Consider the following 126764-nt stretch of genomic DNA (forward strand, 5'->3'; position numbering starts at 1 on the left):
TCCCAGAGAGGGCCCTTCTTATGATGGGCCTGGTCCTGCAGAAGGGGAGAGAAGCGAGATCTGATCCCAGATCTCCTGGAGCTCACTGTCCAGGGGCGGAGATGCCAGTAACGGCTTGAATCACTCTTTTGGTCTGTGTCACAGAGAAGATATATGGCAGCACCAGTGGGACCTGGGCCACTCTGATTTACACCCGGGGCCAAAGGAAACAGTCGCCAGAGTGACAGGGTACAGTTTCACTTTTAGAAAAGGAAGATTCTAGTAAAAGTGAAGAGGCCTCAGAAGAAGGATGAAAAAGGTTGAAAAAGTTGGGATTTGATATTACTTGACTCCAGAAAGGGAGAAAAAGCAAGGAGGTTTCAAGTTGTTCCCTGAGCACTCGCTCTGCATAAACACTAACCAGAATTGCAGCAGATACATGAATTCTATAGCCAAGCTCTTGAAAAGGGCACTGAGATATAATCATGGCTCCGTGGGAGGCTTGAGTGATGCCAACCAGGCCCCAACTGTCATGTCCTTTAATGCTATGGCAAGCGGGTCCCCTCCATGGAGATTTCTGCCCGTCATGGGCACCCCCTCCCTGGCGCTCCACCCACACACCAGATCCTTGCAGATGAGGGCCAGATCTTCTTATCAGGCATTTTAGTTTTTTGGCATCAAACTATTCTCTGTTGCCCAAACACCATTAGAAAGACCTAATGGAAATTCAGAGGGGTGGAGAAAAGAAACACCAGCCATCCTATCACACTCCCCCACATCCACGCGTTAAAATTTCCATTTCCAGCCCTGTGTGCAGAAGAAAGAGAACAGGCCCGTGGGGACGTTGTTTGGTTGTCATAGCAGACATCTCGGGGCCTGCCCTGGCCAACACCCCATTCTTACATTTCCTGGCACCAACAGACGGATCGACGTCCCGCCTGCTGGACAGGAAACAGACCACCAGAAATGTGTGACCTGACCTGGGCGGCCAAGATTGCCATCTCCATCGCGGCCTGGCTCGGAGGGGACGTGAGAAAGCAGACTCAGGGAGCCGAGTTTGGGTGAGGTGAGCGGTAGCCAGTAGATGTTTTGGAAAGGACTGAGTCAGGGTCAAGGAGGACAGAGAAGCGAGGACAGGTATCAAGGATTTGACAAGAGCGTTTCAGGGGAGCAGTGGGGGCAGAAGCCTCTCCAGGAGCAGGTTAAAGAGAATGATACAAGAGGAGGAGAACTTTTTGGAGAAGTTGTGCCGGAAAGGATGGTGGAGCATGGGACCGCATGAGGGAGTCTTGGGCCGGAAAGAAGGGAGGTTTCAGAAGAAAGCTACGAGGGCATGTTTGTGTGTTGGCGGGAATGATCCAGTAGAGAGGGAGAAACTGATTATGCAGGAGAAGGGGGGGGTGACTAGAGCAGCAGACTCTTAGGAAGCCAGCGAGGTAGGCCTTCAAGGGGACCGAGGACAGGAAACAGGGTATGCGTGAAGATGCCACAGGTAGACTGTTGAGGAGAAGATGGGGGGGGGCTTTCTGCCCCCCTGGGCCCGAATGTCCAGGGACGGAGGAGGTGAGGCAGCCGCTAAGAGGGGGAAGGCAGTGTGGGGCATCTGCAGGGAGAGCAGTCAGCGCTGTCCCAGAGAGCGGGAGCGTGAACCCACTGGGGAAAGGCAGCCTTGCTGGCCGGGCAGGCATGCCCATGGGGGGGGGGTCTGTGAGGTTGGATTTAAGCTGGAAGCACTGATGAGGGTGAAAGCAGAGAGCCCCCATGAACGCCGCTGGTGGCTGTGGGGAAGGAGAGAAGCAGACACACTGGAGAGTTTGGATGTGTCCGAACCAGGACTTGGTCATGGACTGGATGTGGCCAGGAGAGGGTGACATCAAGAATAACTCTTTGTTCTCGGCTCGAGCAAGTGAGTGGCTGGGCCGTGGACTAAGATGGAAGAGGCAGGGACCAGGAGCTGCATTTGAGGAATTTTCACAGGGGATAACTTGGAGGCATCATGGAGACAAGCAGGCAGGTGGGGAAGGCTGGAGCGTAAGGGGGAGGTTTCCTCTGCTCTGCTCCTCAGTGTGTGAGAACGGTGCATGAGCCGGGCCTGGGTGTGTGGCATTACCGTCCTGACTTGCATGAAGAGGAGGGAAGTCTCCAGCACTAGACTGCAAGCCCCTTGCAAGCAGGGCCTGCGCTTTGCTCACCGATCTGTCTCTAGTGCCCTGCAGAGCGCCCGGAAGGCAGTAGGTTTCAATCAGTGTTTTCTGAGTAGATAGCTAAATAGTATTGAGGTCCCCCCTGGCCTCCAGAAACTGGGTGACTTTGTAAAGTCTGGGACAGATACCTTCACAGCTTCAGGGGAGAGGCTTGCTAATTACAATGATGACAAGGATTTGGGGATGACTCCTAGTCAGGGGGGACAATTGCTCTTCTGAATCATCAGAATGGGTCACACCGTGATTGCTCAGAGTGACACAGGTGGCAAGGTGGATGTAGGGGGTGGGGCGGGTAATCAGAAAATGGGAGGAAAGCAAGTTCAATTCCACCAGGGAGCTGGGTTTGCTTTGTGACCTCGAGCTAACTACTTGGCTTCTCCCACCCTTTTAATTTGTTTTTGGGGGGTTGGTTTTTTTTAGTGGAAGTAATAGAGATCTACCACCCCAAATGGCCATAGGCACCACTAATAAAATTATGGCATCTCTGTGGCAAACAAGGGAGCCTGAGAAACCAGAAGCTGACAGGAGTTCTCAGAAGCAGAGACTTGGTCTCTGCTCTAGGAAACTTAGCCAGGTGCCTGGAATGTGTGTGCACCACAGGAAGAAAGAAGAAGGAACCGTGTGGGGTGAGGAACAGAGATGCCACAGACATCGGAGTCCTCCTACAATAGTAAAGTGACCACGTGGCAGCCAGCCAGCCAAACAGCCATAAAACAATAGACAGATGAAAACACACAGAATGTAGGGCATGGAATGGCCTAACCTCTGTGACTTTATAGGAGACTGAAGCCCAACAAAGGTCATGCATTCATTCACCAGACATTTCTCAAGAGCCAATTATATGCCAGGTGATGCGCCAGTGTTTTGGTTAAATATTGCTGCACAACACAACACCCCAAAACTCAGAGGCTTAAAACAACAGCCATTTTATTATTTCTCACATATCTGTGGGTCAACTGATCTCAGCTTTGTGGCTCTTTTGCTCCATAGGGTGATGGCTGAGGCTCCAAGGTATTTGGGGTGAGACTCAGCTAGAACCTTCAAGATGGCTCACTCACGGAGACGGCAGTTGGTGCCGACCTTTGGCTAGGAGATGCCCTGGGTCTTTCACCTGGCATGCCTCGGTTCTCTTCTGTATGGCTTCTCTGCCTGGCTTGGGCTTCTCAAAGCATAATGGCTGATTTCCAAGAGTGAGGGAAGTGGAAGCTGTCAGTCCCCTTAATGCCTAGACTCAGAGGTCCCAGAATGCCACTTCTGCTGCATTCCATTGGGTTAAAGCCAGTTGTAGTGTGTGTGTCTTAGTTACCTACTGCTGCATAACAAATAATTCTAAAACTTCATGGTTTCAAGTGATGATAAATATTTATCTCTCACAGCTTCTGTGGGCTAGTTAGGAAATATGGAGCGAGTTTGCTGGGCAGTTCTGACTTGGGATAGCTCATGAGATTGCAGTCAAAACGTCAGCCAGAGCTGTGCTCATCTGAAGGCTTGACTGGGACTGGAGGATTCATTTCCAAGATGGCTGACTCAAGGAGTTGGCAAATTTGGGCTTGCTCTTGGCATGAGGACTCTGTTTTTCTGGATGGGCTTCTCCACAACCTGCGTGAATATCCTTGTGACATGGTGGCTGGCTTCCCCAGAGTGAGTGATACAAAAGACCGAGGCAGCCCTTTACCAGCTACCTTTGAAGGCAGACTTCGTCACCTCTGCCATAACTTTTTGTCACATAGAGCAGCCCTAATTTGTGGTGGGCGGAGACCATGAAAGGACACAAATGATCAGGGAGTGAGGATCACTGGGATCATCTTGGAGACTGGCTATCACACAAGGCCAGCCCAAGATTCCAACAGAGAAATAAATTCTACCTCTGGATGGGGGGAACGACCAAGACTTTGTGACCATCTTTACTCTGCCAGAGCCAGGCCCTGGGGATTTCGCAGAGGACCAGATAGAAGAGCTTTTTTTTTTTTTTTTAAGATTTTATTTATTTGACAGAGATAGAGACAGCAGGCAAGAGAGGGAACACAAGCAGGGGGAGTGGGAGAGGAAGAAGCAGGCTCATAGCAGAGGAGCCTGATGTGGGGCTCGATCCCATAACGCCGGGATCACGCCCTGAGCTGAAGGCAGACGCTTAACCACTGTGCCACCCAGGCGCCCCCAGATAGAAGAGCTTTGTGCTTACGCAACTTACAGTCTAGACCGCAGTCCCGCGCCTATAGTCCAGGACCACACAGAAAACTATTGCCAGAGAATGCATGTGTCTATCATTTTCCTTACACAGATGGCAAGCCTGAGACTGAAAAAAAAGAGCCAATAACATGCCCAAAGTCGTATAATAAGTGGCAGAGCTGAGATTCACACTCAGACCCTTCTGAGCCCAAGCCAAGCCCTCCTTTCCTTTATCCTGTACTGCTGCTCATTTTATTATCACGTTCTATTTTATTTATTTTATTTTATTTATTTATTTTTTAAAGATTTTATTTATTTATTTATTTGACAGAGAGAGAGAGACAGCCAGCGAGAGAGGGAACACAAGCAGGGGGAGTGGGAGAGGAAGAAGCAGGCTCCCAGCAGAGCAGGGAGCCCGATGCAGGACTCCATCCCAGAACTCTGGGATCACACCCTGAGCCGAAGACAGACGCTTAACGACTGAGCCACCCAGGCGCCCCTATAATGTTAAATTTTAAATAGGGAATACATTGTATATAGTATAAAATAACATCTATATAAATCAAACTATGCTTTTAAAAAGAACAGAAGGAAATACAAACAAAATCTTGACAGTTTTTAATAAGTGGTAAGAAAATAAGGGTTTTTTTTCTTCCTTCTTTTAGGTTTCTGTTTTTTTAATACTCTAAACTGAGTTTCTATCACTTTCACAATAAAAAACCCCAAACCATTTCCTGCTGTGGCGGATCACACAGGCCCAGGAGGAGAGAGGGGTGCTGGGGGATTGGAGGGCGAGCTGGAGGGCGGTGAGGGAGGAGCCCTCCACCTGTGGATTTTGGTCCTTCCTCTGCTGTATGGCTATTGATTGCTCACCCTTGCAAACGAAGCTGACCCCTCCACTGAGGTGTGGGAGGAAGAAACTCGTCCGAAAGGAGAGCTGTGCTTCTCACTCTCCAGGAGCGGGCAGGGCAGAAGAAAGTCGAGGGCTGAGGTTTCTCCTTCTTGGTGGGATTTATCTATAATGCTGTTTTCTGGTCCAAGATCAAGGTGACTTCCTTTCAAATATGAGCTTGCATACTGACAGAATATTTGATATTGATGCTTTCCTGGAAACTCCAAGATAGGTAGTCACTGTAGTTAAAACTGGTTGTTTAAAGTATTAAGAGTCCTTTTTTTTTTTTGTTTCCTGCAACCATGTGATCTCTTCTTTCACTTTTATAAGCATGTCACTCCATTGTCTTCTTGCATGGCCAGAGTGTGTTTTCCCTCAAGTGAAAAACAACAGCTTCTATTAATTGAGCACCTGTCATGGAAAGATGCTATATTAAGCACTTATGCATACATTTAATCTTTACAATAGCATATGATGTGGGTATCTCCATTTACAGACGAGAAAACTCAAGGAAGCCTCGAGGAAATTCAATATCTTCTCCAAGGCCACATGGCTCAGAAATGGCAAAGAGGAAACCTGAACCCAGGTCCAGACGGCCCCCAAAGCCACTCACCTAATGCTGGTTCCTAAAAAGAACATTATCACATTAAAAGACACTCGAAAGCTTATATCCTGATACCCCAAGATGGCAGTTTGGGGGGGGGACTGTACAAGGTTCTCTTTTCGAAAATGGACTTTGAATCCGAAACATCTTAAGCACTGCTTGACAACTTCCAGCCACAGCTGCCGTGGCCAGTTCCGTGGCTATACTCCAGCTTCCCAAACATTTCCTTTGCCTAAGCGCTCCCTCAAATACAGACCATCTTTGTCTTCTGAATCGCAGAGGTGTTGAGTAGAATAGATATGTGGAAATGGCCAAGACTAGCAATTTTACTTTCATTTCAATTCTATTTCGCAACCTGGTCAGGAGCTAGTATTTCCCACTGACTCGTGGGAAATATACCAGGGTATGTACATATATAAATATATAATCTATAAATCTCCTTTTCAAGATCTAAAAACCAAAACCAAAAAGCCCAGCCTTCCCCTATGTTTAGGTGGATGTATGTGTCATTACATGGCCAGCGGAGCCCTCCCATTTCTGCTACTTACGGAGTGATGTATTCTGGTACGGATGAGAAACGCTGGGCTCGGGCTACCACTGTTGGCTGCACTGCTGACCGTCTCATCCCTGGAGTTGGAACTGTGCTCCAGCATGATTCTGGGCAAGGTGGAGATTGAGTTTCCCGTGCTGCAGTGGAGCAGTGGGCCTGGTGGTTGGAAGGCAGCAAGGATGGTGGGTGACATCAAGGTTATCGGGAAAGCAGGGGTGTAACTGTTGAACTGTGTATTCACTCTTTATGAGCATGGGGGGTGGGGGGTGGCTGAGAGGAAGGCTTAGAGTGGGCAGGGAAAGGGAAAGAAATAACAGTCTTTCTCCCTAGAAATTCCATTCTGGCTGTTCCACATCAATTGGAAGCCACCATTCCCCCCGTGACCCCGAGAATGACAGAGCCTTGAAACATTTATATTTAATAAACCCAGGTCTCATGTGCTAACTAGCAGAATAAACAGTTGACATCACCTTGCTGTTTGCTGCTCCATGATGCCTGGGAATTATTCACAGAGCATCAGCCCACTGATGGGGGCCTCTCTAAAGCCCCCAAAGACTTCCCTGTGAGTCCTGATTATTAGCAGGTTTTTATTTTAGAAGGAAAATCAGATGACAATATGTTCTCCCCACTCCTCCCACCCCCATCATTTTGGAGCGTCACCCCAGCGCTGGTGCAGAGCAAACAGAACGTGCTGGAGGCCTCACCGTGGCTGATCATTCTTCATAGGGAACCGAGGGAGGGGAAACCAGGAGCTGAAGCATCTTCAGAAGTTCCAATTCTGTGGCCACATTCTTCTGTGAAAACCTTGCCTCTACCATCCCACTCCGGATGAAAGCAAAGCTGGTTCTTCTCATCTCTCCTGCTGCCATGTCTTTCCCCCTGCCTATCCCCTTCTCTTTGGGTTTCCTTCTATCTCCAACCGACACAGGACCCGGGACCCATCACTTCAAACCCCCTGTTATCAATATCCGAGCTGTTTTGTTTTGTTTTCTTTTTCTTTTTTTTCTTTTTTTTGAAGATTTTATTTATTTATTTATTTGTCAGAGAGAGAGAGTACAAGCAGGGGGAGTGGCAGGCAGAGGGAGAAGCAGGCTCCCTGCTGAGCAAGGAGCCGGATGTGGGACTCGATTCCAGGACTGTGGGATCAAGATCTGAGGCGAGGGCAGATACAACCAACTGAGCCACTCAGGCGTCCCCAAGCTGTTTTGTTTTCCTCTTGTTCCTGATCCTGTAGATTCTTGACTCTCGATTCTCCACACCTGGGCCCAGCTGCCTAGCCCTCCACAGTCCTGGGGCCGCCTCAAGTGCATGGGCCCATGGGGCTGCCCGGAATTCTCCCTCTCAGTCTGGCAGCTCCCTCTTTCATTCCTCTCAGACGCTTTTCCAGTTCTTCACTGTTTCCTTCAAACCCCTGTTATCACCTCCCACCTACTCTCAAGAGATGACTTTGCTTTAGAGCTAAAAAAAATAGAAGCCAGCAGGCAGGAATTTCCTCAACTTCCTGCCTTCCACCTATGAATGAAGCTGCACCCACACCCCTTCTTAGCTGCATCGAGCTCTACCGCAGTGGAAGAGCCGACCCTCTTCCTGCCCCAGGACTGCTGCCTTTCCCTGCGGGCCTCCTGGGACCCTGTCCCATGGGTCCTCTCTTGCCCAACCTCTTTATTCTCTTTTCTGAGCTCTTCTCCTCAGCCCAGCTCTGGGCGTCCTCTGCATATCCAGGCCCACCTACACCGCTTTGGTCGGTAACCCAATAACAATCTAATTTCCAAATCCCAAGATTCACTGTTCAGACCTCTTCCAACTTGAACCTTCTGAGGCTATGTTGCTATTGACCACTTCCTCCTTCTCCAATATCTTCTCCCTTGGCTTTGGTGACCACACTCTTCCTTGGTTTTTTATCGCCCTTCTGGTTTCTCTTCTTAATAGTCCTCATCTGGCCACCCCTAAAACCTCATATGTTCCCCAGGGGTTATTAGTGTCTAGTCTGTGCCCCATACCTCCTGGGCTTACATTTGCAGAAGCCTCTGATGGTCTATCAACTTGCTGATCTTTCTCTACTAGACCGAGTACCCAAATTCCACCTTTTTTTTTTTTTACACTTTTTTATAGTTACCTTTTATCCCCAGTGCTTAGTACACCACCTGGGACTTACTGAGCTCTCCGTGATTGCTCACTAATAGTACATACAAGTAGGCATACAGTAGGCATACGAGCGGATCAACTTTTTTGTGTTTGTATATGTCTGTCACAACCATTTCTCCCTTCGAAAGTGCAATGCAGTGTCAAAACATTGAATTAAAAATCTTAGAACATTTTTATTTGTTTAGAGTTTGGGGGGAAAATAGGGATTATCTTGAAATGTCCTAATGGGGAATAATTCAAATATACCAGAACCTAGGTAGGCTTAAGCTGCAGTCCGGGTTGTGCGAGAGACTGGGTTGAGGGTTGGGGACAAAGATGGGGGGCAGATAGCAGAATAATACTAACTTGGGCTTGAATTTCTATGACTTCTACCTGTGCTGTCGGTACAAAAACTTATTTTACTTTGTACATGATGAACATAAAGAGCAACTATTTAGGGGATAGAGTAAGGAATCTTGCTTGATATCTGAATTTAGCCTCACAATACCTGACCTTTGTCACAGGTCACCGTAGTGAGTCACAGATGCCACGCTCAAAAATTACTCTTTTCATTTAAAAGTTCAAAGTCCATGTATGTTCATATCTATATCTATATCTATATCTATATCTATATCATCTATCTATCTATATCTATCTATATCTCTCTCTATATGTATATTCTTTATTTGACTGGATTTTCATACCAGCCCAAGGAGGCAGAATTTATGATCCCACTTTATAGATGAGCAATCCAAGGCTCAAAGAGAGTTAATTATGTAACTTGTCCAAAGTCAAACAGATGTAAGTTAGAACAATGGAACTTCAACTCCAAGGCAGTGCTTCTATATCACACTGTCTTTTGGTGAAGATTAGTGATATTTGCTTCTTTTTGCCTTTTGAAGTTGTCCACCCTGTTTCTGGCAGCAGCAAAGGGCATTTTTGGCAGGCACTGGAGCAGAGCAGTTAGGAGGATCCTGGTCATTAGGGTCATGAATGCTGGCTCTTTCTTTAGCTAGTCTTGTGATCTTGGACGCATCAGCAATCCTCTCTGGGCTTCAGTTTCTGCATCCATGAAATGGAGAAAAGAGCAATCCTATCTACCACACAGGGTTATTGTAAGGTTTCAATGAATTAATATGTGCAAAGGCCTTGACATAGTAAGGTGCATAGTAGCCTCTTAATAGGTAGGAAGTGTTAGATTATTCTGTTGTTATGTATTCATTTATTTTTCAAAGCATCCAAATTCCTCACTTTTCAAAAAGAAGGGATCCTTCTAAGTGTTCCTGCTGGATCTTATTGGCCTCTAGTTTGAGGTCAGATTGATAAAGTATTAATGAATCTAATATTTACGTAGAGCTTGGAATGGGCACAGAGGTGGGTGGGCACTCTGAGATGCACCTTGCCAGCTTCCAAGGACCCTTGAGGGTTACAGCTTCAGGGACTACCCCTCCCCAACCCCCACTGAGGTGGGGGTTTTAGGATGTAGCCCGAAAGAGTCTGGGGCTGTTTTTCCACTGATAATCGCCCTTGTTGCACATTTCCAGATATCCATGAATGGAGCCCTCTCCTATTGAGACAAGAGTTCCTTTTCCTTTGGGAATGCCAAGAGGAGACATGGTAATACCAGGCAGTGATATCAGCAACCCAGAGACTTAACCCTGACAAGGCTGATTGATGTGTGTGTGTGGAGCTGTCCTTGGTAAATACGGCACCTAGCAGATATTACAGCAAAATATGGGGTGTTCTGTGGAGGCCGTTTTCTCCTTATAGGAGGGGTCTAGGTGAAGGTGGCTGACCTTGAAATTGAAGGCAGTAACTTCTGGGTCAGATGTGTATCTGGGACACTGGGGATGAGAAGAGGAATGTGGCTGGGAGGGTAGGCAGGGCTCAACTCATTGGAAGGAAGCTCCAGAGGGGTAAGGCACCCTCCTGGGCTTATGACTGGGTCTGGGTGTGTTTGCCATTAAGATATTTCAGCACTGTCTCACCAGTCAGAGAACTAGACTGGTTTGTTGCTTCATCCCAGTCCAGTTCCCTTCAAATTCAGTTCTTAGCATGACCCACGCAGGTAACTGCTCTGAGTTTCTTAGTAGGCGACCTCCAGCCCTGCTAGAAAGTCTCCCAGCCATATTACTGATTTTGAGGATAAAAAAGAGTTTAGCTTTATTTTGGACAGTTAAATTTGAATTTCATTACTATGATGGACTCGAAACATGTACCTGAGGAGCATGTGTGGATCTTGTTTGTACCACCTACATTAGATTCACCTGGGGGCAAGTGGTAGCTGGGGGGGGGGGGGGGGGGGGGGGGATGTTGAAAAATGCATATTTTCCCCAGTCCCATTCCAGAAGTGGGGAATTAGAGACTCAGGGACCTAGGGATCTTATTGTTAAAATCTTCCAGGGTGAGACTGCGAATGTGCCTTTTTAAGTGAATTTCTGGGATTGGACGGGATAGATGACTGCCTTCTAAAACCCAAATCTGAGTGAATATGCCCCGCGTGGGACCCCTGGTTCTCGTAGCCTCAGTTTCTCCCTCCGACCGGGGCAGATTCTGTCTCCACTTGTTTGCTAGGCTGCAGGAAGAGAAAATCAATAAGTGCAAAGAACTGAAGAAAGCACTGCAGCCCGGCTGGGAGAGAAAAGAAGCTTTTACCCCTCCCATCCAGACTCTTGCAGGTAACCCTGCCACGGCCTCTCTAGCCCCGTGGGCGGCGGTCCCTTTAACAGACCTGACCAATCGCGCGCCCATTTCCGCGGCCGCTCCCCGGCGTGCGGGTAGGGGCTGGATTGGCCGGGCCTGGCGCGCGGCCTGCTCCGCCCCTGCCGCACTCTGGTTGGCGGCGGCGGCCGCGGGCGCGGGGCGGGTCCGCCGGCGGGGCGGGGCGGCCGGTGCCCGGGGGCGGGCGGGCGGCAGGACAGCGGCCGGAGCCCGAGCCGGAGCCCTAACCGGAGCCGCGGCGGCCGCGGAGCACGGGCGCCGGCGCAGTACAATGAAGGAGCCAGCGGAGCCGGGGTAAGCGCGACCGGGGCCGGGCGGGGGGCGGTGGAAGGAGCGCCCGCGGAGAAGGCCCGGGCTGGGGGCGGTCCGACCCCGCTGGGTCCGGGCTGCGCCGGGGGCCGGCGGCCGTTGGTGAGGCGGGGCGCGGGGATCGGGCTCCCCCAGAGCCCCGCCCCGCTGTCACGGCCGGGTGTTGATGGGGACGCCCACCCGCGACGCCCCCGGGCGAACCCCTCTTTCCTTTGGGGTCGGGTGTGGCGGTTTGGGCTTGACCCCGACAGACGCGCTGGCTCGGCCCGGGCCAGGGAGGGCAGTCCACAAGCAAACTAAGGCAAAACAGCTTGTAATTTTATGAATGGGGCCCCGGGTTCCTGCCGCCCCCCTAGCCCACGTCACGAAATGCTTGCAAGTCGAGAACCGCGGTTACTTTTACGCGAATCTGTCAGGGGCTGACTGCGCTCGGGTTGTTTTTCTCCAACTCCTGGAAATCGCGGGTGGCCGTGAGGTGGTTTGCGTGCCTTAGACAGGAGGCGGCGGCGTGCCGACAGTCAGGGGATCGGAAGGTTAACAAGTGACATTGGGCTGAGGCCTAACGCCAGGTGCCCTGCCCGGGAGCGCGGGTGTGACGGTGGAGGCTGTGGCTGCTGGCCGCTGGCGACCACACCAGCGAAACCGAGGGACCTGGAGAAGGAATGCACAGCCACTTCAGTTGCGCCATGCACGCTGCCCAAATTACACGGCCGACGCGGGAGTTGGTGCAGGGGAGTTTTCCCCTTTTGAAAATGGTTTTTGGAAAACTTAGCCCCTCAGTGGATTGATGGTTACTTAAACCATCGGTTGTTATGGTTACGGGGCATCAAATGTAAGGGCAAAGTCTGTTTCCACCCTCGCTCTTTCTCCAAAGCTATGAAGTACTTTGTCACTACGTTTTACAGACACTGTACAGGGAGGGCATACTTTTTTAGAGTTGAAGGGAAAGCGTGGGCTCCTTGAAGGCAAGGGAGGTACCATATTCCTGTTTGAAGTCCACCATGGCTACTCTGCACAAGAATTGAAAGGAACCAGCCTTCTGCATGTTTTGATGATTCTCATCAAAGGATTTAAAGGAGTCCTTTCAGGAGCCAGATGTAAGCTGGAAGGAAAACAATGAGTGACTTTTATATGGAAACCAATAAGGAAAAATGGAGGGGCAAATGATCCTTGAACTCCAGGGTAAGAGGGTATTTGAGGAGTCTAGGTTTGAGGGTTTAGAACTAGGTGACACTGTGAAGCTTATCTCATGGGAGGTATTCAAAGAGTGAAACAGACATTCCTGTTAGCTTTTCTCAACCCTTAAGCTATTTTGGTATTTCAGAGTCTCCCAAGAATGGGTAGTTGGTCTAAACTTGGGGAAAACAAGTAAGCTTCCTAAGGGTGATGGGTAGAGAGTGGGTTTTTTGCCAGACAGTTTCTTTCCCATGGGCCTCTCCCGGAGTGTCAACGAAGGCCTCCAGGCAGCGTGTGGAGGGCTCTGGGTGAACTCAGCCTGTACATTTGTCTCCAGGAAGAGGTGCTGTGCCTGAAAGGAAGGAGATTAACGACCCGATTCAAGTCAGAGGATGGTGGTAATGGAGACAACCGACAAGTAACCCAGGGGCTGGGACAGAGGCTGGGAACTGCAGGAGTTTGCTTGGGCTGAGTTTCCGGGGCTTGGAGGTTTGAAGAGAGTAGAATGTCCTTCTGTGAGAGGGCTGGAGATATCACATATACCAAATGTATTGTTTGTTCGTTAGAGATTCTGTTTTTAGAATACTTCTGGAAAAGCAGCGGGAGAGATTAGGCTTTCAGGTAGAATAAATGTACAGGATGTTTTGGAGTTTTTGTCAAAAAGAAATTGCATGTAGTCGAAAAATATTCATTCAACTCATTTTTTATTGAGTCGGTAGTGTGCCAGAAATTGCAAGGCATTGTGGGTTATGGTGGAAAAAACCAAAAGGGATGGAGGGTTTTTTCTTCGTGCCATATGATTCGCCTTCCCTCCAAGTCAAGAGCTCTCTTCTGAGGATGTTCTGAAGTCCTTGAGAAAAGAAAGGGGAGAAATGCACAGAATATTACTTAATGTGAGAACAAACCAGAGCAATGGGAAATTCTTCCCACTGTAGTTCACTTTTGGTGTCAGACTGAAACTTCAGAAAGTGGTGTTCTGTGTCAGGTTTGGTATAAGACTATCTGCATCCTCGTATCTATTGACCAATATCTTTTCATGGTGTTAGTTCCTGTTCTTTCTTTTTTCCCTTTCTCCTATCAATTTATTTATTCAAAAATTTGGAAGTTCATTAGAAAATTCTGTCCCTGGCCTCTAGGTGCTTCCACTTCATTTTCTTTGCCCGAGGATCCCTCAGCATCTGCTGTCTTCTGTCTGATCCTTAGTCTCACCTGAGGGTCCTGGGCATTGTTGAGGTCACAGGGAATGTTTGTTCTTTGATTCTGTCCCAAAGCATAAGGCAGCTAATATAGAAAATAGAGCATTTGTTGAATTTCAACTGTGCTATGTACTACTTTCTTTCTCTCTCTCTCCAAGAGATATCTGTATCAATATACATGTAGATGTGGATTTAGATGTAGGTATGATACCTTCTCCAGTCCTCGAGCAGCCCTCTAAGGGAGATAGGTGGTGGTAGCCTCATTTTATGGAAGAGGGAACTGAGGCTCAGAACAGTATAAGTAACTTGTCTAGAGTGATAAGCTGGTTAGATGGTGGAGCAAGAATTTCAGTCTAGGACTTTCTGATTCCAAAACGTTCTTTTTCCATTGTATTGCTTCTCCCAGAAGAGGAATGGCAGTTCTAGCACAGTGCCCTTTTTGGACATATGAAAGGTCAAGTTCAGAGATGTTCAGAGAACTGCCACAGTTAATGTGCTTATGGTAGACCAAGAGTTAGAGCCCTGCAGTCCTGCCTCTCCGCCTGGTACCTTTTTGGGTCATACGTGTAGCTGCCAGGAAATTTGAGTTTACTGCTGTGAAGAGGTGACCCGACTCACCAGGGCATATCCCAGTGCTTCCATTTAGCAGCTCTGTGACTTTGGGCAGATTGTTTTTTCTCTCTCTGTACCTCAGTTTCTTTATGTGTAAAATGGGACAGTATTCACACTGCAACAATGGTAAGACAAGTACAGTTTGTCTCATCTTAACACTTCTGAAGAAAAGTATCTTATAATCTATGGGGTCTCATAGCTGTAGTTGGCAGTGATGTGCTTTTTTTTTGGTACATAAAATAATGGTACGTCTTATAGTAGTGAGGTCCTAGATTAGATGAACTATAGTAGTGCATTCTTTATTTTTTAAAAATATTTATTTGAGAGAGAGCGCATGTGAATGAGCGGGGTGGGGGAAGGGGCAGAGGGAGAGGGAGAAACAGACTCCCTACTGCTCAGGGAGCCCAACTCAGGGCTCAATCCCAGGAGCCTGAGATCATGACCTGAGCCAAAGGCAGATGCTTAACCAACTGAGCCACCCAGGTGCCCCAGTAGTGCATTCTTTATAGGTAGTCGCGGGGATTACATGAAGTCACTCCCATGCCGGGCACATAGTGAGCACCCAATATCAGTTGATGGTACTGAATGACAGGGTTAGGGTTCATCAGTGGGTGGCTCTGGGTAAAGCTGGAGAACATCTCATAAGATTTGCCACTTGGAGCCCAGGCAATAATCCATGATCTGTGGGCTGGAGGAACGTTTTCCAGTTTGCCTGGAACTCTGTCCTTTGGCTGACTCTTGTCCCCACGAGGAGCATTAACTTCAGGAGCTAACGAGCCATGGACAGACAGCTCCCTTTGTCCTGCCTATTCATTGAGGTCTTTGTCAACTTTAAGTCCCAAGTTAAAAATAAATACCATTTAAAGAAGATTGGAAACCTACACTGATATAAATAGTCTTACGTGTGAATTTTAAAACACCTCAGGGTTATATAGAAGATTCTTTGTTTCCCCTTTCAAAACTCCTTTTAATGTTTAATTGCTTTGGGTGAAGTGTCGTGAGATGCCATTAACCAGAAGGAGCCTAGGAGGTCATGAAAGTACAGAAGCCCTTGACTAGCCCTGGGTGAGATGGAGAGAGCTCTAGAGTGTGCATCAGAAGGCCTGCTCCCAGTCCTGGGGGTTTATCTTGTTATTGTGTGCGTTCTTGGGGCCTGGGCCCAAGGGTGTCTCAGGGCCTCGAGGCTCTCTTTTCCTAAAGGAGGACTTGAGTCTCCTCCCCTGACTCCTTCTAACATAGTATCAGAGATTATGTGAGTTTATGAACTAAGGATCTGAGAAATTAAATGGTGGAAAGAAGTTCTTTCATTCAGGACTCCTGAAGTCTCACTTGAGTGTTTGTGATCATGCTTTGTAAAGCAGAAAACAGTAGTCAGGTGATAATCTGAGTAACTATCATTTATGGAGAATTGCTGTGGCCGGGCACTGTCTCCTTTTCAACCTCACAGGGCCCTGTGAGTAGGAGAGACCACTGTCAATCTTATTGTGAGATGAGAACACCGAGGTTCAGAGAAGTAAGTACCTTGTCTAAGGTCACACAGCAAAGAGGAGGGCTTCTGTTGCTCTCCAGTGAGAGCTCTTGGGTTGTTTCAGGTGGACCCTGCCTCGTCTCGGAATCTTCTCAAGCCATGTGCCCTGGAAGTTTTCCAGTTTAAAAGTAGGATTCCTCCTGCTTTGAGGTCACACATCTATCGGGTGCTGACACCTGTTTAAATCTGAGTTCTTGCTCAGGACATCTGCTGTGTATTGGGAGAACTTTGTTCAACCTGAAGAATAGCCCCTGTGGGAGTTGTAGGCTACCTAAGTCCTTGAAAGGCAAGGTATTTCTTTGGTGAGCAGAAGCCACAAGCTGGGTCTCTGTGAGCATAAGTGGGACCGTTGAGAGCAGAATCCAATCCTTCTGTGTGGAAACTGGTGGGATGGGAAACGTTGATGGGCTTTGAAACAATCAGGTAACCTTTCCCTTTTGGGTTTGCCTGGAGTGTTGGTTCTAAGGGCTTTTCCCTAGGCAGGTTATTGGACCTAACAAATTGTGTGCCTCCCAGGCTTATCCTAATAGTTGAGAATGGCACAGGGTGAGGGGAGCCCTCTTCAGTCATAAGCTTATTGGGTATTTGAGATTTAAACCCACCCCTTGGATCCCTCCTGCAGTAACCTTTCAGAATCACAATATGCATTTTCTGAGTTTCTCTCTGTTGTTTCTTATAGCTGGTGTAAGCTGGCCTGTTTTCTTACTCAATTTAAATTCTTTTTTACATCTAATGCTGTCTTTTAAACAGTGTTCCTAAAGATGGTTATATTTATCATTTGGGGCTTGAAATAGAGAATTTAAAAATCTTTCCGTTGAAAGGACTGACTAAACAGTGATTATTACTCATTCAATAAATATTTGAGCATCTCCTGGAGCCAGCCATTGTGCCTGTCATTGGAAATCCAGTGGGGAGCAAAACAGATGTGGTCTCTGTGGGCACATAACACATTATCTAGTCCAGACAATAAACCAGTCAAGAGGTGTATACATTGTGTGTATATATTACAGTGTGATAAGTGTGAAGGCTCCTTCCTCTGATAAGTGTGAAGGCTCCTTCCTCTGAAAGGGAAGAACAGGGTACTGAGAAGGAAGAAAGGGAGGGAACTAGCAACTGGGAGTGTCCAGGAAAGCGTTTCTAGAGGGAGCAGCATGTAGAAAGTGTGGCATGAGGAGGAGAGGAGGGAGGAGGGGTTGAGGAGGTGGGGGGAAGGGAAGTCACAGGGAGAGCTGTGCAAGGTAGAGATGAAGAGCCCGGGCTCAGGAGCCAGGCGCTACTTTAGGGGACTTGGGGATTTTTTAGGCTCCTGGTGCCTCAATTTCCCGCCTCCAAGTGGCCGTGAGGATTGAATGAGCTGATGTCAGGGAAGTCTTGAGAGCAGTGCCAGGCACGTACAGGAAGGGCTGGGGGGGGGGGGTAAGGGTTTGCCGATTCGCACACAGTGGGGATCTTGACCTGGAGTGGATGAGCTTCTGTTCTCGGTCAGCATTTTCCATCATTCCATGTGTAAAGTAACATTGGACTGAAGATGAGACGAAGATGGCTAATATGCACGTCTGCTGGTTGCATTCTAAGGTAGCTTGGTGCTGCACGCTCTGTGATGCACTAACCGTTGAGCACCTGTGCCTGGGGAGGGCTTGCCGTGGGGCCTCAGCCGCATCTGCTGCGGGTGCCATGTTCAACCAGAACGTTGTTCCTCTGCTCCTTCTTGCAGTGGTCTGCTGTGGTGTTTGATATGGAGGGTAGATTTTTAGCTTTTTTTTCCGATAAGAGGAGGCAGAGGCCAGTGGCCTCATTACCAGGCAATCAAAGGTGACAACTCAGAGTTGCTAAGTGCAGTATCCGCCTGAACTCCATGCCCGATGAGATTTTGTGTGGTGCTTTCTTGAGGGAAACAGCCACACCCCGGGATCATATAGGAGGAAAACTTCATAAAACGAGTCATTGGCTTTGGTTCTTTGGCCTGGTTTGGGATGTTCAGTAAATTGTAGAAGCCCAGCTATATCAGAGTTTGTAATTATCCTACAGAGTATTTTGTTAGAACTGATCAAATTTGTATATAATTGCATTAGTTCCTTTTTTTTTTTAAGAGTTTATTTATTTATTTGACAGAGAGAGAGACAGCCAGAGAGAGAGAGGAAACACAAGCAGGGGGAGTGGGAGAGGAAGAAGCAGGCTCCCAGTGGAGGAGCCTGATGTGGGGCTCGATCCCATAACGCCGGGATCACGCCCTGAGCCGAAGGTAGACACTTAACGACTGAGCCACCCAGGCGCCCCCCAAGTTCCTTTAAAAAAAAAAAAAACTTTTATTCTGGAAACATTTTTTAAATTCACAAAAGTAGAGACTAATATAATGAGCCCCATGGATCTATCATTGTTTCAATAATTATCGACATTTTGCTAATCTTGTTCCAAGATAGTTTCAATTTGAAGCATTGTTGGTAGATTTTCTGTCATAGTATAAATGTATCTTTGGAATATAAAATTATATGGTAGATATGGTTGTAGAGAAAAAAAAATTACTGCATGCTGCCTAATTACAGGACTGGTGTTAGTAGTTGAAATTCAGAATCCTAAATGAACATTTCTTGCAAGCCCACATAGACTTGCTCATGAATAGTAGACATCCCTGACGGGGCTGCATATGGAAGACTGTAACCTTGGGGTCTCAGACTGGAGCCCCATGCTCCAGATGGCATACTCAGTGAGAGTGATGCCTCCTGAGGCTGGGACAGGAAGCCCAACCAGACTAGACGGCCACCCTTGCAGCTTGGCAGGAGAATGCATTTCACGTCTGGGTCGAAGGTACAGAACATGCTTCTTTTGTAAGATGGGTCTGAACCCACTGGACAGCTCCAAGGATGGATTCCCATGGACTCTTTTCCCCCTTACTTCCCTTTCTGGATTATTCTGTTCTAAAAACTGTTTGATTCCTTCAATGAACCCAAATTTTAGAGAGCATATCTCAAGTTTCCCTTGGTTTTCTACCATGCTTACATTCATTCATTCATTCATCACCCAACAAACATTTAAGGACATACACAATGGGTCAGATAGTGGTGCTAGGTACTGGGTACACAGTGGTGAGCAAATTGACAAGGTCCTTGCCCTCCTGGAGGAAGGCGAAAAGCAAAGGTCTACTAAAAAATATGTCCTAAGAAATAGTGAGAGGTGCTACAAAGGACGAGTGCAAACGGGAGTGAGGTGAGGGGGTGGAGCTGTTTCCTGAAGAGGGAGCAGGTGGTTCAGTTTCTGAAAGGCCTAGCTCCCTTTCTCCTGGGGATAGAAAGGTGCCTGGAATATAATAAACCAGGAGGAGAGAGGCATGGGCCCAGCTGAGGCAGAAGGCAGGAGCTAGACCATATAGCACTTTTCAGAACATGGATCTTATTCCTTGAGCCACAAGAAGCTCTCGTAGGGTTTTGAGCAAGGATGTGGCATGCTCAGATTAGGATTTTTTTTTTTTTAATTTTTAAATTTTGTTTTTAAGTAAGCTCTGCGCCCAGTGTAGGGCTTGAATGCAAGACCCTGAGAGAAAGAGTCACATGCGCTGCTGACTGAGCCAGCCAGGTGCCCCCATATTAGGAATTTTAAAAACCACTTCCACTGCAGTGGGGTGAATAAATGGAAGTCACTGCGGGGAGAGCCATGAGGGGGCTGCTGCTCTCTTCCAAGCAAACAGGTGGTCGTTTGGACCAGAGTGGTGGCAGCGAAATTGGGGGGAAAGAGATCATTCAAGAGAGGTTTAAAGATAAAAATCACAGCACTTGTTAAAGGACTAGGTAAGGGCCAGCTTGCATTTGCAGTGAAAAGAAATGTAAATTACTTCTGGCAGAAAACATTGGCTGTGCATACTCTGCAACTCACTGGTATTACACTTCCCTTGGCACCTATTTTTCAGAATTTCTAGATAAATTGAAAGCTGTTCTCCTTATTTGCTCTTAAATCTATTCTTGAAAACTGTCATCCACTTTTGAAACATATTCATCAAGCATCTACTATATGCTGGGGAGAAATAGGTGAGCAAGACAGCCCAAGCCCTCAGCGCATCTCTTCCACACCTCTGCATCCTCCGGGCTGGGATTGCCTTACCTCCTGAAACATCATATGGGTCAGGTTGCAAGGGCTTCCTGTCCCAGCCTCAGGAGGCATCACTCTTGCTGAGTATGTCATCGGTAGTGCAGGGCTCCAAATTGAGGCCACAGGTTAGAGTCTTCCATATGCCGCCCACAGTCAGGGACATAGTAGTCTTCCTCTCTATCTAGAAGGTAGGGATTGTGCCTTTTTCGTATTTGTATCTCCTCCCTCTCACACTCCCCCGACCCCAGCTCCCTTCAGCAAACCAGTGTGCTGTGCCCTCGAAGGTGTTCAGCAGGTGTTTGTTAATAGCCCCTGGTACTACTCAAGAATAATGTGAGATGGGCCCTAAAGAGGGCTCTAGACAGCAGTAGGAGGGGAAGACTCTTCCTGATGTTGGGAGCCTCCCTGTTGGAGAGAACGGAGGCAGCTGTGTTTAGACGTAGCCCTGCAGATGGGCAGACTTGCGCTCTCCTTGAGGCCATCTTCTAGATGAGGGGAGGAGTCTGCCTCCTCAGATCACCTGTCACTTAGAAGGGAATCATAGGAAACATCTGTATCTTCACCAGAACTTTGAAGTTCTAAATAGGAAATAAACTTGAGGCAGAGGTGGTGGTTAAATTTCCTCTACAACTTTTGTGAATGTGATTCTGAGAGAGAAAACTGATGTGGGATGTCATTGGCTGGTTTCCTAGGTAACATTCTTTTCCTTTGTTTTGTTTTAGAAGAATGGATTGGGTCCCTAGACCAGGTCCTCTGATAATCAGAGAGGAGATATTTATTGAATACAAGAGTGATGTGTTTTCTGGGAGACTTGCAAGTCTGGTTGGGATGGCTTTAAGCTGAATATTAAGGGGATAGAAGAGAAAAGTATAAAATAAGAAGTATACAGGAAATTTGCAGAACCAGGTAACATAGAGACCCGTATGACTCAGCGGCCGTGTGGACACCAAAGTGGTGCCCAGAAACTCTCAAGTGGAAATTAGCACCAAAGCTGCTTGAGAACAGCATGGAGGGAAGGGGTCAAGTATCTAAACCCGTGCCTGAGGGTGAGCAGCCGGTGCCTCCAGGCACTGGAAACCTTAACATCACAGCCAGGTAAATAAGTGGTCTGCTGGTAGGTCAGATTGGAATAGAGCAAGGTAGTGTGGGCACACGTGGCCCCAAAGAAAATCCTAGGAGAGACTCTTCCGTGTGCCTTGACCACAGAAGGCTGGCAGCCAGCCTTCCAGTCATGACAGCAAGAGCAGGCATATAATTGTAGGACGGCCCACCAGCCTGAGGGGGCGATGATTTTGTTCCACGGGCAGATCTTAGAAGAGGCCCCTGGCAGATGAAGTAGATCATGAAGACGTTTGTAGGTGAGTTTTATTAGAAGTGGACCACGTGGTAAATTTGAACACTACCTTGCTGATATTTTGCCTCTGAGAGCAGGTAGAGGGAAGTGTGTGTGTGTGTTTGTTGGGTGGAGTGTTGTTTGGACCTAATGATGACAAATAAGGAAAAGCCAGTTGACGGTGTGGGTAGGGTAAAGCCATCCAGAGGGCAGGGAGCCCAGAAATAAGCACAGAGCTGGAGTTCAGGCAGTCTGGCTCCACAGTCCCTGCTCTTGGAGCATCTCCTACCTCCTGCTGTTTCCTTGGATAAAAATGCTGGAACTGCTCCTCACGTTAGCTGTATAGGAGCCATCTTGGGGTCCCCAAATCCACATGCCTGTTGGAAATGACCTCCCGAATATCAGGCCATAGCAATGACTAATTTGATGTGGCTCCTCCTTGGTCTCCTATCTGCCTCACCCAGCCCCCGCCCCAGGAAGGGTAGAAACTGCAGTACCTGTCCTAGAAGTCTGAAGGGAGTTGTCCTCAGGGAAGGTTGAGCTGCTTGCCCTGGCTAAGTTCAGAGGCAAGATCGAAGTGGAAAATAAGTCAGAGTAGTAGAAAACCCCTGGGAAACGAGTTGCTTTTGTTTTAATTTCCCAGGGTAGGCAAATGTCTGTGGGAATATGATGAGTGGTATTCGATCCTGATGGGGTAGGTTAATAGTAAAGCAGGAACATTAATTTTTTTAAGGCTAAAACTCCCAGCAGAAATGACTGTTGATCATACTCTGAGCCAGACACTAAACCCGTTTGGTCAGCCTAGCTTTTGTCTTAAGGTTTGCCTGCAATCAAGAGGGTGTTGGCAGAGGCTTAACAGCCTGAAGCGAATTTTATTTCATGAGGTCTGATTTGTGGTACGACAGTCTTATGGAAGGAAAAAAACATATCTTGAGTTTCTGAATTAGGTGATAGAGTTGCTTTGCCAGCAAGTGTAGCAAGGGCAGGGCCCAGAATTTTCTGGGGTGGGTGGTCAAGAGGTCCTTCCAACTATATGAATGTATAATATCAGAGTGTTAATCTCAAAAAATAAAATTTTAAACATGTTTAAAATATATATATATGTGACCCACAGCTTAGAAGTCTTCCGGGAATTGCAGGTTTAGCTATTTCTAAGTCCTAGCTGGACTGTGGCCTAAGAATTTTAGCTATTTTGTGTGATCTGTCAGAGTTGACCCATTAGCTGCAGTTTCCCCTCCCAGAAACATCCTGCTGCTCCTTCTGGGCTCCCTCGCACAACGCTGCAACAGGGTCTGGTGGTCCCTCGCCCAGCACTGCACAGAGTGGGTGGGCACTGTTGGCTGGTAAATGTTCAGTGAGATGGGTACTTTATAGCAAGCTAAGGAAAAAAGTGTGATTTTTTTTTTTTGCCATGTTTTTCTATTTTATGAGTTCACACAGGTGCCCCAATTGGTGTTTAAAGGGAAATGAGAGGTTTTTTGCCACCGTAAAGCAGGGTGGTTACCTAGGTCAGCCCTGTCATTTGGTATTTCTGCCCGTTGTAGGGTGCATATCCGTATCTCCCTCTGCTGTGGTGCTATTGCTTAGGGAGGGAGTGACAAGCAGGAAGCCCTGAAACTAGCTTTGGAACCTCTCGATGATTTCAGCCAGTTTGATGATTTCAAGCCAGATCTTTGGGGGCTTGAGAAGGGACTCATCAAATGGGTTATCCACATGGAGTTTACATGGGCTGGGTATCCAGTGATCCCTTGAGCATTCAGCAGACGACGCTGCTCCCATGACGGTGGCTGTGCTCGGGGACTGTCACGGGGCAGGTCCGGGCTCTCTCTGGCGGTGGGAGTCAGTCTTCTGTGACTCTTACATGAGAGCCTCTTAAAGGTCTTCACCCACCTTCTTTTTAAGGAAGGTCTTGAAGAGTCTTAAAGCAGGTATTTGCATAGCATGAAGCATGATAAATTCTTAATTAAAAAATGGTTAATTAGATTTTTTTTCTTCCTGATTAATAGTTAGCTTAGAAGTCAGTGTGCCAGTTTTTCTTTTTTTTAACTTAGGCAAGCACTTAACTATGTTTTGGAATATTTGCTTTTCAATTTTTTGGTTGTTTGTAGAGTATCTAGAAAGGAACCACCTATTTTCCCATTGAGGTCTTGGCCCCAGGAGTAAAAAAAAAAAAACCCATGAAGCTTTGGGAGGCACCAAAACTGTTGTTTTCGTGGGGCAGGAGTTCACCTCGCTCTCTCTCTTGTCCTGCCCAGACTTCTAAAAGACCACACACACACCATCCGAAGGGTGTACATTAAAATTCTATACTTCTTCCTCGAAATAATGTAATGAGTTCTTTAAATCAGGGTTTTTAACCTTGGGGAGGGGAAGGAAGAAGTCTGTATCTGCTTGCAAATTGAACATGAAATCTTGTCGGTGTTTGTGTATTTGTATTTGGTGGTGGTAGGGTCTTGTGTTTGTCAAGCTTTCAGACAGCCCTCGAAGGAACTAAAGAAAGTCTCTGTACCTCTCACCTAGAAAGCTCTAAAGCCAGCTTTTTAGAAAGGAGGGACTGATTAACAGTAGGGGAAGAACCTAGAGCACAGATTGCAGGTTCCTGACTGGTGGGAGCCCATGCACACAAGCCTGGTTTCTCACTAGTCATATGCCTGGGTCCCTGAGATCCTCTTCTCCCTACTGGTCCCTCTCCCCTCTTCAGATCCGTAAGGTACCCTTTGTTGGGAGAGCACTGAATGAACTTGTCCTACAAGCCAGGTGACATGTGCCAGGATCTTTTGTCCTTGGTTTCTTTAGTCACTTTCTTTTGGTCAATGCCCTAACTGCCTCCTAACTTCTTGTAGGCCTCTCTTCTCATTTTTCTTGGGTTTCTTTCTTATACCACCTTCTCTTCCTCCCCTCTCCCCCTTTTTTCCCCTTAATGTGTTCTAAGTTAATCTGTTCTCTGCCATTGGCTTTTCTGTTCGGTCTGGTAATTCTTGTCTGCAGAAAGGGGGTCCTGAGCCAGACAGAGAACCGGGAGGCTGGTCCTCCCAGCCCTGTGGTTCTGGATGGTGGATCCGCCCCCTCCCTGGGATGCCTTGGGTCTCAGCTTACTACCCCCTTCCATCCCAGAAGTCCAGCCGTCTGCTCTGGTGGCCGCCACCTGGCCAGGAACACACAAGTGCATTTAATGTCGCAGGTCCCTGCCTTTCCTTGTGAACCTCATATGTATCCTATGGTGGTGAGCTCGGTTCATGAAAGTATGATTCTGTTTTATGTTCCTTATTCCAGTGTTGCCAGAGGCAGAAACGACAGAAGTTATTGCTTTCAGAAAGACTGTTCTTTGACGGGCAGGCCAATATATGAGTATTGGTGACAAATGTGCATCATTGCAACAGCAGAAATTTAAATTACAGTAAAAGATGATCATTTTCTACCTTTGGTAGTTTAAGATTTTTTCCCTCTCCGAATTTCTCCCAGTGCTTTGGGGGAGCTAGGGTTCTGGCCCCCGAGGGTTTGGGAGGAAGGTCTCCTTTTGCTGCTTTTGAGGATTCATTAGCCCCTTGGCAGCACTCGCTTCACACGGAGGTGGGCATGTGATGTAGGAGGCTCTGCTTAGGAAACCAGATCTCTTAATTGATACAGCCATCTCATGAGCTAGTAATGCAAGCTGTTGGTAATTACAAAAAACCTACCGTGAAATTTATCTAAAATTAATGAAGAGTCAGCACTGTGGATTTTAAATACAGAGGAAGTTATGGCATCGGCTCTCAGTTATCTGACTAGATTGTTTCTTGCTGGTCTTTACACCTTTAGCTGCCTTCCCTTTGCTCCCCATTGTGCCTGTGGGCTCCTTTCCCGCTCCACTCTGCTCGGTTCACATTCCTCCCACACAGACCCATTTTAATGGAAAGCTACCGAAAAATGTCGTGCATTCCCAAGTCAATTGATTAGGATTATCCATTCCACTTTTTTCGTCTGTGAACACAGAGAAGTGAAAGGTGCGATGTATTTAAAAGAAAACAAGAAAAATGTATGGAGAACAAACACGTATGAGTGAAAACCAGCTAGGTGAATAGAGCATATCTGCTTTTCCTGATATTATTTTTTTAAAGGAGCATTGTTCAATACTTCATTTTGTGTGTATGTCAGCATTTAAAGATCTCTAGGTCAGTGCTTAGACTGAGATAAATGGTTAAGGTATTTTGAGGCTAAAATTTTTCTTGCTTTGGTGATGTACTTTATAGGTATATCATCCCTTGATTTAATAGGAAGGATCTCTGGTCTATACGTGCTTTTATGTGACTTGAAAAGCAACTAACTATTCCATTTAAACAGATTTCAATGAGGACAATGGTTTTGAGACCTCTCACAATGGTACTGTTCTCAGACTCTTGAGATAGAATTGTCAAATTATAGCAAATAGTGTTAGAAATAATTTTGCAATTTTCTCAGCAGATTATAATTTTCCTTCTGTACATGTAGTTGTTCTGGAAATAATAGTGTAAAGGTACCTTTTTCCAAAACTGATTATTTTCCAAATACAGGGGTACCTTTAGTTTAGAAGAAATGATAGAGGAAGATTGTGGTCCAGGAGACAAGGAGAGAACAGGGTTTTTTTAAGCCTTTCTTTTATTATACCTTTGGCCACATTTTTGAAGAGAGACCAAGAATTGCCATATGTGTGAAAGAATATTGGTAACTGGGTAGACTCGAAATGAAAGTGAGATTTTCAGAGTAACAAGGTCACTTTCTTACTGGCTTGTAGAAACAAAGGATGTGCGATCACAGTAGGTCTAGCAGCTGGGGTTGGTGGAAGTGGAGAGTTCATGGAATCTGAAAGGTATTTAAGTTGGTATGATATTTAAATTTCCAAGTTAGAAAATGCCCATCAAGAACAATGGTTTGTTAAAACCAAAATAGAAAATAAATTTTAAAAAAATGGATGGGGGAATGTGCATGTATGCATCTTAGAGGACATTGAAAAAAATTTCAAATACCTGGGACACAGTTTGTTGAGGGAGCCAGAGCACGGTGGAAACTGTGCCTTAAGGATTACATTTATGTAGAAGCACTCAGTCAAAGGAAAAACTTGCCCAGGAGGAAAGTGTCTGTGGAGATGTGCCCTGCATTTTGAGTGATGTACCGGAGCGTTGCAGACTCAACATTAATTTTGATCTTTCTTACGAAGCTGGATAAAATAATGTTGTTTCTAAGGAAAAAGTAGTTATCATGAAGTGTCAAAGCCCTGCAGTGGAAAATGCCAACAGTCAAGAGTCCCAAACAAATTCCAGAATCAACACCCTAAGTGCAGACTCACACTGGCGTACTATCGTGATTTACCTTATTGAGGCCCAGCGGGTTCTTGTTGGGCACCCCAGAAATGCATGGGATCCATACCCACCAAGCAAGTGCTGAGGGAGTACTTTGGCTTCCTAGTATTTTTCCTGGGGAAAAAGTGTTTGATCTGAAACGGTTCCCACCTGGGTAGAAACCTTACTCACCAGAGGTGGCTCTGAGAAACTTTGGTTTCGGGTGCCTGGGTGGCTCAGATGGCTAAGTGTCTGCCTTTGGCTTGGGTCATGACCTCCAGGTCCTGGGATCGGGCTATCGGCTCAGTGGGGAGTCTGCTTATCCCTCTCCCTCTGCCTCTCCCCGCCACTCATGCTCTCTCTGTATCAAATGAATATTAAAAAAATCTTAAAAAAAAAAAAAGAAACTTTGGTTTCCTAAAATAACGGATGAAGTTCTGCTTCCCCTCGAAAGAGCGGTGTTTTAACTTTTGGAATGTACACCCCTTTGCGCCTCTGAACGCTATGCTCTGTCTCCCTAGAAAACCACACACGTACACACAGACCAAATTTTGCATGTGGGATGTTAAGAACCGTTGATGTAAAATAAAATAGTAAGATGGAAGGTCTTGAAGAGAATGTTAGGAAGGAGTTTGCTGCTGGTACAGATGCCATTTTTCCGTGGAGGGTAGAGGCACTCTCCTGAGAGTGTACTTTGTGGGTTGTTGGGCAGTAGGATTTAGCAGGGCTGGAACACGCAGCTAGGCCTATTTTGAGAGAGTTGTGCAGTCTGAGAGTAGTGCTTCCAGAAGGTGCAACTCCCTGCTGCCCTCAAGAGCTGGGCCCAGTGTTTGCTGTCAGAGGCTTTTTGGAGAAGGTCTTTGTAAGTGCGGTTATTTATTATGTGTATATGACAAAGCAGTACCAGCCCTGCATTTATTTCCCTCGTTACTCATATCCTTTTCCCCTTCAAAAGACTGATACAGACATTGACCAAATGGGTTTTAAGAACCTGAAATTAATTTGTTAGATAAATTGCTTGTTATATAAGTTATAAAGGAGGCATTGCATACTTCATTACGCACAACATGATTTCAGAATTCTCCCACTTGAGGATATATGTTTTTAAGGAGGTGCCTTATAAGAACTGCATGTATTGGATTTGCATCCTGCTTTCAGATCCTCTGCTCCATTCTCCGGAGGCCTGGCGTGTGAGACAAGCTGGGAGTGGGGTGGTTCTGGTCCAAAGGCAGGCCCAGGAGCCACAGGTGGACACCTTGGAGTTCTGGTGGTGGCAACAGCTCTGCGATTTCCACTTCTGAACCCCTGGTAGATGGTGACTTGCAGAGGAACTTTTATTTATGCCATCAAGATCTGTGGGGCACCTGGGTGAGTCCGTCGGTTAATCATCTGACTTTGGCTCAGGCCATGATCCAGGGTCCTGGGATCGAGGTAACTGTTGGGCTCCCCATTCAGCGGGGAGTCTGCTTGTCTCTCTCCCTCCCCTCTGTGCCTCCCCTGCTCTTGCATGCATGCGTGTGTGCTCTCTCTCATATAAATAAAAAAATCTTAAAAAAAAAAAAAAAAAGATCTAAGAAGTCACCACCACCCAGGGGTATTCCCTTCTTCTCCTGAAGGATCCTTTTCTTTGACAGCGGCTGGCTTGGAATTTCGGTTTCCTGGAAGAAATGCATTTTCTCAGCAGAAACAACATTGTACACAGTGGTTCTGTGGAAAAAGCAGTGCCATGCTCACAGTCTGCATTAGGAAAGGCTTGTGTTCCTGCGAAGGATACTATCCAGTAGAGATGATCTGGGTATGAAGTTAGATCTCACTTTCTCTTATCAAGTGTTATAATATGTTACCTTCTGGAGCTAAAACCTGATGCCCAGTTACTAAAAATATACTGGACTGTACATGATATATTTATTTTTTATACCATATGAAATTTTCTGAAAAGGACATAAACAGGTTACTTAGGTATTAAGTGCAGTGTTCTTTCATTCATTCAACCAATAAATATTTAAGTGCCTGCCCTGTAGAGCATATATTCTGTGGGCTGAGAGGTAACAAGTAAGTAGCCATGTAACACAATTTCAGGTAGTAATACTGTTCTTAAAAATAAAAATAAGGGGATAGGGAGGCCATGCTTTTAGGATAAGGTGGTCAGGAAGGTCTGTGGAGACCTGCCATTGTTTTTACTACAACAAATTTGGGGGAGTAACAGTTGTCTTTGGGGCCATGGAATTCAGTGAGGCTTCTTTGCAGAGATTTTGACCGATTTATTTGAAGGACCTTTTGAGGAGTTGGGACTTTGGTCATCAGTGACCTTTTGAGGGAGTGACCGGTCTTTTCTGGCTGGTACCTTCTTTTTCTTACTGTCAGTCTTCCTGTGGCAGGAACAGGAGGAGAAAAAGTTGTCCCTGGCTGTCGTCCTGGTGGTTCACAGCAGGCAGAGTGTCTCCCTGGTCTTGGGTTAACTTCGAGCTTGGCCACTGAACCTCGCTTTCTGATGTTATGCATGCCCAGCCTCGCTTTCTGATGTTATGCACGAACCGACCCTTATGTGGCTCCACAAGGTCTGACAACCTGAGTGCTTTCCCTGGAAGGGTCACCACATCCAGAGGCCAGCTGACCTGAGCTTGGCCCTGGGTCCCAGACACAGGGGCCTGGGTACAGGCTGAAGGGTTACCGCTGTTGGCTTGAGGCTATTTTTTTTTTTCTCCTCAGTGTCATTTTTAAGTATTGGATCACAAAACTATAAAACAACCTTTTAAGAAATAGTATATACTTCTGCCAGGGATGCTGCCACTGCCCAAAACCTTTTTTCACACGTGGGGCCTGTCAGTCAGCCCCACGGTTATTCCCTGTACTCCGTAGTCCCAGGATACATTCGCAACCAGTATCTGTGTAGGGCTGCGATGGACAGACCCGGGGCCATACCTCTGCCCTTACGCCTCCCAACGCCCTGTTGTTATTGCTGCCCCTTTGCAGACCAGGAAACTGACTACACCTGTCAAGGAAGGAAGGGCACTAGTCATACGAGGAGAAGCCCATATAAAGGCTTGTGTGGAACTCCTTTCATTCCCACACAAATGCCACGGGGTAGACTATTTTTCCCATTCTGTAGATAAACAACTGAAGTGCAAAAAGTTTACGTAACTAGCCTGAGGTCACACGGCTGCTGAGGGGCAGAGCTGGGGTTTGCTCCCCATCTGAGTTGGAAAGGCATGCTCTTACCACCCCACCAGGCGCCTCCCTCACCTGCCTGAGGCCACCTGTCCCTTGCTGCCTTCTTCGGTTTGTAAGTCCTGCTCTGCCCTGCTCCTCGTCAGTATCACCTCAGCCACTTTGCCTGGTACCTGAGCCCACGGCCTACCTGAGGCTGTGTCAGGCAGGGTGGGCGGTGCCAAGTTGAGCAGTGCTTCTGAGCTCCCTGGAGACTAATGGACGAAGAGCTTTATACACACACATACACACATGTATGGATATACATATACTTACAAACGTGTCTCTGTGTGTGTGGAGATACAGAGGAAAATGAAACTGTCACTCTAGCATATTAGACATTCTTACATTTCTTTTTTTTTTTTTTTTAAAGATTTTATTTACTTATTTGACAGAGACAGCCAGCGAAAGAGGAGCACAAGCAGGGGGAGTGGGAGAGGAAGAAGCAGGCTCCCAGCCGAGGAGCCTGATGTGGGGCTCGATCCCAGAACGTTGGGATCACGCCCTGAGCCGAAGGCAGACGCTTAACGACTGCGCCACCCAGGGGCCCCGACATTCTTACATTTCTAAACATTGTGTAAGTCAGTGTATGTACTAGTTTGTGTTTTTTCCTCATTTATCATGATTTCATTTGCATATTGTCCCATTTCTGTATCATGCACATACTTGCTATTTGTTGTTTTTTTTAAAGATTTTACTTATTTGAGAGAGAGAGAGAGCATGAACAGGGGGAGGGGCAGAGGGAGAAGGAGACTCCCTGCTGAGCAGGGAACCCAACGTGAGGCTCAGTCCCAGGACCCCGGGATCATGACCTGAGCCGAAGGCAGACATTTAACTAACTGAGCTACCCAGGTGCCCCCATACCTGCTATTTGTAAGGACTGTGTAATATTTCCTATTAACACACTTAGGATCCTTGGTTGACCGTTTGAGTTGCTAAGCTTTGGGGCCTGGCAAGGAATGTGCCTGATAGCGTCTCTTCTTCAAGAAAAAAAGTTAGTTTGGCTTAAGAATAAGTGGTTTTTGAAAAATTGTTCTGTAAGTTAGAGGCAGCTTATTCACCATAGTTTCAGTGGATTTCGGATGGAAACATGTAGGAGACATTTGATGAAAAACAGATATTTGTTTTTTGCAGATTGGAGTTTATTTGGATCCCAGTGTTATGAGCAATCATAACTAAAACCTGTAAAGCTTTTTTGGGTGTGATTTACATGTCTAACCAGGCAAAACCCTTTTTGGAAGCTAAAGCAGAGTGGATCGAATCGACAAAACTTTTTAAAAATTAAGATTATCTTGAGGCTAAGGATGAAATTGATAGGTGATCACAGAAAACACCTTCTGAAATAAATATCCCAATGTTTGACTTCTACAGCAGAGGATTGACATCAAGGAAATAGCTGCTGCTTTCTTTTCCCTGTGGTGCTGGGCATCGCTAAAGGGAGTTGCCCTGACCGTTTGCTTTGCATTTCTGCCCTTACTGGCAATGATGCCTGAGGCAAGTCTCTCAACTTCTGTCTCCTGTTCCTCATTTGAAATGAAAACACAGTTCCTGCCTCTTAGGGCAAGAAGATGGACTTAATCTTCGATCAGAGTTGTTCTCTGTAACTCAGAACTTCAAATGAATTCATGCATGCCAAGAGAGCTGCCAGGGTGATGCCAAGATCCCCCCACCTTGCTCCTCATTTTAGGAAACTTATTTTTCCTGCTCCAGTTTGAAGTTTCTTGTTTGCTGCCTGGTTTAAATTAGGGTCCCAAAAGTTGAAGAATTTGTGTGGTGTGTGTGTGTGTGTATAGAATAGATGGCATTAAATTTCTCTTGAAAGATGGGGGCGCCTGGGTGGCTCAGTCGTTAGGCGTCTGCCTTTGGCTCAGGGCGTGATCATGGCGTTCTGGGATCGAGCCCCGCATCAGGCTCTTCTGCTGGAAGCCTGCTTCTCCTTCTCCTACTCCCCCTGCTTGTGTTCCCTCTCTCGCTGGCTGTGTCTCTCTGTCAAATAAATAAATAAAATCTTTAAAAAAAAATTTTCTCTTGAAAGATGTTCCCAAAAAATTGAACGTAGGCAGACGTTTCTGAAATGGTTTTATTGCATATGTTACTTGCACGTATTGTTAGAGGTTCATGACTTCAAGAAAATACTTTGTCATCCAACAAATTCTCTCTCTACTCTTTGTTTTTTTTTAATTTTTTTAATTTTTTAAAGATTTTATTTTAGAGAGTGGGGAGAGAGAGGGAGAGGGAGGGGGGAGTGCATGTGCGGGAGTGGGAGGAGGGGCAGAGGGAGAGGGAGAGAAAGAGAATCCTCAAGCAGACTCCCCACTGAGCGCAGAGACCGACACAGGGCTCAACCCCAGAATGCTGAGATCATGACCTGAGCTGAAATCAAGAGTTGGATGCTTACCTGCCTGAGCCACCCAGGTGCCCCTGGTTCCATTTTTTGTAAGGAACCATTTGTCTCCCTTCCTGGTGGATGTGTAATAGTATCAGTTATTGAGTCAGAATTTCCAACACCTGGCATCCGCCCTTGGAGGCCACCAAGTGTCAGACTCTTAAGATGTCCCAAACTGAACCTACTATGTCCCCCCTAAACTGATCTTCCTCTTTTTCCCAGACTTGATAAATGGGATCGCTGACCACTGTCTTGTAAAGCTAAAGCCTAAGGCTTGTCCTTAAAAGCACCTTCTTCCTCATTCCCTATCCCACCCACCAAGTCCCATGCATTTCATCTTCTCTCTCTCAGTCCCCTTCTTTCATTTTCACAGCTACCTCCCTTGTCCAGGCTACTGTCACCACTCACCTAAAATGTAAGAGCATAACTGGGGCGCCTGGGTGGCACAGCGGTTAAGCGTCTGCCTTCGGCTCAGGGCGTGATCCGGGTGTTATGGGATCGAGCCCCACATCAGGCTCCTCTGCTATGAGCCTGCTTCTTCCTCTCCCACTCCCCCTGCTTGTCTTCCCTCTCTCGCTGGCTGTCTCTCTCTCTCTCTCTCTCTCTGTCAAATAAATAAATAAAGTCTTTAAAAAAAAAAAAGTAAGAGCATAACTGACCATTCTGAGTCCCTTCTTGGCCCTTTCCAGTGTGCTTTCACACTGTACCGAGAGTAAGTTCTTCAGAATATCCACCTGACCACCTGCATACTACCTCTAGACCACATACAATAACTCTTCAGTTGTTCCTCATTGCTCTTGGAATATAACCAGTTCCTCATTGTGGCCTTCAAAGTCCTGCATGACCTGGTCCCTGCCCACCTTTCCAGTCTCATGCTGTGTACAGTATACCCACATTCAAGGGTCCTTCTTTGGACTCCTCCATTAGGCCGTGCTCCTACCTCAGGTCCCTCGCTCATGCCATTCTCCCTTGTGGACTGCCCACACTACCATCCTAGCCAACTCTGCCTCATCCTTGAAATGTCAGCCCAATTCCCACTTGCTCCAGGGACCCTTCCGTGACCGATCTTCAAACTGATTGGGTCTCCCCACTGGCTGTACTCTCTTGGCACCCTTCATGTTCCTTCATTGCTCTTGCATTGATTATTTGATGGTCTCTGCCCCCTGTCCTTCTCTAAGCTCCCTGAGGGCTATCCCAATACTGTGCTGCTTTGTGCATTGTCAGGCAGGATGCAAATGGCAAGTACTGAATGCAGAAACATGTCTCTGCTCTCAGAGCTTAAATTCCACATGTCCAGCTAGAAAGGTTTGGCTGAGATTAAAATGTTTGTGCAGACAGACCTGTATCAGTGCATAAATTGTGAAATCAAGAGAGCCTTAGATCTACGATCAACTCCAAATGCTTCTTTTATATACATAATAAATTGAGAGGAAAATGAGCTTGTCTTTAGGTGTTGTTTTTGAAGTCGGTTTCCGTATGGTAGTACCTTGAGACATTTAGATGAACATTTCGTGGAGTAGCTTACACAGGGAAAATCTGTGGTAGCAACTGCCTGGGATGGCTACTATAAAAGGGAAGACAGAGACATCAATGAAGTCACCAGGTAATCAGTAACGTGGGTGAACATTTGCTACAAACAACAGCCTCATCTGATGCCACCTCTCACTGTCTCGGTGAAGTCCCAGCTAATTGTGACCAACTTCCCTAACATGGAAATATGTTCCCATAGCGCACAAAAAGGGGTGTGCAGTATTTTTAGGGTTTTCTTAAGATTTTCATACATGCAGTAAACGTTTACTTACTTACATTCAGCGATGAAGTAGGGGGGTGGGTAGAACAGGTGTTGCCGAGGGCTGCTACGGGCCTGCTGGATTGCTTTTTGCCGTTAACTGTGGTTTACTATAAGAAAGTCTTCCCAGCACGGAACATATTTCCTTAATAGGTTGATTATTATCCCAAGCAGGCTTTCAGAGCCCTGTAACAATAGAACGAAGAATAAAGCATTTTATAGCCCATTCTGTGAATTACTGGGACTTTTTAAAAAGTACTTTTCATTGCTTCCCCGAGTTGTCTTTAGACTCAGGGTCCACCCTGGAACTGATGCTCCCCCTAGCTGGACAGTGTGAAGGTCTGTCTTTCAGCAATGGGCTTGGCATGCAGCCAGTGCTCAGTAAATGTTGAGTGGATGGAAGTCTTTCTTGAAGCACAGAGCACCTGCAGAGAGCTTCTGTTGACCATGGATTGATTTGTCCTTGGAAATACCTGAATGAGGCAGTTAGTAGGGGTGTAGAGCGCCGCCTTGCAGCGTGAGCCCTAGCTCTGCTAGTCAGCAGTTTTGTCGCCTTGGTAAGTTGCCCAAACCACTTTCATCCTTTTTCCTCATCTGCAAAATGTGGGAATAGTAACAGTTCCTACCTCACCGAGTCATTAGGCGTCCATGAGATCTTGTTGGTAAGGCCCTGAGGCCTGGCCTGTGTAAAAGTTAGTTTTCAGCTCAGAACCCCTCTGATACACCCTCATACGTCCAGATCGTGTCTGACTTGGATCTCCATGGGCCTCGGCCCTCCTTTCCTCCGAGAAATAATTCCCTTTGCTTTAGGTGACTGGGCACGTACTGGTCAGTACATAAATGGTGTTCTTTATCATGGAAATTTAAATGGCTGTCATAAAGTTTTTGGAGGAAAAAAAAGAACCCGTTGTATTTTCTGAAGATGACCATGATATATCTTTATTTAAATAGAATAACTGCCAAACAGAGTCTTTGGAGAACAAGTAATAATATTCCCTTGGTATACTTTACTCCATCCTTTCCACAGGGAGAGAGTATCGTGGTTAATCATAACATTTCTATGCTGTCGGTGCCCATAACTTCACAGTTTATGAAGTGCTGTCCCATTTATTCTTTCTCCCAGCAATTGGAGGGGTGGGTTCTTACCATCACGACCCTCATTTGACACATCAGAAACTGCAGTCCCAGGGAGGCAGCTCCCGAGCCGGGGCTCTTCCCAGTTAGCCTCAGCTGTCCCGGGCTATGCTTTTGGGTGTTGAGCTATCTCTGTGGGATTTTATGGTGTCCGTAGTTACACATGGATAGCCAGAAAATTCTGCTCCTGTTTTGGCATTTTGCTTTGGCAGAGAGTACTCTCTGAGGACCCACATGAGCTGGAAGACAAAACCCAACAACAGACTCAGCACTTACCATCTGGAAAGGGCAGGACGCTGCTGTTAGGCAGTTGCCGGACCTATGAACAGAAGAACATCAGGATCACAACTTTATAGCGTTCGCTTCTTTGAAACGTCACATGGAGGCCCAGGACAGCCGTCCGGTTTATAGTGCCTCCAGAATTAGATTAGGCAGTGTGGTTCCAAGCTGTGTACTCGTATTTCTGGCTACGAAATGCTCCTTGTGCGTATTTTCCCCGTTCTGCCAAGAAACGGCTTTTTCTGTTGCTACTTTGTACATCCAAGTTAGTTTATTTTACTTGCCCTTCATTTCTGCCTTCCGTCCTCCTTTGGACCTTGAGACAGTGATGAACCAGACCTTCAGGAATGGGCAGCTGTGGAGGCCCTGGCTGGGGTCAACTCTATACCTAGGGTCTGAGTTTGGGGGGATAAGACCAGTCCCAGGAGATGAGGCCACAACTCAAGGGGCAAACAGTGCAGTCAAGTGTATCAAAGATCAAGAGCAGAGTTCAGTCCAGTTGTGTCCTGTGCCTGTGGAAGAAGTGGCCCACCTCCAATTCTTCATTTGAAATATCTGAAATAGTTCACTGATTAACCTTGATGGAGGTAGGCCTGCCCCCCCTTTTTAATGTAGGTACAGAGCAGTCACCTCTTACAAAGGAGTTGCCTCTCAGGTAGTGCCTTCTAATGTAGACGTAGACTGGATTAACTAGTTATTGGTGCCGAGGAATAGCTGATACTGTATCTCCAGCTGAGTTCCTGGTGATTTCATGATTTCATCACCCTTTCCCTGTGTGTGTGTGTGTGTGTGTGTGTGTGTGTGTGTGTGTAAGTTAGTAAGTAAGTATACTGCGTTCCTGATGTTCCAAGTTGATTTCGACTGGTGAGTTTCAATTCCATGGTAGGTATTGCGGCATGTGGGTGCACATTACATAGGCTGTGATTACTGGGGAATTTTTTCAAATTATTTGTCTTCTAATCTACCTTCTCAATTGTGACAGGTCCTGAGATGGGGAGGGGTGGCTGTGTTGTTTGCATGAATACATTTCCTAGGATTTTCTGGTACACCTCCCCTCCTCCCAATCCCAAAATGTCTGCCCTTTGATTACTAGGGATAAGAAGGTGCTCAGAGCGGGCTGATCAGCTGTCCCACCGCACTGTGCTGGGTGGAGCTGATCTAGGCTGGTGGTTCCAGCCAGACATCTGGAAAGGAACCCATGGGAGCCAGGAGGCCATTTTCAGTATTTCAAAAGGCTTAATAGAAACTATGCATTTACCCAAGATAAGGACACAAAAGCTACCCAAATTATCAAGTTTCTTTTCTTCTGTTTGGAATTCCAAGTCTGTATGGTTTCATGCTGATTCCAAGTTCTGATTGGCTGTGGATTACATAAGAACTTCTTAGCCAGGATTGGTCTAACTCTAGACATTGTTATTAGAGCTGGTATCAGGTCTAATTCCCCAAACTGAGTGTTCTTACTGCCTTTAGAATGAAGTTGACCTTGATTATCAAAGTTAAGCAACTGATTGTTTCTTGCTTACTTAGCAATGTTTATCATCATTACACCTGTGGCAGTGATTTGATTTCATAATGTTATTTAAAACCCTTTATAGGGCGCCTAGGTAGCTCAGTTGGTTAAGCATCTGCCTTCGGCTCAGGTCATGATCCCGGAGTCCTGGGATCGAGTTCTGCGTCTGGCTCCCTGCTCAGTGGGGAGTCTGCTTCTCCCTCTCCCTCTGCCCCTTCCCCCTGCTCGTGTGCACTTGCTCTTTCTCACACGTGCATGCACACATGTTCTCGCTCTCTCTCAAATTTAAAAAATTAAAACACTTTATAAATGTGGATTATTGGTTAAAATTTGGATCAGCAGTGAAATGCAAAAATAGTAAACAGAATTAACCAATTACTATTAAACATCGTTTGTTAGAATCTGGCAAAAACATGTGGCCAAAGTGGGGAAGGGACAGAAAAAAAGAGGTGGAACTGCGGATCTCCTTCAGTGCCTTTATTTTATTTTATTTTATTTATTTTATTTTAAAGATTTATTTATTTTTGAGAGAGAGAGAGAGCTCGCACGCACATAGTGGGGAGGGGACAAGCAGAGGGAGAGGGAGAAGCAGGCTTCCCGCTGAGCAGAGAGCCCGACATGGGGCTCTATCCCAGGACCTTGGGATCGCGACCTGAGCCAAAGGCAGACGCTTAACGACTGAGCCACCCAGGAGCCCCTAAAAGTGATCCTTTTAACCATCTCCTTAGTAAAAGCAAAAAAGACAACTCACAGTAAAGCACCAACTATTAATCTTTAGTTTCTGTAGCCTCCGAGGACCCCGTTGGCTGTACTTTCTTGTTTTCATGCACACCCTCCCAAGTTCTGCTTTTTCATGTTGTGCTACAATGTATAGACCTTTCCATATTTCTGCTTTGCCCCTCTGTTTGTAATTCTTAACGGTCACAGCTGCCTGAACTAAACCTGAAGTCAGACAGTCCGGACAGTCTAGTAAGGGTGGTTAGAGAGGCCGCGGACAAGCTGTTTGATCCTTCAGAACATGGCCGGGCGGGGTCAACTCTGGTGCTGTCGGCGTGGATGAAGAAGATGTGCTCGCGCCTGCTGCGGATGCTGATAATAATAATTTATGTGTGCCAAATGTTGTTTCTTCCGTTTCCCAGCAACCCTTCTGAGGTGGGCACTGTTGCTTCTATTTTATTTGTATAAAGAGGAGAAAGAGGCCTTGGGCGATGATTTGTCCCGAGTCACACGCTGGTCAGCAGCGCAGCTGGGATCTGAAGCTGGATTAGCTTAACACCAGCGTTTGAATTCTTAACCAGGTTTCTCTGACTTCAGAAAACTCACCACCTACCATCTTCCACCTTCCTCCTCGCAACAAACTCATCTGTTACTGCATGAAAGTCACAGAGGCTGGATATTAAAATAGGATGGAGCACATGCTGCAGGCGAGCAGGAGCCCCAGGAACCCCCTATCGGCCTCCGAGCTTTGTTCGTCTTCCTTGGGGCAGCGTGGGGTGAACAGCCAGCCCACAGTCAGGCTTTTCTTTCGTTCCATCCTGTAGTCGGCCTTGGCATTTCTCAAACTTGACTGGGCACAACAATGACTGAGTGAGGTCACCTGAAGCATTTATACAGTACTTTGTGGGGGTAATCTTGGCTATTGGTAGCTTTTTGCCCTGACCTTAGAACCTAATCCCCACTGACGATTGGCCACCAAGTTCCTAATTAGAAGTTATGTGTGTGCCCTGCTCTATCCTCTGGGCAAACTGAAAATGTTCCCATGTTCTCCCCTGATGCCTTTTGCCATGGAGATGCTTGGAAGTCATCGAAGGGGTTCTGCTGCTGCTGGGGGGGGAGTCCCAAAAGGAAGCATTTCCTCTAACTGCTGCCTGGCCCCTATGTGTCTGGGGGCAGGCAGGTCCAATTCCTCTATTTTTCCAGGGTCTTGCTTCTATTGAATGAGAAAATTTTACACTTGAGTTAAAACAGACTCATGTCCTTGGGCTCGGTTGGAACTTGGAGTTCAGACCCAGAAGTCTGGTTGGGGCAGATGGATGAGAAGTGTCTGAGTTTACACCCTGGGCATTTGGCTTCCTATTCTCTAGAATTGTCTTTTTCAGGAGTGTGGACAGGGGGTCCTAGTTCTTCTAGAGTCCTGGCATTATCTGAATTCAGAATGTGGTTTTGTTTTGAGTTATGTCTTGTGTGGTTGGAAAGGTACATTTGTAGCACAGTGACATTGTGGATTGCATAAGATTTGTGGGCCTAGGAACCTATTTCCCATGTATTTTCCTTCAGGATAAATGGATTTCGAATTTCAAATAATTGACTTACTGATGAACTTTTGAGACTCAGCCTACTCTTGGGTGAGAACTCACTTTCTATGATTACTTGTGTGGCATAAACATTGTAGGAGGTCAGCTGAGAGGCCAGAGTTGTTTAGCAGGAATGCCTGGGGTTCAGTTCAAGCATCGCTAGCTTCTTGGAGGGTATTACACTTGATGAGGCAAACGTGAGAAGGGAAGGGATTTCCAACACAGGGAGCTGCATGAACGGAGGTGGAAAGGGGGATGGTTTTCACATGTGCCAGTGGCTCATCAGACCCAACCAGAATGTTGGGAACACGTTGGAGAGTAATTGAAAATAAGGTTGAGTAGATAGAGGGGCCCAGGTTATGTTGGACCCTAAAAGCCAGAGAGATTAGATGAGACAAAAGATAGGTTTTTGAGCAAAAGAGGGATATGATGAGAGTAGTGTTTAAAGAAGGCTAGCCTGGCTGCAGAATGCTACGTAGGCTGGAGGCTGGGGATGAGGGATGAAACCAGAAAGAAATGTTGAGGTATGAGGTGATGAAAGAAGAACTCACTCAGCAGGACTTGGGGAACAAAAGAGGTTTGGAGGATAAAGAGGAAGAGAACATCAGAGATGGCCCATTGGGGTTGAAGCCTTAGTGGTTGGAAGATCAGTGGTCCCTTGATGGATGAGAGGAAGTTAGTGTGGGGTCGGGTTGGGTGGGCAGGAATGAGGGGACAGATGGGTCCATTTGGCTTAGAATTAGGCCTCTTTAGACCTAGATAGGATTTGTGTGTGGGTGTAGATTAGAGAGGAACAGCTAGAATTTCTAGCCAAAGAATGGATTCGTGTATATAGTTGGGTATTGGAGACAAGATGGCAACTCCTACCACCTTCCCGGTGAATTAGGGGCAAGGCCATCTGCTTAGAGGGAGAAAAGAGAGAGACAAAATTGGAGGCCTGAATGAGAGAAAAGGCCTGGAAACATACCAGTGGGGGATCTGACCAGGAAATCAGTGAGCTAATTCAGGAATTTCCTGGAAATAGCAATGTCCTAGGCCAGGTCTACATGCTGTAGTCATCTCCTGACTGGGATCTGGAGCAACCCCCACCCACCCCTCTCCCCCCACACCCCCCCTAGCTGGGATGGAGATCCCTGGCAGTGGGAGTGACTTGCAGGCGTGGGGTGGGGATGTCTCGCAGGCGGTAGATAACAGTGTTAATGATTTAGAGAGGGTAGTACAGATGGTGGTTTGATCTGAAAATACAGATGGTGGTTTCATGTTAAAAACTAGGCCAGCACTTCTCTTACCTTGCTCCCATTAAAAAAAAAAAAAAAAAAAAAAAAAGCCGGGCAGAGAAGGAGGGGGATCGTTTTTTGTGAGAGTGTATGGAATCGTGTCCCTGTAAGGATAGGAATAGTTGAGTCCACAAGAGAGTGAAGCTTTCTGTCGCCACAGCACACGCACGTGCCGATTATCTGCATCTCATTCTTAGTAGTTCGGCACACTGTCCGCCTATGACCAGAAGAAGTGAGGGATGTTTCCACAGCTGGGCTAAGCAAGACAAGGTCTAGAAGTATTTGTTAATGTGAGATGAACTGTTTCAATATTATTAGAAAAATATTTTGACTTAATTGCCGTAGGCACATTAATCATTTCAAGTGTACTCTGGTTCCCTTTGCTTGACTTGAGCAATTGCCAAGAATTTCTCTGGGCAAAATGAAAATGTAGGAACTCTAAGTAGGTTCTGTTCCATGAACATTGAATCACAGAACCATAGACATATAGAATTTAGAGCTTTCTGGAAAACTTCTTGAAGACGAGGAGGGTCCCCTCAGTTTACAGTGAAAGAACCCAGGGTCAGGGAGGTGAAGTGGGTGAGCTCCATCACTGTCATTTGAGGGTCTTGGTCCCCCTTGGAGCTCCTGGCCCTGCTGCCTCATGGCTTCACTCGGTATGAATTTTCAGTGGCTGACTCTACTACCAACTGAACAATTATCAAAATCTCACACTTGGGTAGAACTGTTGGGCTCGGTCCTATCACTGGGCTGCCATCAGCTCAAGTCCTTCCCTGTCGCATCCACAATGGTGGTTGAGTAGGATGGGGGAATGTTACCTGATGGGGCCTATAGGCAAGTAGTTCTCTTCAGAGGGAACCACAGTGTGGCCAATGGGCCATCCAGGACTGTGCCTCTACCAGGAACACAGTACCTCGTGACCTTGGGTCTTGAACATGACCTTGGGTTTCTTGCCTCCTTTCCTTTTCTCATGGTCTGTCCTTCACTTGGTATGTACTCTCAACCCTGAGTCTTTGTGGTCAGCCTGTCAAGTCTACAAGGGCCAGCTCACACATGCTTCTGGAACCTTTCTTGAGGTCGCCTTCTCTTACCTTCACCATCACTTCCATTCTCTCTCTCTTTCAAAGAGTTTTTTCAATTTGTGAAGAATTAATCTGAAATACTTTCCTCACATGGGAAAGCTGAGCGATCAGTTGATACTAATGGATTCAGATATGTAAACTGGGTTTTCTAGTTTACTAATATGATTTGGAGGAGAAAAAATCCAAATACTTCACTGTTTATTATAGCTAGAAAATACAGAGAAATGATCGTTCGTATCAGTTTTTTTAAAGTTAAGAGTTTGATACTTGTGAGGATACTGGAGAACAATACACACATTACATGTACCATTGTCATCGTTTTCTGCAATGATTTCAGAGACTAATGCTCTTAAGCTAATGGAATGGGGGAAGGTTTCCTTGGGAAGTGTAAAACCCAGAAACTATAAAGTAAGAGATTGAGAAATTCAGCACCTCAAAATCTAAAACTTTATATATTTAAAAATTAAAAGGCAGGTCAAAGATGGGGAGCAATATTTGCAATAGGTAGTAGAGAAAGTGGTAACTGTCCTCGACTCATAAAGTGAATAAGAAAAACCCTTGAGCAAGAACTATGAATGACCAGTTAATAGAAGAAGGAAAACGGATGGGAAAAAACTTGAAATGATTACTAAAGCATTGAGATGCCTTTTTACCATCAATCAGTTGGACAAAAAGTAAAAATAATGTTCAGTCTTGACAAAAGTTCAGGGTGGATACATCATACACTGTTGGTAGGAGTGTAAATTAGCAAATCAGGCAAATTCGCAGGACAATTCCAAAATTGTAAATACGCATCTCCTCTGACCCATCAATTCCACTCCTGGAAATGTATCCTACAGATAGACTTGTACTGTACACAAGATTTATATAGAAGGCTTTTCAAGACAGCATTGTTTCTAATAGTGAAACTCAACTCAAATTTCTGTGAAAGGAATGAGTAAGCGGATGATGGTGTATCTGTACTATGTAGAGAAAGCATGTGTGTGTATGTATACCTGTCAGTTTATCTATATAGGCATACGAAAAAATCCATGAAATAGTGAGGGGCGCCTGGGTAGCTCAGTCAGTTACACGTCTGCCTTCGGCTCAGGTAATGATCTTGGGGTCCTGGGATCGAGCCCCAGATTGGGCTCCCTGCCCTGCGGGGAGTCTGCTTCTCCCTTTCCCTCTGCTCCCCCGCCCCAACTCATGCTCTATCCATCTGAAATAAATAAATAAAATCTTAAAAAAAAAAAAAAAAAGAAGTAGTAAGTGAAAAACAACTGCAAAGCAGTGTGTATAGTATGATCTCATTTAAGACTAAAACCAGAAACAGCTCTATGTGTTAGTGTGTATTTATAAGTACAAACAAAAGGACCGGAGGAAGGATACTTTTTTTTTTTTTTTAAAGGAAAGATACATTCGAAGCAGTTGATTTGAGGGGAGCAGTTTTGGAAGGTTTTTTACAATGAGCTTGAAACTGTGTTTTATTTATTTATTTATTTTTTAAAATATTTTATTTATTCGACAGAGATAGAGACAGTCAGCGAGAGAGGGAACACAAGCAGGGGGAGTGGGAGAGGAAGAAGCAGGCTCACAGCGGAGGAGCCTGGTGTGAGGCTTGATCCCATAACGCCGGGATCACGCTCTGAGCCGAAGGCAGACGCTTAACCGCTGTGCCACCCAGGCGCCCCTGAAACTGTGTTTTAAAAAAAAAACAACACTGGAGTGCAAATGTATAAATGCATATAACCCTATAATTTCACTTCTAAAACCTCCTTTACTGAGGAAATAATCAGAGGCAGTCAAAGGTTATGTATAGAGTCATAGTGCATTATAGCATTGTTTGTAATACCAACAAACTCCAGATAGTATCCTGTGTTGAAATGGTTATGTTATGGAATATTCATTTTGTGTAGCTATTTAAAATCATGCGTAAAGGAATCTCTGTTGACTTGAGGAAATACGTAAAACACAGTTAACATCTAGGGAATGCTTGCTTTGTACAAAAGACTATGCTTAGTGCTTTATATATATATTGTTTTATTTAATCTGAAGTCTTTTGTCATTCCCATTTTACAGATGGAGAAACAGAGTCTTGGTTAGTGTAAATAACTTGCCTGAGGGTCAGATTCCTCCCAGGCTGGTGAAACTGAAGCCAAAGGCCTCACTGATACCCATATGTGAGATAACTTCACTGCGTAATCTTGTGTATAAAAACAGATCGCATGCATACATATGGTGTGACTCATTTTATAAAAATGAATATTTTTTTCTCGTGCCTTAGTTTTCTCGTGGGTAACTTGTGGAGGATGGGCTAGTGCAATTTTATATTCCAAAGATCGTGATTTTAAAGATTGACATGCATTTACATGTCATTTTTTTCCAGGTTATGAAAATATTTGGAAATACCTAAAACTAGAAAATAAAAATTACTGATAAGCAAAACTGACATTAGTGCTGCCCGCCCCACTCTGTTTTTGCCTGGTGAGTGTGTGGAATGAACATTATTTTTTTTTAAGATTTAATTTATTTATTAGAGAGAGATCGCACACAAGTGGAGGGAAGAGCAGAGGGAGAAGGACAGGCAGGCTCTGCGGTGAGCGTGGAGCCCATTGCAGGCTCAGTCTCACGACCTTGAGATCATGACTTGAGTTGAAATCAAGAGTCGGACACTTAACCAACTGAGCCACCCGGGTGCCCCTGGAATGAATTGGTTTCTGAAAAGTTCTTACCAATTATGTTCCAACCATTAGTGCAATAGTGGGTTTGTCTCAATGTGCCCTGGACAGCATCGTGCATTATATTTTAATGATGGAATGATAGCATTTGATGACTGAAATGTTTCACTGATTTGTTTCCCAGCTGATGTTTTTAGTGAGTTGAACTTCTTTTGTTTGTCTATTGGCCATTTGGACTTTTGGGTGAATTCCCTGTTTATATATCTATTAGTGATGTATTGGGAATTATCTATTGACGATGCCTTCTAAACTTGATCATTTAAGACCTTGAGAAAGACTATCAGGAAGTTTCACTCTAAGGTGGAATGCGTTTTTCTTGCAGGGATGAATTAGTGGTGTATAGTTAAAATCTGATTTCTTAACCACTTGGGATTGATTTGACTTTAAAATTTAAGGAATGAGGGGCGCTTGGGTGGTTCAGTCGGTTAAGCATCTGCTTTTGGCTTAGGTTATGATCCTGGGGTCCTGGGATCCAGTCCCTCAGTGGGCTGCCTGTTCAATGGGAAGTCTGCTTCTCCCTCTGCCTCTGCCCCCTCCCTGCTTCTGCTCTCTCTTGCTCTCACATGCTCTCTCTCAAATAAATAAAATCTTTAAAAAATAATAATAAAATAATAATAAAATTGAAGGAATGATTGGTGAAAGGGACACGGCATTTCTTTGTACTACTTTTGCAACTTACTGCAAACCTCTCATTATTTCAAAATAAAGTTTAAAAAAGTTCAAGTTATGGTAAAACTCAGGCTTCCTCCTGTTAGTACTTGTAGCTGGCCTTGATCATTCTGACTGGTAGAGCCAGAGGGAGGTGGGAGGGAGCAACGTTTGACAACAGATCCAAAGCCAAACAAGGACAAGGAACACTGCCTTTTTTGTTTTTGTTAACTTGGAAATAATTTCAAAATGTAAAATGGTTGCAAAAATAACAACTGAATGAGGAGCACTGTGTACTCTTTCCCAGATTTGCCTGTTGTTAACATTTGACCCCATGAACATCAGCTGTGGAAACGTGTTTATGTGGCGACCACAGCCACTAACAACTCTCTTCTTACCCTTCTTCCAGATTTCCAGCGCCAGTCTCCTGGGTTCCAGGCATTCACTCACCTGAGCAAAAACATCTACACCCAGTTTTCAAATTTCTCAAGAACCTACAGGGATTCTATTTCCTAAGATTTAAATATAAATCCGAACACTTAGCCTTTAAAGGCTTTGAACAATTGATTCCCTGCCCCTCAACTCAAATATTACCCTTCCTCCCCTGCCCCCCAGCACAGCCCCTTGCCGTAGCTAACCCAGCTGTTCAGCCACCCTCTTGTTCTGACTCTTTCCCATCTCGGGTGCCTTGCCGTGTGCTAATATTTCATATCTGCAATGTTCTTTTCATGTCTAGGCCATAGGCATGATTTTTCTGCTTTATTTTTTTTTTATTTTTTATTTTTTTTTTAAGATTTTATTTATTTGACAGAGAGACAGCCAGCGAGAGAGGGAACACAGCAGGGGGAGTGGGAGAGGAAGAAGCAGGCTCCCAGTGGAGGAGCCTGATGTGGGGCTTGATCCCAGAACTCTAGGATCACGCCCTGAGCCAAAGGCAGATGCTTAACGACTGCGCTACCCAGGCGCCCCGATTTTTCTGCTTTAAAAAAAAATTATTCCCAGACTTCTTTACTTGATTAGCACCATCTGATTGGGGCCTACCTGTTCTAAGTTTCTATTTTACTTGAGGGTCTTTTTGCTTTCATGTAGATGCCCTACATGGTTCCCTCTGTTCTCTCCTTGAATTCTCCACAGTGGGTGGCACCGGCGTTATGCTCTGTGGGCCTCCGTAGGCCTGTGCGGTTGTGCTGGAGGTGTGACCTGGTTTTGAAGGAGTTACTATGAACTGAACTTGGATTTCATTATTGGAGCCAGCTAGCAGTCTATAAACAAAATTCTGACTGTGTTGCTGCATTTGAACACCTTTTTCCTCCACGGATACGGCCCTCTTCCCAGGTGGGCCTTCTTTGTGGCAAGTAAAAAGCTGATGCATTGGCGGAAGAGGGTGGACCAGTATAAAGCCTGTGTTCAAGGTGCAGGGTTGGAAGAGACTTTGGGGTGTGGGTCTCGGAACCTAATAACTAATGGGAAAGGCATTCTGAGTTTCTGACAATCAGAGTGCCTTGGGAGGGTTGCGTATGCTGGAAGCACTTTCTTTCCTCTTTCTTTTCTTTTTTTAAATGAAACCGAGGCCAGAGCTAGTTCATTATCTATAATGTCAATATTGATTTTTGTTTGCGAGTTGGAGTATTAACAGATTAGAATGGCTGCTGGCAGTTCTCAGCTGCTTCATTGAATTCAAATGAATCAAGAAACAGCTATTCAGATGCACTTGAAATTTTTAGGCCAAGTCAGGCCTTCCTATTATGGTCGGTTTGACCAGTTTCAGCTGTTTCCTCTACAGCATCAAGGCGGAAAAATAGAGTCTTAAGGCATCTTCCCCCACTTTTTATAAAACCAAATCCTATTAAAAAATGCACAGATAAGAGGTATTAAGCCATCCTCCGCCACACAATGCAGCTTGCCTTTTTTTCCCCTGCCAAGAGAAGTTTTTGAATTAAAACTATTGACTGACACAACCCGTGCTAGCAGATGGTACTCGTACATCGTATGTCCAAACGCAAGCTTGTTCAGGGGCACCAAATATCCCACCAGGCTGCATTTTACAGACAAAGCATTTTAATAATGATCTTGAAGGATTAGTGACGCTCCTGAGCAATGAGGCATATTCCAGACAGGCTTGCCTCCCAAGATCTGCTGTATTACTCTGCGCTCTTTATCTGGAGACTAGTTCGTTTTCAGTCAAAATTGTTCTCTTCCCTCCTTGCTTCCCTCCTTTTCTTTTTTCCTCCTCCAGTGCTTCCTCTAATCTAGCATGTGATTTAGAAATTAATAGTAATGATAAAGATAATGGCCACATCATTGGTTTTTTTAAAGATTTGTTTAGTATTTTAGAGAGAGAGAGTGTGTGTGTGTGCACACGCGCACGTGCCTGAGCCGGGGAGCGGGGAGAGAATCCCAAGCAGACTCCCCACTAAGCATGGAGCCCAATGGGGCAAAATCTCAGGACCCTGAGATCATGACCTGAGCCAAAATCCAAAATTGGATGCTCAACTGACTGAGCCACCCAGGCTCCCCTCACTATTTGTTTTAATGTGGGAGGACCAAGTGGATGACTTGCTGATGAGTGAGTGACCTGGAAGGAACTATTTTCTCTTTTTATGGTTCTGTAGGATGCCAGGATTGAATTGTTTCAAAGACAGCTGGAGGTAGGAAGGACAATTTTGATTAGAAAATTAGCTCCCTCCACCCAAAAAAAATCACCAGAATTCGGGGAGGTTATTATATCTGAGTTAATAAATGCCAACATTGAGTCTTGAAATAGCTTTTCATTTTGCATTATATAGTCTGATTTATTGTTGATTGATTTTTCATGGCCTAATTAATGATGATAACCTCTTTGAGTGACTAGAAATAAAATAAATTTCATGGATGTTTCATATTCTAACCTTGACTGTACTAAATTTGAGAGCCTCATGGACTTCATGATAAGGAGGGTAGTTGGCTCCTGGCTTCCTGTTTAAGGCCTTTGTTTTTTATGAGTTCAGTTTAGATGGGAGCCTAGCCATTGATTTATTCCTTGTTTTTAGACTGGATAGAATAGAATTCAGCATAAATGCTAGGGAGAGAAGCCCTTCTTTGAGGCTTTCTCAGTCCTATTTATTGATTTATTTAGAGAGCAAGTACAAGCCAGTGCCTGAGGAGGGGGAGGAGCAGAGAGAGAGGGAGAGAGAATCTTAAGCAGGCTCCATGCTCAGTGTGGAGCCCTTTTTGGGGCTCTATCTCACAACCTTGAGATCATGAGCTGAGCTGAAATCAAGACTCAGATGCTTAACGGACTGAGCCACCCAGGCGCCCCTTATTTATTTATAGAGAGGGGAGGCTTTCTCAGTCTTAATGAGAGCAATGGCCATCTTTACAAGGCATAGGAACTTTCATGGAAAATTTCAGTCAGGACCTTAGGAAAGACCCATCAGCAGAACAGTTTGAAATGTCCTTTTTTCCCTGAAACATATCTGACCAAGGCTAAGGTTCAGAGAGCATTGGGCTCTAAATAGCTTTTTTGTCCCTCCAAGAAGTATGGGAGCATAAATACAATTGCATTTGTTACCTTAGAATGTAACCACATGGCAAAGGCCGAAGAACAACGTGAGCTTTTTAAGTAGAATTGCTTTCACTGGCAGGATAAGTAGTTCAAAGTATTTTATTATTTCACTGTAAAGTTTTGAAAGAATATTTTTAAAATATTTTTTAGTTTCAATTAATGGTAAAGTACACATAACATAAAATTTATCATCTTCACTGTTTTTAGGTGTACAATCCAGTAGTGTTAAGTGTATCCACATTGTTATGCCACCAATTTCCAGAACCTTTTCATCATACAAAACTGAAAATCTGGACCCACTAAACAACAACTCCCCATTTCCCCCTCCCCAGCCCCCACTCTGTGTTCTTTTTATTTGAATTTGACTACTTGAGATACCTCAGGTAAGTGGAATCATTCGGTGTTTGTCTTTTTGTGACTGGCATACTCGCTTCGTGTAATGTCCTCAAAGTTCTCAAATCTAAGAGGGCCCGTTTGTCTCTCTTTCACTCACTGCTGAGTAGATGTAGCCTTTTAGGGTTCCAGCTCATTGTAGAAGGGTCTTCAGTCAGTGCTCTACCTCGACCAGCCCTGAATTTTGATTTCTGCTCAGGAGGTCATTAAAATTAAAGTTCCAACTTGCCAGAATCATCCAGTGTTTTGAGGGCTTGAGTGGCTTCTCTAGAGCTCTTCTCTGGGTTCCTGTTTGCCTCAGCCTCAGCCTGGTTATTCCTTTCCCAGTTGTTAAAGCTTGAGTGCTTTCCAGAAGGTTTTTTTTTTTTTCTTTTTAGTATTGAATTCAGTGTTAGTTGTTTTCAGTAGCTTGGTGAGCCTGATAATAGAACTCGCCTTCCCAGACGCCAGACCTCTGGCCTCAGTTTATCAGGGTTGCCTCTGCTGCCCCCATCCATTCTGGGGCTGGGTGTGATTAATCTTTAGCCCCATTTTGCTCATGACCAAATCAGACTTTTGCTTAAACGCACCTCTGGCAGGAAATCCTCCTATGGGGCAACATGAGCCATAGGCCCTCCCCTCACAGGACTCAGGAGCCAGTGTCAAAGCCCAGGGCCCTGTGATCTGCTGGTGGCTTTGGAAAAAGGAGACGTGTTGGGAAAGAAATTTCCTTTTCTGGCCTTTCAGTTCCTGAGGGCTTGCTAAGGTGGTCTCCTTTTTTGGAGCCTGGTTATAATTGAGTTGGGGTAGTAGAGGGCAGGTTCTAGTTACCCTTTTAGGATACTAGATTGTCAGATGGATCATGGGATGACTCTTCATTTCTCTGCACAGCTAGTCACAGGCTGGTGGCTGAGAACTGAACTTTTTAGTTCCTGGGAGAGCTGTCCGTGAAGGAGCACAGAGGGCGGGTACCAAGTCCAGGACAAAGCAGTCATAAAGAACGTGCGTGACACGCTGGAGGAGGCAGCCTGCTGTGGTGAAAAAGGCGTCAGTGTCAAAAGCCCATGTCTTAACTGTCCCTCCCTTCCCCCTTCTCGGTCAGTGCTGTGGCCTCGGACAAACCGTGTTATCTTCCTGGGCAACAGTCAGGTGCTCTTTTCTCTTGACCTTGGTTGTCCTGCAGGCCTGTGACGGTGGGAGGGTCAGTTTTGCTGGCCCCGACAGCCAGCCATTGGGAGGGCAGAGAGGAGGGAGCTTGCAGTAGTCCCCAGGAGGAGGCAGGGACAACTCAATGGGTTGTCTAGAACCCAGACCACGGACTCTGGTTCCACTACATTCAATTATCCAGCAATATTGGTCTTAGAAGCAGCTTTTCGTCCATCTAATCCCCTCATTTTGCAGATGAACAAACAGGGCTCTGAGATTTTCTTATATTTAAATAGTAGTAGTGCTGCTGTGGCCTCACAGGTCATGTTTTATCAGGTAAAACAGATAAAAACAGATAAAATATAAACAGATAAAAATAAGCATACAAAAAAACCCAAACTGGCGAAGTAGAGCAAGGCTTCGGTCAGTGCAGATGCGAGGGAGTTTATGCTGGATCTCTGAGGCTACTGCCTGAGCCCTGGAGAAAGACACTGGATGGTAAGCGTGACTGCCTGCCGTTAGCCGGCTGCCTGGCACCCAGCTCTCCATGGGGTCCAGCTTGGGCGCTATTGGCTGACATAGGCCTTGAGACAGTCTGATTAGAGATGAGCAGAGGCCCCTTCAACTATCAAGTCAAGGGTCCCGACTGTCTGGAGGAGGATTGGGCAAGTAGGCCCCCATGGGTGGTCCTTCCTGGGCAGGTGCCTGCTCATTGAAGCACAGGCTCCTGGATACACTACTGTTTTCTGTTTTCTCCCTTTGGCTACTACTGCCTGGACCTGACTTTGCCTAAGGATTCCCAGGCCATCCCACCCTCAACTACAGACAGGCCTCTCCACTCTTGCCTTGTTCCCCAGAGGACTGACTCACACTGTTCAGCCCCCAGATCATGCTCTGTCTTTACAGCCCTGTGCCCACAGTCATTTTAACTTGTAGCCACTGCTACCCGTGAAGCAGCCTCAGAACAGCAGAACCTTACAGGTCATCCTTTATGTTATTAAAACAGTTTGAAGATTTTATTTTTTTATTTGAGAGAGAACGAGCAGGAGGAGCAGATGGAGAGGGAGAGAGAATCTCAAGCAGACTCTGCACTGAGTGGGGAGCCCAACCAACACGGGGCTTGATCTCACAACCCTGAGATCACGACCTGAGCCAAAGCATGGGACGCTTAACCGACTGAGCCCCCTGAGTGCCCCATTGTTAAAGCAATTTAAATGAAGCTTATTTTTCAGCCTACTGAGGATTATCAAGTATCAAACTTTTCTTTTTAAATTACCTCTATAATTTTCTTCTTAAATTACCCTTAAAAAACTAGGTGACCGTTAAATGAAAAACATGTGTTTCGCTTGTTATTTTTCTTATTACTAAGCTTACAAACATGTTGGTTTAAAGATAACCAGGAAGGATTGTCCTGGACCTGAGGCTGTGTCTTTTTAACTTGCCCTCAGCTCCTGGATTTGAATTGCTTTGTCTGTCCATAAAGATTACTCCGTTTTTTTTGCATGGGCAAAACTCTGTTGGAAAGTCTCTGTGAACTTAATCTCTCTTAAGTATTGATGCTAATAACAATATGTAGTTTCAGATGTGTCCGTGTTGTGACTGTGCTCTTGAATGGTCATTCCTTCATCACTGGGGTATTTTCGGTTCTAGGTACGCAGGATTACTGTTTCCCACCCCCCCTCCACCACAGGTTTATTTTTTCTCTTGTTGGTAGTATCAGGTTTTTGTGCCAGCATTTTGCACATGAATATTTGACAGAAGACTCAAATATAGGAGTTCTTCAAGCTAAAGAAACACAGCAAGCACCGTAACGTTGATCGTCTGTTGTAGCTTACTTGTATAAGTGTGTTATGTTGGGGTGTATGCAATCATCTATAAACATGTAGGATTTTAGATTTGGAAAGAACTCTTGATCCTCCATTTTACAGATGAAGATTCTGGGAACCAGAGAAGTTTTGGCTTGTTCAAGGTCCCACAGAGTCAGCTGGAAAAGGAGCAAGTAGCAGAAGCCCTATTTGCCTGCCTACACGTATATACCAGCAGCTCCCAAGGCTGCTCTTCCACTCCCCACGATGCCGCTCTTGTACTGGTGGCCTCGCACTGCTCCCCAGCACCCACCCACCTTCCTGGAGGTAAAGGCCCATTTGGCAGGACACATCATGCCCATGCTCATCTTCACACCTTTTCGCTGCTTTCTAATCATGCCCCTTCTGCCACAACCTGCCCATCCATTTATTATTTTCTTTTCTTTTTTTTTTTTTTTAATTTTAAGTAGGCTCCATGCCCAACGTGGGGCCTGAACTCATGGCCCCAAGATTAAGAGTCACAGGCTCTACTGACTGAGCCAGCCAGGTGCCCCTTACCCATCAGTTTAAAAGGCTGAGCTGGTGTCCTACTTCCCATACCAGTCTTAGCCTCCTCAGAGCATCTGAAGGTCATTGCTCAAGTGTGTTTTAACTCCTTTGACAGGGTCTCTTTTCAGATTGTGGTGTGAATTTCCATTTTGTAGGGTCTGTCATGGTGTGTGGTGTCCAGTAAACGGGCCATTAGTGAATAGGGAGAGAGGTAATGTACTAGGTATCACGGGGTCGGCTTGGTGTCTTCTGTTTTGCTGCCCAGCTTTTCAGGTGTCTGTCTTCTCCCCAGCTGCTGAGCTCCAGAAGGGCAGAACGTGTAGCTTCCATGTGTCTCACCATAGCCCTTAACAGAGTTCTTGGTTGGTGGTGGGTTACAGCGTTGATACTTAATTTTCCTGCCCTCTGAATCTTGGATTCAGTTTAAAATTTGTCTGCTTTGTCCTGAAGCCCCAGAATATGGCCCTGTCTTCATGGCTGCCTAAGTACTCTGCCATTTGAGGAATAAAGAAACCAACAGGTGATAGCAGTTCATTTAGAGATTTCCCTTTCCACCCTTGGAGACTTTGCTGCTTCTTGGCCGTGGCAAGACAGTATGAGTCCTGGTGGGAGAAGCAAGCCAAATAATTGTTAGGATTGCTGGGAAAATAGCAATGGAAGCAATAATCCTCCCGGGTTGGCTTTTTATAGCTAGAAAACAGTGGTGAAGTTTTTGTTGCAAGACCCTCAGAATCCGCAGGCTGCCGCATTCTCTCCTGTTGGACTTCCTGAAGTCATGCTGGTGACATCTATTATGCAGGTATTTCAAGTGTTGAAATACAGAATGGCTGGTAGAAATGAGCCAGTTAAGAGGGAGGAAACAATTACTCAGCTGTTGTGAAGTCAGACAGATTGTATGGCCTTTATAATACCGGTCTGTAGTTTGCTCATAAAAGAGAATGCCTAACTGGGATTTATCTGGTGAAAATTAAACCATCAAACCCGCTCGAGTGAAAAACAGTGGCCATCTGCCAAGTAAAAGCATAATCACCATTTGGAAGGGAGCTTCATCTGTGTTCCAGTGTGCACATGACCGCCTCTCCTGTGGAGAAACGGCTTTCTGACTTCTGATTTCCTTGCTGTTTCCACAGAGCCTGAGCCCTCGTGAAGCCGGCGATGACAAGTCTGAATGGTCGCCATGCCGAGAAAACCATTGACATGCCAAAACCATCAGCCCCCAGAGTGCACGTGCAGAGGTCCGTGTCCCGAGACACTATCGCCATTCACTTCTCGGCATCCGGGGAGGAGGAGGAGGAGGAAGAGGAGGAGTTCAGAGAGTACCTTGAGGAGGGGCTGGACGACCAAAGCATTGTAACGGCACTCGAAGCCAAGGAAGACCTCTGTTTTGAACCCCAGGGTGGCCATGTCTCCACTGGCCCTGCCACCCAGCCCATCCTGGCAGATGGACTGTCCGTGTCCCCTGCCATTTTGCCCGTCTCCGAGAACACTGTAAAGCTGTTGGAGTCCCCTCCTCCGGCAGTGCAAGTATTAAGTACAGTGCCATTGGCTCTGTCCCCAGGGTCGTCTTTGTCGGGGCCCTTAGCTAGCTCTCCCAGTGTGTCGTCCCTTTCTGAGCAGAAAACCAGTTCTTCCTCCCCGTTGTCCTCTCCTTCCAAGTCTCCTATCCTCTCCTCCAGTGCCTCATCCTCCACCCTGTCCAGTACCAAGCCCTTCATGAGCCTTGTGAAGTCCCTGTCGACCGAGGTGGAGCCAAGAGAATCCCCACACCCCTCGAGGCACAGGCACTTGATGAAGACATTAGTTAAGTCTCTGTCCACAGACACCTCCAGGCAGGAGTCAGATACTGTGTCCTATAAACCCCCTGACTCCAAGCTCAATTTACACCTGTTCAAGCAGTTCACACAGCCACGAAACACAGGTGGAGACTCCAAAACTGCACCTTCTTCCCCACTGACTTCTCCCTCCGATACGCGCTCCTTTTTTAAAGTGCCCGAAATGGAGGCTAAAATCGAAGACACTAAGCGACGCCTTTCAGAAGTCATATATGAGCCTTTTCAGCTCCTTAGTAAAATCATAGGGGAAGAAAGTGGCAGCCACAGGCCCAAAGCCTTATCTTCAAGTGCTTCAGAACTCTCCAATCTGTCCAGCCTGAACGGTCACTTGGAAAGCAATAACAACTACAGCATCAAGGAGGAGGAGTGCGACTCCGAGGGGGACGGCTACGGGAGTGAGCCCAGCGTCCCCGGAAGTGAGCACCCCAGGTCCTCAGATGAGCCCTCAAGAGAGGCGGAGCCAAAAAGTTCCCAGGTGAGCGGTCTGAAGGACTTAGGCCTGAAGACGAGCTCGCTAGTTCTTGAGAAATGCTCCTTGTCTGCCTTAGTGAGCAAAGAAGACGAAGAGTTTTGCGAACTGTACACTGAGGACTTTGATTTGGAAGCAGAGGTGGAGAGTACAGCGGATAAGCTCCCGGATGTCCCTCTCAAGCCCGAGGTGCTGGCGGATGATGGTCCGACTCTTGACAGTGAGGACGAGGCCCACTCGGCCGTGCAGCACCCGGAATTACCAGTCAAGACACTGGGCTTCTTTATAATGTGTGTCTATGGGTACCTCATCCTGCCCCTCCCCCAGTATGTGAGCGGACTCTTCCTGGGAATTGGTCTTGGATTCATGACTGCGGTTTGCATGATTTGGTTTTTTACACCACCAAGTGCTCATAAATATCACAGATTACATAAAAGCCTACAACACTGGAACACAAGATCCCTGGATATCAAAGAACCGGAAATACTAAAGGTAAGTCTCTCGGCAGCAGCTGGCGAGCGCACGCGCTCTCTGCCATACAGCCTGATTTTAGATCCAACTTCGTTTTCTAGTTGATTGTCATGGGTTTTCACACAAGCGGTGTTTTTAAGGCTTTGGGATCTCTTCATTCTCCGGGCATCCAGGAGACTTCTCTGGTAAACCTCATTCTAGTTCAAGTTTTAGCAGGTTTTTCAAGGATCTCCACAGTGCTAGAGAGTAGCATTTGCATCCAGTTCGTATTTCAGTCTCTAAGTCTGTTAGGCTTGCATATTCTCGACACCCTGGAGAAGGGTTCAACGCTCCCGGAATGCCAGAGAAGGAAAGGAGGAAGAGAAGGCAAATTGATGTCAGTGATTGGCCACCGCTGGCACTCCTCTTTCCTTTGTGCATAGTGAGATGTGGGCTAGAGAAAGAGACCTCACTTTCCAGTGTGTGACAGTCTCAGGATTTGGGACCCCCCCCCAGGGGTGCTGGGATGATCCATAGGGTGCAGGAAGAAAATATTCGAACTTCCATTCACATTTATTTTTGTATATTTAAAAAGCTGCTGTGTTTTGTGTATGTTTCAAAATATACACGATATAAACATACAGTTGTAGCTTATATAGTTTGTAAGTCATAGACACATATACACGTTTTTTATATATACGTATATTTTTCTAATTGTGGTAAGATACAAATAACATACAATTTACCCTCTTAACCATTTTAAAGTGTACAGTTAAGTGACATTAAGTACATTCACGTTGTTGTGCCCTCATCACCACCACTATCCCTGTAACTCTTCATCTTGTACCACAGAGGCTCTATACCTATTGAACAGTAACAGCTCATTTCTTCCCTCCCTCCCGACCCTAGCAGCCGTAGTTGCACTCAGTCTTTTTGATTTTGAATACTCTGAGTACATCATATAAGTGGAATCAGGCAGTATTTGTGACTGGCTTTTTTACTTAGCATAATCAGAATTAGTCAGGATTTCCTTTTCTTTTAAGGCCGAATAATATTCCATTGTGCGTATATACTCCATTTTCCTTATCCATTCATCCATAAGTGGGCACTGGTGTTGCTTCCATGTTTTAGTTATGCTGAATAATGCTGCTGTGAACATGGGTGTATAGATATCTCTTTGAGATCTTGTTTTCAGTTCTTTTGTGTATATACCCCAAAGTGGGACTGTTGGATCTGATGGTAATTCTGTTTTTAATTTTTTGAGGAACTGCCATACTATTTTCCACAGTGGCTGTACCATTTTACCATCCTACCAGCAGAGCACAAGAGTTCTAGGGGCGCCTGGGTGGCTCAGTCGTTGGGTGTCTGCCTTCGGCTCGGGTCATGATCCCAGGGTTCTGAGATCAAGCCCCGCATCGGGCTCCCTGCTCCGCTGGGAGCCTGCTTCTTCCTCTCCCACTTCCCCTCCTTGTGTTCCCTCTCTCGCTGCCTGTCTCTCTCTCTCTGTCAAATAAATAAACAAAATCTTTAAAANTTTTTTCAAAAAAAAAAACAAAATCTTTAAAAAAAAAAAAAAAAAGGAGTTCTGGTTTCCCCATATCCTTGCCAACACTTGTTTTCTGGGCTTGCTGTTGTTGTTTTGTTTTGTTTTTTGTAGTTTTTTGGTAGTTCAAAGCTGCTTTCATTTCTCGGTTCATAGGTTTCTTTCTCCCCTCTGTTTAAGAATGCTTATAAATGGCACCATCTCTTTCTACTGCAAAAAAATAAAAACAAAACCAAAAAAGCAAAAAACAAGGGGAAAAAGGCTAACGGTCCAAAATACTGTTTGTTTTCTAGTTTAATAAACTTTTTATCTTATTCGAAAGAAATATATGATCACTGTTTAAAAAACCCAAGAAACCCAAAGAAAAAATTTATTTTTTTCTCACAGTAGTGGGAAGGAATTAACGATTTTGTTATATATCCTACTTTTGTTCTTATTTTAAATTTCTGCGAGTATGTATACACCACACGTGTGCATGCATACTTTTTTTGATTTAATGGAATCGTGTATTTGATTTTTTTTGTTTCTTTCCCATGGCAATATATTATGAGACTTTATTTCTTAAGAGAAGCTGGTGCTGAGTCTTGAGGATGTGACACACTTAAGCTTAGTATTAATATATGAAGTAGAGTAAAAGTGACTCGTTATGGTTGCTATGCTTTTTATAAGGTGGTGCTATGACTACCTGAGTTACATGCCCTCTAAGTCAGTTAGTATAATTTTAGCAAAGAAAAATGGTGCTTACATATCACTCTGGTGCCTAACGATCGTGGCATTCAGTTTAAACTGGTTCGAGCACTTGACTTGTTTAGGGTGGCTTCATTACTGTTGAAGAAAAGTTGTATTTTAGCCTGAGGTCTTCTGTTTGATGTACAGGGCTGTTTCTAGAAATCTGGCTATTACTTTATTTTAAAAAAGGAACACTACTACAAATTAGAAGGATAGGTTTTATATTGTAAGCCAAAGATTTCAAATGCAAATGTTCTTTGGGCTTAATTAATTTTACTGAGTTGGATATCATACTCTTGGGAACCATTTAAAAAATATGACACTTTAAAACATTTAGCAGTGTTGACATTAAATTTAGGACTCAAATGTTGTAATAAGAAAAGGAAAATATAGTGGAGTCTAACTTCAAGCATCTATTTTCTGTTACATTTTCTCATTGGACATTGTGCTTTACTTTCTTTAAGAGGTAGGATAACACTAGCTATTGTAACAAATTAAGAAGTTTGCTTCTTGCCTGAGGAAGAGTACAGTATGGGTATTCCTGGTGGGTGGGTGGCCATCCCCATATGTTGATTCAGGGGCCCAAGTTCTTTCCATCTTGTGGCTCAGCAAACTTTCTTAAAAGGCTAGATAGTAAATATCTTATGCTTGTGGGTCATATAGTTTCTGTTGCAGTCACTTAACCCTTTTGTTTTTTTCAATCACTTAACTCTTTATTGTAACAGGAAGGCAGCCACAGACAATGTGTGAATAAATGGGTGTGGCCCTGTTCCAATAAAACTTTATAGAAACAGGCCTCTGGCTCAGTTTGTTGATCCCTGCCTAGGGTATTAGAGTTCTTTGCATCCAGCTGGCAGAAGGAGAATGAGAAAGCAAAACATGCCTTCTGATAATGCCTGGACCTGGAAGTGACACACATCACTTCTACCTTCATTCCATTATGAGCTAGTCACATGGCTCCTCCAAAGTGTCAGGGCCCCTGGGGAATCTGGGACTTGGCTGGGCAGTTTCTTCCCAGCAACAGCTATATACTAGAGAAAGGGATACCCAAAGTTTGAGGCACAGCTAGCCTTCTCTGCCTCACTTTCATAGTACTTAGAAGAGCCCTAGTTATATGTATGTTTATTGGCCATCTCCTCCAGTCCACCATAGGCTTCGTGAATGGACAGACCATGTCCATCGTGTTCATCATTGTGTCCTCAGCACCTGACACACATTGGCACGTGATATGTAATTGTTGGATGAATAGGTGGCTAGATGGATGGATGATCAATGAGTGAATGAATGATTAAGGCTTTATCAGGAAATGTAGGTGGTGAGGCGGTATTGACCCTGTCATCTCCTAATGAAGTTGCTTTTTATTTTTATTTTTTTTTTTTAAAGATTTTATTTATTTATTTGACAGAGACAGCCAGTGAGAGAGGGAACACAAGCAGGGGGAGTGGGAGAGGAAAAAGCAGGCTCCTAGCAGAGGAGCCTGATGTGGGGCTCGATCCCAGAATGCTGGGATCACGCCCTGAGTTGAAGGCAGACGCTTAATGACTGCGCCACCCAGGCGCCCCTGAAGTTGCTTTTTAAAAGAAATCCCTGAGACTTAAGGAAAAAAGATTTAGTCAGATTGAAAAGGGTGGTCTTTTAAGAAGACAAAAAATAATTACCAAGAAGTACAGATTATGGAGAGTTTTTTCTTTTCCCACTGCAGTGGAAAAGCCAGGACGGTCGTCTTTGACAGGATTTGGAACTTGATGTTTACTGCTTAGAAATCGCTGGCAGCAAGTCTGCTTTTCTCTTACCTGCACTCCCACAGTGCTGGCCTCCTGAATTCAAAGGGAGAAAAGACTGCTGGCTCCTGCCAAGTAGAGCATTAGAGAAATGGGAATGGTGGCAAGTTCTAGATTTCTGCTCTCTAGATTTACGGCTTTAGAAGAGATGCAGGAGATGGGCCTTGATTTCTTTATAAAACAGATCTGTGAACCTGTTCCTAGGGTCAAAAAAGCCCCTTTTTTGAAAATAGGCTTGATTTAGGGAATTAGCTGTTTTGAATTATTTTCTGTGGATCTGGTACTATTCCAGTGGTTTTTATAGAGGATGTAATGGTGCAATACTTGAGGGCAGGCATGGAAACTTAAAAAAAAAAAATCACAAACGTGCGCTATAAAACCTGCCTATGATAAAGATCTCTAGCATAGAGGCCCAGCAGTGACAGTGACCCTCTGTCTTTGTGGCCGAAGTAGACTCTATCTGGGAGCCGCATGAACTGGACGGGCAGGAGGGTTAGTGCTCCAGGACTGTTTTAGGAAACTGTGTGTTTTTAAACTTCTGAGCCACGTAAGTTCTCGTTGATGGGCCCAGGACTGAGAGTCTGAGTCCTAAATGGGCTCCATAAACAATTCAGAAAGAATTGTAGTTTTTCTTCAGTGAGACTTCACATGAAGATGAAAGGGAGGAGAAAAGTAAAGCTCTATTGTACTTTATCCAGGTGATTTTACTGTTCCATCCACACTGTGGATATTTGTATTTAAGAATGACCCTGTTACAGGGGTGGCTGGGTGGCTCAGTCGGTTAAGCGTCTGCCTTCGACTCAGGTCATGATCCTGGGGTCCTGGGATCGAGCCCCATGTCAGGCTCCCTGCTCATCAGGGAGTCTGATTCACCGTCTCCCTCTGAGCTCCCCCCTGTCTGTGCTCTCGCTTACTTTCTCTGTCTCTCTCAAATGAATAAATAAATATTTTTTAAAAAGTGACAGTGCTGCAGTGGTGAGTATACGGGATGGAGAGTCCCTGGTTAGCAGCCAAGTAGTAGCTGTTCTCAAAGACTGATTTGTGGCTGATTAGGCCTCATGACCCTCTGCCATCTCTCACTCAACCCTGCCAGTCAGCAGCTCTCTCGTCTGGGACAGAAGCAGTCAAAACCTCTGTAAGGCCAAACACTTGTCACCAAGTCTGCAGAACGACTCTTAGAACCTCCTCCAAATCCTGCTTGTTCTTAATGTTTGGCAATTCATACGTTATGATTTCATACATTCATGCTGCTGATGAGAAGCAGCAAATAGGAGAAAGGTGGCTGCACAGGCACCAAGTGACAAGTCGAATGCGTGAGAGCGAGTGGGGAAGACCAAAATGCTCGGAGACACTAATGTGACTGCAAGCTTGGCAGTCTGCGTCCGTTAGCACAAGTCAGAGCCTCAGGTGTGCTGCAGAGTCCCAAAGACTTCGTTTGGAGCAACAACCCCTGTGTGGTAATCTTCTGGGGATTTTATTTTGGGTGACTAGCTAGATACCCTGAGCTGGGGACCCTGGGAAAGAGTGGATTTGGGCATGGGGAGAATGAGGCATTTAGAGTCAGCATTGCGTTTGGGATGTTTGTTTTTGCTGAGCATTCTTAAACAAATTGGATGCTTCTTCTCTAAGAATGTACTTGTCACAGGAAGCCTGGGTGGCTCAGTCTGTTAAGTGTCTGTCTTCAGCTCAGGTCATGATCTCAGGGTCCTGGGATTGAGCCCAGCATCAGACTCCTTGCTCAGCGGGAAGCCTGCTTCTGCCTCTGCCTGCTGCTCCCCCTGCTTGTGCACGTCCTCTCTCTCTCTCTCTGACAAATAAATAAATTAAATCTCAAAAAAAAAAAAAAAAAAAAGAATGTACTTGTCACTTGTCCAGGAATGTACTTAATTCAGTGCCATTCCTGTACACTGATGTTTCCACATGTCTGTGATGATAAGCTTCCTGAAGATTTCGTAAGGTTCTTGGATGTATGTTTAGTGTATGACTCATGCAGTTTTGAATTATATTCGTGGGTAAATTCTTTATCGCAGGCTTACAAACCACCCGCAGAACACAACAGTAGAATGTTGGTTTCCGGATTGATGATATGTCTCTCTCTCTCTCTTTTTTTTAAATTTTTCTAAAATTATTTTAATGTAAGCATAAAAAAAATCTGTCTCTTTTTAAACGATATGGCCCATGGGGCGCCTGGGTGGCTCAGTCGGTTAAGTGTCTGCCTTTAGCTTGGGTCATGATCCCAGGACTCTGGGATTGACCCCCGCATCCGGCTCCTTTCTCAGCAGGGAGACTGCTTCTCCTTCTCCCTCTGCCATTCCCTTCCCTCCCCCACTTGTGCTCTCTGGCTCTCTATATCTCTCTGTCAAATAAATAAATAAAATCTTTAAAAAAAAAGATGTGGCCCAGAAGGTCAGTTAAAATTATGTTTCTACCATTGCAAGATTAATAGCCATGAATTTTGGAGAGCCTTTTTTCCTTAGGCTATATCACATTTAGATTTTTAGTAAGAGGGATAGATTTTTTAAATCATTGCAGTCCCTAAATACAGCCTTTGGTTTTGTCATGTAAAAATAATTTTGTAGGGAGAACATTATAAATTTTGAGAAGGAATTCAAACTTGTAAATTTAATCTCAATTTCATGCAATTCTTTCCTTTAAGAAATTCGAGTGTGCAAGTCTTAAGGAGAGAACAGCCCCATTACAACCAAAAGAGACTTGGGTTGCTTTTTGTTGCTGTCTTATAACCCCCAATACAGTGAGTACAAGAAATAAAAAAGCATTTCTTTCTACGTTATACTGAACTGAAAGTATCCTGCTCCCATAATGGGGTCACTTGAGTTTTTATGGGTGGCTTTTATAAACATGGCTAATTCCCAGTGTCCCTTGTTGCTTGAGAAATACCAGGTAAGATGTTTTGGTGCAGGCAGCCCTCACTTAAAAGCAGGTACCCACGTTTTAAAGTTGGTTGGAGAGCAACTGTATAGAAAATGCTTCCTGAATTCCATAGGAACAGTGTGGTTAAGGAAGTCAAGTGACTCCAGAACAATTTTTTTCTTGAGCTTTTATTTTCTAACCTTATATTGTAGAATATGTCTATTATATACAGAAGTAAAGAGAATAGCATAATGAAACCCCATGTACCCAACGACCAGCCTCAGCTTCAACAATTATCAACATTTTGCCGATTTCCCACTCAACTCATTAGCTTACAGCATGGCTAAACAGTAATTCCGGTTCACTTAAATATGACTAAGTTTATAGCATCATTTCCTTGAGAAAACATATTCTGGATTCGGGCTAGGTATTCCAGGACCTTGTGTTTTAGTTTTGTTGCAGGCTTCATCTATGGAATGAGGAGATAGGCTGTGGGCATAGTGGGTCTGAGAATTTTCAATCATGTTTTTTGGAAGAGTAAGGTATTAACCATGAAAAATGTCAATGCTAGATATCTTTTAACCTCTAAAATTTATTTTAATGTATAAAAAGTACTAAGTTCATTGAAGACTTTTCTTATTGTACAATAATTAGTCTGGGGGGGGGAGGGGCATGTGGGAGGTATGCAGGTGAGAGGCGGGGAGGGAGAGAGAGAGAATCCCAAGCAGACTCCACACCCAGCACAGAGCCAATGTGGGGCTTAATCTCACGACCCTGAGATCATGACCTGAGCTGAAATCAAGAGTTGCAACACTCAACTGACTGAGCCACCCAGGCACCCCGAGGAAGATAGAGAACCTTAGGCAGCACACTGGACGTGGAGCCTGACGCAGGGCTCAGTCTCACAACCCTGAGATCACGACCTGAACGGAAATCAAGAGTCAGATGCTTAGGGGCGCCTGGGTGGCTCAGTCGTTAAGCATCTGCCTTTGGCTCAGGTCATGATCCAGGGGTCCTGGGATCGAGCCCCTCACGGGGCTCCCTGCTCAGTGGGGAGCCTGCTTCTCCCTCTGCCCTTACCCCCCCCCACTTGTGTTCCCTCTCTCTCTCTCTCTGTCAAATAAATAAAATCTTAAAAAAAAAAAAAAGATGTTGGGGCGCTTGGGTGGCGCAGTCGTTAAGCGTCTGCCTTCGGCTCAGGGCGTGATCCCGGCGTTACAGGATCGAGCCCCACATCAGGCTCCTCCGCTAAGAGCCTGCTTCTTCCTCTCCCACTCCCCCTGCTTGTGTTCCCTCTCTCGCTGGCTGTCTCTATCTCTGTCAAATAAATAAATAAATAAATCTTTAAAAAAAAAAAAAAAAAGATGCTTAACTGACTGATCCACTCAGGTGCCCCAATCATTAGACTCTAAGAAGAGGTTTGCTGTACCCGAAAGACAAGGAGGTTGCCAACAAGATGGCGCCAGAGCATGAGCATGTTGGTGTGTTGGTTCCTGAGGCCGCTGTTGTGAACTCTGTTTTATTCTTTTGTTTCTTTTCCATGGTCTCCAAGATGGGTTGCTGAAGACACTATCCAAGAAGAAAGTATTAAAATTTCTATTTGTATATATTTTTTATTCTTTCTAAGAAAGTAAATAAGCCCTGCTAATATTTAACATACAGATGACCATTTATTGACCTTTGCCAAAATCCTTAGAAATTACCAACAAGACTATTTGAAATGTGGATTTTATCCTTCATCATTAGTGATGAGCTTCACTCTAAATATAAACATTACGCATTGAGGTGTCAGCTGAAGAGAGTACAAAGCTATCAGAAAGGAAAAAGTAAAAATTACCAAAAGCCTAATTATTTCATCTTTTTCTCTTAATTTCTATTTTTTACTTTTTATAAAAGCTGTAATATATTGGAACATGTATATAATTTATAAGTAAATGGATGTATTGTGGGTATATACTCAAAATTTTTTAGCTGATAGGATGTGTGATCTAAAAAGTATGGAGGCTACTAATTTATTGGCTTGCTGATCTATTGTCTTATAATTTCAAAACTTGTTAATATGATTTAATGTTTATCATTTGTTAACATAAATCAGACCATGATTATTTCAGTGGTTCATCTGAGATCATGTTATTTTCTGTCAAATTTGAATGCTCAAGAGCGCCTGGGTGGCTCAGTTGGTTAAATGTCCAAGTCGATATTGGCTCAGGTCATGATCTCAGAGTCGTGAGATCGAACCCCACGTTGGGCTCTGCGCTGAGTGTGGAATCTGCTGGAGATTCTTTCTCCCTCTCCCTCTGCCCTTCCCCTTTCTCCCTCTCTAAAAAACATTCTTATTTTGTTTTTGTTTTTTTGTGGGGTTTGGTTTTTTTTTGTTTTTGTTTTTTTTAATGCTCGTTTTCTCTTACTTCTCCTACTATTTGCCAGTACATTCTAAAAAGTGTTCTTTGGTCCCCTGAATTGGGTAGATGCTGCCCTGAAGGATGGAAGAGTTGAGATAAAGGCCATTTTGCCAGGCAGAGTCTGTGGCTTTAGCTCTGACTCCACTGCTTCTAGTGACATGGCCGTGAAGGTGACCTTGGAGCAGGCAGTTAGATGTGGATGGCATTGATGCTGGTGCTTCTCTCCCCTAATGGGCTTTTTTTTTCTTTTGATGGTTCCTTTGAGTAGCATTTATTTTGAATGTTGACTATTGGCTTGAGGCTGTCATTCAGAGTATGAAGTCTCTATGTCTGTAGGTTTTTTTGTCTTTTATGGGTAAAATCAAATTTGTATCTAAAGTTCTGTAAATTTAAGTAGACTGTTCCTGCCATAGTCTGTAAGTCCATGATCTGTGAAATCACATTTTAACTGATGACTGCAGTTCTAAACCATTAATACATCAAAAAGAGTCAAAACCTGCAGAGAAAAATCTTGCTTATGCTTTAGTTTTGGGGACAAAAGAAAAGTAATCGCCTTTTTATCAGCCTCAGAGAGGATTTCCAGCAGCAGGGGACTCAGGCCCTGGGTCTGTCCGTACGTTTAGGATTTGTTCCTTCCCTGATAGGCTAGATGAAGGAATGATGCAGGGGAGCTGAGTGACAGGCAGCTTCAGATGCCAGCACAGCCATGTGACAGCAGGATGTCAGCCCACACGACACTGAAGATAGAGAAAGCCCCATTGCTTCCTCGGGCCAGAGGGCTGGCACAGTGCTCTGGTCAACACAGCATCAAGCTGACCAAGAGAGAGCATTGGTCTTGACCTCCTGACTGGCGCTGTAACTGAAAGTGAACACAACAGTAGTTCTTCCAGGCTTTATTATTTTGCAAAAGGTTAATTGCAGCTTTTAATCTTTCCAAGCATTAAATGAATCCCTTTATAGATTGTGGTTTGTACTTTCAGCCAGCTATGGCTTCTGATTCCAGTGGAGAATTGAAGAGAAACCCCTGACCTTTTACAGACAGGATCACAGGACTAGTCTGTGGGCCAGACAGCTGCAGCCCAGCTGACTGTGGTCATTGTCCCCCAGTGCATGCACTGTCTCCACTTCAACAGTTCCAGCCCCTGAGAGAAACAAGGCTTGTCTGAGCTGCTTTAGTGTGGGTTGAGAGCATCTCTGAGTTTTTTAGTTTGAACTGTTGAAATGGAATGAGTTGCTAACTATATACTATATCTCTTTATACCCACTCCTATGTCCCATAACAAAATAAAATTGGAAAAATATCTTACTTGGTAAGAAATGGTGGGTTAAGAATTGTAGAACAGCTGAGCAGTAGACAGCTGGGCACTACGTGGGGACCTGGGGGAAGACCTTGAAGTTGCTTCACTGCTCTCAAGATTTGATATTTGATTGCTTAGGTCTAGAAATTCCATTTGCAGCTTAATCCAAGGAGTTAGTCAAGCTGCGGGAAAAAGTTGGGCGATTGATGGTATCAAAGGGAATAGGGTTTGCATTTCGAGACCACTTTCTGCAAGGGCAGCCTGCATGGTTTGGGGTCGGTACAGTGCATTATGGGACAGAGGCAGGAGAATCATGGCTGGCCACCTCTTGGCCCAAGCCTCCCAATGTCCATCAGCATCCTGGATGCCTGACTGATGCAGGTCAAGTAGCAGCCTCTGTGAGTCTCTCAAGGTTTCCTATCCAAGCCTGTAATGTTCTGGAAGGAGCACTGCATGGGAGTCAGGAAACCTGAGCACCAGTCAAAACACCAACCTGTTTGTGCTACAGAGAAGTAGCTAATTCAGTTTCTGTCCTGAAAAGCTTTAACATCTTTTAAGATTCTTCCCGAGGTTACTTATTCTCTTGTTCTGTGCAGTTATAACTTGGTTTTCTCCTTGGGAGCAATGATCAAGCCTTCTACTTCAAAGTAACCTCTGCCACTCTCTGCACTTGGTAGGATCTCAGCTCCTTCTGTGCTTCTCTCCACTTACGCAGCTAGAACAATACTTACAGGCCGTGAAGGACACACCAGCTTTACACTTGTGCTTTACATACAGATTTCATGTAATCCTCACGGGCGCCATCTGAATTAGGCTACATTCATGTATTCAGTCAACGAACATTTGTTACAACTCTGTTTGTCTTGCAGTGTTTGTACTCAAGTAGACCAGGCAATTAACAGATACAGTGATAGGAGGAAGGTATTAGAGAACAGAGCCTAGGTGATCAGAGAGGCTTCCTGGGAGAAGTGTCACCTTTGCCATGACCTGGGGGAGGACTAGCCAGACAGAAGGTGGGCCCTGCCATGGAGGGGAGATAGGAGGCTGGGCCTTGAAGTCAGGTGAACTTGGTTCAAGTCCTGGATTTGCCACTTTCCGGGCCACTTTTTTTTTTTTAACCCCTCTTTAGGCAAATCACTTAACGTCTCTCACCGTTTTGCTCACTTAGAAAACCTTAGGTAATTGGCAGAAGTAGCTAATGCACCTGAAGTGCCTGGATCATAAAATGAGCTCAAATGTCAGCTATTACTACGAATGTTAGTATCTTACAAATCTCGTGGGTAAGATTTATTCCTTTTACTATATATGCAAATTATACCCCCATAAAGTTAGCATGGAGAAGTTCATTGCGGCTGGAGCAGAGGGTGAGGTGGGGCCGGGGAGGCATGAAGCTGGGAAGTAAGCCACGTTAGACCCTCTCACTGGCAAGAAGACTGAGGGCCTAAGGATAAGCATCATCCAACTTGGCAGCTAGCAGGTGGTGAAGCAGATTGGAATGCAGGTGTGTCAGACTCAGCAGTTCTGCTAATGTTTGTGGGTGGCTTGCAGCGCGTGTGTTTTGACTAGCAGTCTGTCATGTAGGGTCAAGGGTCAGGCCTTACTGAAGCGAACAGTCATTGTCCGCAATAGACACGCAATTGAAATCCCGATTCATGGGTTGTGTTTGTTTGTTGACAGCCATGGGCTTTAGCCTCTGATAGCTCCTGAACACAAAGAAAAGAAAATGGTAGCGTAGGAAGCAGGCAATGTAAAGATAAAAGGAAGGAGAAGCCACAGGGCCCTTTGTGTTGGAACGCAGCCACTGGTGGTTCCAAAAGGAGCTGGTGGGGAGGAGGAGGCTCAAGCCAGCCCCAGACCAGAAGAAGGAGGCTTGGCCCCCCCGGAACCTTTCCTGAGGATTCTCTTCCTAGGCCTACCCCTGCCTCGCGCCAGTGTCCTCTCGTGGGGCAGGTGTGGGTTTTTGTTCCTGAACTGTGTAGGACTTGAAACTCTCTTTTCTCTTCCACATGCCTCTAAATCGGGTTGTTCTAGTATTTCTGCAGTTTGGCAAGTGGTAGAGAGTGACCTGTTTGTTATCTGTCGGAGCAGTCAGCAAAGGACGACCACATACCATCTTGGAACTGTGGCCATGTTGGGGGGTCATGGGCTGCAGCCCAGCAAGAACTCTGGAGGACTGGCTCTCTGGCTTGGGTAGGAGCTCAGGCTGCTGGGTCGAGAGCATATCCCTGAAGCACTGGAAATGGTTGCTCTTGTTAACCAGAAACAGGGAGTTTACTAAGAATAGTAACTGGGCAGCAGTTCGTTAGACTAGTACAGAGCGATGGCTCTTCACCAGGTGATCCTATAAACAGATGAGCTGAAGCAGTGCTTGTGTCCTAACACGTGTGCCTCTGTGGCCTGTCTTCTTTTCTACTGAAAAACAGAGGAATAAGCTGAAAACTTAATGTAAGTTTGTTCATAAATTGAGTATCTTTTAATGACTTCATAGAACTGTAAGAGTTTTCAAAAACTTCAGCCTTTTACTTAGGTTACTTTTATTCTTATTCCTTAGTTTTTAAGATTACATGTTAGCTTTTTTTTTTTTAAGTTTGTTTATTTTTTTTTTTTAGTAATCTCCACACCCAACAAGGGGCTCAAACTCACAACCCTGACATCAAGAGTCATATGCTCTTCTGACTGAGCCAGCCAGGCGCCCAGCATGTTAGCTTTTTAAAGTGGTTTTGAGGGGCGCCTGGGTGGCACAGCGGTTAAGCGTCTGCCTTCGGCTCAGGGCGTGATCCCGGCGTTCTGGGATCAAGCCTCACACCAGGCTCCTTCGCTGTGAGCCTGCTTCTTCCTCTCCCACTCCCCCTGCTTGTGTTCCCTCTCTCGCTGGCTGTCTCTATCTCTGTCGAATAAATAAATAAAATCTTTTTAAAATAAATAAATAAATAAATAAATAAAGTGGTTTTGAATTTCTAAGATTGAATGTTGCATCTGGAGATTACTTAGATTATCTTCTCTTGTGTAATTTGGTAAAGCACCTAGTAAAACACAGCATAGGGGCACCTGGGTGGCGCAGTCATTAAGCGTCTTCCTTCGGCTCAGGGCGTGATCCCGGCGTTCTGGGATCGAGTCCCACATCGGGCTCCTCCGCTGGGAGCCTGCTTCTTCCTCTCTCACTCCCCTGCTGTGTTCCCTCTCTCGCTGGCTGTCTCTCTGTCACATAAATAAATAAAATCTTAAAAAAAAACAAAAACAAAAAAACACAGCATAAAACTGCATGTGTTGGAAGTGTCAGCAAGAGGGTTGCCTGGCTGGCTTAGTCGGTAGAGCATGTGACTCTTGAACTTGGGGTCATGAGTTCGACCCCCATGTTGGGCGTAGAGATTACTTAAAAGAAGATAAAATTTAGAATCCTGGAATTGTCAGCAAGAGAAGGGAGGAGAATTTTGATCATTCTGCTTGAGCCAGGTGTCTAGGTTCGAAAAGCCAGAACCTATGAATTGGATGCGTGCTGATTCAGTAGCCACTAGCCACATGGGGCTGTTGAACGCCTGACGTGCAGCTAGTTCAAACTGAGATGTGCTCTGAGTGTGAAATATGTGCTGGATTTTGAAGAATTAGTACAAAACAAGGAATGTAAAATATAGTTAATAATTGTTAATGTTCTATGTTGAAATAATATTTGGATATACAGTTGACAGCTGAACAATGTGGGGGTTAGGGGCACCGACCCCCTGTGCAATTGAAAATCCTTTTATACTTTTGACTCCCCCAAAACTTAACTACTGATAGCTTGTTGTTGACCATTAAGCCTTACCAATAACAGTTGATTAACACATATTTTGTACAGTATATGTATTGTATACCATATTCTTTTTTTTTTTTTTAAGATTTTATTTATTTATTCGACAGAGATAGAGACAGCCAGCGAGAGAGGGAACACAAGCAGGGGGAGTGGGAGAGGAAGAAGCAGACTCATAGCAGAGGAGCCTGATGTGGGGCTCGATCCCACAACGCCGGGATCACGCCCTGAGCCGAAGGCAGACGCTTAACCGCTGTGCCACCCAGGCGCCCCTGTATACCATATTCTTAAAATAAGCTGAAGAAAATATTAAGAAAATCATAAGGAAGGGAAAGTACGTTTACAGTAGTCTACTGTATTTATTGAAAAAAATCTGCACTTAAGTGGACCTGCATAGTTCAAACCCATGTTGTTCAAGGGTTGACTGTGTTGAGTTAAATAATATACATTGTTAAAATACATTTCACCTGCTTTTTTCCTCCTTTTATTATGGCTACTAGACAACTTAAAAGTATGTATTTTCATGATGCATATTTATGGTTCATATTATATTTTCATTGGACAGTGATTAGTGGTTCCCTGGAGAATTCTGCATTTTCTGGCTTATTAGGAAAGGAAAGGCAAAATGAAAGCAATTGGAGAGAAACAACCTTTTATTCCCAAATGTCTCATTCATAAATCAGTTAACCTGTGCAGTCTCAGGAGTTTCAAAAGGGGAAAATCTCTACAGCTCACATTACTCCATTTCTCAGAGACTGTCCTGTTATTTGAGAATAACTTCATAATATGCCTATCTTTTTTATCCTTTCAGCCTTTCTAGTCTGGTGATGACCAGATGACAGCTATAATGCTGAGTATTTTGCCCAAAACTAATTCTATTGACTTTTTTACATGTCTACTGTAATTTTACATAGCTAGGAACAAATGAAAAATCTTTTACGTGGAGATATTATTGTGGAAATGTTTGACTTATATGACATTATGATTATCGTAACTCAAGAATCAGTAAAAAAAGGTTTAACATCTCAGCTTAGATGTAATTATGGACCCCACAGAGGGTATCGCACATGCCGTGTATCCTCAAATAGCCTCTCTTCTAGGCAGGAGATGTACACTCAGAAGGAAATAATTCAAGAAGAGCAATCCCTAGTGGGGACTGTATGGCTAAATGGCTCATAAGTGACCCTGATAGAAGTTGCTATTTTAATTTCATTGTCATTCTCTGGCCCTAAGGAATTCGTAAGCACCAGCCCTTCCATCCCTCCCTCCGCGGATTCTTCTTGATTTTAGTAGCTCTGTAAGTACATACAACTTGGCTTTGGGCATGGCTCTGAAGCAGCCCAGAAAAATCAGATCTGCTTCAAGTTCTTTATTAATCTAGTTGCCTTTAGAACTTTCGACTTAGTAAACCTATTTAGGTAAGAAAGTATTTTTTGCAACCAACTTGTGTAAAAAAAAAAAAAACCTGTGGATTATATGCCAGGAGATCTTTAGCAAAAATGTTGTTTGAAACATTTTAGACAAACATTGTTTAAAAAGACAAATATATTTATAGAAAATGCATATTTCTTATAATGTACATGGAACATTCATCAGATACCCCATATTCTGGGCCATAAAAGCTTAACAAATTTAGAAGAACTGAAATTATATAAAGCATGTTCTCTGACCATCATGAAATTAAACTAAAAATCAGTAACCGAAAGATATTCCCAAATATTTGGAAATTAAACAACATACTTCTCATTAGCCTGTTGGTCCAAAGGTAGTCATGGGGGAAAGTAGAAAATATTTTAATCAAATGAAATTGAAAATGCAACATACCAAAAGTTGCAGCTGATGCAGTGCTTAGAGGGAAATTAATAGCATTAAGTACTTATTTTAGAAGTACAAATGACCAATATTAGGACTAAAAGAGAGAATATTACTCGACTCTATAGACTTAAAAAGCATAATAGGGAAACATTACAAACAACATTATGCCCAGAAGTTGGATAACTTATATGAAATAGACAAATTCCTTCTAAGACACAAACTACTAAAGCTCACTCAAGAAGAAATAGATAGCCTAGTTTCCAGTAGAAATTAAAGAAATGGAATTCATAGTTTAAAACCTTTCTACAAAGAAAACTCCAGGCCCAGATGACTTCCTTGGCAAATTTACCAAACCTTTAAGGAAGAAATATTTTACACAAACTCTTCAGAAAATAGGAGAAGGAATACTTCTGAACTCATTTTAAGAGACTAGCTAATATTGAAAGATATTGCAAGAAAACTGTAGACCAATTTCCCTTATGAACTTGGACAAATGAACAAAGTATTAGCAAGCTAAATTCTGCAACGTATAAAAAGGATAGTAATAGTACTGTGCTGCTAAACTGGCTCTCTGGATCAAGGGGGAAACCCTCTTTGTACTGTTCACTGATTTCTACGGTATAAAAACTCCCACAAAAACAAAACTCCCCCCACTGTGGCCAATTGTAAGCTACCAATGTGAGGTCACTGACCATGGAGTCAGGAAGGAATATGTAGAATTCGCTCTTGTGAGCTGGTGTAACCCAACTTCAGCACATCATGACCAATACATAATTTTCCCAAGAGTGCAAGACTGGTTCAACATTCAAAAATCAATGAATATACTTCATCATAATAACAGACTAAGGAAAAAGACAAAAAACTATGAACCAAAGAATGTCCTTAGTTCTATACTTAGCGAAATAAACCCACCCAAACCGATGCTGAGACTTTACAGTCCACTTCAGGCCCCACTGTTCTCTGTGTTGCTTGTCCCCTTTTTCATTTCATTGCTCTGATCATTGTAACATCTAGATTACACCCTCTTCCTATGGCCACTGGCTTGCTCATTCAACATTTTTAATAGATGCAGCGACGCATTGGGAGGAGGGAGAGCTACTCCTAACTCATGCAAAAAAAAAAAAAACCCTACTAAGATATATAAAACTATGTAATTGTCTCATAAGTTTCACACACACCCCATGACGAAGTGTGTTTGTCTGTTTTTACTTACAGTCGGTACTCTCCGTGACGACCTTTTCATGGTTACTCCAACAGGGTTGTCACATGGTAAAATGAAGACCTAATTCTCAACTGATTTGGGAGCACCCTTGAGTCAAAAATCCTGTCCCTTTTAAAATCTTTGTATCAATTCCTGACAGATTACTTGGCACATAGACTCAGTACATGTTTTGATGAATGTATGATAAATAAATAGAATTCTAAGGATTCAGCATTTGCAGAAAGTCTCAGGTCAAGACTTAAGTGTGAGACTCCAGTACTCACTGCGGAAATGGCCATTCGTTTGAAAAGAATGAATTCCCAATTGCATTGTGATTTTTAGTACCTCTCTGCTCAGTTCAAAAACATTTATAAAATGAGGGGAGTGAAGGGGCGCCTAGGTGGCCCCTCAGTTGGTTAAGCTTCCAACTCTTGATTTCTGCTCAGGTCATGATCTCAGGGTCGTGCGATTGAGCCCTGCATTGATCCTCTCATTCAGTGGGAGTCTACTTAAGATTCCCTCTCTCCTTCTCCTTCTGCCCTCCCCCACCATGTGCACATGCCCTCTCTCCCAAATAAATAAATAAATCTTAAAAAAAAAAAAAAAGAAAATGAGGGGTATGGAACAGAATCAATTAAAATTCCCTGGAGAACTTCCTTTAAAAAGATCTGGGCCACTGTATCATCTGAGAAAGGACTGTGGGGCAGGTAAAGTATTAAATGATGAATATTGAACATCGCTATGAGAGTAGCTTTAGCATAATTTTATGGTGTGTTAGGCTTTTGTACACTGTCCATACACTTTAATATGTGTGCTCATTTTGAAGATCAATGTATAAGTACATTTATGTTGATTGAGGGCGGACCTGGGGCATAATTTTACTCATTTAAGTTACTACATATCTTTGGATTTTAAGATACTGTTGAACATATCTATAATACTTAATGACTAATTTCTGATCATCTGCCTTACTGTGTGATTTCAGTGAGCTAGAAATGGAGTGGTAGGTCTCAGTTCTGGAATGGTAGCATGAGTTAGTATGATCTGTGATATTCCAAAGATGGTTTACAGGTGAGCTGAGAAGAGGATGAGTTTGGCTAATTTAAGAAGGCCAGACTGGGTGGGATTGTTCACCCCTAGAGAAGGTTAGACTGAAAGACTTGCTGTATTTACATTTGAGTTTCCTGATTTGCTTGTTATCTTTAAAGGAAGAAAGAAAAGAGCCTTTTATTTACAGAAATGGACATTATCATTATCCCCCCAAATCCAGATTTTTAGTTATCAGAAACAGCGGATTACAGCTCCAGATGATTATCCTTCAAGCTTTGCACCTGTCTCAACAACCTCTAGTCACCAGTGAGTTGACACTTGCAACACGCTCAGGTTTGGTTTCAGTGTCCTGTATATGGATACCTCAGTGGTCTTCACTTTTGTATTGAATAAGATTTGTGTTTATTCTAATTTTACTCATGGAAGTTTTTCTCCATCAGGGATGGATGAATGAGATTTACAACTATGATCCAGAAACTTACCATGCAACTTTAACACATTCAGTCTTTGTTCGACTTGAGGGTGGCACCTTAAGACTTTCAAAGCCCAATAAAAATATATCCAGGAGGGCAAGCTACAACGAAACAAAGCCGGAGGTTACCTACATCAGCCAGAAAATCTACGACCTTTCAGACAGCAAGGTGAGCCTGGCTAATTTGAGAAACTGAAATGAAAGAAAAGCATTTGGAATCTTGTTTCACTGCATTTTCCTCCCCTCAAAAGGGTGTGTGTGTGTATTTGTGTGTGTGTGTGTGTGTGTGTGTGTGTGTGTGTATGTGTAATTTAGGGCATTACCTTTCATGCAAATCACCCAAGCATCTTTTTATTTATTTTTTTTTTATTATTATGTTAGTCACCATACAGTACTTCATTAGTTTTGATGTAGTGTTCCGTGATTCATTATTTGCATATAACACCCGGTGCTCATTGCAATATGTGCCCTCCTTAATACCCATCACCTCCACCCCCCAAGCATCTTTTTAAATGTAGATTCTATTTCAGCAACTCTGAGTGGGGCCTGAGAATCTGCATTTTTATGAGCTCCCAGGTGATACTCTTGCTGCTGGTGGTCCATGGACCACACTTTGAGGAACAAAGGCATAACATACTCATCTGACTTTGAGAGTTAACTTTTTCGGTCCAACAAAAAGCTACATGTAGTGGTGCTAGGGTAATAATGAATGAAGACTCTGTAAACATGAAAATTATGGATATGCAAAATAACTACATTGGAGAAGTGTTATATACTACTGTTGAGAATTGTAAATTGTTTGTTATTCCAAAAAGCTATAGGCATTCTATTGTTAAAACTCATGCGAGTGATCTTTAAGTTTATTCCAAATGACAGAAGTATTTAAAATAATTTTTGTGTAAATTCACTCTTAACTTGAGCTTCCCATCCAGATCCAGTTTGATAAATTCTTTCTTTTTTTTTTTCAAATTTAAGGTTGGTCCAGGGTAATGAAACTTAGTTGATGATAACCTGATAAATAATTTTTATTACCTAAAAATTACAGATACTTGTAACTCTCGCAGAATTCTTAAACATCTACTTCTGGAATGAGTGTGAAGAATAACAAGTCACTTCTAAAAATTTATCCCAGTTTCTGTAGGCATGTTGTAGACAGGTGGTAATTATTTTATACTCATTATTTTAGTCGAAAAGGCTATAAATTTGCGTTTGTGTTTGCATAATATTAACGCACAGTGTGGCCAGTTCTTAATTTTGTATGTTAATTATCATATCTCCCTTTCCTGTAGATTTATCTTGTACCCAAAAGTTTGGCTCGAAAACGAATCTGGAATAAAAAGTACCCCATTTGTATCGAGCTTGGTCGACAAGATGACTTTATGTCTAAGGCCCAGACTGATAAAGAGACTTCTGAAGAAAAGCCTCCAGCTGAGAGAGAGCTGGGAAGCGAGGACCCTAAGAAGCCACCCCATCCTCAGGAGGGAACAAGATCTGGCCAGCGAGATCAGATACTCTATCTCTTTGGGAGAACTGGCCGAGAGAAAGAGGAGTGGTTTAGGAGGTTTATTCTGGCATCTAAACTGAAGTCCGAAATCAAGAAGCCACATGGTGTCTGTGGAAGTAAACCAGGTAATGACATGTGTGCTAAATGCTTAAGTATTTTTAAAGGGTCCATAGGAGAATGGAGAGAGATTCCCAGGTAGGAAGGAAGGAAGCCCACCCTGAACTGATGACTGTCTGCCACCTAAGGAGTGTTCTCATGACTCAGTTACCTTTTAGGCTGATCACTGTAACCCTTTGTACTGGATCATTTAACCAGTGATGGAACAGCTTGCAGATGGATGATTTTTTGTCTTTGTTGGTTCCTTAGGATTATGTTTATTTGTACATATTGTGACTTCTCTGAAAGAAGAAACTATTAAGAGAACCCTGGTTGTGATAAGGAGGCAGGTGAGTCAGGACAGCATATCAGACTAGTGTTCGCAAGCTCCCGGCCCTGAACATGGTTCTCCAAGCCTGAGATCGCCATAGAAATGCATAGTCCTCTGGCCTCCCAACTCACATTTGTACTGATAAATGAGCCTCTGCTCATTTCCTGTCCTGCCCCATGTACCCCACTTGGGCCTTCACTGAACCTCTCAGTGTTCTCCAGACATACTGGGCCCTGTCATCGCTTTTTGCATATTGTCCTCCCTCTACCTGGAATGCTCTTCCCTCAAGGATTTCTTCAAGAGGCAGCCCAGAGGACACTACCTATGAAAGTTAGTACTGGGGCCCTCTTGGGCAGAGGTAATCACCTCCTCCTTTCTGCCCCGAAAGTCCTTTGGTCATGCTTCAGTTACAATGGTTATTATAGAGAGCTGTGATTTATTTGCCTAGGTGCCCAAATTCAAGGGCAGGGATTATGTCTCATTCTTCTTTTCATGTGGAATTGGCCCAGAGAAAGTGCTTGATAAAAACCTTTGTTGAGTGAAAGATGACAGGTCTGGAATTGCTGTGAGCTCTGGGCGAACAGTTAGCTTTCTGCCCACTTTCCATTTTTCTCTGGGGGTGTGGCAGTTCCATATTTGACGCTAAGTGATGACCAGGGAAAAAGAACAAGGTACTTAACCACGTGGACTTCATGGCTTTCAGTTCCTCTGAATTGTCTTAGAGAAGAATAAAAACTGTTCTAAAAAATGAGCTGTTATTAGAGTGGAAGGTATTTCTCAGGATAGGAAATAGCCTTATAAATATATTTTTTTAAAAGATTTTATTTATTTGACAGAGATAGAGACAGCCAGCGAGAGAGGGAACACAAGCAGGGGGAGTGGGAGAGGAAGAAGCAGGCTCATAGCGGAGGAGCCTGATGTGGGGCTCGATCCCATAACGCCGGGATCACGCCCTGAGCCGAAGGCAGACGCTTAACCGCTGTGCCACCCAGGCGCCCCAGCCTTATAAATATTTTTTTTAAACAATCATTTGTTAGCATTTTAGCTGGTTGTCAGCTTAGCCCACTGAAGTTCGTTCGATGTTCCGATGTTCTGTTGACTTTGCAGTCCTTCCCCTCACTCACATTAACAGCCGGCCCCTCTTTGCTGCAGGCGTTTTGCCCTCACACAGCAGACACAGCAGCCCCTCGGGGCACTTGACCCACAGCCGCAGCAGCAGCAAAGGCAGCGTGGAGGAGATTATGTCCCAGCCGAAGCAGAAGGAGCTGGTGGGCAGCGTGCGGCAGAAGATGCTTCTGGACTACAGTGTGTACATGTCCAGGTGTGTCCCCCAGGAAAACCGAAGTCCCCAAAGGAGCCCCGTGCAGAGTGTGGAGAGCAGCCCCACGGCTGGGAAGAAGGTAAAGCTGGCTGCCTGGGCCTTGGCTTTTCTGCTTTTCTATTCAGACTCATTTTTGCAAACAGAAGCACTTCGAGGGCTTCCTGTGTACCAGGCCCTGCTCTAGGCACTGGGGACCCAGTAATGAACAAGACACATAAGGGCCTTGCCCTCAGGGAGCTTGTGCTCTCGTCAGGGAGACAGCAAGAAACAAACATCTGGTGGTGTCAAGAATTAAAGCCAAGTACGGGAGGATGGAAAGTGGCCAGACTGCTGTTTTAGAGTGGTGGTCAGGGAGGGCTTCCTTGAGGAGGTGACGTTTGGGCAGAGACCTGACCAAAGTGAGGAAGTGAGCTGTGGGTTAATGTGTGGGGGGAGCCTTCCAGGTGAGGAGACCAACAAGTGCCAAGGCCCTTGCAGGGATGTGGTTGGAGTATTCAAGGAACCGGATAAGGCCGCTGTGGTAACGGTGAGCAGGGGACAGAGAGGTAGGGCCTCATGGGTCAGTTCCAAGGAAGATGGGAAGGCCTGGGAGGGTTTTGAGCAGGGAGTCCTGTTGATCTATTTAAGTTTAGAAGTGGCTATCCATGGAGAGTGGGCAGGAGGAGGAAGGGAGTGGGTGGGGGGTGCTTCCAGCTGTGGGGGATGGGGCTGTGATGAGGGATAGCAGCAGGTGGTGAGAATGGCTGTAGTTGGGATCTGTGTTGGAGGGGAGCTGGCTGGATTTGCTGATGAATTAGGTGTGGGGTGTGAGAGAACCAGAGGGGCCAAAGATCACCCATAACCTTTGACCTGAGCAACTGGGCAATCGGTAGGGAAGTTCTCGGAATCGTTAGTAATAGAGGTCTGATTCCTCATTTACCTTTGTATTCTCAAGTTCTCAGACTCCTTAGCGATGTCCAGTGCTTTTGAAGAGTTGCCACGAGCATTGTTCCCACAGCGTAACAATCTGGCCATGGACTCAAGGTCATCTGCAGTAAGATAGCTAAACTGCCATATGCCAGACTCTGTTAGGCACTGCAGTAGAATTCCTCTGCTCCCTTCAACAGCCTCGCAGACGAGATGGTATTCTCTCCATTTTGTAGACGGAGAAACAGGTTCACACGAGTTAAGTAGCTTAATTCCACAGTTGCTGAGTGGCGGCATGTACAAAACCCGATCTGACACTTCTAGGCCCTCGACCGCCTCCACTGCCATTTTGGTGGTCATTCTAAAGCTGTGCTGGCCCTCAGGCCTCCTGCTACTATGCCACTCATACTCTCAGCACGGCGTCCAGCCTGTGCACACAAAGCCTGTTTTTCTCCTATTCAGTAACTTACTGAAGCTTTTGACCCTTCTTACAGTGACCGTATCTCTGCTCTTAATGGAAAGCACTTGGTGCCTTCTTCTTTCTGCTGTTGGCCAGTCATGAGTTTTGATTCATTCCGTTGATCCCCTCCAGTGGGGAAGAGGCCCCTGAACCCTCATCCAGCTGACTTTGTCAGGCCAAAAAAGACCGTGTGCCTCTGCTGGCCCTTCACCCACTGCCTCCGCCCTCTGACCTAAGTTACCAACTAGAGTAGGAAGTAGGCCTTCCTCTAGGCTGGAGTTGGGTAATACAGAACTATTCTAGGAATGTCCTGTTTACCACCGGTAAATCCCCCTACCCCAAATTCCTTTTCTCCCTGCGTTGTCATCTGTCTGGACTCTCATCAGATTCAGGGAAATCAGGAGGAGCATTGTATACCAATGTAAGAAAATTATCTCATGAAATGCTTGCTTTTTAAAAGAGTTTCTTAAATTAAAAATACAAAAACAAAGCCATGTTTTAGAACATTTCCTCAGTGTGTCTGCACGTGCTTCTCGTGTCCTGTCATCGCTGGGGTCTTCTCTAGTGCAGACGTCCTTTCTGAGTATTCGGCATTTACCTCTTCAAGCACCAAAACATGTTTTTTCTCTTCTAAGCCTGATGAAAATCTTTAAAAACCACATTGCATTTCCTGGCCCCCTTAGGCAGAGCAGGCAGGGCCGATTTAATCTTGATAGTCTAAGGACTTAACAACAAACAGAAATTCAGGCTTGTGGTCATGCAGGCCTACTTGAGGTCAAAGGCCTTTCGCCCCCATCTGAGCCACCCCAGGCTGCAGCTTCTGCAGTCATTTCTCTCAATTGTCTGTTGGCTGGTGTTGGTATATGTCCTTCTAGTTGCTTCTCCCTGAGTGCTTATCCCGTCTCCCACCCCCACCCTTAATGCAACGATTCTAGTCTGTGTGGGCTAGGAAACCAGAAAGCCAGAATTGTGTGAATGGGATAACTGTCCTTGGAAAAGGGGCTTTGGGAGAAGGTGCATGAGGTCTGGTGCTGGGCTCCCGCATCTCCTTGGCCTGCCTGAAGCATGAGTGGGCCGTGTCCTGGCTCTCAGGGGTGGTCTGCTAGTTAAGACGCACTTGAATAAGGTACGGATATGTGTTATAGTTACTCTGTAACTATAGTGCGTAACAGCCCCAGAAGTGGTGGCCTAAAACCGTGACGGTTACTCATTTTGCTTACCAATTTGTAACTTGACCAGGCTTGGCAATAAAGACTTCTCTCTACTCCATACAGCGTCAGCTGAGGAGACTCCACTGGGGGCTGGAGGAGCTGCTCCCAAGATGCCTCACTCACGTGGCTGGCACGTAGATGCTGGTTGTTGGCTGGGAGCTCACTTCTCCATGTGGCCTGGGCTTCCTTCAGCTTGGTGACTAGGTTCCAAGGGCGAGTCTCCCTCGAGAAAGAGCCAAGCAGATACCAAATCACCCTTTATGACCTAGTCTCGGAAATAAGATAATGTCATTTGTATCATGCTCTATTGGGGCAGTTAGCACACCTTCCCAGGTTCAAGGAGGTGCATAGATTCTACTCCTTGCTGAAGAAGTAGCAAATTCTTGGAAGAACATGTGGGATGAGAAATATGGTGGCACTGTTTTTGCAAAGGAAGATCTGCTACAGTTTCCTACACTACTTTGATTACTTTTCATGCTTTAAGGGCAGTTCTTAACTAGTTTTATTTCTTACTAATTTTGCAGTTTGAGCACACGCGGACCTTCTCACTCCATTTTTAACTTGTTATGTTTTGTGCATGTGAAACATTAACATGGTTCCAGAGATCAAAGCTGTACAAAGACCTACTCAGAAAAGGGTCCTCTCCCCCACCCGGTTTCTTTGTTCTTCCACGCCACTCCCACTCACCCCTTTGAAGTAAGCCAGCCTCCTTAGTCTCTGATTTATCCTTTCTGGCTTTATTTTCTCTTCTGTCTTAGTCAAATGGTAGCATATTATGGATACTCTTTTGAACATTACTTTCTTCGCTTACCTGTACGTTCTGGAAATCACTCCACATCAGTTCATAGATGTCTCTCCCTCCTCTTGTTTTCGAACAGCTGCCAAGTACTTATTCCACTGTACAAATATTTCATAATATATTCATTCTCTCTTTTATGTGGGATATAGGTTTCCAGTATTTTGCAATTACAAACAATGCTGCAGTGAATAATTTGTGTATGTGTATTTTTGTGTTGTTAGGGATGTATCTTCAAGGTGAAATCTTAGAAGTGAGATCACTAGATGAGAAGGTAAACGCAGATGTAGTCTTGTTAGGTATTGCCACATTCCTCTCTATAAGGGTTGCCCCAGTGTTCATTCCCACCAGGAATAAGAGTGCCAGTTCCCCATAGGCTCATCAAATGTGGACCCTTTGGATGTGGTCAGTAGTGTTCATCCTTCCTGCTGAAGACTGGGCCAGGTTATTTCTTAGGGTCCATATTGCCTCTGATATCATGAGTCCAAGAGAAACTCAAAGGGCTCAGAGACACAAATGAACCTGTATGAGAGAAGTCAGTCACGAAAGAACACATATTGTATGGTTCCGTTTATATGAAATGTCTAGAATAGGTGAATTTGCCGAGATAAATTAGTGGTTGGTTGCCTGGGACTGATGGTGGGGGCACTGGTGATGGTGGGGTTGTTGTTGGTGGAGATGAGACTGGCAGGGACGGTGGTGGTGGGGACAGTGGTGGCAGGGATGGAGTTGGGGAAGAATGGCAAGTAACTGCTAAGAGATACAGAGTTTCTTTGGGGGGGTAATTAAAATGTTCTAAAGTTGATGGTATTAATGGCTTCACAACCCTGTGAATAGGCTAAAAAGTATAGATTGTACTCTTTAAGTGGGTGAATTGTGTGTTATGTGAACTGTATTTCCATAAAGCTGTAAAAAAAAAAAACAGAAGATACAAAACCATGTTAATTTGATCCAACTTTGTTTTTTTTTTAAAGTTCCATATCCTAAAAAGTTACATATTTTGAAAAAAGACTAATAGGAAATAGAGGAAAAATGTGTTAAATGATTATATTTGGATAATGGGATTATGAGTGTTTTCTGCAATAAGTGTGTACTGTTTTTATAATTGGGGAAACAGCTAACAGACCTGGGGGAAGGGTCTTCCGGTGTGCCTTCTCCTGGACCCAGCTGTCCTTTGTGGAACCCTGGTGGCACCAGATTGTGTGTGACCAAACCTTAGGAGCGGAGGCACGGAGCTCTTTTTGGAACAAAAAAAGCTGGGCTGGCCTTGGCCTCGGCCTCCTGGCCATTTGTTACAGGAAAGAGTACACCAAAAAATTAAGTAAATTTGTACTTTCCTCTGGAGGTTAGCTTTTAACAAACTATACCCCAAGAGCTACTCAGACAGTCATGATAGCATCCTTCAGCTTCAGGCTGTCGGACTCTCCAGACCTTTTTTTGGAAGTCATTTTGAGAAAGGTACCCTACCTAAATGTACCTGTATAGTTGAAATGCTGAAATGAATATTCTTCTCACATTCCTTCCTGCAGGCAAATGGCAGTGTGCATAGAACCCTATGCATATTTAGTCTTTAAGCTCTTAAATTTTTATGACATTCATTGGAAGTGAGTTCTTTCTGGTAGCCCCGTGAATCCAGATTTTGTTCATAAAGCTGCTTTGATGCATTGTCGGTGTTCTGCTGCTCTTGGATTTTTCTTTGTTCCCACTGAGTCTGTGGAGAGAAGCCTGGAGAAGGAACCGTTGAAAAGCAAAACAACCTGCTTGTCAGTGATTTCAGAAATGTGTCTCCACGTCATATGCCTTTGGCTTGGACAGAAATTGTGAAATAGCCTTTGTTTCTTGCTATTTTGTGCTAAACCTGTTTGCTGTGAATATCTAGGGCTGTAAGGAAAGGTTGATAGAGGGTAAACTCCCCCACCCGAGAAGGGAAAGTGACCGATTCTCTTGTGTCTCCTGCAAATCTAAGCAAGACATGCACTGCCTTGTGTGGGCACAACTTGGCACTGCCTAAATACCTGGGGGAGGAGGGCACTGTGTTTACTCGGAAGTCTGTGTAGATAATCTGATGTGACTCAAAGACTGTAATGTAACCTCAGAAACCTGGACCAGATCCCCCTGGGGGGTGGGGCGCAGATGTTCAGGCAGAGAGAAAAGTGATTCTAAGAAACATGTACCACCTGTGGCATGACCAAGTGCCCAGTGATCCCAGGCGTCTGCTCTTAGATCCAGAACCTGGTGGTAGAAGTGTCTTGGTGAGGGGCTCCCAGCTGGCTGCATCGGGGGAGTGTGCGACTCTTGATGTCGGGGTTGTGACTTCGATCTGCATGTTGGATGTAGAGATTGCTTAAAAATAAAATCTTTAGGGGTGCCTGGGTGGCTCAGATCATGATCCCAGGATCCTGGGATCAAGCCCCATACCAGGCTCCCTGCTCAGCGGGAAGCCTGCTTCTCCCTCTCCCACTCCCCCTGCTGTGTTCCCTCTCTCGCTGTGTCTCTCTCTGTCGAATAAATAAATAAAATCTTTAAAAAAAAATAAATTAAAATCTTAAAAAAAAAGTCTTGGTTAACTTCAAAACATATTACAGCACTAGGAAGAACACAGAGGCGCTGTATAGCCATTGAAATGAGTGAGGGAGAAAGATGTCTTCTGAAATGGAATGACCAACATGGATTGTTTTTTAAACCAAAGTTTAATTTTTTTTTAGATGAGACTCACCAACATTCATAAGGGAGACCTGTGAAAACACCCAAATTTGGAGGACTCCTAGAATGTAAAATATTTTCCCTTATATGCGATAACGTTAGATTAAAAAACACAGGCAAACTCCCAGATCCCCAAAGAGAGAGACGGCGCATGCTCTAACAAGACGAATGGACAGGTGGGTGCTGGGCAGTCCACTCGGCCCTGCACAAGCTCAGTGACCGGTTCAGACCCCCGGACTCCAGGCTTCAGAAAAATCACACACGGGTACATGCTGTAGACCTTTGGGGTACTCACAAGTTATCAAATCTCCATGGGTCAGATCCATGAGCATCAGACCACCTGGGTACAGTCCCCATGGCCCGGACACACAGCTGCCCATCACAGATCACGCTGGCGTGAGCACACACATGGAGATGGTGAGGGTGTCTGATGTGTGTTACGGCTGCAGGCGGCCCGTGAGGGCAGGGCAGATGCACTTGTACAAACCACAGAGGGAAGAGAAAGGGTAAACAATTTGCTTATTTCTGCATTTCAGTTTTTTTTTGTTTTTTGTTTTTTGGGTTTTTTTGGTCCTTGCTTTCAAGGCTAATTGTTTCTGTAAGGTTGTCGTCTAATTAGAGACCTCAGCATAAGGCACTGTCTGTCACACCAGGGGCTGGTCACACCACCTTCCTCCCTCAGGACAGAGCAGGTGGAGACCAGGGAGAAGGAGGCTCTGAGTCGGGCTGTGCTGATAAACGAGGGGCCTCAGGCAGGACACTACATGGTTCCAAGTCTGTTTCCTCCTCCCTAAAATAGAAGTAAAGGTTCCATCTTTCTGGGGTATTATAAGACGTAAATGAGGAGCCTGAGAAGCAGTCTTATCAAGGGGCCTGGCACGGGGTCAGCGGCAGCAGCAGCGATGACAGCGGTGATCAGCCCTGCCGGGTCCCTCGCCACACCCTCCGCGCTGTCACTGCCCGCTTCTGTCTCCTGCTTCACCCCACCGGGCCCTCTCTGGGCAGGAGTCCATCGTCTGATGGGTAGCCCGGGAAATCGGAGACTAACTCAGGTTTGCTCGTGTCCTACCCTGCACACTGGCTGTGCTAGATGTTTAAGACAGATTGTACCCGCGGAGGTGAGGCCCAGGGCATATCACTGGGCTGAGATTGAGGAGAACAGCTGTAGGAATTTTCACAGAATTCCTGAGAACGGGCTCTCTCTAATCCAAGGCAGAGGTTCTCAACCTCACCTGTTCATTACATCAGGGAGAGAGCTTCTGGGAGTTTTGATACCCACTTAATTAAGTATCTCTGGGTGAAGGGCCCAGGCACCCCCTGCGCCTCGCCCAGGAGGCCTGTGAGTTGACAGCTACTGTAAGAGTCCTGGGCCTGGGAGGCTTTGGGGCTGCCTCAGGAAGACCAGCCTGATGGTGGCATGTCCAGGGAGCCTGAGCTGGAGGAAAGCTAGGCAGACATTCGATCGGAGGTGCTGTTAATCAGAAGTGGGTACCATGCTCATTTGGGAGGCAGGGCAGTCTGAGCTAATTGTATGAAATACTAGCTCGTTCACAGCAGCCTGGCAAAAAAAGAAAACAGACAAAGAGGAGTTTTTATCTGTGATGGTGGCTTTTGTTTCTCCCTTGTTCTATGCACTGACATAATGTGAGACTTGTAATTTGTAGGGAAGAAATACAACTCCCGTGGCCGCCCATCTCTGTAGCGAGGGACCTTCAGTGACTTTGTAAAAATAAGCACCTGTCTTGCTCTCCAGTTGCTTTCCAGCTAATTTTGGTTCCCTTTCTTTTGCCAGTTGCCGGAGGCTCCGCCCTCTGAGGAGGAGGAACAGGAAGCCTGGGTGAACGCCTTGCTCGGAAGAATGTTTTGGGACTTCTTAGGAGAGAAATATTGGTCTGATCTGGTGTCTAAGAAAATCCAAATGAAACTCAGCAAAATAAAGGTATCGTTTTCCACATAAGAGGCTTCCAATGCCTCACATTTCTTAATTTGGAAGTTTTTGTGTCATTATATCCTAAGTGAAGAATAACTTGGTTTAAAGCATATAACATATGAGAACAACAACATATCTGAGGTGTGACCTTGGCCGTGTGACTCACTGTACCTGGGGACCTAGTGAATGTTCCTGTTTACTTTTTCCTTTGTGTTGCCCTCACTGTCATCCATTCTAGGTGATAATCCAGAATTTGGTTTGGGAAAATGGGAGCTTTTGTAGCTGGTTTGCTATGTAGACCTCTATTATCTTTAGATTAGTAAGGAACTTAAATTGTACTTTGGAGCCCACCCAGCCTCACAGTCGGGGGGCCGCACCATCTCTGCTGAGGAAAGTGCCAGACGACAGACCTCTTTCCCAAGTCATGCTCCCTCTCAGAGCCGGGAAAGTTAGCATGGCACTCTAAATGTGTCTGGGCCTGACCTTTACTTCTGGCCAGATGGTATTTTATTTTGGGCTCTCTGCTGAAAAACAACAGTCCTGGTGCTGATCAAGACCCACTTGGAAGTAAGTTTAAGCTGCATAAATATTCCTCACAACTGCCACTAAGTGACTCATTTAATACCACCTCTGCCAACCCAGAGACCTCAGTTAGGTTATGTAGAAGTAAGTTTTTGACCGAGGGAAGACCCAGCCAAGGAAGAGTCCCGTTGGTCCCCAAATGAAGTTGTACAGTCAGCAGCTTAAATCCATGGATCCTTCTGGGTCAGAGATATCTTTGAGACACAGACATGAATGGATCCTTTCCCTAGAAAAATGCACAGTGATGCAGAATTTTGCCCATGACTTCAGAGGGTTCAAGGACTCCAGGTTAGGAAACTGTGAGGTAAGGTAAAATTACATTAGAAGGAAAATGTGGGCCTGGAGGAGCTTCGATGTGACTTCTGTCATTTCTTTGGGTGACAAACCAAGCCTCTTAGGGCTCAGTCAAGCTCTGGCAAGCTCTGCTGGCTGCAGGCCGGTGTCATCTCTTTCCTAACCCCTGCAGAAGTGGAGAGGCTGCCATCAGAGCTGGAAGAGCGGATGTCGAGGCAGAATTTGGGGCAAGGATTCGGGAGGGCTCAGTTGACGTGAGTCAGCCTGTTTTTCAGGTAGATTGAGGGTTGAAACCATTCTGCTAGCCAGGTCCAGGGGGGAACAGGAAGTGGCAGCGACCCTCCCATGTTCGCAAACAAGCAGCCAAGCTGGAGCTCACTCTACCGCCTCCCCCTTTCTGGAAAATGGGGAGAGCTTGACGAGTTCCTGGGTCAAGATACACAAGCGGGGCTGGCACTCCTCTTTTCCCAAAGACTGTCATGGGCCCTTCCCTGAGCATGAGGGCTGCGGGTCCTGGCAGTGGGAGGCAGAAAGCAGGCGTGCCTCAACTCCAGATGGGACGCTTCCGTCCCCGTTACACACATTCCAAAACAGACAGGGGCAGGGCAGTGTCCCATGCTTCTCTCGGGTGCTGGAAGTCCATGGAACCTCTGCCATCTTGGAGAATGGTGGGTTCTCTCACCCCAGAAGAAGCTGAGGGAAAGTCTTTTATTTTCTTCTTCTCCCTTTGTTGGACCTGCGAGCTTTTTTAGTGGGCAGATTAAAACCGAGGTCAGAAGTGCTGGAAGGTAAGGATGGAGAAAAGTGGCCTAGACCCTGTAGTGCCAGTAGGGGCTGTGCTCCCTCCACTGCCAGCCTCACACCTCCCCTGACCTGAGTGCCCTGCGAGACCAGAGGAGACCCTGGATGTACTGGAATAAAGAGAAGGGCAGCAGGATATTACCCCAGTTCTGAACCCGCCGCCACCCCTGCCGAAAGGACTCTTATTATCACCAATAGCCAAATATTCTGGGAAGAACGAAACCTAGTAGTGAGTGGTGGTTAACAGCCAATACAAGAGCCAGAATGGCCAGAGGAGCCCGAGCTGTCTGCTGTGACAAAGGTCTCCCTGTCTCCTGGTTTCCCCTGAAGGCCTGACCTATGGAGAACTCTTTGCTGCCCTTACCCTGCGGTCTCAGATTGTCACCCTCACATGTGATAATGACTCATGTTGTGAAAGAGCAGCCTGTGTGTGTATCTGGTGCCCAGTGATGGTTTAAAACAAGCCGAGTTTCTGCCCCAGCAGCAAGTACATTCTTAGCCTCAGCCAGCCCCTCCCAACACCGCCTTGGGGCCCTCAGTCTTCAGGGGCCTCTTGTGCCCGTGTCAGCAAATGTTGTTATTGCAGACAGCTTCCAACAGTTCCTCCCACCAACCTGAGAATGTTCCATACACCTGAATGTCCAGTTGGGTTCACTTGGGAGGGTGAAGAACATGCAGTGAGCTCTTGTCTCACTGTGGTGCCTTTGGATGGGAAGAAGAGGGTTTCTGGTTAAAAAAGAGCAGGAGTGACCTTTCATTGCCTTTCCCTGCAGAGTAGCAAGGAGGCTGACCAGGCTAGGGCCTGGTCCTGAGAGTCTTGATTCAAATCAGTTGTGATTTGGAGGGGAAGCGTGCTTAGAGATGTTCTAGAATCTTGGATTTGGGCACTCAGGTGAATAAGTAGGAAGCCAGGCCCTGCTGAGCCCTTCCTTGTATTACCTACTGGTGATTAGAACTCAGCCCAGCCCTGCTGAGTCTTTCCCGGTCCCTGGTCCCTAAGCCCCTTCTTTGTCTCAGATCCCTCCTCTGCCCTTGCAGGGACCACAGGGTGCAAGGTGGGAAGGCTGGGAGGTTTGACAGGAGACTGGGAATGCCATCTCTGCATTCACTCCCCTTGGTCAGTGTCAGACTCCTGTTCCCACAGGAACCCAGCATGCCCCTGACTCACTGGGTATTAGAGTGATAATAATAGACAGTCTGGGGCAAGAGTGCAAGAATTTGGCTACATTCTTGGCCAAGTAGCGTTCTGTAGGCTGATTGGGAGGCCAGCCACCACATAATATCAATGCCTTAGAAAAACGTTTTCCAAATCCAGCAACCACCAATTCAAGATGCACATTTGAGTACTGTTTTGGTCACATTTTGTTCATCACAGACATCATAACTCTTTAACCGAACCACCCCTGCAGAAAAGCAGAGAGAGAGTTCTCTGGGGAATCGTCAAAGTGTATACCTTTGACAACTGAAGAGGTCCAGCCAAAATAGGCATTAAATCCATGCCTGGCTAAAAGCTACCTCGTTTTATGGGAAATGTTCAGCATATATTTGTTTGAAAAAGCAGTCTGATGCTGGTAGAAAAGCAGGGTGCTCATTACAGGCTCCAGTGTTGTGGGAATCTCACATTTAAAGATGGTGCTACAGGTTAATGGGGAAAGTATTGGTTGTTCAATAAGATGCCTGATGAGCTATTGGGGGAAAAAAATTAAGGTGTAATTTATATCTTACACTGAAATGAGGAATGGACTACAGATTAAAAAAAATAATAATATATACACATACCTAAGTCAGGTGAAAGAAACAAATGAATTAATTCCGTAGTCTGGAGGCAGAGTAGGAATTTCTAAACATGATATTAATACTTATGTTATTTCCTTTAGAGCAGATTCCTACTGATGCTGTATTAGTTGGGGTCCCAGCAGGAAACAGATGGCACACTCAAGTGGCGTCACCAGAGGAGAGTATGTTAAGGGAGAGATTTATAAATATGTGAGCCAATGTAGAGAAACCAAAAGGGATAGGATAGGACCCAAGGCCGGCAGCGGTGGGGCGCTGTTAACACTCCCTGGAGGGGCAAAAGCAGGGAGCAATTACCAGACCTTGGGGCAGCATGGCTGTGTGGAGAGGTTGCCTGTCTGACAGGAGCGGTGGCCTTCAACAGAAGGGAGGGGACAGCTACCTGACAACACTCTTCCCCAAGTACCTCCCATCTGCCCTCCCCGTTGGTGTATCCCACTGGCTACACCCCGCCAGAAACCAGAGGGCTGGAGAGCCCATCCGTGTGGTTTGCACAGACCAGCCTCTCAGGGAACTCAAATCCCGGGGCAAGGGGAGGGGGGTGGCAGACAGAAAATGTCCAGCACTGGGTCAAGGGATGTGACTTTCTTTTTTTCCAAGGATTTTACTAAAAATTGTGAGTTTGCCTATCAGAAATGCTGTAGTAATTTCTTAACTCCCCACTAGTAGTCGAAGAGGGGTCCACTTGCCCACCACACTAGCCAGCTCCAGGCATTGTTAATCTGACTGGCATGGCTGGCTCCTCCTCTCCCCACTCTCCACAGAAGCCTTCACCGACTTCCTTGGCAAAAATAGCCACCCCCGACCTACACCCTGGCTCCCTCTGTCCCACCACTTGCCTTACTGTCGCTGGAACACTAATCCACTCTCTCAAGTTATTTGTCTACTTATTTATGTTTCTGCCTCTCCAACGTAAACCCTGTGAAAGCAAAGACCTTGCGTGACTTGTCCACAGCTCTCTCGGTAGGATGATGCCTAGTATGCTATTCTGTGCTCAGTAAATTTCAGTTAGATGAATGTGTCCCCAAAACCTTGACCTTCACTCCTTCTGAGCAGATGCTGAATTCTAACATTGACCAGGTAACTAACGTCTCATTTGTTGTTTACTTCTCTCCTCCAGCTCCCCTACTTTATGAATGAATTAACTCTGACGGAACTTGACATGGGGGTGGCTGTGCCAAAAATCCTTCAGGCCTTCAAGCCTTACGTTGATCACCAAGGTAACTCTAGCAGAGAATTGACCATTTGTACAAGTGTCGAAATGTGTCCCTCACTGCAGATTGAATACCAAAGCTTTGTGCGGGAGGGGGTCAGGGACGTTTTAAGATCTGTCTTACATTGATTGTCTTTTGTTGTTAATAGTCACAGCCTTCAGCTGACGGGGGACAGATCAGGAATAGATCCCCTTCGTAATTCTTCTAGTGTCTAGGATCCCTGCCGGTTTTGCCCCAGCCCGAATGTGCCCATGTACCCATTGGCGGGCTCTGGGCTCTTGTGTGATTCAGAAAATAGCCCCCGCTGCTCGCAGCCTCACATGTGCCCCCACAGCCCTCACCTCTCACCAGGAGCTGCTGCTCCTCCGTCTGCGTTCACGCCTTTGCCTTGCCCCAACTCTAGGTTGCAGATTCTTTGACCTTCGTGTTTTACATCTTGCCTTCCTTCCCGTGCCTAGTAGGTGCTCCGTACGTGTTTAAAAAATGAAGACAGAGGTTGTCAGCAATATTTTGAGAGTACAGCTTTCTGCTGGGGGAAAGTGCTCAGATTGGATTTTTAAGACACGCTCCAGACACATTATTTACACCTACTCTGGTGGGTTGGGGCAGGAAGAGTTAATAAGGATGTGTGGAGTTTAAATATCATTATGACATAAAGATTTATGTGTATTTTGTGGCATGTGGTTTTAAAAAGACCATGATGGAAAATTTCGTATACAGGAGTGGGGTGACAAGAGGCTCAAGCCAGGCAGGCCAGACTAGTTTGTGAACAGGCAGGAAAAACCTCCCCACCGTGGAAGCAGTCGACTTCTTTTCTGTAGTATCCCTATCCGTATGTACCTCTTTCCACCTAAGCTGGCATGGCATTCCTCAAAAGGCACAGGAACAAGGTAGGGGAGAAAATAATTACAACTTCCCAAGAGTGATTATATGTGCTGAAGTAAGTGTCTTGTTAATTTAGAGACCATGACGTCTACTTTTGTCTCTGTGTGCTATCAGACGGCTCTCGGGTCGTATTGAGTGACATCATTATCTGTGTTGTATGCATTTGTTGTAAATACAAAGAGATTTTTTTTTTATCCCTACAATTAGCAGCTCTGATCGTCTCTTTAGCAATATTTCAGCTGACAGCGAGCCCCTATTTCCACATTTTTAGCATTCCGTGGATTTCAAAGAAAGACCGCAGTGTTATCTGCAGATCCAAAAGTCTACCTAATATCTGCATACTGAGATCACCTATAACCCCTTGATCATGTCTACACTTTGATAAATCTGTGTGCTCCTAGATTTGGCTAATTTCTGGTACACTGAGGGTAAAAACTAGAAAAGATAATTTGCAAATGGTTTAGCTAGAGTTCTTTTAACCACATGTGAAATTTTAAAGATACATTACTTATGTGTTGAGTACCTAGCTAGGATCTCCACCTCATCTGTGTACGAGGGGTTGCCTGCCTTTCTTCCTCTGGCTCTGGCGGGCTCTGGGCTCCCCGTTGCTCTTTGCCTCTTTACGGATTGACTTGTAACAAGCTGGTAAATGATCAGCTAACATACACCTCCACAGAGTCAGGCTTAAAGAAAGTAAATAATACGTGGACATGCTCTATTTCCTAATGTGTTAGCAGTTTCTTATCTCTGCCCTTTGTTGAATTAGTAGAAATTTCCAGCAAGAAAGAAGCAGGGCCATAGCTGGGCTTTGCTGCATCTCAGGAGTGTCCCTGTAGCTTTGAACTCCACAGCCTCCCAGGGCAGCTTGGTCAGGCTTTGAGTGAAATTCACCAAATGCCGAAGTGTCTTTCCTCTTCTTCTGGAGCAAGACATTTCACTACGCAGATCAAAGCTTTGCTGGTTTTTAATCCATTTGAGGCTTATTTCACTCCTTTCAGGGCAAGTTTTAGACATCTGCCTGCTTATGTAACAAGGGAAGAAATGTTACGAAAGAAAGGAATGATAAAAGACATAAAGCCTTTGGGTTTTAAAAGTTTGATCAAATTAGGTTTTTCCAAGTCGGCAAAGGATGCATGTGATAGTTAAAACAGAAATAAACGTAAAGGAAATGTGCTGTTTTGGATTCCATTGCTCTAAGGTAAACTTTTCTTTGAAGGAAATGAAAATCAAGGGTGACTGGCTAAAACTGACTCTGGGAAGCAGAGCCCACCTTCTGGGGAAATGCAAGCCCAGTGGAGAAGGCTCCCACAGCTCTAAGGAGGGGGCACCTGCTGGGGGAATCCACCACACACACACACGCACATGCGCACGCGCGCGCACCCCTCTTTTTTCTTTCTTTCTTAAACCCCCTAACTTGTGCTTGTTTGTTGGAGGCATGTGGCTGGGGGCTGGAGGGGGGTGGATATTCGGACCAGAGCTGGTTGGATCACTCCACCCTCGGGATGAGGGATGAGCCGTGGTTCTCAGCACAGTTCTGGGGCCAGGCTTTGGGATTCACACACAGCTCCGTGGCCTGGGGCAGGATCCGTAAACCTCGCTACCGCTAACCGCTCTCTGCAGTGGGGAGAGTGTGACTCCGTAGGCAAGGCTGGTCTGAGGACTGAGTGAGTTAGTGCATGACAGGCGCCTGGAAGGCGAGCGCGGTAAATGCCGGCTGTTGTTACTTTTACCATCGGTAGTGACACCTTAGCTGCTGCCGCTCTTGGAGAGTTTAGAATGTGGGTGGCTGTGGTGCCCAGTTGACCCATTTTACAGGAATAAATGGAAAGAAAAAGGCCATTCTCAGCTGTTGTGGCCTTGCCACTAAAAGGAGCAATGTCTGTAGTTTGGAAATCACCTGTTGGCCACCGTGGCCCGTCCAAGCGCCAGGACGCACAGCCAGCTTCTCAGGTTGAATGACCACCTTTCCCTGGGGCGTCTTCACTCCCCACCAGCGGCAGGTGGCTGGAAGATAGATGGAAACCAGCTGTGCACCTCCCGCCTCACCTCTGAACCCTGCCCACTCCATATGCACCTCTGACCGAGGGTCATGTGTGGGGGTACAGCGGGCCCAGACGCCCAGGGGAGTCAGAGACGTGCCTGCAGGCATGTCAGCCAATGTCAGGATGAACCACAGATGGGGGCTGTGACCCCTCAGGTTTAGATTAATTTAGTCTTCAGGACGTTTGGCGCAGGTGTGTAAATCTGCAGATAGGTACTGAGTGTCCCCCACAGACAGAGTGCCATACTGGTTGTACCCTGTTTCAAGATACCCAGGTAACAGACCGAGGTTTGACGGGAGGTATTGGATCCTTGGCAAGAGTACCATGTCCCACAGGAATAGGAGCCTTGTCCATTTTCAGAGATGTGCTTGGTCGTAACTGGAGGTGTCCACTTGTCTTCTGGACCTTCACCTTTAGTGCCTGGTGCCTTTTATCCAGTGCTAGACTGAAGTTACTTTGCCACTGAGTATTGCAGAAAACTGGAACCAGAGTCGTCTGTGACCTGCCCGTTCCTTCCACCACACCCTTGTTAAGAGCACCTGGGAGAGCAGCAGCGCGGGGCTCAGCCCAGTGACAGGGCCAGACCGCGGGGCTCAGCGCTGACAGGAGTGGACCCACACACTCTGACCAGATCATGTTGCAGAAAGGAAAATCACTTTGTTGTAGAAAGGGAGAAAAATACGGTTTTGTGGAACTTGGTTGGGGTGCAAGAGAGGAGACTGATTTGAGACTAGACCAGTCTTGAGAGGTGGAGCTATTTCCAAGAACAGTTACAGGTAGGCAGAGAATGGCATCTGTCCTAAAAGACACATTGACATACAGGGAATGCTAGTTTTCTGTGGTATTCGAGTGAGCAATATGGCTCCAGGAACAAAACAATCACTGCTATGCTTTTCTAAGAACCTATAACTCCAACATCTGTTCTTGGTAATATATTATTAAATGTTCCATTTTAAGAAGTTTGTTGTTTGGGTGCCAAATGTTGCCTCTCAAAGTGAAAATCAACCAGTAATAGTTACAATTAGAAATGGAGGAGCGGATAACATGAGGGCCAAGCTCAGGTGAGCAAGGCTTTGGGTTCTCTTACCCCTTCTAAGCAGCAGGTGCCCCGTTAAGCCTACTCCGGTGAGACGGACGCCTTTTAGCTATTTTAATAGTAATGGAATAGTGAGCTGCCCAGTGAAATTACTAGATCTGTGGGGCCACAGTTGGACTGTTCCTGAGGCCGTGGCGTCTATCAAATAGAACACCAGGGAAGGCTGAAGGATCTCTAGTCTAGCTGTCCCTGGTGCCACGCGCTAAGGCGGGCTCAACTCCCGTGGCACCACGGGCAGTCTGCCCCAGGTGGCCTGGCCATCTTTATTCATCTTCGAGCCTCAGGTGCCTGGGGGCAGGGATTCGCCTCAATGTCGTTAGCTCTGATGTCTTGCACTGAGAACTGGAGGAACATTTTGGGTGGAGCAGGCTGTAACTTTCGCTACAGTCTCCCTCCGAGTGGTGATGATGGTAACTGATCCTGCCCTCAGATGAAGAGCAGAAAAACTGCCATCTGAGCTCCTCGCAAGTCCTGGCAGGAAAACTGACTGAAGTTGTCATTGTCCGTTTGTTCCCCATGTTGCCAAATGACGTGCTGGTTTTGTAGGGACTTGGTAATCAGCAGCCACTCTTCACCCCTGGACGTCCTTGTCACATGGGGACCCGTTGTGCGGGGGAGATCTGTGATGGACTGAACATTTGTGTCCCCCCTCCCCCCCTAAATTCAAATGCTGAAGCACTAACCCACAATGTGATGATATTTGGGGAAGTGACTAGGTTTAGATGAGTTCATGAGGGAGGGGTCGTCATGATGCGATTAGTGCCCTTAACGAGCAGAGACCAGAGAGCTAGCTTGCTCTCTCTGTCTGCCATGTGAGGACATTGCAGTGAGAAGGCGGCCTTCTGCAAGCCAGGAAGAGAGCTCGCACTAGGACCTGAACTGGCCAGCACCTTGCTCTTGGACTTCCAGCCTCTAGAGCTGTGAGAAAAAAATGTCTGTTGTCTAAGCTTCCCCGTGTACGGTATTTTGTTATAACAGCCCAAGCAGACTTACACAAGACCCTTTGTTTTCATGGCCTTTCTGGAGAACCTCTGTGTGCACTGACGGCCTCACTCCTATTTAAAGGCTTAAAAATTTGCCCTGCTCAACTTCTGGTTTTTGTCCTTGAGCCCTACTAAGAGCAGATGGTTCTAGAAAGCAGCATTTTAAATGAAATGCCTCACGAAAGAGTCTTAATGTCTGTCAGGAGCACAAAAGAAAAGCTCTGTGGCCACATTCGTCTAGACAGGTAGCGTTCAGCTTGGTCAGAGTTAAGACACCACTTGTGGAACAGTATGTGTCCCCATCCTTACGTTGTTGACGCATTTGTCCGCAATGGGAAGACAGCCTCCCTGGGAACTGTGAATTTCATCTTTCAATCATACGAGGCAGGAGCCTCCTGACTCACCCATTATATAACCACTCGGTCTCAGCTCAGGTTGTGTGCGCTCCAGGGTGTTCAGGGTGCTCTTTGGCTCGCTGAATCATTGTCACAGAAGCAAGGTTTTCTTTGCACCTAATGCTAAAATAGTCTCCTTACCCTCATCTAAATGCAAGCATGTCATAGTGATTTATTGGAATGGTTGCAGTTTATATCTGTTTTTAAAAGTTCTCAAGCCATTCTTGACTCCTTCATATTCTCCCTGAGAACCAGGGCTGAACAAGGCCCTGGGGGTGGGCCTGTTGGAACATATACAATGATAGAAGAAAACAGACCTTGTTTCTCATGCAGAGGCTTGGTCAGATGTGCATGCTGTCTGCCCAGTGCCCCCTCGGCCCAGTGGCCTTCTCTGGTCTGGTCCCCATCTGCCATGGCAACAGCAGGAAGCTAGGAGGGAGCAAAGAGTCCTGGAAGTAAGGAAGTGGGCTGGTGAGAGCAGAGAGAGGGAAGAGCTCTGGCTGGGATGGACACAGCCCTCCCCTAAAGAGGCAATGCGGTCCCTCTTGTGCACATGAGGAGGCTGGTGAACAGAGGTCTAGAAACTTCCAGTGGAGCTCAAGCCCCGGTCCATGTGACAGCGCTCCACATGCATCTTCCCTCTGCCTGCCTCCCTTCAGCTCCTGGCAGAGGGAGTGCTGGCTCACACGTCTCTGGGTGGGACGTCCCAGTTACCGGGGTGTAAGCCAGGGGTGCACTAAGCTATAGCCACACCCCCTCATTTAAAAAACAAACAAAACCTTCTACTTTATAAGAAGTAGAATTCTGATGCCTTTATTAGAACAATCCTCAAAGGCACTACATACTATTAATATTTATTAGGAACCTGACCAGGATTTTCAAAAGAAGTTATTTCTGAAAACATATAGCAGCCAGGTAGTTGGAGCCTATCGATTCTCAAGTTAAAAAAAAGTGGAGATATGCTACAGCAATAAATATCTTCTTTGTTGATGCTCTATCTGTATTGAGCTTAAAGCCTATTCATATCCAGCCTTTGCCCTATCCCCTTTGCACTGGAAGTGATTAATGCCTGTCTTCCTTAAAGCACATGGACCCTTCGTTTCCAGTAACAGTACCTTTGCAGAGCAAGCTAACTGATGATTTTGAATTAACGTAAGCAAGAAATAAAGCAGTTTTGTGAATTGCTACAAACCGGACAATCACAGTTGACCTGTTATCACTTCATGTCATTCGTGGAAAACAGTTACCTTCAATTATGATAAAAAGAATTTGTTTGAAAACAGAATTGGAATGACTCTGCCTTTAGTGAGGGGTGACACCATTAGAGCCTCTTGAGGTTAAGCAGAGCTTTTATCTGAAATGGTGGCCAAATATGGGTTGGGTTATTTACTGTAATTGCTTGAAAATGCTGCTGTGGGTCAACGATGGTTTTAGATTAGTTTCCTGCTTCCTTTTAGATGTTGTCATGCATCTTATGAGGATCTCTAAAGTTGATGAACGTTTAAACACCCACTTGAAGGATCACATTTTGCTTGGAAGTCCATGAAGTGTTATGGAACCCAGAGTCTGAAAACTCACATGTAGCATGTTCTACCCCCAAATCCCAGAATCCTGGTGGGGAAGGTCGGGAGATGATCCCTGATTGCATTGTAGACTCCTGGTCAGTGGCCCATCCCAGTGAAATTCCACAAAGCTCAAAGCCTCTTACATATGATCTCACCGACACCGGTATCTTTTCTAAGGAACGGGGTTTTAAACTAAGGTACAAAGCAGTTACCGCACTTTATCTGGATGATTCTGGGTCCTTGAACATTAATTCTTTTGTCCATTACTAAGCAATTGCCAGAAAGAAAAGGGTGCTAAAAATGTGTGTCCCTCTCCTTATCATGCCGAGCTCAATCTGAAGCATTGCCCGTGCTCCACTCCCCCACCAACATGAGATCATTTGAAGGCAGTGGTTCTCACGTGCGTCTTTAAAGAATAGCCCAGCATTCAGTGAGATCTCTGCACCTCTCTTCTGCCTCATAACTGGCTGGGAATCAGCAGACTTTGTCCTGGCTTCGCCCTGGGACAAGCCATCCTTCTGTTGGGAGTGTATTTTCTTACTAAATGTGAGAATGAACCCAAAGAACAGGACCCCTCCAGCGCTGACAGGTGCACTGAGCTCACTGTTTTAATGGATATTCACATGTTGGCAAATTGACAAACGCTTGAACCATTTCCGGGGCTTTTCTTTTCATGACCTCCCCTTGCATGCATTGGTAGCACAGGCGATAGAAATCTCCAGACTTTCAATGTGATACCTACTTCAGTACTTTAAAATACAAATTTTTATACTGTCATCTATAGTCATGTTTTTCTGGGGGGAAAAAAACTTCTGTTTTTTCACCATTTCTCCAGGACTCTGGATCGATTTGGAAATGTCCTACAATGGGTCCTTTCTGATGACTCTCGAGACCAAAATGAATTTGACCAAACTAGGTAAAGAGCCTCTTGTTGAAGCCCTGAAGGTTGGAGAAATTGGCAAAGAAGGGTAAGGGGCCATATGAATTTATTAATCCAGCCCTGGGGAACTGACCTCTTCCTCTAGTCTTTGAGAAGCAGCTTTGATGTGTTGAGTTAGCTTCCGTGCAAGTGCTTCCGGACCACAGAGGATTTCAGGGAATGGTTCCCTACCTACATCCCCCGAAGACTGTGAGTCCCCACCTCTGCTCAGCACCTTGTGGCCTCAGTGCTGCCAGTGAGGTGCCCAGTATCCATTACCCAGAAAGCATCGCTGACTCAGACCTGTAGGGCAGGCTCATCTGCACAGTAAAATGCTCTGTGAAGAGAATCATCATCAAGAAACTTCCTCCTTCCACTTGTAGCCACAAACAGCATTGTGTGGACAAGGCTAAGGTCCTTAGGGGGTCTGTTTGCTTTAATCACAGAGTCTGAACTATTTCTACTAAGACAATTGATTTTGTAGCCAAGAGGGTGCTCCTAAAGCGTTGTGAGATGTATTTTCCCTAAATAATACAATACTGACTTGCTTAGTAGTAAATTCCTCTCTGTGTAGAAGATACTGCATCTGCTGCCCAGAGTTTGTCTGATTTAGTAAGTATTTCAGATTTGTGAGATACTTAATGAAGGTTAATTTTTCCCCCTTAGATGCCTAAAATGGGTAAGCTGGAACTTTACATTCCCATACACCTTAAAAATGACCGCTTCTGACCACAAATTTAAATTATATTATTTTGACCAAACTAAAAATGCTAAGTAGAGTCGACTCCTCACATCTTTATCCCTTTGGCATGGAATCAACAGTACATTGACAGGAAAACCCCACAAGGAGCCTCCTTCTCAGGGTCCAAATATAAGACACACAGACTCTAAGATTTTTGCTTAGTTAGGATGCTGACCTAATGCTTATATTCATACGTGCGGTCATAGAAGATGGGAGGGTCATACATTTGAGAATGTGCTTTTACTTAGATTATTCTGGTTTAATGAAGTGTTCCTGTTTTACTCATTGGAAAATTTCCCCTCCTGTATGCAGTCTAACCTGTATCTGTGCTATTTTCCTTTTGTTTTTCTGCTATTTGTTAAAATGTGTTTGGATTCGGCAATCTGTGGATTGTATTTTCTGGTGAGTGGTGTTTATCAACTCTCCATGTAGCATTTCATACTCTGTAGGTGCTGCGTCTTGTTTGGTCCCGTGTGACGCCACTAGGAAGCTTGTCCTTTCATCATGTTCCTGGACATAAAGGTTCATTTTGTAGACCTAAGAGGATTGAGGTCAGAGTATATAAGAGGCTTTCCTGGGAGGGAAAGTCTTGCCAACTTCCCTGATCTGAGTTGCTGGGGTTTTGATCTAGTTCTCGAATCAGACTCAATTTCCTGTGTCTGGATGCCCCCACCCCACTGCCATGCCCAGCTGCGCGTCTGCTGCCCAGCCTGTAGGACAAAGCACCGTGGGCAGAAGCAGCCTTGAAAATGAGGTCTAACTACACAGAAGGACAGAGCAAACTTCAGTCAGAAGGAGTCCGTTCTGGAAACAGCCCTGTGCCAGCACAGAGCTGCTGGGACTCCATTGGAAAGGGGCATCTGGGCAGTAGGTGGGGCCCCAACACAGTCAGGTCCCTGAGATCCTGGCCATTTAGGCCTTCCGTGTTCACACTTACTCACGTGGCTCTCTTGGCACAATTTCAAGTTCATAAACCCTGGCTGATCAGAGGATGAACATGTTTCTGAGCAAGCAGTGCTTTTCCAGACTGCGTGAAAAAAAAATCCTCTGCTTTGGGAATTTGATGGTATTACTTTGTATTATACTTCTGAAATACCATTTTTTTCTTAGTAGAGTCTGGTATAAAATGTTTTGCTTCTTCCTGTGAGGGCGTTACGTTATATGTTGATGGGTAATTGGCTGTCATTTAATTTTAAAAGCAAGGAAAAAAAGCCATTCCAAAAGTACTTCATTTGGGAGAAAAATGGACCTTGAGGTTTTTTGGGTTTTTTTATTTTTATTTATTTATTTATTTTTTTGCCCCTTTGGGAATCCGAGAGCTCTGGATCCTTCTCCTGAAAATGCCTGCACATGGACCGTTTTGGCTCACAATTTCCTGGGGATATTAAGAGCGTCTGAAAGCCCATCCATAACCAAGAGCCTAATCCCAGAAGTGATTCTAGAACCCACTTCTTCACTTCCTCAGTCACGAGCACATCGGAATCCCCCTGAGTCTAAATACCAGGGAGAGACCAACCCACAATGTTTTCCTTAACAGTGAATCTCTCCAAAGAGTAGGCTGTGGCAGGGCCTCTGCTTTGTCTCATGGCTGCTTTTCAGTCCCCCTTCAGTCCCGCTTCAAGTGTGCACATGACATGCCCTGAGGGAGTCTCTAGACGACGCCGCTCAACCTGTGGGAGGCCCCACTTGTAGAAAGCTTGTCACGTCCTCACCTTATTAGCCTGAGGGTGATAGTGAGAAAGGGCGATCTGTGTTGGTTTATTCTCATGAAGTTCTTTCTCTTCGAAATGTGTGTATACTTTTTATTTGTAGACATTTTTCCTTTAGTCTTTATTTCCCAAAGAGCTGCCTGCCCTGTTATATATTGTAGTTAACATAACTTTGGGGCAAAAAGGTGCTCAAAGTGGAATTCAGGTAGCAAGCCCAGCAGTCGTAACTTGAGGAACTGATGTGAGGAGGACCCGAGTGAGTCAGTAGGGGAGATCTGCATGCTCGCTGCTCTCTGCAGGAACCGTGGCTTTGGAGGAGGGCATTTCCTGTAAGGCACTTGGTCTGTTCGTGCTTTACCACTGCAGCCTGGGGGCCGTGGGCCAGTCCCCACAGGGGGGCCCCTGCAACCTCCGTATTGAGTCACTAGTCCACGGTATACCCGCAGCCACCACCACCCTGAAGCTCCTGACTTTAGGGAGCCAAGTGCCTGCAGCCCACCCCGCGATTCGGTCTAGCTCTGTGGGAGTACACACGTGTCTGTGGCAGGTGTATGGTGCCGATTTCACTCAGAGAAGATGACTACGTTCTCGCGTGTGGCCACCTTCCTGGGCTGTTCCATCTAGTTATGCATCCTTCACTTAAAGCCTTTTTTGGAGCTGCCTTTTAGAACTGCCTCCAGAGTCTGTGACATTCTTTTAACTATTCTGAGCATCAGCAAATCAGCCTGCTTTGTAGATGGATTGGCTCTTGGAGAAATTGCTAGAAGTTGTTCAGAGGCAATGGTGATTATGAGACCAAGAAATAATATGTTTGGTCCAAGACAGAGTATCAGTGATAAAATAATTCACTTTTTCTTATGTGTCTGACTCCAAGCACATGTCCAAAAAGATTTTTAGCAGGGGCAGCAAAACTAGAATTAGCCCTTTCGGTGGAAAAGATATCATACTCATCTGGATGCTAAGATGCGTTTTACAAAATTAGGCTTATTACGTTCCAGCACCTTATATAAGAATATGCAGCGAATCGTCCTCCGAAGTTCACGCTGACATCATGAGATCATTAGGTGCACTGCACGTTCAGTTATGAAACTGAGTGGCAGCCAAACACTGAGTGACACGTTTAATTAGTTAAGTATTGAGGGCCACATAGAGGTACCATTTGGTCAAAATCAGAATTTCATGTCGCCCGGTCTACTTTTAACTGATACGGCATTGTCTAAGTTATTCACTTCAAGCCACAAAATGTATCGTGTTCTCTGTCCTGCGGAGGATGAATTTGGGAACCTGAGAGCTCTCTGCAGTGCTCAGCCTTTGGCACCTTTTGCTTCAGGTCTGGAGGCTGCCAGATGACAAATACCAGTGGGGACAGGAGGGACGGTGGCTCAGCAGTCTTCCCTGCAGTCCCAGATCTTGAGGCAGCTGTTCGTGCTGCGTGGAAGGGGAGCAGGCCTCCCGTGCTGTCAGGACACGGACGCCTCGTCTGATAGCGCTAGGTCTGACAGCAAGGGGGCCCGGGCGTTGTACTGACGGACAAGGAGAGTAGATGTGTCAGATGGCGGTCTTATCTTTGAGGATTTGCCTCCCTGACTTGCCTCATCTCAACCCCAATTTGAGCTTTCTTGGGAGTAATGTTTTGCTGTGCACATTTTATATAAAAGAAGATCTCTGTGAGGGCTGTCTCACGGTAGGGAGCTCTGAAATGGCTTCACGGCCACGGAGCGCCCAGAAGCATTGCTGGACTAGCCAGGACCCTAACAGAAGGAGGAAGAGTCAGGCAGGTACTGTCCCCATGGCCAGGGACAAGAGGCTTTTGTACCTGTGGGGGAGTTTCCCTTTAACTGTACGCTCAAGCCTGTTGCCTGAAACGGCTGGCTCTCCTGTTACAGAGCTGGGGTTGAGGAGGATCCCAGTGTCCTGCCAGGGAGGACACTGGCGAGGTCTTCTTACAGTCGGGCTCCTGTTTCAGGGGTGGCGATCTCAACCCGACCCTTCCATGGCTGGGGCCTCTCCTGGGCCTTCAGTTCTGCACTCATGTGTGGACTCCGCCCTTGGGTGCCCTTGGCCCCCATTGGCCAAGAGCTGGCTGCCCCCCTGTGAGCATCAGAGGAAGAGCCCAAAAGGGATTGCACCTGTAGGGACAGGACCTAAGCCCCACTGCCTTCCCCTGTCCCGGTAATTTTATCCTTATCAAAAGTACAAGGCCTTGCCTCTGCTTTGGGGCCATTTGGTTGCTTAGGAGTGGTCAGAGACTACACTGTCCCTCGTTTGCTTCATCCCAGCTAAGTCTCTGCACCTCAGAGACAGACCCTGCCTCTGGGCTTCTCTGAAGCAAAGCCACACTCCAGGGAGGGAACTGCCTTTTGTGGGGCCGAAGCTCAGCCAAGAACCCCGCCCCACCCCGCCCCGTGCCATGGAGGGACTCTTGCCACTGCTGGTGACCTAGTAACAACCCCCTGCCTCTGGACACAGAGTATCCAACCTGAAAGGATTAATGAGGGACTTTGCTCATTGATGAGGCTTTGTATTACTTCATTTTTTAAAAATGGTTTTTAAATTTGTATTTCTCCAGAAAACTTCCTGGGTTCTCCCATCAGTTGCTTCCCAGAGTCCCTTGAGATTTGTCACCTGTGATCGTTGGCTTTTTCTGTGGCCTTTAGGAGCTAAGGCAGTTATGGGATAGGATACATGGTTTCAGTAGGAAGAAGTCTTGAGTCAAAACGAATCTGGACTAAGGAAGCATCATAGTTGTTGAGCTCAGCCAGAGTCAAGGGACTTGCCTGAACATCCCTGTCACGGGTGAGAGGAGGTCATGTCGCCACCATAGCTGTCACCTCACCCCGCAACCATCGTTCTTTCCATTCACCCTCCCACTTGGTTACTGCTGCACTTGATGAGATCACTGCATTTTGTGTGGACTGCATCACACTCCCACCACCTGTCCTGACGCATGCACAAGATGGAACTCTTGAGGCCCAAGTCCTCTGTGCTGCTCTCAGGGGACTTGGTGCTGAAGAGTCTCCTGGGTAGCCTGACCAATCCGAGGACCCTTGGATTGGGCCTCTCCTTTTCCAGGTGGGTTGGGGAGGGTGAGGACATGTCAGCGGTGGTGGCGGTGGAGCTTGTGTGTTCTCTTTCTAAGCAGAGCCTGAAGGGCAGGCTGTGGTGGTGACTCTGCCCTGATCAGTTGCAGGCCCAGGGCGTACTGTCTGGCGGACAGCGATGAGGAGTCCTCCAGTGCCGGCTCCTCTGATGAAGACGACGCTCCAGAGCCCAGCGCAGGAGACAAACCACTTCTCCCAGGGGCCGAAGGGTGAGTGGATCAGTTTCTAGGGTCTCCAGGGGTCAGGGTACCAAGTTGGGAGTGAGTTTGTTTCCCCTCTTCCTGGTAATCTTTCTTCCTCTGTCACTTTGAGTGAATGGTTTTTGCATTAAGAACCCAAAGTGGCTTCAAACCCCAGGCCCCACAGCAAAAAGACCCGAATAGCTTTCCTTAGCTAAGAAGGTTCCCCATCAGAATGGCTTTCTCGGGCCATTGAAGAAAATTATTATTTTCTAAAGATTTTATTTAAATTCAAGTTTGTTAGCATATATTGTTTTACTAGTTGCAGGGGTAGAATTTAGTGATTCATCACTTGCACATAAGAAAATCATGAACAGAGTATTGAAAGGCGTGCTTCTGGGCACAGCTTACGCAACACCTCCCCCTGGTGTCGGCGGAGGGCACTGCGCCCCTCTGTCCGGTCACACTTCTGTTGCGCTGCCGGCGTCTTCCTGCAAGGCTGGAACCCCTCAGGTGATGTCTTTGGTGTGTTTTGAAGATGTGGGTCACATAGCTGATCTTTTGGATCATGAACTTCATTTTCGGGACTCCCTTTGCCTGTTACTTGGACTATGGCATAATCTGAGTGCTTACACAGCTTCTTTGTAAGAATCTTTTAGTTATTTAAAGTGAGTTGAAGAAACGAAGATTATAAAAAAGATGCAGAAGCACTTGTAAGAAAATATCAGCCTATTCACTTTTGAAGAAGATAGGGAATCCAGACATTTGAGGAGTTGGTACTAAAGTTTGTGTGTGTTATTTGAAATCTACCCTCTTGACCGTCTTAAGAATGACTGTTTTTCTCTACACACATACACATATATTCCTGACACTCTGATACTCTGGAGGATTTTAAAAAGCAAATATCCTCTCTTCTTAGGGCAGTCTTATGGTAGATATGACCTGATACAAAAGCTTGCTTTCTTGGCCTGCCAGCATGCCAGCTTGATTAGTAATTTTATTTAGAAAGAAGTTCTAAGCCTTTTGAAAAGTAGTTGCCACTTAAAGTTGATATGACATCACCTAAAAGGCAGTCAGGTAACTGCTGTATTTAATGTCCCTATCCATGCAGCACGATTTATTATTTATGTGTATAGTAGTTTCTCAGTTGGAGGTTATTTTGCCCCCTAGCGGACATTAAGCAATGTCTGGTTGTCTCCGTTTTTATTAGCATGACTGGCACAGCATGCTGTTGACATCTAGAAGGTTGAGGCCGGGGATGCTGCTAAGCCCCCCACAGTGCACAGGACAGCCCCGACAACAAAGAATTGGCCAGTCCAAAATGTCAGTAGTGCTTCGGTTGGGAAACGCCGGTCTAAAGTCAGGTGAACGCAGAGCCACAGAGTTTTTGTGTGTGGAGGAGCAAAGTTTATACTAACACCTGTCTGTGTCCCTCATTTAAAGGTATGTTGGAGGTCATCGAACAAGTAAGATTATGAGGTTTGTTGATAAAATTACCAAGTCAAAATACTTCCAAAAAGCAACAGAGACAGAGTTCATTAAAAAGAAGATCGAAGAAGTCTCCAATACCCCCCTGCTGCTAACCGTAGAAGTACAAGAATGCCGAGGAACCCTGGCAGTCAACATTCCACCTCCCCCGACTGACCGAATATGGTGCGTACAACCTGTCACGTGACCATACATATCCCCGCCTGCCTACCCCTGACCTTATGGAAAATACCTTCTCCTGGGCAGAAGCACTTTCAGATGTTCTTCATGGAACCTTAATGTCCGTTGCAATCCCAGTTCTGCTTTCTTCTGTGAATGGTTAATTCACATTGAAAGCTTCATCTTCGCTGTTTCTCTTCTTGGTCTTCCTCCCCTTCAAAGCCAACTCCTTCTAGCGGTCTTTCCCAGTTAGAACAGCCGCCATTCGTAGAGCTCTTATTCTCTGCCTGGCCTGGGGTGTAACTGCTTCACCTGGTCAGTCCTCACAGCATCCTGCAGAAATAGGTACCACTGTTACGCACTTTACGGAGGGGGAGCATACATTCAGCAGAAGCCAAGGTGCTCAGGGAAGACTCCCTGGGTTCGAGCTAAATGTTAAGGAGGCAGAGCTTGTGCACTTGGTAATTGTGGTAGGAGGTCGATCCAAGGAGTTGTCATCGAATGACCAAGTGTTTCTCAACCCTATCTGCATATCACAGTCACCTGGGGACTTGTTAAAAACAAAGATGTACCCAGCCCCCAGGATCCAGGGCATGGGGGGCTAAGCCAGGATTGAGAACAACTGAAATAACCTATTATTCGTGGGTCCAGCAGAAGAAAATCACTGTCTGTGAATTGCAGTTTAAAATTGTCATTCGGTGGGGCACCTGGGTGGCTCAGTCATTAAGCATCTGCCTTCGGCTCAGGGCGTGATCCCGGTGTTCTGGGATCAAGCCCCGCATCAGGCTCCTCCTGGGAGCCTGCTTCTTCCTCTCCCACTCCCCCTGCTTGTGTTCCCTCTGTCACTGGCTGTCTCTCTCTCTGTCAAATAAATAAATAAAATCTTTAAAAAAATAAATAAAATAGTCATTCTAGATCCTTTAAAATGTATAGAAGTGTATACAGTGATTGCAGGAGACTTCATTGTAACAGAAACCACGTCGGCATGAAAAAGATAGCTCTGTTCTGTCCCAGAGCGAAACTATCATGCTGGCTCATAACCCTGGCATTCAGAAGGGTTTATGAGAATGATCAGAAGACAGTTTTTGAATTGACTAGCCATTTGAGGATGATACGGGTGTTTCCCAGTAAAAACTTTAAAATACCTTTTTAGATTTTATTTTTAGAGAGTAATATTTTCTTTGTAAAAAAAAAAAGTGATTGGTAACAAATGAAAAAAGTGGAGGGGGGAAAAAGCCTCTAATTAATATTCTACTGTACAGTCTTCCAAACCTAACAAAAAATATGTTTTTAATAGTGAGAGTTGATACATTTTTTCTGCTCTAAGAGGTGTCAGTTACAGGTGCTACTGCTTAGCGGAAGATAATATTAAAGGCTTCGGGGGTAGTTCTACCCAGCGCTTTTGTTATGAATCCATAACGTTACATATAGCTCTTGAGAGTGTTTAGAAATGCTGATAGCAATTTGACATTTTTGTTGTGATTTTTAAAACATTGATGTGTGACAAATGGAAGTTTTTCAGTAGTTTGGTAGCACACAGTCTCTTGTCTGGGTCCTTTACCAACAGTTTTGAATGCCAGTCTGCTCCACTGGGAAGCCTTCATAAGCATGCTTGGGGGATGGAATGAAGCAGCAGATTATAGAATGTCCTCTGTTTACATATGCACACTAGGGTGTGGGGAAAATTGACCCTGCTTCTCAGTGGTCCTGTCTTGGGGGTAAGATTCAGAGAGAGGCAGTATCTTTCACTTTCTGCTTTGTACACGTGTATTTTGGGGGGTTTGTAATGTACGTATACTACCTTTATTAAAATAGAAACAAGAAAGATCCTTGCCGTTTCAGGAAAAACAAAAAACCAGAAAACAACGCCCAGGTCAGACTTTTCCAGTGGTGCTTCCTAAATTTCCCAGCTTGTCAGAACTGTTCTCAGATCATCACAGCCCTATACATGGTCCAGGGACATGGAAGCTTACAGTTCCTGTTTGCTGCCTTGAATCATTTTTAGAGGGGATTTTCAGATAAGGGAACATTTACAAGGGATGAAGCCCTGGGTAAATAACAGTGGTTGCTTTTGGTACTTGTCTGCTTCCTGTCTTTGCATCTAAATGTAGTTGTTTACTACTTCTCTTCTAAAAGGTACGGTTTCCGGAAGCCACCATATGTGGAGCTGAAAGCTCGGCCAAAACTTGGAGAGAGAGAAGTGACTTTAGTTCATGTGACAGACTGGATAGAGAAGAAATTGGAACAAGAGTTTCAGGTAAATGCGTGGTGTCACCTGGTGTGCATTTCACCAGAGTCTCAAAGCTCAGGGTAGAACAGAGGTTCTGAAGTGCGTTTGGGTCAGGATCTGCTTTTGAGAATCTAATGAAAGCTGTGGGCCCTCATCCCAGGAAAGTACTCATCATGACCAAACGTGCATAACACTTTAGGTACAGTTTCGGAAATCCTGAACCTTATCCTCAGAACCCTGTGAAGTAGTTCAGAGGAAGCCCCAGAGGTGGGTTCACTAAGCCAGAGCTCACTCTCCAAGCCTGTCTTCTGCTTTCTGCCACCAAAGCTAATAGCAATGTAGCCGACGCTCTGGGATGAACTATCAGATATCCGAGGCACGGTTGTCTTTCAAGGTGTTATGGATTGCCAGACAATTTACTTCGTAAATGAGTTTCACCTTTTGAAGGAGACCCCTATTTTTACAGTGGCCTATTTTGAGCTCTTGCCTTTAAAAATTTATATTCGTATTTAAAAGCTATGGATTAACATTAACTGAAAACCAGTTTCTGGAACGCTTAGTAATGTCACCAAGTGGAAAAGTATTTTGAACCTGGTGAGGGGAAAGACAGCCTTTAGTTTAGTTTTTTTCCTTTTCCCTAGATCCTACAACAGGCATTAGAGTGCGTCATCTTGCTTTCAGGGATATTGGGGTACAAGGAGCACAAAGAAAGGACAAGGGGGCAGAGGTTGGCACCTGGGTTTTTTTTGTTTTTGTTTTTAATGTTTATGTATTTTAGAGAGTGTGGGGAGGGGCAAAGGGACCGGGAGAGACTCTCAAGCCGACTCCCTCCGGAGTGCAAAGCCTGTCACAGAGCCCAACTCGAGGCTAGAGCTCATGACCCTGAGATCATGACCTCAGTCAAAATCAAGAGTCAGACACTCAATTGACTGAGCCACCCAGGCGCCCTGGCACCTGGTATTTTTGAGGCAAGTTGGTAAGTTGATGGGTAATTGCTACAACCTCCCATAGCCACCTTTTTTTGCTTTTGTGTATGCTTTTGTAAGAGGGCATTACTGGAGACTGAATCCATTGCCAAAATTCACTAGCTAAAATTAGTTTACAAACAGGATAGGCAAAGCACCATTACTATCAATAATTGATTATTCTTCATATGTTCATTATAGTAGGATTTCTTTCATATATAGCTTTGGTTCTGGGTGAAAAAAATTAGCTTACATTTTGTTGCTAAGATTTAAATGGATAGGGACGCCTGGGTGGCACAGCGGTTAAGCATCAGCCTTCAGCTCAGGGCGTGATCCCGGCGTTCTGGGATTGAGCCCCACATCAGGCTCCTCTGCTATGAGCCTGCTTCTTCCTCTCCCACTCCCCCTGCTTGTGTTCCCTCTCTCACTGGCTGTCTCTGTCTCTGTCAAATAAATAAAATCTTTAAAAAAAAAAAAGATTTAAATGGATAAATTCACATGGAATTTGTGTTCTGGATATAGCAATTTGGAAATACTATGAGCAGGTGAAGCCAATTCTCTTAAAGTAATAGTGTTGAATATATTTGAATTCAGAAGTAATTTTATCATATGTACATGAGATCAGAGGCTGCTTCTGCCCCAGAGCTGACTTCCTGGGTTCTTGTGTTCATGTGCTGGTGTGATTCAACTCTTTAAAAATGGGGCAGAGAAACTAGTTTAGAATGTGCACAAACAGTTGTTTCATATCTACTTTTAAAACTTATCTAGGGGGCGCCTGGGTGGCTCAGTCATTAAGCGTCTGCCTTCGGCTCAGGGTGTGATCCCGGCGTTATGGGATCGAGCCCCGCATCAGGCTCTTGCACTGTGAGCCTGCTTCTTCCTCTCCCACTCCCCCTGCTTGTGTTCTCTCTCTCTCTGGCTGTCTGTCAAATAAATAAATAAAATCTTTAAAAAAAAAAAAACTTATTTAAAACCTAAAATTATCAGAACAGAGTAGGGTAACAGCCTGCAAAAAGAAAGCATTCTTCAACATGGCTATTTCTTTCTACAGAAAGTTTTTGTCATGCCAAACATGGATGATGTCTATATCCCTATAATGCACTCAGCCATGGACCCCCGCTCTGCTTCCTGCCTCCTCAAAGACCCACCTGTGGAGGCTGCTGATCAGCTGTGATGGGTGAAGATCTGACCTTCCCAGTATTAGGAGACCCAGCTCAAGGTGTGGGGTTCTCGGCTGCCATCCGTGCTGGAGCACTGGCCTCTCCTCGTGCCACAGCTTCTGCCCTCTGCCTGCTGGTGCCCATTCCACTGTGAGGTGTCATTCCATGCGTCCAGGAGCTGGTGTCTGGACTGCTGGCTGCAAAGCTTTGACTCAGCAGAGGAGACTGTGGAAGAATCCCCACAGTGGATCCAGAGGTTACAGATGACTCACACCATGGCTTTTTTGAGTCTACCAGTTTTTGTGGCAGCAAGAGCACAGTTAAGAGCAAAGCGGTACAACTGGAAGGCTTTCCCCTTGCCTCGACTCCTCCAAAGCTTTTCCTCAGGCGGCCAGTGCACAATGGAACGTTTTCTCACTTCTACAGTTTGTGGGTGACAGCCCTCCACACTCCTGGAGAATGTCAATTCGGGAACGTGTGGGGGGGTGGGGAGTGGAATTTTGTGAACCATTTCATTGATGATAAAGAGATACGCATAGCAACTTATTTCATATTGTGCATTTTGGAAGCAAGTAGCCATAGAACATACACTAACATATGATCAGCTGGGGGTGGGGAGAGTGGGATTTATGCAAACATTAGGTAAAGCCATGAGATCAAACCATCCCAAGCTTTCTACCAAGGAGATACAATCACCTGGTTTCTAACTCCCAATGTTTTCCTGAGACATGAGCGTATGTGAAAATATCAAATACTGCACATGAGTGGATTGGGATGGGGGCAGAAAGCCAGAGCCACATCTTTCTATCTGCCACTTCCTATGTGCTCTGTGCTTTATATAGACATCTAAATGCTTTGTTAATCTAACTGGTTTAGGATATTGAGGTTGTGGGCAGTTTCCTCTTCTGACAGCCAAAACAGAGAACTCTCTATCACCTTTGAGAGTTGAGACCAAGTCTGCTCAACATTAAACACTACATTATATAAAAATTCATGTGACCTTTTCTTTAATGTTGCCAATCTTATTTTGTGCATTTGTGTCAGAATCTTTAGTTTACAAGTTTGGGGGCTCCCTGGTGTATAATTTGCTTTGAGAAGTACTCTTAAAACACAATTTTTTATTGTTTAAAGCTGCATTCAACATCAAAACTACCGTGGGTAACTTTTGATAACTTACATCTTGTGGACAAAGCTAATAGTGGTTTTTTAAACAGCACCTTGCCTGAACATGACTTTAAAGAAATTAATATATTGAAAAAGTATATTTGAACCCTTGATTACTTTAATTGCACCATTAAAACATTTGACTTAAATTATTTGATCATTCCAGTTGGTGTACTGTTCTAATTTCTCAGTGTGTAGGCCGATTTGCCTGTCAGTCCGCATGTCTTGTTCACTGGTCTATAATTTTTGTGCAATAACTAAAGGCAAAGGACTAGATGCACTACTGTGTAAAGAGATTACACGACTACCCTATTGCACTTAATCAAATAGTTATGTGGGGATTTACAATCGCTTGCGTTGTTTCACAAAATAAATATTTCAATGTCAAATACTAGATAAGCATCCAAGTTATTTCTACTGAATCCTTTTTGGATAGTAGGGAGAGCACAGGGTGCGTACAGGTCGCCTGGGCACTCAGCTGCCAAAGCAGCTTCCGTTTCCTGGGTGATCACCAGATGGGCTTTCTAATATTGCAAGGTGATCCTCACCACACCATGTGTGATCTTCAGCGGATTTTCAAAACCTGAGGGACAGTCTTGTTTCTGTGCTGGATCTTACACCCTCAATAGCCTCGTTAATCCTGTTAACTTGGAGCACCCTGCAGTTACTACAAGCCAAAGCAGTTTCAACACTGCCCTCGTGCCGTCTTTGCCCTTCAGCAGCGCTGCCTTGTACTCAGAACTGATGCACATCTCACCTAAACCAGGTGAGAGATGGCTGTCACCACCAATCATCTGGACTGGGAAAGGAGTGTGCATTTACTTAGGTGCCTGATGTGCCCAGTAATGCATAAAAGTTAATTCATCTTTACAGCGACCTTGTTTAGGCTAACTGGGCTAATTTGTCCAAAGCTTTTATCCCCGTGCTTGGCACAGTATACAATACAAGCAGTTGGCTGTCAATGGTAGTTTTTCTAAGTGGGTCGCTGCTACACCTTAGCCAGGTAAGTTAAATTCATGCAAAATCAAGACTGCAACCAGTTCCTGTTAAGTATCCCGGGGCCCTTAAACTGCTCACTTAGGTTCCCCCCACCCTTAAGAGGCCATCCACGGCGCGGTTAACCGGCAGGTCTCGAGGATCACGGAGGACAGGACTTCCAGGAGAGGTACGGGAACGTGCGGAGCACTGAGTAACCGGGCCTACAGGATCCCCGACGTCTCTCCAGGGCGCTTCAACCTTGGCTGCGAAGGCCGAACCTGGAGTCGTCGCAACCCCCCGGAAAACCTCCCGTCCCCTGCAGCCCGGTGCCGCCATGTAGCTCGCGGTTAAAAGGGCCGCCGGCGGGGGAACCAGGCGGCCCCAGTTATGCACAAGCGCGTACTCTGGCGCTGCAGCCTGACCCCCGGCGCCACGCGCAGGCGCAACGGGGGCTCAAAGGCAGCGCGTCGCAAGAACACCCAACACCGGTGTTAGGTTCAAACCATTTTATTGACGGGCTTCGGGGAAAGGTCTTAGGGGAGGAGAACAGGGAGATCCGACGTCCTCGGCCCGGCGGAACCTGAAAGAACGAGAGCGGTGGGTTAGCGAGTGTGCGCCCGCAAGCCTGTTCCCTGCTCGCCGCAACCCCGGGGGCCCGGCTCAGATTATAGTTCGCATCACCCGCGTCAGCAGTCTAACACGTGCTTTTTTTTGGAATGTCATCACTGCAGGCCCCCCGCGACCCACCCGGCTCCAGGGCCGACCCGCCAGGGCCCCGCACAGACATACCTCACCTTTTCAGCCTCACAGTTCCCGAAAGACCGAGCTGGGGCCGCCGGCTTCTACTTAAAGGAGGTGACGGGAGGCGGTTGGGCGGGCCTTACTGGCATTAACCAATAGCAAGTGAAACTTCCGGTCACGTGCTGTAAAATAGCCTAAGGAGCGGCTGCTCTCGCTTGAGTCCTCCAGAGTATAGAGTGGTCACATGCCAACCATAGAGATGGGAGTCAAAGAAAGACCGCGGGTCTGGGTTTCTTTCCGTGTGTAGGTCCCCGGCTTATAATGAGCGCATCTCTGTGCAGTACACCAAAGGAAAGTTTACGAACAGGACGCAACTCAGTCACTTCTTTGAGATGTTCAGTGCCAAGAGGTTGGCCAGGAGCCCAGCATATAAAGGTGACAATCTAACCTTGTTCCTGAATTGAAAGTAACCTGTTTGGGTAAAAAGAGCCTGTCCTTGAAAGTAGAGTACGTGCAACCAGATCCTGACTTTGTGGCGAATTTGTTGTATGAAAATAGGAATTTTAGGTGGCACAGCGGTTGGGCGTCTGCCTTCGGCTCAGGGCGTGATCCCGGAGTCCTGGGATCGAGCGCCGCATCGGGCTCCTCCGCTGGGAGCCTGCTTCTTCCTCTCCCACTCCCCCTGCTTGTGTTCCCACTCTCACTGGCTGTCTCTCTCTCTCTGTCAAATAAATAAATAAATAAATAAATAAAATCTTAAAAAAAAAAAAGGAATTTGAGGAAATTCCTCAATTTGAGGAAAACAGGAATATCCAAAAAAGGTGTTGTGAAGATTAAATGAAATAATGTCAGTTGCCTGGCACATTCTGAGTGGTGAATAATTGCTTTTAAAGGACTGCTGTGATGTGGAAAACTTAGGTGAGTGCAGTGCTTTGATAAATGCTAAAACAGAGCTATGAACGAGCTATGAACTGTGGAAGCCCCAAGGAGAGAATGCCTGACTTTGGGAAAGTTAAAAGTACTTCTAAGTACCGAACTCTTGCTGTACGCCAGGCACACTCTTCACATTTGACCCTTGAACAAGGAAGGGGGTGAGGGAGGTGTTGGGGCAGCCACCACCCACTGGTGGAAAATTTCTGGCTCAATTATGACTCCTCCAAAGCTTAACTACTAATAGCCTACTGTTGACCAGAGCCTTATGGAGAACATAAACAGTCAATGAGCACATACTTTGTGTATCATATACATTATATGCTGTATTTTTACAATGAAGCAAGCTAGAGAAAAGAAAATGTTATTAAGAAAATCATAAAGGATGGGTGCCTGGGTGGCTCAGCAGGTTAAGCACCGGACTCTTGATTTCACCTCAGGTCATGATGTCCGGGCTGTGAGATCTGCCCCAGGTGAGGCTCTCCCTGGGCATGGATCCTGCTTGTCATTCTCTCTTCTCCCTCTGCCACTCCCCCTGCCCCTGTGCGCTCTCTCCCTCTCCCTCTTTCTCTCTTTAAAAAAAAAAAAAAAAAGAATCATAAAGGAAGAGAAAATATATTTGCAGTGCTGTATGATATTTGTTGAAAAAAAAGTGGACCCATGCAGCTCAAACCCATGTTGGTGAACTGTAATGGAGACTAATATGGCACTGCCCTATAAGAGCCTGATTTACCAGGAGAGAGAACAGCAACCAGTCACAATATTGGGTTTTCTTAATCCCCTCAGTGTTCTCTTTGGGAAATCTTTTCCTTTTTTCCTCCTAATTTAATAAGGAAAATGTAGTAAGAAAAACATTTCAACCTGAGCTTGTAGTTTAATAGTGCTCTTATTTTCATTATTTTCTACACAGTCTTTAGTTAAGTTTAAAAATACCCCTATGACCGAAAGTAATGGTTATTTTGACATGTTTTGTGACCTCTGCAGTTATTTTTATTGCGGTTTAAATCTTTTATTATTTTTTACATTTATTACATTGTGGTACAGATTCTACGTTAGGAAATGAATACAGGTTTTCTTTGTGGCCTAGAGTATGATCTGTTTTTGCAGATGTTCTGCAGATTCTCAGGGCACTTGGGTGGCTCAGTCAGTTAAGCATCCAACTCTTGGTTTCAGCTCAGGTCATGATCATGAGATCCAGCCCCAAGTGGGTTCTGTGTTCAGCAATCTGTGCTCAGCTGGGAGTCTGCTTGAGATTCTCTCTCCCCCTTTCCCTCTCCCTCCCCCTCTACCTCTCCCTCTCACTGCGTCCCCTCTATAACCACCCCCCACACATGCGCACTCTGTTTCTCAAAGAATATCTTATAAAAATAAATGTTCCATGGATTCTTGCAACGAAGATGTTTTCACTATCGTGTATAAATATTGACATGAAATATTTATGAATTCAACCTAAATTGTGTTGTAATCATATTGTCCAAATGTCTATTTTATACTTAATTGGAAGTGTATGTACTGTTACTGACTGTGATGTGTTAAGATTATGTTTCAAGTACGAAATGCTGGGGAGGATGCAAAGCGACAAGAACTTTGCTCCATTACTATTTGGGAATACAAAACAGTATATACATTTTGGAAAAGAATTTGGACAGTTTCTTATAAAGTTAACTTACCCAAGAGAAATGAAATTTTATGTTCACACAAAATCTGGTACACAAATGTTTATAACATTATTCATAATGCCTCCAAGGTGGAACTACCCAGAAGCCCTTCACTGGGTGAATCTTAAGCAATGGTTGTACATCCATACAATTGAATGCTACTCGGCAATAAAATAGGATGAACTATTGATACATGCAACACTTGGAAGAATCTCAGAGGCATTATGCTGAGTGAAAGAAACTAGACTCAAAAGATGATATTATTCCATTTATATGATATTATAGAAAAGAGAAAACTATAGGAACCAAAAACAGATGAAAGATTTTCCAGGAATTGGAGGTGCAGGAACGTTTGACTACAAAGGTGCAGCATGATTGCATTTTTGAGGGTGATAGAACTGTTCTGTATCTTGATCATGGTGGTTACATGACTTTATGTATTTGTCAAAATTCATAGAACTATACCCCCACACGGTTTCATTTTACCATATGACATTTAAAAATAAAAAATTACGCCTCGTTTTCCCTGATTATTTCTATTGTTACTTGCTTTGTATATTTCGAGGCTATGCTATTTATCTCATTAACACTTTGTGGCTGATAATATTGCATCATGGATTGCATGTATCTATGTATAAAATAACACTCATGTTTTTTGCCTTGAATTCTAATTTGTCTTACATGAGCATTGCTACTTGTGTCTTTCTTTTGTTTGTGTTTGCTGATATAACTGTGCCCATTGCTTTATTTTTAACCTTTCTATGTTATTTTGTTTTTAGTGTGTCCTTTGTAGGAGGCACATGTTTGGCTTATTGTGTTTAGCCCAACATGACAATACTTCCCTTTTAAAGTTTTTTTTTTTTTTTAAGATTTTATTTATTTATTCGACAGAGATAGAGACAGCCAGCGAGAGAGGGAACACAAGCAGGGGGAGTGGGAGAGGAAGAAGCAGGCTCATAGCAGAAGAGCCTGATGTGGGGCTCCATCCCAGATCGCCAGGATCACGCCCTGAGCCGAAGGCAGACGCTTAACCGCTATGCCACCCAGGCGCCCCCGTTCCCTTTTAAAGTTTTTAGTGTGAAATGTCTGTGCATCCAAAAGAGTACATATAAAGTATATGTGTGGTTTGGAAATTATTAATAAATTGAGCATTCACATGCTCACCACTTTTAGAAAAATGGCATCATCGATAACTTTAAAGGTCACTTTTGCCCCTTCTGATTCCATTTCCCTCCCACATTCTCAGAGGAAACCACCATCCTGAGTTTGGAGTTTGTCTTGTTTCGTTTTTTTGCTTTTTGTTTTTTTAGTTTTGCTTCATGTATTTATATGTTATTTAGTTTTGCTTGACTTTGAGCTTTATAGAAATAGAATATATGTATGTATCTTCTATGACTTACTCTTTTTATTGCATAATATTGGTGACATTCATGTTGTATGTTTGCAGCCAGTAATTGTAGTAATGCAACCAGGTTCACTCTGTGTAGCATCCCAGTACACAATTACATCATCTTTACACATCTGTTCTCTTTATTTTGGATGTTTACAATAGCTACAGTTTTCATTATTGCAAACCAGGCTGCTCCGAATATTCTTGTGTGTGTGCGCGCAGAAAAGTTCCTTTGGGGTCTGTAGATAGAAGCACAATTGCTGCGTGGTAGCAATATCCAACTTTCTAGATAATAGGGAATAACGTTCCAAAGTGGATGCTCTACTTTGCACTCCCACATTGGCCTATACCATCACCAGTGCTTGATATTGTCAGACTTTTCATAGATGAGCATAAAAGGGTATCTCAGTGTAGTTAAATTTTTTTAAAGCATTTAGTATATTTTTATACGGCCATTGACCAATCAGCTGACAATCAGGTTTTTTCTTCTGCAGTTGCTCTTTTAAAATCCAATTTTATAGGGGCGCCTGGGTGGCACAGTCGTTAAGCGTCTGCCTTCGGCTCGGGGCGTGATCCCAGCATTCTGGGATCGAGCCCCACATCGGGCTCCTCCACTGGGAGCCTGCTTCTTCCTCTCACACTCCCCCTGCTGTGTTCCCTCTCTCGCTGGCTGTCTGTCAAATAAATAAATAAAATCTTTAAAAAAAAAAATCCAACTTTATAGGGGCGCCTGGGTGTCTCAGTCGTTAAGTGTCTGCCTTCGGCTCAGGTCATGATCCCAGGGTCCTGGGATCGAGCCCCGCATCCGAGCATCTTGGGCTCCCTGCTCAACGGGAAGCCTGCTTCTCCCTCTCCCACTCCCCCTGCTTGTGTTCCCTCTCTCGCTGTTTCTTTCTCTGTTAAATAAATAAAATCTTTAAAAAATAAAATAAAATCCAACTTTATAAAAAATAAAATAAAATTCAACTTTATACACAATAAAAGGCACCCATATTAAGTGTCCATTTCCCCGGTTTTTTGTTTGTTCGTTTGTTTTTACAAATAGGTACATTTGTGTCACCTCCCCCACAATCAAGACACAGAAAATTCTCAACTCTCCAAAATGCTTCTCTCTTGCCTCTTTGTAGTCAGTGCTCGCCCCCTTCAATCTCCAACTCAGGTAACCACTGATCCGTGTTCTGTTATTACAGAATGGTTTTGCCTGTTTTAGACTTTCTTGTAAATGGATTCATGCGGTTTATACTCTCTTGTGTCTGGCTTCTGTCACTTAAACTAATGTTTTTGAGATTCATCCATATTGTATCAGTAATCCATGCCTTTTTGTTGCTGAGTAGGATTTCATTATATGAATATGCCACAGTTTGTTTCTCCATCCACATGTTTACAGAACTTGGGCTGTTTCCAGTCTGGGGCTATGATGAATAAAGCTGTTACGAACGTTGGTGTAGAAGTCTTTTTATGGACATTTCTTTGCATTCCTTCTAGGAATGGAATTACTAGATCATGTGATAAGCATATATCTTTAACCTTATAAGAAACTGCCAATCTATTTTCCCAAGTGATTATACCATTTTACACTACCACCAGCCACGTACGAGAGTTCTGGTTATTTCAAATCCTAGTCAGCACTTGGTATTGTCACTCGTTCTAATGGGATAGGTCATGGTGCTAATTTACATTTTTCTGATGACCAAAGATGTTGACGCTCTTTTCATATGACCATTACTATATCTCTTTTTGTAAAGTGTTCAGATCTTTGCCCACTTTGAAAATTGTTTTCTTACTAACGAATTATATGAATTCTTTAGATCCGTTTTCACATCTATGTATTGTGAATATTTGCCTTTTTATTTTCCTGACAGTGTCTTTCAAAGAGGAGGCATTTTTAATTTTGATGAAATCCAGTTTATCATTGATGGGTTTTAAGCAAGAGAGTGACAGTCTGGTGGAGTTCAACCTCCTTGTGACATTCCACAACCCAGATTTATCTCCCCCCTTGAGAACAACATGAGCTGCTAATAAGGGAGTGCCTACCACAGGCAAGGCACTCAACATATTTTAGCTTTAATTCTTGGGATAGTCCTGAAAGGTAGGGAATGCTGTTTCTGGTTTTTAGCTCTAAGTCCCAGGACAATCAGAACCAGGGCTCAGAGAGATTAAGTAATTTGTTTACATTTGCACAATTCATAGATAGCCAAGCAGAGCTGGGATTTGAATTCATAACAATTTGATTTTAAAGCTTATGCTCTTTGATCACTCTACCATGCAACCTCCTAAGGGCCACCCTTTGTTTTAGTCAAAACTACTACTTGTTATTGGAGAGGGTTGAGCTCATGCAACATACATACACCTACACACCTCACTTTTGAGGGAGGCTCACCCCCACCCCATGAACTACCCAGTGAACCAACGGACCAGGGACAGGAGAGGTGATGGGGAGTCCTAACTCAGAACAGTAGACGGACCCAGAAGTTATACAGAAGAGCTAAGACCCAAGGCCCTGGGAGGAGAGTCAAGAAGGGCACTGAGTCTGGAGGGGCCTGAGGTGAGTGAGGAACAGGGCTCCTGGGAAGCAAGAGGGACACCAGCATGTGGGGATGAAAGATAGAGAAGACAGAGAACACTGTCTAGAACAATCATCCAGCCAGCATTGTGACTTGCTTCTATGGCTGCCATGGGTGTGTCTGGTTGGAGGGAGGTGATGTGTGGAAGCTGAAAGGGACCCAAATCATCCCATTGTGATTTCCCTTAACTTTCCTCTTCTCTACCTCAACATAACACAACCCTTGAGACTCTTCTCTCTGGTCTCAGGAGATGTGGCCTCTCATTCACTTTCTCTTTCAAGAAACACTTTCAGAGTCTCCCTTCCATGCTTGATCCTGTTCTGGACATGGGAAATATGAATGTGAAGGAAACAGTCCCTATCTTCAAGTAGCTCACAGTGTAGTTGAGGGTAAAAAGAAAACCCCTACATTTTATGCACTTCATGTCCCTCTTTCAACCAGAGTCGTCTTCAGAGTGCAGGTGTAGGTGGGGAAGAGAAAAGGAGAAAGAAAACTCTGCTTTACTGAAAGTCTGCTGTGGGCCAGGTGTGGTCACACGCATTGTTGATTTAGTCCTCCTAGAAACGCTGAGCCAGCATTTTAATCAGGGTTTATTGGTTTTTAAGTGATGAACCCAACTCGAACTAGCGGAGGTAAATGGGGGAAGGTCTGGTTCAACAGAGGAGGCAGGGCTGGGCACGCCAATCAAGCCAACGTGAATCAGAGCCTAAGCTTGTCCAGAGCAGCTTGACTGCATCTGTTCATTTCTTGTCAACTTCTTTCTTTTCTGTTGGCTTTCTACTGGATGGAGACAGTTCCTAGGCCTCACACCTGCCAGCTTGGCCGCTAGAAAGGAGATGCGTTTCTTTTCATTGCTCTAGTTGGAGCAGGTGAAGTGAAGGTGGACAGATGGCTGTTTGCTTATCTAATACTGCATATCCGAACCACTCCCTAAGTCAGAGTTACAAACATCAGCCGTTATTATGTCTTACAAGTGTGTGAGTTAACTAGGCTCAGCTGAGAGGTTCTTCCGCTCCAGGCCGTGTCCGCTGAGGACACCTAGGGGCTTGACTGGGCTGGAGCATCCAAGGTGGCTCACCCAGATGGCTGACAGCTGGGGCTGGCTGGCCGCTGGGAGCTCAGCTGGAGCTGTTAGTTAGAGCAACTCCATTCTCCTCCATGTGGCCTGCGTGTGGCTTGAGCTTCTCCCAGCAGAGCAACCAGGTTCCAAGAAGGAATATCCTCAAAGTGAAGATTCTAAGAAGAAGGAAATGGAAGCTGCCAGGCCTCTTAAACCTGGGCTGCTAAGTCCCTGAATGTCACTTCTGGTCAAGACCAGTCACAGAACCAGTCTAGATTCAAAGGAGAAAAAACAGCTCCTTTTATTTTTAATTTTGGTTTACTTATTTAATTTCTAATTTTTATTTATTTACTCCCCACCAGCCCATCGTGGCTGCCTTCCCCACCTCATCTACCACTGCTCCCCCGTGTGGAAGCCAAGCGAGGGCTCACTGAGGAGTCAGCTCAGGCTTCCATGAAGCCACACAGGGTCATCCCTTCCTCACGCCTTTGTTCTGGCCCTGCCAAATCTGAAAAAACCCAGTGCAGAAACCACTTCTTCTATGAACGCCGCCCCCCCCCCCAGTCCTGCTCTATCCATCCCACTCCCTTCCTTCCACCTGATCCATCTCTCTTTTGAACACCATAGTTCTGTTTCTGAGTTTACTCCTGCCTTCTCGAACTTTTCACAGTTGGCCTTGCATGGTGCTTATTCCGGTGCATGTCCTAACACTTTTGCCAACCTGCAAACTCTGTCGTATTCCCTCATGGCACCCATCCTTTGTACTCAGAAGCCCTTGGCAATATTTGTTGAATGAATGAATGAGTAGTCATCATCCGTGGAGAAGTCAGAGATGAAGTCATCTGCAAAAGGAAGCTGACTAGATAATAACTAAGGTTGCTTCTGCTCTGAAATCCGGTTATGTCTGTGAATGAGTTCTAGGGAGAAAGGAGAGAGAGTAGGTAATGTCTACATATTAAGCTGTGAGAAACACAGTCTGGAAGAAGGGAAAAGAGCCAGAAAATGGTAATACCCAGAGAGGGAAAGTTCAGAAAGAAGAACTATTAACACATCTGAAGAGAGGCCCAGGAAAAACTAGATGAAGCATGGCCACTGGGATTTCACAAGAGGAAGAATGTTTATGAGCTGCCTGAAGGAAGTTTCCAGAGAGTTCTGTGGAAATTAGCCAAACCCCAGGAGAGTAGGAGGGACTGGCCAGTGAGGAAGTGGAGGCATTTTGAGAGGACAGCCATTTTCACACTGGTGCTGCGTTGGCTCTTAGAGAATGTTCATACCTGGTAAACGGTGACACCATGAACACTTCCGCATGGTGGCATATAGACTTGGAACAACTGGGTGTGAAATATGGCAGCTCATAGGCAAGTGAACAAATAATCAGTCAGGATTAGACTGAATTATCTCACCGGGCCGAACTCCCAGGAGGAAGTTCACTCCTCTCCCAGATGGCTTCTCTATTACTCACATTCTTTTGCACAACCCTCAGATGAGACCAGGAGGTTTACACGTTATTGGAGGCAATGCCCCTCATTCCCACACATTTGTACAAATTTCTGGTTGCTCTCAGTACTTCAGGGAAATGCCAAGCTGGGCTCCTAACTATGTTTACAGGTCACATAATGGCGCCTTGTCATCATGCTGTGGGGAGAAACAAAAATAACAAGGAGCTAGTGGGGGAGTCTGTCATAGCATCTGGGGTTAACCAGACATACTCTGACGTCATGTACGTAGCCAGGTCCTGATCCAGGTCGTGCCTCTTGTTAGCTACGGGTACCCCCACCAGACTGTTAACCTTTCAACATTTCAATGTGTCATTTGTAAAACGGGGCGAAAAACACCTACTTCTGGAACTGCTGAGCAGGTAATGTGAGCCGATCCCATAAAGCGTGTACTTGCACATTCCCAAACAATAACAAACAGCCAGTAACTCTTAACTGCGATGATGAGAAACACTCCCCTTTGCGATACAAGAAAGTGTGAAGTAGGTTGGATTCTGTGGTAAAGAGTTCTTCAGAGCGTCACAGTCCTTTCAAATCCGGTCATCCTGGAACAGGAAGAGCCAAAGTTCTGTTTACCTAAACACACCGCTCAGAGTGACAACGGCTTTTCTTAAATTTCCCTTAAACGGTAGGACATGAAGGAGATAAAAATTTCACTTGCTACCAGAGACGCTCGCCTCATTATTTTACTTATCCCGTAACTACCCGGCATGTGCTGGAAGGTCAAGTCCGTTTGGAAGCAGCAGCAACAGCACAGAGATCACAAAAAAAGCCAGTCGACTTATTCTGATAAAGACACTGTTCCTTTGAGATGGTCCTGGAACTGTCAACCATGGCCTCTCTTTTTGGTTTTATCAGCTTCCTTTCCTTTCAAGATTCCTTCGAGAGAAAGAAGATATCATATGATTTCACTCATATTCGGAATTTGAGAAAACAGATGAACATAGGGGAAGGGAAGGAAAAATAAGACGAAATCAGAGAGGGAGACAAACCGTAAGGGACTCTTAATTCTAGGGAACATACTGAGGGTTGCTAGAGGGGAGGTGGGTGGGGGGATGGGGTAACTGGGTGATGGGCATTAAGGAGGGCACTTGATGTAATGAGCACTGGGTGTTATATGCAACTGATGAATCACTGAATTCTACCTCTGAAACTAATAATACACTGTATGTTAATTAAATTGATTTTAAATTTTAAAAAATTTAAATTTAAAATATTTAAATTTTTAAATTTAAAGGCAGCTACCCTCTCAGTAAATAGCTATCTGTAAACCAGCCTCATGATAATTTTTAAATGAAATTTTGAAGGATTTTAAACAGAAATGAAGAGGCACAAACTCTTTAGTCTGAGTCATAATTTATCCCACCAGGGGGCGACATTTGCTAAAATAAACTAAAGGGATTAGTGGCCACAGGAATTAACACCGGACATTCTGAGAGCACTGCAGCCCAGGATCTTGGCTGCCCTCAGTCACCTGCGGAAACTGGAAACCACACAGGCTCTGGGGTCCACCCCTGGAGATGCTGAGTCAGTGGGGGACAAGGGCACAAAAAGTTGTTGGAAACCTGTTTTTTTAAACGTTCTCCAAGTTTGGGAACCACTGGTTTAGAGAGAAGTGAAAATAAGATTTTGTGAACTCACTTTCTCCCAACCCCCAGCTCCTCAGACATATTCGGGTCCTGCTGCAGTCCTTGAAAAATCTGATACACATGTTTTTCTTGCCTTGGTGAAAAAAAGAGGGCTTATCTTCACACAAAGACCATGACCTTTGCCTTGTTTAGTGCATGCAATTTAATGCAACTTCCAGAAAGGTCACTTACTGCCCAAGGGGCAGGTCCACTTCAAAGGCACCCTACAAAAATACTTCCATTGCTGCTTCTATTTATCAGTGATGCCAGCTTTTGGTTTGTCATAAGCAAAAAGCTGTTAAAACAGTACTTAACTATGGAGCAACCTTATGGGCAATGCTGCCATAAATAAAACCAAGTTTATCATAGGAGTTGCCGATCAAGTGGAGAAGTGCATAAAACATGGGAACTGATTAAGTGTAAGAACAATCTAACTGGTGCATAAGAAATTCTGAGAACCTGTAATAGAGCAGTTAAGGCCTGGGGATTTGGTCTAACTGAGTACAAGATACAAAATATACCTACCTGGCCTAGACTCCTTGGAACAGATTTTTTTTTCTTCATTGGATCTTTAAAGCTGATTTATGAGTCAGATGAGTCAGATTCCCCTTTGTGTTTCATCTACTGTGCTTACAGGGTCACAGTGACATTTTGAATTGTCCAAGGGCTGCCAGAGTTCCAGCACAGAAAGTTCCCCTCCTCGACTTACTCTGTTTGAGAAAAAGCACCAGAGAAGGGATGTGAAAGCCGCATTTTCTAGTTGACCTCCTCTTTTAACTCAAACATGTGGTCGCGCAGATCCTGTCGTCAGCTTGCAGGCTGGACAGGTAATCATTAAAAAGCTCCTCCCCGTTTCTGTGTTGTAGGTTCCTCCCTGGACACCTGGCTACCCGGCCTCGGAGTGACGGAGCCTCTGCTTCCACACATCTCTGTCAATCCCAAACCTCTTTACATTGAAACGTGCAGATAACACCTTTCAAAATGTGTCTACCACTTTCGCAGTTGCCAAAATTCATCCCGCTCTTAAAAATTGGTGTTAGATTCTTCAGCAGTGGTAGAGATTAGCCCCTTGACTTTGTTCCAGACATTGGGGGCTGGGAATAGGGAACTCTATGGGATTTGGGCTTCCAATCAGCGTCTGTTTCATACTCGAATAGGATTGATCCACTGTGCACACAGACCAGATATTTGGTCAGTCCCCTGCTACTTCTTTGCTGTTTTCTTTCACATTGCCTACTCCTTTCCCCCAAACCGTGAAAAATCTTAGGCTGTCATGTGAGCAAGTCAGGAAAAATTAGAGAAGTTGCTATCCCCTTTTTCTTTTTCTCCAAGGATATGTAAATATTATGATTTGAATCTTAGTTAATCTCGTTACAAACAATATGTCTTCTCTCTCCACTTCCATCCAAGAGGAGAGCAGCATGGGACCCAGTGACCAAATGGGTGCCAGACTTTTAAATTCAGGTTAATAGTCCATAATCCTCAAATAGATCTTGTATGAGTCCTCAACACACCCACTCCCTCCAATGAGTTGTGACACATGTCATCTCCAGCTCCACGAAGTCACATCTACTAAATGCCACATAAACACACAACGCAAGCCGCCGAAATGGTTTCCTTCTTTGCTTATAATTTTTGGAGAATGACTTGGCTGTAGTTTGTCCCAAAGGGAAGAGATGGTTGTTGGACGTGATTTGAGGGGAATTCCTGAGGGCAAAGGGAAGAATGGGACTTGGGGCTAGCTGAGAAACAGCTGGAGGACCCTAGAACTGTGGACTTGTGAGCATGGCAGAAGTGTGGTGTTTGCTGGAATCCCTGCCCGCTGCTGACCCTGGCTCCGGAGGTCGCCCAGGATTCCACCACGACGGAAAGACGAAGCGGGGGCTCTGGACAACCGGCACCGCCTGTCTCCTGGCCTTTCCCCTGACCTAGTCTTACGCGGCAGGTCTCTCGGCAGGGTTGGTGGGACGGCCTGGGGAAAGGGTGCACCCGCGGGGCGGGATTGCTGGCCTCCCTCAGCCCTCGGCAAAGTTTCCGCCTCACTTGCTCAGCGCCCCTGGACGCCGGACACTCAGGCCTGGTCCTCCCCAGGAGCGGCGGCCGCGTGACGCCCGGCCAGCAGGAGGCCAGCACCGCCCTGGCCCCGCCCCTCCAGCACAGCCCCGCCCCCGGCTCCGCCTTCGGGCCTAGCCCCCGCCCAGTTTCGGGGCCGCCCCTAGGTCGGCCCCGCCCCCGGTCCCTCCCCGACCGGAAGAAGCGCCGGCACCCGGCGCTTATAGGGCTGGGCATGGGGGTGCCGCTACCGCCTAGTCAGCTCTGCGTCCGCTGAAGTCCGGCAGCCGCGGCGCTGTAGTCGCTGCGCCCCCGCCCCGTCCTCAGCCCGCCCGCCCGCCCGCACCGCCCCCCGGAGCCGGCCGGCCGGGCCGGGAGCCAGGCCCGAGTCCTCGCCATGCCGGCCCGGCTGCTGCTGCTGGCGCTGCTGCTGCCCGGCCCCGGGGTGAGTGACCGGGGGAGCGTGGGGTGGGGGACAGCGCGGGGCGGACTGGGGTCCGAGCCCGGAGCGTGGCGGCGGTGGCGGCCCGGTGGCAGAGGCTCGGGCAGGGCGTAGGAGACGGCGCCGGGCGGGGAGCGAGCACCTCCGGGCCGGCCTCAGTGGCGGCCGCGGTCGGCCGGGCCGAGCCGCACGCCACCCGAGGGGCCTCGCGGGCCAGCGCCGCTGTCACGGGCAGCGTCTCCTGGGGCCCCGTGCGCTCCCGCACAACTTTACGTCGCCCGGCGTCACCTTAGGGCCTCTCGGAGGCCGCGGGCGCTTGGGAGGCCGCCTCACCTGCCGGACCCTTCCCACAGGTGGGCGCCGGCTCTGCCTGGCGGTGGCCGCGGGGCAAGGATGGAAGGGGCCCTATAATCGAGGGGGAGGGAATGTCTTGCGTTTATAATGCTTGGTTGAACTTTTAAAAATGTGAGAACTTTGGGAAACGAATGTAGCTGGGAGCAGGTAAGCATTTTTTACCTGCGAGTTTGATGCTGCTTACCTGCCTTGCAGGTTTCTAAGTATTCAGAGGCAGGAGGCTTCCCTTTGTGCACCAGGACTTCGTTAAGCAAGTTAAACTGTGGGATTTACACTCTCTTTTTAAGATCCCATGAGGGACAGCGGTGAAGCCGCTTCAAAACTTTAAATGAAAGCCTGTCTCCTCACGTGAAAGCACTGTGGAGCTGTCTGGAACGTCTTTTCGTCTTTTCCTGGAGAGAAGCGCCTGGATTACATTTATTTAACTATTTAAGGCCTTTACTTAGGCTGTGGATTTGGGCCCCGTAGCTGGGGAGGACATTTTGTGGACAGATCTGGCTTTTTTCCTTCTAGTTAAAAAAAAAAAAAAAAAA

The 126764-nt window shown here is 45.5% G+C and overlaps 1 protein-coding gene, 1 long non-coding RNA gene and 2 other non-coding genes across 5 annotated transcripts; 1 reads left to right on the forward strand and 3 right to left on the reverse strand.

The window, feature by feature from the left end:
- Positions 1-11419: 11419 nt before the first annotated feature.
- Positions 11420-111332, forward strand: TEX2 (testis expressed 2). Of its 2 annotated transcripts, XM_040640396.1 has the most exons (12): positions 11420-11537; positions 53644-55306; positions 74182-74382; positions 75503-75842; positions 77297-77544; positions 85334-85480; positions 90063-90162; positions 97958-98090; positions 103677-103802; positions 105216-105425; positions 107556-107676; positions 109666-111332. In XM_040640396.1, the coding sequence occupies exons 2-12, from the start codon at positions 53669-53671 to the stop codon at positions 109786-109788; spliced, it is 3387 nt and encodes a 1128-aa protein (XP_040496330.1). In that variant the 5' UTR covers positions 11420-11537; positions 53644-53668; the 3' UTR covers positions 109789-111332. The 2 variants fall into 2 exon arrangements, with proteins under 2 accessions (XP_040496330.1, XP_040496331.1); XM_040640397.1 differs by lacking the exons at positions 11420-11537; positions 97958-98090; positions 107556-107676; positions 109666-111332 and having other exon boundaries at positions 105216-105268.
- Positions 111333-112248: 916 nt separating this feature from the next.
- LOC121105087 lies at positions 112249-112382 on the reverse strand. Its single transcript, XR_005837517.1, has one exon. It is a non-coding gene; the product is annotated as a small nucleolar RNA SNORA76 (small nucleolar RNA).
- A 25-nt stretch (positions 112383-112407) lies between these two features.
- Positions 112408-114140, reverse strand: LOC103665642. The gene is made up of 2 exons (XR_569328.2): positions 112706-114140; positions 112408-112496 (listed from the first exon to the last, which is right to left on the reverse strand). It is a non-coding gene; the product is annotated as an uncharacterized LOC103665642 (long non-coding RNA).
- LOC121105073 lies at positions 112575-112645 on the reverse strand. Its single transcript, XR_005837503.1, has one exon. It is a non-coding gene; the product is annotated as a small nucleolar RNA SNORD104 (small nucleolar RNA).
- Positions 114141-126764: the final 12624 nt, after the last annotated feature.

This window comes from Ursus maritimus, unplaced genomic scaffold (assembly GCF_017311325.1).
Source record: "Ursus maritimus isolate PB19 unplaced genomic scaffold, ASM1731132v1 scaffold_24, whole genome shotgun sequence".
In the NCBI taxonomy this organism is placed as follows: Eukaryota; Metazoa; Chordata; class Mammalia; order Carnivora; family Ursidae; genus Ursus; species Ursus maritimus.

Coding starts and splice junctions, on each gene's coding strand:
- TEX2 (XM_040640396.1), top strand. CDS start 53,669: ATGACAAGTCTGAATGGTCGCCATGCCGAGAAAACCATTGACATGCCA. Junction 98,091..103,676: donor GGAGAAATTGGCAAAGAAGG/GTAAGGGGCCAT, acceptor TGCCCTGATCAG/TTGCAGGCCCAGGGCGTACT. Junction 103,803..105,215: donor CTTCTCCCAGGGGCCGAAGG/GTGAGTGGATCA, acceptor CCTCATTTAAAG/GTATGTTGGAGGTCATCGAA.